Raw genomic sequence first — 106,837 nt, 5'->3', positions numbered from 1 at the left:
ACCTCTGAAACTGTTAGATTGGAGGTCAGGAATGCCAAAATGGTAGGGCACAAGAAAAACGCTGCTGGAGAGTAAGGCAGGGAGATGGGTCATCACGTCCCTGTTCACACTAAGTCCCATCACCAAGACAACTCCCGCCGCCACTGAGGTCTTACGGCCCATGACAATTCCTGCCATGGTTTAGTATTTTAAGGGCAACCAGTGGGGGTAAGTTAGGCAGTATTCAAATCAGGTATCGTGAGGTAACCAATGGGAGCAAGTGCAGCAAGGTCTTCAATCAGGTCTGTAAAGGGAGGAGAATGCCTCGCCACTAAGCACCTAAGACAAGAATTCCCAGACATTGGAGCCTCTCCCTCTTCCGTGGCCCACTCTGCTCTGCCTTAGGAAGTACTCTTTCACCTCACCTTCAATAAATTTGTGCTTTGTCTCTTTCTTCTGTGTGTCTTGTTCAATTCTTTATTCAGGACCAAGGACCTGAACCCTAACTACACACCCTAACAAAACCATGGGACAAAATAAACCTTTCCTCTTTATAAGTTGATTATCTTGGGTATTTTGTCACCGTGACGTTAGTTATGACTAACATAATCAAATATCACTGTACACCTATTAGAATGGCTAAACTTAAAAACATGGACACTACCAAATGCTGTCAAGGATGTAGAGAAATAGGATCTCTCATCCATTGCTAGTAAGAATATAAAATAATATAGCCACTTTGGAAATCAGTTTGGCAGTTTCTTAAAAAGTTAAACACACTTATTGTACAACCCAGCAATTGTGTTCCTAAACATTTATCCTAGAAAAATAAAAACATGTTCACAGAAAAACTTGTACATGAATGTCTTAACATCCTAAAACTAGAAACAACCCAAAAGTTGTTCTATAGGTAAATGGTTAAGCAAAATAAGCCACTCCACACAATAAAGTACTACTAGGCAACAAAAAGGAATGAACTTTCTTTTCCTTTCCCTTTCCTTCCTCCCACCCTCCCTTCCTTCTTTCCTTCTTTCTTTCTTCTCTCTCTCTCTTTCTTTCTGGTACCAGGGATTAAACCCAGGAGTGCTTAGCCATTGAGTCACGTTCCCCACATTCCAACCCTTTTTTATTTTAGAGACAAGGTCTCACTAAGTTTCCTAGGGTCTTGCTAAGCTGCTGAGACTGGTTTTGAACTTGCAATCCTCCTTCCTCAGCCTCTCGAGTCATTGGGATTACAGACACGCACCACCAGACCCACAGGAATAAATTATTGACACATGCAACAACTTGGATGGATCTTAAGGCATCATAATGAATAAAAAGTCAAACTTTAAAAGGTTGTATGCTGGGGCTGGGGTTGGGGTTTAACTCAGTGGTAAAGCATGTATTTACCATGCATGAGGCCCTGGGTTCAGTTCTCAGCACACACACACACATCACACACACACACACACACACCACACACACACAAAGCTTTACACTCTATGATTCCATCTAGATAACATTTTCAAATGTCAAAATTTCAGAGATGGAGAACAGATCAGTTGTTGCTGGGGAAACCAGAGTCATGGGTGGGGGGTGACTATGAAAGGGTCACACGAGGGAGTTCCTTTGTGGTAATGGGACAGTTCTGAATCTTCATCGTGGTGCTGGTTACATGAATCTATAGGTGGGATAAATGTCATAGGACTGCACACAAACAAGTGCATGAAAACACGGGACATGCAAGTAAGGTCTGTGGTCTGGTTAATTGTGTGGTGCCAACGTCAGTTTCCTTGTTTAGATAACAGGCTATAATTCAGATGTCAGTCTTAGGAAAGCCCGGACACTGGAGACATGGGACCTCGCTGTGCTATTTCTATAGTTTGCAAGTCTAAAATTAATTAAAAATAGAAAGTTTAAAAGATACTCCATTTCTAACTACAACAATAACCATTAGAAGAAAACATAGAAGAACCAAATAAACAGAGAATTTTGCCAGTTTTATGAGTGGAAATTTTCAAAGATCACAAAATGGAAATTCTCAAATATTCAATAAATTCAATGCAATTCCATAAAACATTTCACCAACTTTTTTCCTTGAAAGTTTTCAAAGAATTTGACAAGTTGACTCTAAAATTAATATGGAAGAATTGAGGGCAAGACTTTCCACTATAATGTAAGTACCATGGGAACACAGATGTTTGTCTATTTTGTTCAATTTTTTATCAGAGTATGGAACAATGCCTGGTACCTAATACATACTGAAGAAATACTGTTGAAAAAGCAAGGCACTAATTTTTTAAAAAAGTAAATAACAGAAAGATTAGTAGCATAGAGGGAAGGGAACGGGGGAAGAGGAGAGGAGGGAGACAGGAAGTACTGGAACTTTGTATCATTTAGGCACAGGAATAAATTAATAGACCAATAAACCAAAATACAGAATTTAGAAACAGATCCACGTACATATGAAACCTTGTTATGTGCTAGAGGAAGCATTGAAGGTGAGGAATGGATAACTATTCAAATCCCATGCTCAAAGAAACATGGAAAAAACTAGATCTACATCTGTCTTAGGATTCACAAGCCACATGAAGGTAATCTAACCCAAAATGCATTTATCTTCTTTCATAAATAGAACACCAAAAGTGAACAAAAGAAGAAAAGTACAAAACCCCAGAAAGCTAGGTCAGCATCTCCACAATGTCATTAATGTTCCGGTTTCCTCCTGTCTGTCCTTCTGCAATCTTTAGGCTACAGTTTCTATTCTCAAGCTTGTTGCTTCATGGTGGTCAAAGAGGGATTCACCTCTAGCCCATGTCCAGTTTTCAGAAAAGAAGTAGACAGAGGAAAGAAGGATAAAAGAGAAATACCTGTATCAAGAAAGCCATTATTAAAAAAAAAAAAAAGCCATTATTTTCCCAGAAACCCCTAGCAGTCTCCTGCTTATACCTCCTTGGGCAGAACCATGTCACATGGAGGCAAGAAAATCCACAGGGAAGTGAATAAGGACACTCCTGACCTGAACTGAAGTAACTCAGGTGCTCTACATAAGGAAGAAAGGAAATCTGCCCTACTACCTCATATCACAAACAAAAGTAGATTAAAACGAAGAAAAAATAGTTACAAGAAAACATCTCCATGATCTCAGAGAAGGCACTATTTCTTAAAGATGCAAAAAAGTGAGACAGCTGTAGTAGTGCACACCTGTAATCCTAGCTACTCATGAGACTGAGGCAAGAGGATCATAAGTTTGAGGACAGCTGGGTTGTTTAACGAGATCCTGTTTTAAAATAAAAAATAAAATAGGGCTGGGGATGTAGTTCAGAAGCAGAGCATCATTCGGTTCAATCCTCAGTACTGCCAAAAAATCAAAAGAAGAAGAAGTAGCAGAAGTGAAAAGTACAATCCTCAAAGTAATGGATGGGTAAGTTTTCCTACATTAAGTTTCCTACATTGAACTACATTGAGTTTTCCTGCAAAGTAATGGATGGATAAGCTTTCCTACATTAAAATTTAAGGCATTTGTATGTCAAAAGATATTATTAACAGGGTTAAAAGATAAGCCAGAGCCTGGGAAATGATATTTAGAATGCAAATGATTAATATGCAGATATATAAATAATTCCTATAAACAACTTAATAGAGAAATGGGCCAAGGAATGAACAGGCGAAACATGGAAACGCTGACAGGCAATCAGCACATGAAAAGATATTTAGTCTCACTAGTAATCACCTTTTTTTCCCTTTTGTGCCAGGGATTGAACCCAGGGATATTTAACTGCTGAGTCACATCCCCAGCCTTTTTTTGAATTTAATTTAGAGACAGGGTCTCCTTGAGTTGCTTAAGGCCTCACTAAGTTGCTGAGGCTGGCTTTGAACCCAATATCCTCCCATCTGTGCCTCCCAAGACACTGGGATTACACTGTGCCCAGTCAGTAATCAAATTTAAATCCCATGATATAACATTTCACACCCATCTGGGTGGCAAAAGTGAGAAGGTCTGGTAATAACAGATCATAGTGTGATTATTCATAAATAAAAACTCTCATATCACGAAGGGGTGTAATTGGTAAAAGCTCTGTGGACAGAATTTGTCCCTCATACATTTGGAAAGGCATACACCCTAGTACCCATAAGTTTCAATTCTGAATTTGCAAGAGAATCGCTTAGAGAATTGCTCTCACGTGGACCATGATGATATACATAGGAGAAGATATGTACTATTAGTAGTAACTAGAAAGCAGAAAAAAACTTAATTATTCCTCAGTGGAGGTACGAATGTGCCACTCAGTAACATTTCCATCAGGGACAGGCCACATGTACAATAGCTTGGCTACGTGGCCTAGTGTGCTGTCTGCTCTGCATCTAGGCTTGTGCAAATGCATTCTCCGATGTCTGCACCACAAGTCACCTACTGACACATGCCTCAGAATGTACTCCTGTCATTCAGTGATGATCATGTGTGTATGTGGGTGGGTTCACCAACAACAGACTAGTCATTAAAGAGTAGTTAAAATAGTCTAACCAGATCTGGATATCAATATGGATAAATCTCAAATTCCTATTGAAGACACAGAAAGGAGCACTCGTAAGGGCTTCTGAAAGCACTACACAATTGGGCAAAAAAGTGTTTAACACACAAAGTACACACATTTATCATAGAGTCATGTACATTTAGGAAAAGTACAAAAACATCTCCCCTCGCTATCTTCTCTCCGGTGGCAACATTGGAGGAAGGAGCCAGGGTGGGCTCAGTATCGAACATGGAAAGTCCCTGGGTCACTTTAAAAAAATTTTTTTTTTGTAGTTGTAGATGGACAGAATGCCTTTATTTGTTTATTTTTATGTGGTGCTAAAGATCAAACCCAGTGCCTCACACATGCTAGACAAGTGCTCGGCCACTGAGCCACAGCCCCAGTTCATCTGTGTCGCTTTATTAAGCTACAGAGCCTGCACCAAGGGACTCCCATCAGGAAAATCTGAATGATATGAGCATCAAAATAAAAAGGGAGAATAATAGATTAAACCCATAAAAATAATAATTCATGACTCCACACTGGTATAAACAAAGAAAGATGCCAACTAGTAAATGTAGAGGTAGAAAATCATTATTTGGCAAATTATAGTCATAATTGTGTCAGGCAAGAGTGACCAATAGTTAGTTGTTAAAACTAGTAGAAAAACATTTGATGAATAGCAGGAAAGTACAGAGTCTCAAGGTATCTGGCCTTAGTATAATATTTGGATATTATAATTATATTTAGCTAGAAATCTAGGGATATAATAAATAATTTAAAATATATCTTTAAATGACATCATAAGGTGGTCTCAAAGACAGATGGAATTTGCAAGTATTCTTGTTTTGGCTCAGTAAAGGGAAGAATTTTTTAGGTTGGGTTTTAGTTAGGGCTGCTATAAACGAAATACCATGGAGTGGGTATTTTAAAAACAAACATTTATTTCTCACAGTTCTGGAGCCTGAGAAGTCCAAGATCAAGATGCTGACAGATCTGGTGAGAGCCTGCTTCCTGGCATATGTAAGCTCTTCACAGTGCCCACTCACATGGCAGAGGGCGCCACCTCTTGACTCTCTTCTGATAAGGACAGGTGCTCATGGTGGAGGTTCCACCCTCATGACCCCATCTGCCAAAGCTCCACCTCCTAAAACCATTCCCTTAGGGGTTAGGGTTTTAACAAGTATGTTTTGGGGGACATAAGCTGGTAGTCCATAATCGTCTGCAACAACAACCAACCAAGACAGATGTATTCTAGATTTCCCAGATTCTAGAATTCTTCACTTATTCTAGGATCTAGGACTGTATTCATTCTATTACTCTGAGATTCTAGGATTCCAAATAAATATTTTATGGTTATAAAATTCTATCATTCCTTTGTTTTGATTCCAGGATTCAAGGACACCATTATTCTGCTCTAATTCCTGTTTCTGCGGTTATATTGCTCATAGCAAAAGCACTGAGTTATAAAACCCTAATCCTCTCATAGTTTCATAAATGACAATCTCCTACCCAACCTGACAACTGGGATCCACTCTCCCCTGGTTGTGTTCCTAGTGGTAGAAGGAAGGTTCCTAGCATTTCACAATAAAATACACTATTTATGATAGGTTTTGTTTTTTGGTCACTCTTTGACCTATTAGGGAAGTTCAAGTTTGGTAGACCTTAAAAATTAATTATTGGGTGTCAGCTTGCATCATGTTTTTCAAAATGTCTATTTGAGATTATTGTATGCATTTTCACTTTATTTATTTACTTATTTATCACCAGGGATTGAACCCAGGGGCACTTAACCACTAACCACATCCCTAGCCCTTTTTAAAATATATATATTTTATTCTGAGACAGGGTCTCACTAAGTTGCTTAGGGTCTCATCAAATTGCTGAGGCTGGTTTTGAACTCGTGATACTCCTGCCTCAGCTTCCTGAGCTGCTGGGATTACAGGCATGTATCACTGTGTCTAATTTGACTTTTCACTTTAGTCAATTGTGTGTGGTATTATACCTACAGGTTTTCTGTTATTAAACCAGTATTTATTCTTGGGATGAACATTACTGACGATTGACAAAAAGTTTTATGGTACAGCTCTGAATTCTGTTTGCCGATGTTTCATTTATGATTTTCATACCTATGATTGGCCTTTAATTTTCCATCTCCATGCTATCCTTGTCTAGTTTTGACACAAATATAAACTTTGATGCAAAGTTTTCCCTTTTTTTTTCTGTTCTGCAGAATCACTTGCATATCATAGAGCTGATCTAATCCATGAGAGTTTTGTGGGACTCACCTGTAAAGTCAAATGGACCAATTTTATTTTATTTATTTATTTTTGCTGTCTTTTGTGCACAGATTTTGAAATACTAGTTCAATTTATTGAATTATACAGGTTTTCTGTTCTTTCTTAAATTCGTTTTAGTAAGATATATTTTATCCTAGAAAGATTGTTTATTTCCCCTATGCATACTAGTTAGAAATTACCCCCAAACTTCAATTCAATCTTTTTTTTAAATTTATTTTTATTGTAAATAAATGGGATACGTGTTGTTTCTGTTTGTACATGAAGTAAAGGCATACCATTTGTGTAATCATACATTTACATAGGGTAATGGTGTTTGATTCATTCTGTTATTTTTTCCTTCCCCCCACCCCTCCCACCCCTCTTTTCCCTCTATACCGTCCCTCCTTCCTCCATTCTTCAATTCAACCTTAATTAAAATCCTAGCAAGTTATTGTGTCACTATTGACAAATGGGTTCTAAAGTTTACTTAACCTGGAGAGGTGAGAGACCAGAATAGCCAACACAATATTGAAGGGAAAGAACAAAGTCGGGGGACTAATATTACCTAATATCCAGACTAATATAAAGCTACGGTAATCCACACAGTGTGGTACTGGTGAAAGAACAGATGAAAGGAACAGAATAAAGAGCCCAGAACTAGACCCACATAACTACATTTAGATGATTTTTGTCAAAGGAGCAAAGGTAATACAATGGAGTGAAGATTATCTTTTCATCAAATGTTTCTGGAACATTTGAACATTTACAAGCAAAAAAAAAAAAAAAAAAAAAAAAAAAGAAGCACCTTTACAAAAATTGACTCCAAATGGCTCATTGACTTAAATGTACATGCAAAACTATAAAACTCCTAGAGGATAACAGGAGGAAATCCAGGCGATGGTAATGACATTTTAGATATAACACCAAAGGCACAATCCATGAAAGAATGAATCAACAAGCAGGACTTCATTAAGATTAAATGTTGCTGCTCTTCAAAAGACACTGCAAAGAGAATGAGAATGCAAAGCACAAATCAGGAAAAATATTTGCAAAAGACATATTCAATGAAGTGCTGTTATCCCCAGAATTCACAAAGAACTCTTAAAACTCAACATTAAGAAAATGAACAACTTCATCAAACAATGGACAAAAAACCTGAACAGACACCTCACCAAAGAAGATGTACTGGGGCAAATAGGCAAATGAAGATGCTCAACATCATTTGTCCTTTGGGACACAGGAATTAAAACAATAGTGATTTACTACTATGCTAATATACTAGAATGGTAAAAATCCCAAATGCGACACCACCAAATACCTGCAAGGATGAGGAGCAAAGGGAACTCTCGTTCGTTGGTAGTGAGAATACAAAGGGGTGCAGACACTCTGGAAGACAGTTTGGCAATTTCTTACAAAACTAAACACACGCTCTTACTGTATGGTTCAGCAGTCATGCCCCTTGGTAGTTACCCAAAGGAGTTCAAGGTTTATGTTTGTACAAAATCCTGCACATGGGTGTTTTAGCAGCTTTATACACAATTGCCCAAACTTGGAAGCAACCAAGATGCCCCTCAGTAGGTGAAGGATAAATTAACTGTGGCACATCCAGATAAAAGAAAGTTAGAATTACAAAGATGTGAGCTACTGAGCCATGAAAAGACAAAATTACCTTAACTGTATATTACTAAGTCAAAGAACCAGTCTGAAAAGTCTACCACTGCTTGATTCCACCACTATGACCTTCTGGAAAAGAGAAAACTATAGAGTCTGTAAAATGATCAGTGGTTGCCCAGGGTTGATGGGGAGGTAGGGATGAAAAGGCGAAGGACAGAGGATTTTTAAGACAGTGAAACCAGTGAAACTATATGATACTATATGTACACTGTATGATACTATAATGGTGGATACCTGCCATTATACATTTGTCCAAACCTATAGAATGTATCACCCAGAGTGAACCCTATTGTAAGCTATGGACTTTGGGCGATGATGAGGTGTAAATGCAGGTTCATCATTCGTAGTGAATGTGCCACTTTGGTGCAGGATGTTGATAATGGAGGAGGCTGTGCATGTACAGGGAGTTGGGGATGGGGCATTTGAGAACTCTCTGAACTTTCTGCTCAATTTTGCTGTGAACCTAAACCTAAAACTGCTCTGAAATTGTTAAGTCCACTTACCAAAAATTAAAAAAAATAAATAAATAAAGTTTACTTAAAAATTTACCCCAAATTTAGCATTTTAAATTACAATAGACTTTATTTCACACAGTCTCCCTAGGTCAAAAATTAGCAGGATGATTCTGGATCAAGCTTTCACATGAGGTTGCAATCAAGATTTTAGCCAAGTGGGATGTGGTGGCGGATGCCTGTGATCCTAGTCACTCAGGAGGCCGAGGTAGGATCATTGCAAGTTCAAGACCAGTCTGGGCAACTTAGCAAGACCCTGTTTCAAAATAAAAAATAAAAAGGGAAGGGAAAGTTCAGCAATAAAACGCCCCCTGGATTCAATCCCCAGTACCACTGCCTCTACCAATACCAACACCACCACAACAAAAAAGATCTTAATCAAGACTACAGTTATTTGAAGATTGGTTCCTCCAATGGCTGATTGCAGGAGGCCTCAGTTTCTCTCCAGGTGGATGGTCCTCTCCATGCAGTTGCAATAGGGAAGAAGATTGTGTAATACGGTGATGGTCCTCCCCATCCCAGCCCCCAGTGAGTGACCCAGGAGGGAGAAGGTGAAAGCCACTATGCCTTGTCTGACCTAGCTACGAAAGTCACACACCAGCATTTTTGTATTATCCTCTTGGTTATGTGGGTTGGTTCCAGCCAGTGTGGGAGAAAACCACACAGGGCTGTGACACCAGGATGTCAGGGGTAGTGTGGACACTCTTGGAGGCTTGCTGCTTTGCAGGCTTTCTCAAACTCATCAGCAGAAAGTAATTCTTAGTCTTTGCCAATGATTCTTTCGATCTCTGCTATTTCTACAGTCATTCCTCTTTATGATGCTAAAATTGCTGATGTAAGATTATTTTTGCTTTGGGATAAAATTATTAGGGACATCTATTAAAAGAAGCTTTTGAAATTTTTCTACAGTCCCTAATGTACGGTTGTTTATATTTAACCACATTGCTCTTTTCTGAAATGCTTCCCTTTTATTTTGTTTGGGTTTGCTCTGTACTATTTTTAACTTCTTGAGTGTAATCACTAGAAGATTTTTAATTTTTCATTGTGTCTACAATAAGCATTTAAACTATAAATGTCCCTGTTAAGACTGTACTTAGCTGCATTTCTTTCTTTCTTTCTTTTCTTTCTTTTTTTTTTCCCAGGGCCAAGGACCAAACTCAGGATCTGGCATATCTTAGGCAAGTGCTCTGCCACTGAGTTAAATCCCCAACCCTAACATCTCACAAACTTTGATAATGCAGTGTTTTAATTTTCCTTCAGTTATAAATATTTTCTAATAATAGTTTCTTTTTAAACCCATGAAATCATTTCAAGGTTGTTTTTCTTTGCTTCATTTCTAAGTATGTGTATATTTCTGATTAGTCTTTTGTTATTTTTAATATTGTACTTAATATTACAATTTGTAATATTTTTAATATTGTACTGTCATACATGTGATTTGTATGAATTTTTTGTTCTTATTTATATTTGTTTTGTGGCCTCATACATAGTTAATTTTTATATATTCCATGTAAGTTAGAAAAGAATATGTATCCCCTGATTGCTGGATGCAGAGCCCATTAGATAAAGCTTCTTAATAGTTTAGCCTTTCTCCATCCCTAACAACATTTTATGTGTTTGATTTATCAGTTACTAGGAAGTGCTTTTAAAAAAAAAAAATCCCTCAGGGATGAAGTCGATGATGAAAATGGTGGGTTTGTGCATTTTTTTTCTTAAAATTCTACCAAATTTTGCTTTATGTATTTTGGAGTTTTATTGTTAAATGAAAGCCATATTATATATTTCTGGCAAACTGTTTCTTCCATTTTAATATGGAACTTCCGTATCCCAAAATGCTTTTTCTTTTTTCTTTTTTTTTCTTCTTCTTTTTTTTTTTTTTTTTTTTTTTTGGGGTGCTGGGGATTGAACCCAGGGCCTTGTGCTTACAAGGCAAGCACTCTACCGACTGAGCTATCTCCCCAGCCCCTGCTTTTTCTTTTAAGACCAATTTTGTCTGATATTAATATAGATGGTGGTGCCACATGATTTGCCTAGTACGTCTTTTCAAACCACCTTTTTTTCATTTAGGTTTTTTTTTTTTTTTTTTTGTATGTGGTGCTGGGGATCAAACCCAGTGCCTCACATGTACTAGGCAAGTGCTCTACCACTGAGCCACAACATTTTTATCAATATGTATGTGTCACTAGGTTTTAAATACTGTATATATCTTGCAGATAACATATAGTTGTACTTTGCTTTGTTTTGTGTTTTACTCCAATCTGAGATTCTCTTTTAGTTGGAAAGTTTTGATCATATTTATCCCAATCACTAATATATTTGGCAATATCTCTACCACCTTATTTTGTATTTTATATTTGCCATGGGTTTTTTTTTTTTCCTTTTTAGTGTTTCAGTCAGCTTTTTCACTGCTATGATTAAAAGATCTAACCAGAACAATTTTAGAGGAAGAAAAGTTTATTTGGGGGCTCATCATTTCAGAGGTCTCAATCCATAGACAGCAGTCTCCATTCCTGGGGGCTTAAGGTGAGGCTGAACATCATAGCAGAAGAGTGTGGCAGAGGGAAGCAGCTCACATGAAAACAGAGAGAGACTCCGCTGAACAGATACAAAATATATACCCCAAAGTCATACCCCCAGTTCCCCACCCCCTCCAGCCACACCCCATATGCCTTCAGTTACCACCCAATTAATCCCATCACATGATTAATTCACTGATTGAGTTAAGGCTCTTATAACCCAATCATTTCTCCTCTAAACCTTGCATTGTCTCACAAATGAGCTTTTGGGGGACACCTCACATTTAAACCATAACACTTAGATTTGGATTTATGTTTTCTATAAACTTTATTTATAAATGTGTTATAGTTATATAAAATGGATCACATATAACATGTATATATAATATTTACACTTAAACATAAAATTTCCCTTTTCTTTTTAATGTTAATTTTTAGATTAATAAACATTGTTAATAAGTTCATATCTCCTCACAACAATAAGAACTGTAGAATACCTTAATTCTGATCACTCACTCCTACCTCAACATGGTATTATTTTCCAGAATTTTAGTTCCATGCTGTCTTCATAAACCTGAAATTTGTCAAGGCATGATCAGATCCACATGTTCAAATGATTAAAATACTAAAACAGATTCCCTAAAACAACAGTTCAAATGAGAGATGTATGTTTCTTTCTCACATCACAGTTCAGTAGTGAGTGGGTGGGTCAAGGCTGCTAGACCCCAGGAGGTCATCACCTAAAAACAGCTTTCTTCTATCTTGTTTTTCTTCCCTTCCCTCCCCAGGGTTAAATTCTGACCACAACATTCTTATCCACCTTATTGTATTCTTGAGAACTTGTTTTAACTACCCAAATGATAACAGCCTCTACCATGTCCACATTCTATCCTCTAAAGAGGGAGACAAAGTTGAACACAAGTAATTTATTTTAAGGAAGTGACCTGGAAGTATATATGGTTGTTTTTTGCTGCAAGGAAGGTTGGGAGATGTAGTTTCTGACTGGGTGACCAAGAGTCCAGCTAAAAGTTGGGGTTTTTGTTACAGCAAAAGAAGGAGACAATGGGCTTTGGTTTATAGACATCATCAGAATCTTGTGTTCTCTCCTGATGTTTTCTGTTTGCTTCAACTGTGGACAGCTACCCACCCTCCAGTGTTTAAAAAAAAGTTTCTCACAATAATAACCTCATGGTCACTAACAACAATAATCTCATGATCTCTCATTTTAGCAATTCCAATAAAAAACAGAAAGTGGCTATTTAGGATTTCTCCTAACTGGTACGATGTAGATCACATCGCTAAACAAGTTACTTTGACTAGAAAGTTGCAGTCTCCTTGTAAAGAGGTGAGTCATCTGGTCAGCCCAGAGTGGTGGGTGGGGTAAGCCTACCCAAACCACATACCCAAAAGTAGGAAAAAAAGTAGTCTTCAAAAGTCAAATACTGGCGCCAGCCTCTGACTGGAGGCCACGGCTGCGGAGGCACCAGCTGCTGGATAAAGGCAGCTTGCAGAGCCCCTGAGAGGGAGTGCCGTTGGCTACCCTGAGAAACCTCGACCTTGAAGATGGTGAGTAGCCAGCCAAAGTATGATCCAATACGGGAGGTAGGCCATTGTAGTTACCATGCTGTGTATGAAGCAGTCATCAGAAAGACCAATGCATGGGTGGCAGTGAAGAAAATTTGATGCCACGCACCTGAAAATGTTGAACTAGCCCTTCGTGAATTCTGGGCACTAAGCAGTATCAAGAACCAACGTCCAAATGTGAATCACTTGGAGGAATGCATCCTACAAAAAGATGGGATGATGCAAAACATGTTCCACAGTTCTAATTCTTCCCTTTATTTATAACTCGTAGAGACTTCATTAAAAGGAGAAATTGATCCCAGAAGCGCCTATTGTTTGTGGTTTGTGATGGATTTTTGTGTCTGCGGAGATATGAATGAGTATCCGTTGTCCAGGAAACCCAGTTGGAAAACTAACACAGCTTCATGCTTCCGCTGAGCAGCGCCCTGGCTTTCTTGCATAAAAACCACATCATCCACTGGGATCTGAAGTCAGACAACATCTGGATTTCTCAAAGCAGGTTGGATACTAGTGACTTGGAACCCACAGTGAAAGTGGTCAATTTTGGTCTAAGTTTGTTCAACTTCTGGGCAGAACCCGGAAGAACCTGTCAGCTAAAACAAGTGTTTTCTTTCCATGGCATGTGGAATGGATTTCTACATGGCTCCTGAAGTGTGGGAAGGACAGTACACAGCAAAAGCTGACATCTTTGCTCTGGGGATTAACATGTGGGCCATGCTGGAAAGGATCACAGTCATAGACACAGAGACAAAGAAGGAACTCTTGGGGAGTTATGTAAAACAAGGAACTGAAATTGTGCCTGCTGGGTAGGCACTTTTGGAAAATCCCAAAATGGAACTTCTAATTCCTGTGAAGAAAAAGTCTATGAATGGGCGAATAACACAACTGATTAAGGAAACGCTGGCGGCAAACCCTCAGGATCGTCTGGATGCTTTTGAACTAGAACTCAGATTAGTACAAATTGCATTTAAAGATAGCAGCTGGGAACTGTGACATATTATTTGCAAATATCTTGGATGATATGCTGCTTCTGATTTAACAGTGATGCAATATTATGTGGCTGATAAAGAATACAAAAAGCTAAATTCCATCTTCTAAGGGTTTAGATTTTATTGTGGGATTTTTTTTTTCTTCTCATTTTTCTTAAATCAAGCTGGCCATTTTATTAGTATGTCTTACATGTGTATTACCAATGTGGGTGTAAACTTTTTTTCAAAAAAAATGATCATTGGTAGAAGTTTGGCAGGAAAACTCCCTAAGAGCCAAGAAGAGAAGAGTCCAGTTTTTTTGAAATATGTCTCTAAGTATTTTAGACATTCCTTGTCAGTATTAAGCATTTCAAAGGAAAAAGAGATTTGCAGACTAGTAATGCAACCTTTGAAGCTTTTTAAAGGAAACATATATGTATATATTTATGTATATGTAAGCATGTGAATGTGTGCATTTTGCATTCCATTTGAAGAAAATGCAACTTTTGTTTAAATTATTTGATAGGGGTTTGAGTTTTTGAGATTTGCTGGTGAAATCAGTGATGAAAAATAAACAAACTTTCCCTTAAAAAAAAAAAAAGTCAAATATTAAGGTGCTGTTACCACCAGAATGAATGCTGGACAAGCCACACAATAGATAACCATTAAAATTGTCTAGGGCTATTGGATGGTCCAAGGAGGCTGTACAACTGAATGTAGTTTTAAAACTCAAGAAAATAAATGTGGAAAGTTTGATGATGGAGTTGTGAAATGCTTTTCCTTTTAGCTCTCCCGCTTAGGGACCATTCACTCAGCACCTATGTTTACCTGTTATACTAACCTTATTGTGTGCCAGTGATTTACTTATTTGCCTGTCTCCCAGTTATCTCATAACACACACACTTCCAATTGAGGACTTCTCTAGAGCTAGACTCCATTTTTGTCTCATAGTGCCCAAGGTACAGAGTAGGCATCAGGGAACCAGACTTATTTAAAATGAAAGAAGGGTAAATTCTCAATGACCCCCAGAATAGACATCCCCCTTCAATTCTTAGTCTTCCTTTTGGCCTTTGTAAATCATTATTACAAAGATATTAGTCAAATCCAGGGAGTTCTGCAGGATTGGGGGAGGAAGCAGCAGAGCAGATTATGTTGCTTATAGAAATTTATCTCCTAATGACTGGAAAACTGTACCAGGCATCCTTTTATTTATGGAATTCAAATCAAATCACCAAGAGGTAAAGACCCAAGTAGGAGGAAGTTCAGGGGATAATTGACTAATCAGAGCTGTCTTCTCATCCTGTTTGATTCCAAGGTTGAAAAAGCGGGGATGTGTTTTGCAATCAGTTTATAATATAAACACATAATGTCTTTCTCTCCCAGAAACACCAATGCCCAGCTTAACTGAAGCTGAAAAATGTGTCTATATTTGCGGGGCGAGGAGCTGAAGATCAGGCAATGTTTCTAGGGGTAGGGAGTGGAGAACAGTGCGGGAGTCATCAAGGAGAGATCAAAAGGTACCAAGAGAAACAAGAGCATTGCCAGAGAAAGCACCTAAGTGGCTTGCTTAGGAAGTGCCAACTATGGGTCTTCTGGGTGTGTATAGTAGACACCGTTTATATGCCATTGTTATATGCTAGATGTGGTAGCAAGCACTTTTAGTGCATGGTCTCATTTTACTTTTCAGAACAAAATTGAAAGTACATAGTTGGCATCCTGGTTCATAGATGAAATTTAAGACCAGAAAGTTGCAATGATTTGCCCATAGCTAAATCACAAGGACTACAAATGCTGGGATTTGAATCCCTGCAGGTTGGATATGACTTTTACTCTAAGTCCTTAACTGTCAAAACAAGACCACTTTATGGCAGGTATTATTTCCTCCATTCTACAGATAAGACTGAGGCCCAGGGATGACCCAAGTGACAAAGATAATGTCAGATTCCAAAATCTATTCTGCCTCCAAGTTCAAGGGCAGGGGGGACAGGTATGCCCCCTGCCAGAAAACCCCTGCATATCAGACCCTACACTTTCTTGGGGAACTGTACTCCTCCAGTTTCCCCTCAATCTCCCCACCTATACCCCATTCCAGAATCTTATTACCATCATCTTTCCCCCTGTATGGCCTCTGGACTGAAGAGGAACCCTATGGTTCCTGGGTACTCTAAGACACTGCTTCCCAAGGATCCCCTAGGGGATAAACAACCAGAACACCCCAGCCCTGGGACTCTCATTTTCACACATCTGAACAAGGCCTGACACTGGTTAAGTGCTTCGATCGGGAGCCACGTACTGGGTTCAAATACAGACATGATGGATCAAGCATCAGCTCTCCTTTTTAAAGCATCTGTTAAGGGACAGACATTTTACCAGGGTGTTTCCTCCATATTTCATTTAATATTCCCTCTCCTCCAATGGTTGACCCTATTTTACAAAAGAAGGGCCTCAGGCTCCTGGAGGTGAGGTGATGACCAGCACAAGGACGGCAAGTGCTTGGGACTTGAACCTACCAAGGCCGCAGATCTGCTGTTGTCTGGGAGCAGAGAAGGGAGGAGCTGCCAGAGCAGAGGGAGGAGGGGAAAGAGAGGGCAAGCTCCCAGCAGCGCGCGCTGACGACAGCAGGTGATTTTTTTCTGCAGCGCTCTCTCTCTCAGCATCTTTCCTGGGTCCCCCCCAACCCCCGCCCTTGCTGAGCGGCAGAAAAGGGTGGGGCCGCCTCTCTGCAGCAGAGGCGGCGGCGGCAGCGGCTGCAGCATCATCCGAGGCAGCAGTGGAGACGGCGGTGCTCCGTCTGCGCTAGAGGTGATCGCCTCCAGGCCCTGCTGGGTGACCGGCTGCTACTGGACACCAGCGGAAAGGAGAATAAAGCCCGGTCTGTGGAGCCTGCAGACACACGGCCCAGCACTTCCTCTGCGCCATGGCTTAAGCCCGCAGTCACCTCGCTTCGCGTCGCCTCGCTCCATCGGGGTCTGCGCGCCGCCGCAGCCGCAGGGAGGGGCGCGTCCCAGACGCCCTAGCCGGGGACTCCGGGACGCCGGGTAGCTGGCCCTTCGGCGCCCGCAGCAGCTGCGCTCCCGAAGGCGTTTGCAGCCGGTAATCGAGGCACTTTACAGACTTTATCTTAGCTATAGCTCTCCCCGGGTGCTCTCTGAAGAGGAGGGTGAGGTAGTAGGCTGATTTGGAGAGAAAGCGGTGGGACCCACATTGGTGGGTAGGGGCCGGGGACCGAAGGAAGATTAGAGACTTGCTTTAAAGACACAAAAAGAAAGAGGGCCAGTTTTGCATCTAGCATCATGGCGTGGCCGTGCATCACTCGGGCCTGCTGCATCGCCCGTTTCTGGAACCAGTTGGACAAGGCGGACATTGCGGTGCCACTGGTTTTCACCAAGTACTCGGAGGCCACCGAGCACCCGGTCGCCCCACCGCAGCCGCCACCGCCTCAACAGCAGCAGTCTCAGCCCCCCTCGGCGCGCGCGGTCGCCATAGAGACGCAGCCGGCCCTGGGCGAGTTGGATGCAGTTGCCCGGGCAACAGGGCCGGCGCCCGGGCCTAGCGGCGACCGCGAGGCGGCGGCGGCCTCCGCCCGGAGTGGGCCGGGCCCGGGCGCGGGTTCCGGCTCCACCTCCGGGGCAGGCCCCGCGGACTCGGTGATGCGGCAGGACTACCGCGCCTGGAAAGTGCAGCGGCCCGAGCCTAGCTGCCGGCCGCGCAGCGAGTACCAGCCGTCGGACGCGCCCTTTGAGCGGGAGACCCAGTACCAGAAGGACTTCCGCGCCTGGCCGCTGCCGCGCCGCGGGGACCACCCGTGGATCCCCAAGCCTGTGCAGATCCCCACGTCCTCTCAGGCTACCGCGCCTATTCTAGGAGCGCCCAAACGCCGGCCGCAGAGCCAGGAGCGTTGGCCGGTGCCCGCCGCCGCCGAAGCAATGGAGCAGGAGGCCCCTGGAGGAGCCGGTGTCCTGGCAGCCGGAAAGGCGTCGGGTGCCGACGAGAGAGACACCCGCAGGAAGGCCGGGCCGGCCTGGATGGTGCGTCGCACCGAAGGGCACGATCAGATGTCGGGGCCCGCCGTCCAAAGCCAGGCAGAAGAGGGTGGCCCGGCGGCTGGGAAAGCGTCCGGTGCAGACGAGCGTGACACACGCAGGAGGGCCGGGCCCGCCTGGATGGTGCGTCGCTCTGAGGGGCAGGAGCAGACGCCGCCGTCCGAGGCCCAGGCCCAGGCCCAAGCCCAAGCCCAGGCCGGAGCGGCTGGAAAGGCGTCCGGTGCAGACGAGCGCGACACTCGCAGGAAGGCGGGGCCCGCCTGGATGGTGAGACGCTCTGAGGGGCACGAGCAGACGCCGCAGTCTGAGGCCCAAGCCCAGGCACAGGCACAGGCTCAGGCACAGGCCGGAGCTGGTGGCCCCGCGGCTGGAAAGGCGTCCGGGGCTGATGAGCGCGATACTCGCAGAAAGGCGGGGCCCGCTTGGATGGTGCGTCGCACCGAAGGGCATGATCAGATGGCTGTGCCGGCTGCTCAGGTCCAGGCCGAAGAGGGTGGCCCGGCGGCTGGAAAGGCGTCGGGTGCAGACGAGCGTGACACACGCAGGAGGGCAGGGCCCGCCTGGATGGTGCGTCGTTCTGAGGGGCACGAGCAGACGCCGCTGCCCACTGCCCAGGCCACTGGCCCGGAGGGTGGCAAGGGGCGCGCAGCTGCAGACGCCCTCAACAGGCAAATCCGCGAGGAGGTGACCAGTGCAGTGAGCAGCTCCTACAGGTGAGACACTGGCAGCAGCTCTCGCGGTGGAGCTGGTCACCCTTATCCTCTCCTGAGGGCTGCCTTTGCAGACCTCACATTCAGATTCCTCTCATCCCAGACCACGCCCGCTCCCCAGTCTCATGCCAGTCACCCTCCCATTGCATATTCCTCTGATTTGTCCTGTATGAAAGCTGTTAGTTACCACTCCGGCCTTTCCAGTTCTCTCTCTTTACCACTTTTAGTCACCTTTCCCCCATCCTTGCTCACCTCACATCACTGGTTACCCAGCAGAGACTCTACCAGTTTCTTCACAGCTGGATTGTACTTGAACCCAGTAATTTTACCAGTAAGTAAAACCTTAACTGTGTAATAATCCTGCTCCCCGAAACTCACCTGCTGCATTAACCTGGCCGCTCTCCCTTGCTGGCTTCACTGTGGCCCACCTGCCTTGTTTTCTTGCAGGGTTTTCATCTTTCTAGAATACTTTCCAAGCGACTTCTCCCCCTTCTCCAGAGCACACTTCATTTGGACTTTCATTCTTCTTTCCCTCTCTCAGTCCATGGGCAACACTCAAGCACCACGCCCTTTTCTAGATTCCCCCACAGGATCCTTTCAAATCACCCTCCTCATCTACCTCCCAGACTCTGAAGTCATTTTCCTCCTGCTTCTTACTTGCTGTCACACAGTTGTCAAATTTCTTAATCTTTTCCAGGGTCAGATTCTATCTGTAAGATGGTATGGATAATAGATATCTCAGTATTTTTTCACTCATTTATTGATTTTAAGTTAAACATTCAGTTTATTTTTCAATACCTACTATACAGGTCAAGCACTGTAGTAGACATTGTGAGGATTCAGAGGCCTGCTCATGCCTGGCACATAGTGGTCATTACTTTTGTTTCTGTTCTGACCTTCTACAGGATGCTTCATTGTTCTGATTTCCACTTCCTAGATGCCTGCTCCCTTTTCCCTCATTGAGGCATCTCCTTTCTCTCTCTGTGCCCTTCATGGTCTCCAGTTGTGTTTCTTACTCTCTCACCACCAAGAGCTCCCTCTTTTTTTTTTTTTCTAGATGTTGATATTTTATTCTAGATGTTGTTTATTTTATTCATTTATTTATATGCAGTACTGAGAATCGAACCCAGTGCCTCACACATGCTAGGCAAGCACTCCACCACTGAGCCACAACCCTGGCCCCCAATAACTCCCTCTTTAGCACTGAATTCAAGCATGAAAACATCTCCCCACCCCAATATCTCCCTCTACTGCAGCCTCAGTCCTTCCAGTCTATTTTCTCATCCTTCATCCATCCAATATATATTTCCTGACCTTATGTTTCAACCAACATCAGTTAGCTAACAAGTCACAGTTGACCGAATATGTAACACTGGGTTGGGGTCTCTGAAGAAGCAGATGCGCCTGATGAGTAACTGAACTAGAGGTATTCAAAATGTGGCTTATGGGGTCCTTCATCAGTGCCACAACCAATTAGTTGCCTTCTTCCTGTGGCTGAGGTGGGGGGGGGGTCTTACAGAGTTAGTGTCTTCTGCCAATACCCTATAATGATCCCATAACATACCCTCCATCAGACTGATGTCCTCCAATGAACATGGCAAACCCTCTCTCCCATGCTGAGGAAAAACTAGCATATGAAGGTATCTTCCCTTGTCTTCCTAAATTTCACCTTCCACTTACCATCTCTCTCTTGATTTATTGCTATCACAACCTCACTGGTCTCCTAGGAGTACATTGCTTCCTTTTAAAGTTCTGGATCAAACAAGGACACATATCCTTTTCTTTGGATAGACATGAAGAATTTTCATAATATTTTTATGCTGCTATTAAGGGAGGAGCAAAAGAAAAGAAAGGAAACAAATAAGCAAGGAGCATAAGTGAAACCAAGAGGTAGTTTTCTGGTTCTGCTATGGATTTCTTGTTTACAAGGCCCTACTGCATTCCCTGAGAACCCTAAGGCTGGCTCAACATCACAGATGGCTGGTCTGTGGCTTCATCTTCCTACTCCCATTCTACCATCCTATGGCAGGTGGAAACTCACCACCCACTAGGCAGGAGCTTCCTCTTCTCACCTCCATGTAATCAAGGACAATCAAGGGAGAGCCCAGGTTCTCAGACCTTCTTGGTAATCCTACTCAGTATATGATTCCCAAATTTGCAGAACTCGTTTTTGGATTATTAGTCAGTCAGGGAATGACTGCATCTGTCAGATGAAAATCTTGGTTTGTACCAAATTTTGGATTGTACCTTTGTTCTGTATAGCCCTTTTCTCTGAAACAAAACCTTAACTGTGTAATAAGCATGTTCTGCTTCACAGTCTGAATTATACACGTACTGGAAATGATTAGATTGGGTAGGGGAAAGCTAGGCTTGTGCAGGTGCTGAGAATGACTGTTTTCAGCAGCTATTAGAACTATATCAACCTGTTAAGAAAAATCTTTGAACACCTCACAATTTTTTTAAAAAAATTTAGGCCCTCTCTAAAATTTAATGATAATATAATTTTGGAGCCATGAGTGCCATTTTGCTTGATAGTTAGAAGCATTTTGAAACATTAAGAGAATGAGTGTTGCCAAGAATAATTTCTTTAATAAACAATTTGAGTGTATGACAAATTTGATGTGAAATTTAACATTTTTTTTTGTTCCAGAAGAAAAATTAACCAATGATAGAGAAATGCACTTTTGCTGAAAGTAGATATGAAGAAATAAGATAGTCAATAAATTAGGTATACTGTTAGAGAAAAATGCTAGGAAATTATAGGCTTATCTGGAACACTGATTTTTCTTCCTTATTATCTCAAGTTATTTTCCTTGCTATGATTCTGGATATATCCTGAATTTAAGTATGTCCCCTGTCCACTGTAGGTGGGTCTTACCTCACCATAGAAACCAAGAAAGACTCCATTTTAATGATAATTTGATTTACAAAACCTTTTCTTCTGCCACTCTATATCAATCATGGTATATTTACACAATGGTGACTTGTTCCTCTCATGGGCTTTACAAGTGACATCTGTCACTTGACATCAATGTGAGCAGTTTGCTTGAGAAAGGACACATAATCTATCAATATACATTCAACTTTTAGAATCATATATATGTTAATAGACTGCCAGTTAATAGCATTAGATATCCTTTGACCTATGGTTTTGAGAAACCTTCCTTATTCAGTAGTTTATCTGATACATATTGCATACATACTAGCCAGGAGTTTCAATTCAAGTGACTATCTGAGGCTTTAAGAATAATTCACGATCATAAGGTTTATTAATTTTTAATACATTTTACATAGATGATATTATAAAATCGAGAAGCATGTCTTTATTACGGATTTTCATGTCAAGGATGGGTTTCACTGGGAAGCCATTTGTGACTAGCTCTGGCTTTCTCAATTAGAAAATAGATGAGTCATAAGGAGGGGATTAAAATTTCTCTCCCAGTCAACCCCATTGCCCTGGCCATTGGTTAATAGGGATAGATGGGGTAGCAGGTGTCCCTATAGAAATGCTAATGAGAAACTTTTCCTAGAAGAAATCAGCTGGGGCATCAGGAGGCAGAATTAATAAACCAGAAGTTTATTGAGTACTTGAAAAATGAAAGTTTATTGAGTTTTAAGAGTACTTGAAAAATGAGAGCAATAACAAGGAAGTCAGAAAGAAAAAGAGACTTTAATGTCTACTCTACAGCCTTGTGTGAAGGTTAGAGAAAGGCCCATCTGACTTAACTTGTGCTGTGCAGAACTACCCTATGCCACAACTGCCCATTTCCCTAATTGCCTCCTGCTTAAGTCCCACCAATACCTCAAGGTCAATCTTGGATGCTGAATCTTTGCAGTGAGTTCCTAGGTCTTGCCATTCAGAATTTTTTTTTTTTCTATTACCATTTTACTATCTAAACTCTTATCACTGTCTGTTTACTTCTGAAATTTTTTTTATTGTAAACAAATGGGATACATGTTGTTTCTCTGTTTGTACATGCCGTAAAGGCATACCATTTGTGTAATCATAAATTTACATAGGGTAATGTTGTTTGATTCATTCTGTTATTTTTTCCCTTCCCCCCCCACCCCTCCCACCCCTCTATATGGTCCTTCCTTCCTCCATTCTTGCCCCTCTCCCTGAAATATTTTTTTAACCTTTTTTTTGTTGGTGGTTTATCCATATGTGTTCCGCCTCCTGCTCCCAGATCATGGACAGTTAAAGAGAAGGGCTGCATTTTGTCCATTTTTGTACCTCTTACAGCCTAATGTTCCTCTGCATTTAGATTTGTTGATCCAATGGGATTTGCAGGGCTTAGGGAAATTTTTATTAATCTACATGTTAATTTCCTTTTGTCTCATTTAATTAAATTTATTTCAGAAAATGACCACCAAGCCCTTACTATGTATTCTAGCTGGGGATACTGAAAAAATAAGTTATAATCCTAGCTAAGGAAGTCATGTCCTCTTTAATCAGATATAAATCCTACTACCTTACACCAGAAGGAAATGTTCAAATGGGGAAGGGTGGTGAGCATTCCTGACCTGACTCTTACTGTACTTTTGCTTAGAGCCATGGGCCTCAACCTTGGCTGCACATTGGACCATCTGGAAGTCTTTAAAAATGCTGTTGCATGGGTTCCTCACCCAGAGAAGCTGATATAGTTGGTCTGGGGTGTGGCCTGGGCATCTGTATGTTCTAAAACTCTCTTGGAAGATTCTAATGGGCAATCAGGTTATGACATATATCCACAAGGTGAGCTTCTTAAAATTCAGTATGCAGAAGAATCGCCTGGAGAGCTCTCCAAGATTCAGATTTTTGGGCCACATTCTCACACATGATGCTTCAATAGGTTTAATGTGGAGCCTAAGAATCTATTTTTAATAAAAACTGTAGATAATTTTGATGCACTTGGACTTCTGGCTTTACTTGAGAAGTTACTGCTTGGAGAGATTTGCTGTCTTTAAGGGATGATTTCCCATATATATTTGTATACTTACATTTTATTCAAGTCTTTCATGTTCTTACATTTTGTAAGAACATTTTCTCCATAAAGATCAAGATCATATCTATAATTATAGGGTTTTTTTTTTTTCCCTTTGGTACCAGAGTTTGAACCCAGGATCACTTAACCACAAAGCCACATACCCAGTTCTTTAAAAAATTTTTTTATTTAGAGATGGGGTCTCACTAAGTCGCTTGGGACCTAGCTAAGTTGCCGAGGCTGACTTTGAATTTGTAATCCTCCTGCCTCAGACTCCTGAGCTGCTGGGCATGCACCACTGTGCCCAGCTATAATTATAGTTTTTAAGTTTTGTTTTTTATAGATAAGTCTGTAACTGGATTTTATCTTTATGTATGGAATGAGGTTGAACCAAGTAATCCCCACCGCCCCAAATGGAAAGTCGTTTATCCCAGGCCCTTTTTGAAAGTTTATCTTTCCCCCACTAATTTATGATGTCTCCTTTATCACGTAAGGATTATACATGTTCAGATATTATTTCTGGGCTCTTTGTTCTATTAGTTTGCGCTAATGCCATGGTCTCTTATTTCCTTTTTTTTTTTACAAGCTATTTTTTAATCAGTGTTTCCATTAGGACGAGCTTATTACATTTTCTGACTTGTTGCTCAGATGCATTATTTTTTATAAGTTAATCTTATATTTAGGAAACTTACCATACTCTCTAGCTAGTTTTATCTATACATGCTTTTGGATTATCTATAGAGATAATGTATGTTTTTAGCAAATAGCAATTTATTGTTTTCCTTTCTAATATTTATGTATCTTGTTGTATTGATGCATTGATTAGAATATCCATTTAGACTTGAATAGTATGCAGTAACAGACATTTTTATCTTGGGACATGGGCCTGCTTCTAAAGTTTTAATCATTAAGTATGAGATTTGCTTTGTTTTTATGAGATCAGGGTAAGAAACTTCTCCTTATCCTAGTTTGCTAGGGATTTCTAAAAATGTAGATGGGTGTTGATTTGTATTGAATGCTTTTTCTGCATCAGTTGAGAGGGTTTATGGCTTTTCTTTTTTAATTTGTTGTTAGATTTCTTCCTGATATTGAACCATCTTTACATTCCTGGGATAACCTTGCTTAGACAAAAATATTTTTTATGCTGAATTTGGTTTGCTATTTTTTATTTAAAACGCTTGCCTATATATTTGTAAGTGAAATTAATCTATGGTTTTTCCTTTTTTATATTGGAAGAAAGTTTATAAAATTAGATGAATACATTCTCCTCCTTTTCAGTTGTTTGGAACAATATGCATGGGAAAAGCTGTTCCTTAAATATTTGTTAAGATTCTCCTATATCATAAATGTTAGTCATATTTCAAAGACTTTAGAGGAAAAAATAATTTATTTTAAGAAAACTCAAGAATTGTCTAATTCATTGCTTTTTAAAATTTCCATGAGCATAATCCACTTTAGAAATGAAGTATTACAGTATTCTTTTGTTTAAAAGAGATATTTCTACTTCGAGTTTCACACTCAACCTAAAACATTCCCTTTGGAACCTGATGTAGCATAAGTTATTACCTTTCCTTTCAGTGATCACACTTTAAGTTAGACTTTCCAGTGATCTCCCCATATATTGTTTGTTGATTAACATTTAAAAAGTTATCGTTTTGCACAAATAAAAGATGTGCCATTTTAGCCTTGATTTCACATTGACAGGTTCAGCCTTTCCCTATCAACCACAAATCATGCATTAGAATTATAAATGGCAACCAAAACTCTATTTTTTGAGATCATTGATGTTTTGTGACCACATATGAAAATGAATGACCTTCTGGGCAAATATATCATGATATCCATAGCCCAATATTTCTTTGTATTTCAAAGTTGAAATCTTCCTACTAATGACAAGGAAGCAGGGGGAAATGTTAATTTCATACACTGCTGTTAGAATTGTAAATTGTGAAAACCTCCTTGGAAAACATTGTGACTATCTTTTAACATTAATTATATGTGTGTGTGTGTGTGTGTGTGTGTGTGTGTGTGTGTGTATACTTCAACCCAGGAATCTCACACCTGAGAATCTATTTCTAAGGAAAAAAAAATAAAGTGCCAGTATTGGAGATTTTATGTTTATTGAAAAAAAAAAAAAAGATTCTCCTATAAAACTTTCTGAATCTGGTGTCTTTTTCATGAACTTGTTTTTACTACCAATATGATGTCTTTAGTAATGATTCTTTTAAGTAAGTTTTGTATTTCTTCTTGGGTCAATTTTATAATTTACATTTTTTTGGAAAATTTACATTTATTCTAATTTTAAAACTTATTGACATAAAATCTCTGCGTATCTGTAGCTATATCCCCCTTTTCATACCTGATATTAATTTGTATCTTTTCTTTTTTTAGGATTAGTGTTATTGAGGCTAATTTTGCTTTTTAGTCTTTTCAAATAACAAAATTTTGGTTTTGTTGAAAATCTCTCTCTCTGTAAGTTTAACCCTTATTTTTACTATTCCTTTGTGTGTATGTGTGTTTGTGGGTATGGAACCCAGGACCTTGTGCATGCTAGGCAAGTGCTTTATCTCTGAGCTTCATCCCGAGCCCTATTCCCTTTCATTTTATACTTCTGAGAGGTAGGCATTGGCCAGGTTATTCCTGGCTTTGCAACACTGGTTAAAGAGTTTGGATTTGTTTTTGTAAACAGTCATGAGTCGCTGAAGGAATCCTAGCGGTAAACAAAATAATTTGATTTAAAATTTGTGCAATTTTTGTTGACTGATCTGGGGAGATGAGAGAAGAGAAGTCGATAGGAGGCAAGCTATTGAAATCATTCAGAGAAAGGATAAAACCTCCACCCTGATTGTGGGCTAGTGGTTCATAACATAAAGCAGGTAGGAAACAGCGGATCATACTGACCATCTCCAGAGCAGGGAAGAGGCTGCAATCTAGGATGACACTCATGTTTCCTGTTTGGGTAACTGGCAGTGTGGTGTTAGTCACTGGAATGAAGATTATAGAGGAGAAAAAGGTCTGAAGTAGAAGTGGAGCTTACTTTATAGAAGGTAAAATTTGAGTTTGGGGATACCTAAGAAGAGGAGTTCAAGGGTCATTTGAGCAGATGGATCTGAAGCTCAGGGAGCAGTCTCATCTATAAATATAGATTTGAAAATCCTCAGCTTGTGGGTGTTATTAAGCTGTGGTGGGAAGTGAAACCATCCCTGAGAAGGGAGTAGAGAAAATTAGCCATCAAAGAATGGAACACTGGGGATACAAGGTTTGAGATACTGAGAGCATAAGGCATATTTTCGAAAAAGATAAAGGAGTTATCAGAGGGAGTGAAGAAGCTAGGAGAGACAGTTGTCATAGAAACCACATCAGTTTCCTAACTTAGCAGTGCTTTCTTCCTATTTGGAAATTTTTACTGAGAACCTACTGTGTGAAAGGCATTTGTTAGTTCATTGATTGACCCTGTGCCTTTAACGCTCCGAGATATAACACTGACCAATACTAATCCCAAAAGGAGATATGATGCACACAGTTAATTCTTAGTTGCTCTCCTAGAGAAAAATGGCATCTAATGCATATATGAACTTGAAAAGTCAAGTCAGTGATCCTTCTAAATCTACAATCACTAAGAATCAAGCACATAATGTTCTAGCCACAAAACTAAACATTAGGATGAAGGGGCCATCTCTATAATGCAGCTTTGGTTTTACAAATTATGTCAGTTGTACCAATGTAGACAATTCTTGCTGAATTTAAGATTGCTTCAAGATGGGCCTGAAGTAGCAAACTAAAAATTCTCCTGTAGAAGCTAGATTTATTGGAAATAATAATCACTGTAGCTGGTTGAGTGCCTACTGTGTGCTTGTCAGAGGGCCCATTGCCCTCATTATCTTCTGTAATCTTCATAGTGGCCCTGTAGTAACTGTTACTTCTCAGTTGGAGCTTGGGACCCATAAGGTCTCTTGTTTGCATTTAGGTTTTAAGAGCTTGGAAAAGCACAGGTTTTCTCTGTGTTGGTCTTTTCTCTCTACCTAGCACTTTCTGCATGCCATGTTAATGTGTACGGTTTCAACTCAGTTTCAATCTGTAATGTTATTATCTACCATATAACCGGCCCTGAACTAAGGCTCAAGATGACAAAGTAGTCCTTGTTCTCAGCACTTGTGTTTATAAGGCAGAGGCAACTGTGCTGAGAAGTTATAGGTGCCATGATAAAAAGCTTGTGCAGTATGTTAGGACACAAAGCGGGGAGGAATTAAGTCCTCCCGATTCGAGGTTTATTGGGAAAGGGTTCAGCAGAAAATGCGACTGGTAGGCTGAGTCTTGAAAGATGAACGGGCACTCAATGAGGAAGGAATTCACTTGAATAAAGGTTGCAATCAGTTTCATGCAGGAGAACTTACAGGTTATCATTGCATGAGATGGGATGGCAGGGAGGAATGTGGGCTGGGCCATAGCTCCTTTATCTTGTAAACAAAGGGAAGATCAGGATCAGGTCTTGGATTTTAGAAAAGGTGACTTTGACAGCAGTGGGAAGGTTGGATTGGAGGTATTAGGAAGAGCTGGGTCCAGGAAGGAAGCTGTAGTCTAGGTGAGAGATGATGTTGACTTTCATCAAGGGAATCATGTCAGTATGTGCTGATGGCATAGAAGAAAATAATGAGTGGCTCATGGAAGGCAGACAGAGAGGGAGGAGGAGGTGTCCAGGATGTCTCCCAGGTTTCATGATGTCTGGAGAAAAAATGATGTTATTCTCTGAGCTTGTTTAGCATGGTAATGACCAAGTTGTCTGAGTTGTCTTTGGAAGGTTTGCATGAATGCTCACTGTGGGAAGAAAATGCACACACACTGCTAATAAGGATGTAAACTGGAGCAATCATTTTATAAAACTCTTTAGCATGATCTATTCAAGTTAAACACGTTTTTGTCCTATGACCTAACATTTCCATTCTTGAATGTGTACCTAACAGAAATGATTGCAGAAAATTTGTGTAAGAAAACTTATGGCAACATTATTAATCATAACTAAAACTAAAATAGCCCAAATGACCTTCAACAATAGGATGCACAAGCTATGCAGAATATTTTTATAGGGTGTGGTAAGCAGAATAAGGCCTCCCTGAAAGGTGTCTGTATCCTAATTCTTGGAACTTGTAAATATATGGCAAAAGGAACTTTGAAGATGTCATTAAAAATCTTGAGATGGGGAGAAGGACCTGGATTATCCAGGTGGACCTGATGCAATCTCAAGAGTCCTTAGGAAGTCAGGCATGGACTTGGCTGATGAGAGAAGAGGGATCAATGCCAAGGAATGCAGGAGCTGTTAAGAACAGGAAAGAGCAGGGAAATGGATTCTGCCCTAAAGTCCTAATGAGACCCATTTTTGACTTCTAAACAGCACTGTAAAATAACAAACGTGCGTTGTTTTGTGGTTGTTACAGTAGCTTACATTGATTCTTGGGATTTCGGTTGGCAGTTTACACTTGATCCTTGTTGTGAGGGGCTGCCTAGTGCATGATGCAATGTTGAGCAACATCACTGGCTCTATCCACTCCATGCCATTAGGGTTTCCTACCCCTCCCTGCCCCGAGTTGCAGCAATAAATCTCTCCAGACGTAGCCACAGGCCTCTTTTGGGGGACTAATTTATTCTTTATCAAGAACCACTGTTACATTGCAAGGAAAAAGAACAAGTCATATACCGAATAATGAGTGAAAGAAACTAAAAACAAATGCACTGTCTTAGGCAGCTTTTTCACTCCTGTGACTAAATGATCTGACCAGAACAACTGTAGAGGGGGAAAAGTTTATTTGAGGGCTCACCGTCTCAGAGGTCTTAGTCCATGGACAGCCAACTCCATTCCTTGGGGCTGGAGGTGAGACTGAATGTCATGGCAGAAGGAAGAGTGTGGCATAGGGAAGCAGCTCACATGATGATCTGGAAGCAGAGGGAGAGAGAGACTCCACTTGCCAGATACAAATATATACCCCAAAGGCACACCCCCAATGACTCACCTCCTTCGGCCACACCATACCCGCCTTCAGTTACCCCTCAGTTAATCCCATCAGGGGATTAATTCACTGATTTGGTTAAGGCTCTTACAACCCAATCGTTTCTCCTCTAAACCTTCTTGCATTGTCTCACATGTGAGCTTCTGGGGGACACCTTACTTTCCAAACCATAACATGCACTTACTGAATGACCCAAATTATATGATTTCAAAGACAGGTGATGAAAGTACTGGATGGTGTGGTAGTTAGGATATTGGGAGTCTCTGTGGGGGTGGGCGGACAGGTATAGGCTGAGAGGAACCTTCTGAGGCATTGTTGATCTGAGTGGCAGCTCCATGGTTCTACAAATTGCAACAGTGAACACTTATGGACTTTATTCTGGGCATGTTATACCTCAACCAAAAAAAAAAAAAAAAATCAAAATACAAACTAAATGGGAGCATCATTTGATGCCCAGGAGAAAAGGCAGAACAGAAAAATAAAGATCTGGACGACATCAACCTGTTGGTGAGAATCGAACCCATAGATGCTGACTGGGAGAGCACAGAGAGGATGAGGACACAGAGGCCAGAGCCCAGCAGGCACTGACACCTCAGGAAGAGAGGAGAGCAGGCAGTGAAGGATGGGCCCTGCACTTGCCTCGCGCCTCCAAGAGAAAGGTGAAGAGCAAGTCCCACCACTGCCTCACCTTGCAGCTCCTGCCTGTTAGCCTCGGGCAGCACCCCTGGATGTGTGCAGTAATGGCGCGCCTCGCTAGCCCTGCCTTATTCCAGCATGGTCTCCATCACTATGTAACTTTTCAGATGAATGAAGAGATTTTTGCAGGACCAAGCCTGCTGTAACTTTCTTGGTGGGGAAATTGTGCCCAGCCTCAGGCCGCAAAACCCACAAGTGCCTCCCTGAAACACTCCCTCCTCCACGGTGCTATTCCCTTGTGGTCATTGTCCATTTCCTACAGTGACTTCAAAAAGTTGGCCCATGTGTGACATATCCTAGAGTGCATTTTTGCAAGCCTTTTGTCCTTTAAGGATTGGTCACCATTAAAGCATAACAATTAGAAAGGTAGACAGTGAAAAAATTCGAAAGAGCAGAATATTAGAAAGAACAGAGACAATTGAGCTTCGACCTCATTTGCTGAGTGCTTACTCCATGCCAAACACTTAAGCATGTCTTTTTATTTCGACTTCTTAATGGCCTTTGAAGGTAAACATCTCTATCTCTAAGGACGAAGACTAGAGTTAAGGAGGTGTGGACACCGAGATCACACAGCAGTCAGTGACCAAGCAGCTCAGAGATCTGGTTCTCCTCATTCCAGACCACAGCTGTATCTTGCTCACACAGCTCAAGCAGACCCTCTGTTAAGACCCCACCCTCAAGGGGCCTGCTGCCAACCTCAGCCTTCATGCCATCTTTCCCCACTGTCCTAAGCCCTTGCCATTCTTGTATCTGCAGTGGGAAGGGATGAGTACTCTTGCCACTCACTCCCTGTCTTAAACTGTCTGTGGATCCCCTTCCCTTCAAGGCAAGTTCCAGGCCCTTTGGCCTGCGGTCAATGCCTGCTGGAATCTGACCGATCTCATGCTTCTAACTTTTCTGCTCACTGCTGATTTTTTTTTTTTTTTTTTTTTTTTTTTTTTAACAGACCTGATGTTTTTTCCTGGAGGTTCTCAGTCCTGGTTGCACATGAAAATGTCAGGGACCCCAGCAGTGCTCTGGCCAAAACATAACCCAGGCTGGGCTTCACAAGACCCACACTTCACCAGGACTGGGTTTTACTCACAGGTTTTACTTCCTGTCTTCCTCTCATCTTTTTTTTTTTTTTTTTTTTTTTTCTGAATCTTTCCTCTCCTTCAGGGTTTTTATTCCATGGTGACTTTTTATAAGCTTTCTATCTTTAAGGATTGATTCCTACTATGAAAGCAGGAATTAGTTTGGATTTATTTGATCATAATTTCACAATAATAGTGAAGTGTACTTAATATTTTTATGCCAAGTTCAATACATCTTAAGAACATGCTGGGACTATGGGCCATGAGGGTCCCTGGTGAACAGCATATGATGCCTGCTTGCTGGAGACTGCTTCTCATGAGGGAGATAACGTGGATGCATGTAACTAATTATCCTCATCACTACTATCCCTGGGTGAGGGTTAAAATCAGGAACCAACATTCTGTAGGGGTACCGTAGGGGCTGTCAATTCTTTGAACATTGTTGAAGGGGTAATTGTTTGCATCCTGGGAGATGTCTGGTAGCCTATGAAGGACTTGTGACCATCAAAACTGGGTTTGAAGCATGCCTTTTTAACTTAAAGTCTGTGGGACCTCGGGGAAGCTTTGATTTTTCTCATCAGTTAGATGGGGACAATAACACAGTAGCAACATCACAGAGTCATGATGCAGATGGAGGGAGTTAATGTTTGTGCACGGTGTGTGCCTGTCTCAGTAAGTGCTGGCTGCTTTGGTTCTTGTTGTTGAGAGAATGGGACAGAGTAGGTTACCAAGGGAAGTCTTTCATTTATTCATTTAGGAAACATCTGTTGCTTCTCGGATGAGGTACTATGCTAAGACCTGTAAGACCTGCAGAGGTGAATAACACGGTACCTGTCCTGAAGGAGCTCCTGGGCTAGTGAGAGAAACACATGTGAAGAGAATTATAGTAATGGTAGTCAGTGTTGTCATAGAAATTTGCACGAGGTGTTGAGAGAGGTAGAGGAAAGGGAGGAATCTGAGTCTCGGTCATGGATTTCTCCCCAGAGGAGCTAGCTGTCCCTGTGCAGTGTGTCAGAGCATAGGATTTAGTTCACAGGGAAGGGAAAGAATTAGAAACTATGTGTTCCTTCCCAGAGGTCCTTAACAGTGAGCTAAGGGTGCAGAAGGCCATTTAAGGTACAATACTTCCTTCCTTGTAATTCCAGATCCTCTCGGTGTCTAGCTGTGTTTGAGCCTTTAGGTTCAAATCCTACATACCACATACTAACTATACAACTTTGGTTACTTAACCTCTCTTCTCTGATTTTGTTTCCTTACTCATAAAATAGAATGAGTAGTACCTACATTGTAAGACTGTTGAAAGACACAGTATTCCATTAAGTCTGTGACTTTTTTACCTGCCTTATTTACCATTGCACTACAGGACCTAGCTTAGTTCAGGGTGTTTGGTAGCTGCTTAAAAGATTTTATTTGAACAAATGGATGAGTGATGCATGTACAGTGTTTAGCTAGCACTTAACCCATAGTAAGCACTCAATAAGCGGCAATTATCCTCATCACTATTATCCCTGGTGGGTTGAGTGCCACTTGGCTAATCAGAAGAAGTCCCTGTTTGCATGAATTCTAAACTTTTGGGAAAAGAACCATAAAATGCTCAGAAAAGATTTAATATGGACATTTTTTACTCTGGCAACCATTTCAGAGTCATGTTTTATAATCTGCCTGTGTAAATATGAATTGAATGGGGAGACCAGGCTCTTGTTAGTCTGTACACATGAGAATATTGCATGCATAAAATAAGAAACATAAAATTAGAATCTTAATGAGAGCAATAAGAAAAGAATAATTGTTAACAAGCTTAAATTTTCTCCAAAAATGAATTAAGAACTATTTCTGTGCTTAGTGAAGTACTATTATCTAATTTTTAGCAAAGTCTGGAGTTTGCATTTCCTAGGAACCACCAGAGTGTGGGTTGATTGTGTACGAACTCTGGATAGCATTTTCCTTCGTGGGCTATAATGACTTCCCTGCTGAGTATCTTTCTGTGCTTCTCTGACATTGTGCCAGTATCTCTCCCAAAAGCACAGGAACCCTAAGGGCTCCTCACAAGATTTTAGAGAGCTGTACAAGAAAGTCCATTCAGCCTAAGTTCCTTGAAGGCATGCCTGATCCTTGTGCTTTTATCCCTCTCTCTGGACCTGACCCAAAATACAGCGCAACCAATGTGTGTAGAATGTCACCAAGGGAGTGAGCAGGACCTGACTGCTCTTCTCAGGGCCTCCTGATGACCACTTCTCCCTTGCAGATTTAGTGAGCCACTGAATTAAATATGCAATTCAGATGCTGAGATTCTGTTCAGGAGGCACTGGAAGAAGGGAAATGAGGAGTCGGTGTAATAAAAGTGGGGAGAAATGTCAGTAGTCTCAATGGCAGTATTGTTGTCCACCAGTGCTGCACCCCGTGGCCTGGTGACATGAGAACAGAGTATTGTCAAGGTCTCTAAGGATGGAGTATCATTTCTCAGTCCTACTACTGTGGTACATGATCACCTGTAATTCTTCATTCTTTTAACTTACCATAGCCTTGCTGTGCAGAGGCCACTCCCTCCCTTCTGAAGGCAGGCAAATGTCCAAGGCACTGGCAAAAATAAAAGCCAGACGATTAGTTGGGAGTTTAGATTACTCTTTCAGAAGGAGTCAGTTTAGCTTTTCATTATTCATTTCCAATCAGTCAGTTATTCCACTTTGAAGCAGACATTTGTCAATCTCCTACTGTACACATGCAGCTTCCTGTCCAGAGATACTTCAGTCTAAGAGAGAAGAGCCACAATGTGAGCTCAGTTAAGCCTTACAGGATTTCATGTACTTTTTTTTTTTTTTTTTAAATCCCCCTCTGAGGCACTGGGGATTCGAACTGCAGCCCTGCGCGTGCTAGGCGAGTGCAATCTATAACAAGCTATTTCTTCAGCTGTCATGTACTTTTTAAGCAGATATCCTTTGGACTTGAATCATCAGGGAAGACTTCTTGATTTCAGTAGATAAAGCAAAATAATTAGGCAGACAGGGAGGTGGCACTTTCCAGGCAGGAAGGCTGCTGGGGCATGGAGAGCTACACTTACATATGGGGAGTCACAGACATTCAGATATGACAAGGGTCCCAAGGGTAAGAACTGACCTAGCAGAGATGAGTCTGGGAAGATAGCCTCAGTCTAGACCAGGGATGGGCTAACTTTCTGTGAAGGGACAGATTGTAAATATTTCAGGCTTTGTAGATGCAAAATTGAGGATGTTATGTTGGTACTTCAAAAATAAGAGAGAAAACAAATTTTTCAAAAATCTTTAGTGCCAAAATTCAAAATATAATAATAATATGTAATATAGGTCTATTAATGAGAAGAATAAATTTTTTAGAGAAGTAACATTGACTGAATTGGGGTTCAGAAATCTACGTTGCCTTTCATTACATTGATTTCAAATATTAATACACAAAAACCAGTCCTTGGGGCTAAGGATGTAGCTTTGTGGTAAAACCCTTGCCTACCATGTTCAAGGCCCTGGGTTTGATCCTCAGTTCTATCAAAAAAACAAAACAAAACCAAAAAACACCCAAAACAAACAAACAAACAAAAACCTTTTGCTTGCTCCTGGCTGAATAAAACCAGGTAGAGAGCTGAATGTGGTTCGTGGGCTATATTTTACCAATTTCTGACCTATGCTTTTGAGGACAGAATACTGTGCTGCCAAGTTTCAGATTCTGTATTTAAGTAGCAAATAACACCTGAACAGATGCCTGAGAACAGCTGGTTTGACCGGGTCTTACTTAGCACATCACTTAACCTTCCCCAATGGACATAGTCACTCTCTTATTTCCTTACCGCTGAAAAGCAGCCAGAAGCTATGGATGTGTAAGAGTCTCTTTGTCTTTATATATAATGGGTAAGCAAGCCATCTCTCATAGCAACCAAGAATACAAGGTACAGGATTCACCATTGTGAAATAATATTAGTCTCTGGCTGCTGTGGCCACTTTGTGTGGGGTTCTCTTGGGAGATGGAACAAGGCTTTTAAAACAAACAGACATGGAATAAATGGTATTAAAATAAGCACAAGAAAGTAATGAGTCAGCCTAGAGTCTAGCACCCAAGAGTATCGCAGAAGAGCTCTACCCTGAGGGACGTAGGACTCCTCAAAGAAGCACCCCCTCATACAGCACTTCTCCAGAGTTGGCCAAAGGAGGTTGGAATGGAGAGAGGCTCTTAGGAATCTCATCTAACAGCCCCATTCTTTGGGGCACTTCTTAGCACATCGGAATTGTCCTAATCCAGACTGCATTTGTGAGAAGGTGACACTTGATGAGCTGTCATAATCTGTCATAATCTGCCTAGATGAAGGGCTTTTGTCAGACTGTTCCTTTAGTTATTCATTCAGTCAGTCAGTTCATACCTGTTAAGCTTTTCCTATGAAGATGACATACCTAGGCTTTGGGGAGATGACAGAGGTCCAGAGCATCGGACATCCTGATTTACTGTGGCAGCTACTACCTCACTCATAAGGGGAAACACGATGATGACGGTGATAGTAATGATAATGCAGATGGTGGTGGCGTTGGTCACAGAGCTGGGGAGAGGACAAATCAGCAGAAACATGAACATTTTTAAATAACAAAAAACAGACTTTAGGGGTTGGTGATGGAGGAGGGAAAAGTTCTGAAGAAAAAGTGAGGAATGCAAGGGAAATTAGTACAGAGCCCCGCCCCGCCCCCGCCGCCCTTATCTGTGGTTTCACTTTTCATGGTTTTAGTTACCTGCAGTCGACCTTGGTCCAAAAATATTAAGGGGGAAATTCCAGAAATAAATAATTCATAATTTTTAAATCGCATGCAATTCAGAGAGGCTTGATTACTCTCACATCATCCTTCTCTGTCTGGTTCAGGATGTGAACCATCCTTTTGCCCAGGGTTCAGCATGTCCAAAATATACCACTACCTGTTAATACTTGTAGATGTCTCAGTTATCAGATTGACTGTGGGGGTCACAGTGCTTTGGTTCAGGTGGCCCTTATTTAACTCATTAATGACTCCAAAGCCACAAGGATAGTGATGCTATCAATTTTATTGCAGTATATTATCATCACTCTATTTTATTATTAGGTATTGTTATTATTCCCTTACTGTGCCTAATTTATAAATTAAACTTTAACATGGGCATGGCTACCTAAGAATAAACATAGTATATGTAGGGCTCCGTACTGTCTGCAGTTTCAGCCATCCACCAAGGTCAGGGAACATGTCTGCTGAGTAGGGGGGACTGCTGTGGCCATGGCTACTGATCTGGTAACCACAGTGCAGTGGATCAACCCAATGTCTTGGGATCAGGAAACCTCTGCTCAAATCCCAGCCTTTCCTTTTACTATTGGTGTCACCTTGGTGAAGTTATTTCAAGTCTCTGAGCTTCGATTTCCTCCTCAAGGAACCTGAAACTTAAATATTCTTCTAAGATTATTTGTACACACATCAATAGTGTACACTAATTCAGAACAATTGGCCCAAACCAGTGAATGGGGTCAGTAACACTGAACTCCTTCAACTATCCTGGTAAATTATTTCCTTTCCCTTGTACACAAGGCACTTAGTTCATAGTACATGCTCCACAGATGTTAGCAATTGTTACAGTATCTGTAATATTTGAAACGTGATGAGTTCCTTGTCAAGGCCAGAACCAAGCATGACTATGACTATGGTGTGTGTGTGTGTGTGTGTGTGTGTGTGTGTGTGTTTGGGCTGGGGACAAACAGAGGATTCAGAGTGCCCATGAGTCAGATGCCCTTTCAGCCCGTTCCCCGCCCAGTGCCGGCGGCCATCTGCTCTGAGCAGCCGCCTGTCTGAGAGTGAAAGGTATCCATGGAAACCAGTGTGAAGGTTGCCAAGAGGACTCTCTGGCAGCCTGCCAGAAGGGTAAGTGGAAATCAAGTGGAACCGAAAGTGACAGACTCATGTGTGTTCAATGGAGCGGGAAGTGGTCAACTGTGAAAGCCAGGGTGGGGCCTGAGCACAGGCAAGCTAGCATGTGGGCACCCAGAGGAAACCTCTGGACAACTCAGGGGCCTTGCACAGCTGTGCACAGGAGGGGCACTTTAGACACTCACCAGTAATTTCTATCTCTGTCTCTGTCCCTCTCCCCTTCTCTACCTCTCTTCTTCCTTCCTTTAGTAGGAAATTTAATAAGTACAGTTCAGAGAAGTAACAGAAGAAAACTTTATTTTATAAAGAAAAATTTAATCACCTCATATAACCACTACTCATAAGTAGATGCTTTAATTTTGGTGTTTTATTTTTTTATGAGATTGAAATTATGCATTTCCAACTCTGACTCTTCTTTCTAAAAAGTTCTTTTGAGTCAGACATTTTGCTTAGAGGGAAAAAAAAAGTGGGCTTTGGAGTGAGATAGCGTCTTCCTTTTCATCCCAGATTAGCCTCAGTTAATGGCTGAGGCAGAAATAACAAATTGATCCACAGTGGATATTCCTAAGTGAATGCTATTGTATACCACCTTAGCCAGTAGCACCCACAACATCATTTCCCAATTTTTGAATTGGACACTTGTTATGTATTTAAGCAGCTTTAATAAAGTCTTGTGAATGAAGGAAAAAAAAAGGAATGGAACAAAGGGAAAGGAATATGGGATTGTTTTGCTGTTTCTGAAATGAGCATTGAGATTTAAAATGGTATACTTGCATGGAGTGGGGGGCATGCCTGTGATCCTACTCTGGAGACTGAGGCAGGTGGATCACAAGTTCAAAGTCAGCTAGGGCAATTTAGCGAACCCTGTCTCAAAATAAAAAAGTAAAAAGGCCTGGGGTGTAGGTCAGTGATAGAGTATGCACAAAGCCCTTTTTCCTGATTAGTGGTGCAAGAACCAGGGGTCCTCTTGTTCCTGTCACCCACCTGTATACAGCTGGGAAGTTGGGCCAGGAGAACCCCAGTGTACTCACAGCCACTAACTTGTTTGAAGGGAAAATAGACATTACCTGTGGCGAGACCAAGATGTCATTTCAATCTGAATGTGTCTCAGATGGACTCATTGTTTAAATCATTCTTTTTCTGATGGAGTAATCCAGTTCTGTAGACGCTTGAGTGGGACACTTCATGGGGATGATGTCAGCCATCCTGAAAGCTGTGGGAAGAGGCTAGTGCAAGGGGTGCTTAGCAGAGGGCCTGGCAAAGCAAGGCTCCACTGGGACCTCCTTAACATTCGTGTTCCCCACCCCCCAGGGCATTATAAACTCTTTATTCACATCACTTAAATAATTGCATACAATTCTATTATGTGGATGTAGCACATTTTATTTAACCATTCCTTTATTTCTGGGTGTTTCACTTATTTTCAATTTTTCATCACTGTTAGTTCAAAACTTCCTTCCTTCCTTCCTTCCTTCCTTCCTTCCTTCCTTCCTTCCTTCCTTCCTTCCCAAACAGCTCCATTTCAAAATCATAATTTAGAACCCTGGCAGTTTAGTGAACAGAAGGAGTTTTATAAGTAAACTGTTCTGCCCTCCCATTTTCCAGATGTGACAGCTGAGACTGGCGGCTGGGTTTGTGATTTGTCCGGTAGCACAGAGAGGCAGGTTTCAGAACAGGGAGTGGAATCTAAGGCTTTCGGGCCTCATGGTCCAGTGCTCTTTTCTCTCCCAAGCAACCTTGCTCCATATTCTGGTTGTATGTATTCTGCTCATGGACTTCACACCCCATCACACAGGATGCCCCAGCTAGCCCACTCAAGACACTCAAAATTGCTGGGTTCACTTTACTGGTAGTGTTTCTACCCTTAAAAAATATTTCTATCCTGCCAGGCACAGCAATGCACGCCCGTAATCCCAGTGGCTCAGGGGACTGAGGCAGGAGGTCTTGAGTTCAGAGCCAACCTCAGCAAAAGCAAGGCACTAAGCAACTCAGTGAGACCCTGTCTCTAAATAAAATACGAAATAGGGCTGGGGATGTGGCTCCGTGGTTGAGTGCCCCTGAGTTCAATCCCTGGTATCCCCTCCAAAAAAAAGTCCGGTCTTTTAAATGTTTATTTATAAGTCAATACTGTCATTGTCATGGTAAACTAGAAAGCAGGAACTGTCTCTTTTTCAGTTTAGAGTCGGCTTGCATGATTGAAAGGAACGTGTGATAACTCGACCACTCTTTATTGATCTGCCATGCACTTTTACACTTCGGTTGAGAAAAGCAACATGTGTTTGGAAGCAGTTTGAAAATTGACACAAAGTAAACCCCAAAGTGAACCCAGATCAAGGAATGAAGGCTTTGTTTAAGCCTACTGACTGACTTAAAATTAATTCAACAAATATCTTTTAACCCCCAAAGTGAAGAAGACACCGAGCCAAAGCAACCAGGTTGCTTCTGGTTTAATCTGGGAAGTTGTTTTAATTGTGGGTTTTATTATTCAGGTATTGGGAAGCCAATTGGGAAGGTAGTTTATTTCCTAGGGAGACACCACACCACACCAGGCCACACAGGAGGAGTCGGGAAGCACGGGCAAGAGACTGTTTCAGTTTTCTTGGGAACAAGTGGTGGGGTAGGGTAAACAGGCTAGGCAGGTTTTGGGTTTTTTTTTTTGTTTTTTGTTTTTTGTTCTTTTTTGGTACTGGGGATTGAGCTCAGGAGCACTCAATCACGGAGCCACATCCCCAGCACTATTTTGTATCTAATTTAGAAACAGGGTCTCACTGAGTTACTTAGCACCTTCCTTTTGCTGAGGCTGGCTTTGAACTCAAGACCCTCCTGCCTCAGCCTCCTGAGCCTCTGGGATTACAGGCGTGTCCGTGCCTGGTTTAGGCAGGTTTAGGATTGGCTAGTTTGAATAGTTTAGGTGTGCTCTGGGGCATAGGGGCCGTCCATGTCCACTGATATCTGGCCCAGAGGCTATAGGGCAAGGAATAGTGTGACCCAAGTGCAAGACTCAGGTTAAAGCCTGATAAAAGAGGTGGTTGGGGAACGGGCATGGGTTGGTTTGCACATGAAAGGCATGATCACAGGCAAGTTGCTTACTATCTCTAGGAATTGGTGTGGGAGTAGGGGACAGTTTTCCTGGGATCATTAAGGCACCAGATGCCAAAACATCAGAGGAAGGAGACCTGTCTAATTCATAGGCAAGGCATGTGCTCAATGCTAGCATTATATAGGGTGGAAAATTGTAGGTAACAAAAGAGAAGCATGGTCTGGGTGTTAAAAGGCAGAGATTATTCCAACAATACTTGTTTTGACATAAGCTTAATGGAAGAAATGGCTTTCCAGCAGGCAGGTGAGGGCAAGCAACCTAGCTCCTACCACTCATTGGCAAGCTGCCTACCTTGGGAAAATTACTTAAACCCTTCAAACAATTTTTATTCCATTTAAATCCCAAGATGGCAGATCAAGCAAATATCTCAGTGTTTCTCTCAAGGTATGTGGACCTGCAACAGAGTCACCTGGAGTAGCTGTGTAAGATACAGCTTCCTGGAGCCAGAATCAGACCATGAGGGCAGGGCTCAGGAGCCTGCCTTTTAACACGTCCCTCACTTCTACCCTGGGTGATTCTTAGAAACACTGAAGTTGGAGACAGCCTAGAGAAAACAGTGCTAGGTGCCTTCTCGAAGATAAAGTGTAAAATTCTACACTCACAGAGAGATTTTTCTGTACTTATTACAACTTCAGGTTTTACCATGCTTCAGTATCTCACATGTGTCAACTTCTGGCCTCAGTCGCATCCGCTGAGCTAGGTATTAAGCACATGGACAATAAACACACCTCCCCAGAGCCCTGCCTCCTGCAGCTTGGCCTATCTTAGGCCAACTGCTTGGGGAGGCTAATGTTACAGATGTTCTGATACCACACCGAAAGCCCTGAAACCAAGAAACTGAGTCCTCAGACTGCCAGAAGGTTCCAGTCACAGCTTGGCATGATACAACTGTGTGATTTCAGATTCTGGATTTATCCTCAGGGGTATCTATTTTTACCTCATTTTTTAAAACTATGACCTGACAGACTAACTGGAAGTGATTTGGGCAGCTTCAAGGGAAAATACATGGGTAAAATTTATTGAATTATTGCTAAGTCCTTTGACCCAATAAGTAGTGCTATTGCAGGCGGGTGCCCTATGAGCTGGGGTTGGTGATTGATGGGGTGGGAAGACTAACATTTGCTGAGCACTCGATGCCACTTGTACCTTAGCGTTGAAGTTTTCAGTCCTCAATGTACCTACCTATGAGGTACGTCTTCCCCACTTCTCGTCCATACGGTGAAGTTCAGACACGTTCAGTCCCTTGTCCAAGGTCTCCTGGGAAGTATGGGATGCATGAGGACTTCTGGCTGGCTGGCTGCTTACAGAGGCTCCTTTATTGCCCAGCCAGAAGTCCCCAGGCCCCGGGGGGAGTTGAAATGTCACCCCTTTACTTCCTAGTGTTTACAGTACTCTGGTGCTAGAGCTCCCAGTTTGTGAACTGGTAAACTCAATCCACTGACCTTCACAGGGAGAATTCATCTCAGATCTCTGAAAGAACAACCGAAATCCCGGCTGCCTATTTTGCTCCACATTTTCCTTCCCCCTGCCTTAGTAATTATACAGTAATTATTATGCTGGTAATTACCTCATTAGTAATTTGGTTTGAGAAAGGCCTTTATAAGCTACAAGATTACAAATGACAAATACAGTTTTAATAGCCCTTAAACACTCATTAAGAGGAAAAAAAGTTTTCCTGCACAATATTTTGAAAAGCGTTGGCATCTGTCTTAATTAATGCTTCTTTAAAGAGCCCAAGGTCTTCTTGTCTGAGGAGCTTGTTTCCACATAAGCAAAAGCGCTCTGAAAATACTAATAAAGAAGAGCAGCAGCAACCACCCCGGCGGCCTCACAGCCTCACCGTCATTCTGGGTGGAGACGTGGGCCAGGGTTTTATAAAAACTGGAAAAGTTGCTGGTCTGACAAGGAAATTTGTATCCCGGTCATGGGTCCCCAGAGCCAGCACCTCAGAGTCCTTTCTGCTGAAACCAGGTTAGAAGCCCCTGGAGGCAGAGCCTGCCCTGCTCCGTTTCCCCTGGCGGCCTTTGGCAGAGGAGTGGAGGAACTGGGACTCCAGCGCCGCAGGCCCGGCTCCTCACAGTCTGGCTTCGAGACTGCCGAGCCCCCTCACGTTGCCACCCTCCGGTGACTCAGGCCACAGGCACGTCAGAGTCTGTGGAACTTGCTTCCACCATCCTATGACTGTGGAAAACCTTATGACTCCCATCTTTGGGAAATTCCTGTCACCAAGATTTGACTTGTGTTGCTTTGACATTTTCACCACTGCCCCCCACTTCATAAGGAAGAATCCGACTCCTCATTAATGCGCCCTAGCACATTTCACATACTTCCTGTATCATATTATTCGTTTATGCGGCAAGTATCGGAGTCTTTTCTGCCAAGCCTAGGGACAGGGACACAGCTGCTCCTGCCCACCCCTATCATATCTCTTATCTGGATTGGGAAAGTAACTGATCTCCTACTAACTGATCTCCTTGCTTCTCTCTTACCCAAATGGTGACTGTTCTGAACGCAGCAGCTGGAGTAAATCTCAAATGAGAGCCAACTCAGGCCACTCAGAGCTACATCGGGTCTACTTGGACTCATTGGCAGCTTCCCATCTCACACAGAAAAAAGTCAGATCCTTCACTCTGAGGTACAAGGCCCTACCCCATCTGCCCTCCCTTCCCTAATCTCATTTCTTGATTACTAGTCCCTGTTAGCTCCAGTCCAGCCCTGCTGGCCTTGGCATTACTCAGACACCCCTCCTGCTCCGGGTCTTTGCCCTCTCCCTGGACCACTCTTCCCTGAGATGTCCACAAGGCTCGTTTCCTTCAGTTCTCTGCTCAAGTGTCACTTGATCAGAAGGGTTGTCCTTGACCCTAGGTAACAGCACACAAAAAGACATACAAGCACACGTGATTGTCACCTTTTCATTTTATTTTTTTTTAGTTGTAGATGGACACAATACCTTTATTTTATTTATTTATTCATTTATTCATTTATTTATTTATTTTTATGTGGTGCCAAGGATCAAACCTAGTGCCTCACACATGCTAGGCAAGCGCTCTACCACTGAGCTACACCCCCAGCCCTGACTATCACCTTTTATTGCCCACCTAATTTGGTATCCTTGGGCAAGTGCCTGGAGTTGCAATGAATAACACAAAAGAAGCCTCCCTGGGCTCAAAGCTGCCACTCATCAACTCAGGAACCCTCTGCACCCCATTTTCATTAAAATAGAATAAAGCTAAAGAAACTAAGATGAGGATTAAATAAGAGGGCTCGGCAAGGTCAAGTAACTTGCCCCCGAGGTCACAGAGCTAACATATGAACCTTAAAGTCACAGTAGAAAATAGATATAAATGAAATTAGGAGAGAGTCTCTTGTAATTTTAGAATCTCTATTGACTAGAGAATTTCTGAACCTTGCTAGAAATTCATTCATTCACACACTTGGTGTCTGCTGCAACAAAATATACCAGAAATGCCTTCCCAGGTGGTATTTACTGGGTGGAATTGGATCATCCCATCTAAGTAACACAATTGGACACCCAGTGCCTATCTCCCTGAACAGCAGAAATGATCAATTTTCATTGATCTCCTTCTAGGCCTGACCTTGATATCCCTTCCTGTCTCCCCCTAAATATATCAAAGCACCAGAGGAGGTAAGCATGTTCTCCTGCAGTTGAATTTCACTGGTCTCAGGTTGAGGTTTCAGCAAGTAAGCGCGTGATCGTGGGATCCACCAGCCTTTGAATCTGCTGCCCTTGCCTCGCCTTTCAAGTGTGAGTTTTGTTAGCTAGCACAGTTGCTCTCTGGCCATCCATCATTGTCATCGTCAAAGTGCTTTTGTGCTGTCTCCTGCTGGCCCTGTGTTAAATGATCCCATCTGGAGGAGGGGGATGGAAAGGGGGGTTGACAAAGGGCAGAGGGAATTTAAGAAAATACTTTGAGGGACTGAGTGTAACTCAGTGACAGAACTTGTGCTTAGTATGTGCAAGGCCCTAGGTTCCATAACCAGCACCGCCAAACAAAATAACATCATGGTAAGCCAATCTCAAAAAACCAAAGGACAAATGATCTCGCTGATAAGCGGATGATGACACATAATGGGGGGGGAGGGGGCAAGAATGAAGGAGGGACTGTATAGAGGGAAAAGAGGGGTGGGGGGTGGGGGGGAGGGAAAAATAACAGAATGAATCAAACACCATTACCCTATGTAAATGTATGATTACATAAATGGTATGCCTTTACTTCATGTACAAACAGAAACAACATGTATCCCATTTGTTTACAATAAAAATAAATTTAAAAAAATATCATGGGGGGAAAAACAACTTCTACTGTATTTCATTAAATCCTTATGTCAACACAGCAAAGCTCAGGAAGGGCAGTTCTTGAAGTTATACAGCTGGTATGGCTGATGGGCCATGATTTGTTATTGCTGAGGATGAATGCAGATTATAGGACAGTGCCCCCAAATAGATCTACCATTAGTCCAACCAACAATTAAATTGTTACCCAACAATAACTCTCTTTGAAATCATTCAAATTATACTCCTTTCATTGTCACACTGGCACCCTTGGCATGCCTTGAGCCAAGTGCTCTGCCAGGCACTTTACTGACACTGTTTCCTGTGTTCACCACTCAGGAGTGGTAATTTTGGTGTTTCTCAAAGTGTGTTCCTCTGACCAACTGCATAACATCACCGAAAGAACCTGTTAAAATAGAGATCCCAAGGCTTCATGCCAGGGCTGGCCACAGTGGAGTTTCCATGGTGAAAAAATTCTCCCATATGTTCCACAAAGTTTGATAGCAGTTGTTCTTAGAAGATAAATCCTTGTTATTCATGAAAGACTGAAAAACACCTATCTTGTTTGAAGCCTTTGTATAGTAAGCATTTTGTACTTTAATGCAGTTATTGATTCTTTTAATGGATAATGAGTTTAGGAAGGATTCAGACAGGAAGTTGGAACTCAGTTCAGGGCTAAGTTGAATGAATTTTACCTGGCACCCAGAGGAATTTGAAGGAATTTATTTTTAGGACACACTACTAGGTCACAACTATGAAATTCAAGTCCTGATATAAAAATAGTTATGAAATTTGTCCTGTAGAAGGGGAACTTCTATAATATTCTATAATATATCAAATAGAAACCTCTTAAAGGGCTAAAGATGTAGCTCAGTTGGTAGAGTGTTTGCCTTGCAACCACAAGGTCCTGGGTTCAATACCCAGCACCACAAAAAAAAAAACAAAAAACCAAAAAAAAAAGAAGCCTCTTAAGTATTTAAGTAAAATATAATAAACTATATAAGATACAAAATTAACTTGATATATTTTAGTGATCATCAACTGTGTGCTAGATGCAGTGGGTTACAAAAACAAATAGGTTGGTGAATTTTTTAAAAAATTTTAATTGTTCTTTTTAGTTAACATGACAGTAGGATGTATTTTGACATGTCATATATACATGGGGTTTAACTTCCCATTCTTGTGGTTGTACATGATGTGAAGTTACACTGGCATATATTCATACAAAGTTATGTTCAATCTACTGTCTTTCCCATTCCCATTCCCACTCCCTTCCCTTGCCTGCCATGTCCAATCTGGTGAATCTCCCCTTCTCCCTCCACCTGCCCCCCCATTGTGAGTCAGCATCCAGCATCAGCATATCAGAGAGACTATTCAGCCTTTGGTTTTTTGGATTGGCTTCTTTCACTTAGCATGATAGCCTCCAGTTCCATCCATTTACTGGCAAATGCCATATTTTCATTCTTCTTGGTGGCTAATATTCCATTGTGTATATAAACACAGTTTCTTTATCCATTCATCTGTTGAAGGGCACCTAGGTTGGTTCCATAGCTTAGCTATTGTAAATTGAGCTTAGACCAGTGAATTCTAATTCTTATGAATGTTCAAAGAAAAATAAATACTAATTTTTCACAAAGACTTCCAAAAATAAAAAAGGAGTGAAGCTCATCCTACAAGGTCAGTATTAGCCTGATAGCAAAACCAGGTTAAGACAGAAGTCACCTGTGGAGGTGTGAGGTGACTAAGCCCAGGAGTCACATGCTGGTTCTCTGCTCTAGCAGGTAGTTTTTAGGGGGAGACTGGAGAGAGGAAAGTCAGTTAGAAGACCTCAGTGAGGACAGTGGTGGTGATGGTGGTGACAGTATCACAGGCATGCACTTTCATGCATACAGAGTTAACATCCAACTGCGTGCTTTGGCCAAGCGCTCTTCCCTAAGGCAGTCCTCGACTTTGTCTTACTTTGGGTATCTCTTGTTATGGATATTAAGAAGCTATTACAGGCAAACGTGTAGCTCATGAGCAGGAGACTGCTCCTTTGTCAACAAGATTGGTTCTTTTGCCTTCTTTCTCTTCTCCCCTAACCTCCCCCTCAGGTGAGGCTATTTCTCCATTGTTCCCTCACTGTCCTCCAATAACTGCTCCCTCCAACTATCACCCTGCCAGCATGCCCCTCATTTTACAAACTTGGCTTTTGATCCATATCTAGTTATTTGGTTCTGACTGCTGCAGTTTAGATTAATCCTGTGACAGACCATCAAGTGGTGGCTGCTGTGCAATGAGTGTTTTCTTTTCAATCCCTTTGGTCTCAAGATAAAGGACTACTTTGTGTGCTGGTATTAGAGCAAAGCCTCTTACCATTCATAGTGAAATCTTTATTGTATGCGTGAAAGTAGAATGAGTTCAGAATAAATATACTAATGTGGGATACCAAAAAGATTCCCATCCTGGGGACCACTTTCATTGAATTGACCTGTTAGAGTTCCAAGCAAAAACATCAAGGAAGATGTAGGCTTGGAGTCCTTCTGAGTTTAGGTCCTGGCATTGCCAGGGACTTGTCAGCTCTGTGACTTTAGGCAGGTCACTTTACCTTTCTGAGCATCCCATGTTTCAATCTGTAAAATAGGAAAAATAAGTCCTATCTTGAAGATTCATTTGAGATTAAATTAGATCAAGTGGGCAAATCCATTTTTAAGTTTCCTGGCACATAGTAAGTTGTTACTATTTGTAACTGTAACTTTTACATTGAACAAAGGTAACTCTGGACATTGTTTCTACCTTTCCCTTTAAATTTATTCTCCCCCCTACCAATACTAGGGATTGAACCCAGGTCGCTTTACCATTAAGCTACATCCTCAACCCTTTTTATTTTTTATTTAGAACCTAGGTCTCACTAAGTTGACCAGGCTGACCTCAAACTTGAGATTCTCCTGCCTCAGTCTCTACCATGCCTGGCTCCCCCTTTAAATTTATTCTCTGCTGTAAGTTCTTCCCCTACCTTTGGATGAAATAAGGGGCAAGTCTCATAACTTGGCAAGTATCAGTAAATAAAAGTTTTCTAGTCATTAAAATGTCCACGCCCATGTAATGGGCAAAAGGGTAGCCTATTTAAAATCGATGCTCTTCTCCCTCTGGCTCTCGGGCTTGTTCCAGAGAAGGAGTCAACGGTGGCACTTATACACTGCCCCTCCCTTCCCCCACCTTTAGACCTCCCAGGGTTTCCAGCCAAACCAAAGAGGCAAGCTCCTGCTTAGACTGGCTTCTGTAGATGGGTGCTGTGGACCAGCAGGTGTTTAAGGTGCACTCAGTCTGCTGTGGTGTTTTGCTGGGTTCTTTGGAGGCCCTCACCCATCTCAGAGATCTCGTCCCACAGGCCCCTTGAGAAATGTGATCCCCCTGGCTGGTATCGAACTCCTTTCTTACCCCTGAGCATCCTGCAGTCCCTCTTATTGGTGAGACCTGTTAGCCCTCCTGGCTCAGGGAAATAGCACTGTGCAGTTTGCGTTACCAAACTCAGAGTAGGAGTCCCCACAGCACAGCCATCCATGTCTCCTTCACTCAGGCCCTGGGCCATCTAGCAAGCCATTTCCTGAGCCTTTGGGTTTCACAGATGAGTCAGCTCTACAGTTCAGCAACTCCAAGGTTCAGGTGTCCCTGTGCCTTTCTTTTTACGTCAGTTGAAAGGGAAGTGGTCCCTACACAGCTCCCAGACTCTTGCTAATGTTCCCTTACCATTCTCAGCCTTTCCTTTGGAAATCTGCACTGGGAGTCCTGTGTCGCAGTGCTTCATCCAAGTCTTTCATTTAGGTCCTGGGACATGGCTATTAATTGTACCATTCTTGTTTAACCCCAACACCTACAGCATCTCTCTGTCCAAGATCAGGACACTCAACCCCTCAGCCCCTGTCTCCTCTTCTGGACAATGGGAACGATAGTAATAGTGCCTGCCTCACAGGGTCTCTGTGGGCATGAAATGAGATGAAGCAGAAAGCACATTGCACCCAGTTCCTGGCCTGAGGAGGCTCTGCAAATGCTGGCTACTTTCACTCCCAGGGCTGTTATCATAACTCATCTCAAAGCAATCAGTCTCTAACTGCAAAGGCCCCTTACTTTCCTATCCTTTTATTACCAACCCTTCCTCCCTTACTGCTTGGCAGAGCGCATGCTCATGTATAAACACGAGCTGATGTTCAAGCAGGGCTGCGTGTGCAGTGGCTGTTTGGGGAAGTCTCCCACAACCAGCACCCTGCTGCCCTGTCTGCCTGTACCACCGCTGATTGGTTTATCTCTTTCCAGTGTCTCTTGCAGCTACCCAATTAAGGGGTGGGTCTGTGCGGGCCAGCTGCTGCTGGTCTGCCGAGGGGCTCCCCTAATAGCACACAATTTCCTGAGGCAGAAAGATGGCCTTCACCCATTGTTGGAAAACTGTTGGTGGGAGCCTCTGTGTTAAATGATTATGAGGAGGAATTTGATTTTTTAATTTCATGCAGTGATGCTCTGCATATTTACCCCTCTGCTTTCAGTTGTTTCCTCTTAGGCTTAATCTAACTAGGCTCCAAAAGAGAAAAAAATAATAGGGTGGGAGGCCTGTTTTAACTCGTGATGCATTTTTCTGTTACCCATCACAATAATCTTTGGCCCCACACCATTGGTTACAGACCCTGCTCTGGGCCTTTTCGCCTCCCTATGTCTCTCTGGGCTGTGGCAGCTCCCATACCATGTGACTCAATCATTGTTTTTTGCCTCTGCTCCCCACTAGACTGAGTTCTCTCTCTCTTATCCCAAGTGCTAACACAGACCTGGGTCATGGTGCCACTCTCTGAGGCTGTGGATGAGTCATTGCACCTCTCTGAACTTAGTTTTGTCATCCATAAAGTGGAAAGTAGCTCTGAGGATTAAATTAAGTACTGAGCACAAAACCTCTGCTGCTTGGTAGGCCCTTGGTGAAGGGCAACCATCCTGTAGTTACTGTAGGTGCTCCATAAATGAATTAAATGATTTGTTACCAGAGTTGACACTAGGTTTCAGGTCCTCATTAAACAAAACATACGTGAGTCTGCAGCCCCTTTGTCTCCAAGTGGCCTATCTCATTGTCTCCAAGTAGCCTGAGCCACCCAACTGAGGTTATCTCCCAGGCCACATTGTCACTAAATTCTGTAAGGGGATCCATTTAAAATTAAAAGCCCCAAATTATTTTTTCTTCTCCTTTTCCTGTTAGTTAAGCTATTTTTTCCATCCCAGCTTCCTGCCAGTGGTCATATCATGCTGAGAATGAAAGCTGAAACTGCCCCCATGGCCACACCCTCGCCCGGGGCCAGTGAAAATCAGCCCCTCACCTGTAACACAAATCTGGCTCACACAGCCTGGCTGAATTGCCACGTGTGTATTCCTGGCTTTTTGTTCCCATGAATTTATACTGCTTCTGTAGGATGCGGAAGGAGGAAACTACCTTCCCAGTGTTGGCCAAACTGCACTTAGATTCATTTCCCCTTTTTGTATCATTCTCTCTTGTTTCAAAGGGGGTAGGTGACCAAATCCAGCCAGTTTGGATCCCAGCGGCCTCTGGCCTGTGCTCTGGTAACAGTTTCTCTGCTCTGAGGTCTGCAGTGGCTCCTGCTGCTTCCAGAGTCAGCTTCAAGCTCACCACGCCATCTTGTTTGTCTTTCCTGCCCTTCCTATAATTCCCATCTATGAAAGACAGTGAGCGTCTTCAGGGGCCATCTAGCTCTGCTGGCTCTGTGATTTCCCCCCCAGTCACGCAGTCACGTTCCCTCAACAAGCCTTTTCTTAGTGCTTGCTCCATTCTGGCCCTGGGCAAGGCTTGGGGATTCAATACAGCTCCTGTCCTCACAGGCCTCCCATCTACAATAGGCTGTCCAGAGACAACTCAGCTGAGGGGAATGTGTATGGCAGTTGGGGTAGGAGTCTTCAGCCTGTGTGGGGATTAGTGATGGCTCACAGAGGTGACAGCTGAGTGGGGTCAAGCAAAGAGCATGGGGCCTGGGAAAGCATGCTAAATAGAGGGAACTGTATCATCAAAGAGTAGAGGTGTGCAGCGGTGTGGCGAAGCTGCTAGGGGACCGGAGAAGGAGACACTGGGCTTCTGTTGAGGGCTGTGCTGGGCCGGAATCTGCATCTGGCTGGGGAAGCTGGCCTTGATTCCCTAGATGTGGAATTAACAGAGGTCGTTTAATCAGGCCAAGCCTCTGTTCAACTATGGCCATAAGTGTGTCTCCCTTCTGCTGGTATAATTTCACATGTGATTGGGTACCCATTTTTATTTTGATATTTAAGTAAGAGAAAAGGTCGTGGGGTTCTTTTTTTCTTGTATTTTGTGCTCTATACTGAAACTAACTAATGTAGCATAATGAAAAAATGTCAGACCCATAATTAGTTGTTCACTCTTGAATTTGATTTTGGTCCTTCAGCTTATTAGCTGTGTGCCCACCTATGGCATTGTCATGGAAATTAAAGGCAAAAACTTGTTTCTGTGAAGCATCTGGTACACTGTAGACCCCCATGTCCCCTTCTCTTCTCTCCCCACTCAGTGGCAGAACAGGAGCATTGATGACCTGCACAGTTGACAGATGAAGAATGTGGATGCACTGATGTGAAGGTTTCCTTTGAAATGTTAATTGTTTCCCCCAAAGACTAGGTATTCTGAAGGCTTTGCTTGCCTAGCTGAACCCTGGCTCTGGCTCTCTGAGGACATGACAGACTCTGACCAGCCATTCCAACTGTCTTGAGAGGTGCCACTGAAGACAGCACCAAGCACTGAGGCTGTGTTAACAAGTGTGTGCACATGATTGTCTTCCTGTGAATAGCTGTGGGAAGCTTGGAGGAGGGAAGGATTGCGGGAATTTCAGTGCTTCCCCTTCTCTGCCTGAATACCCCTACTGGTCTTCTAAATTACCCTCAGATTCCTCTGCGAGGTCCCTGGACTTCCAGGGTCCTTGTTGTGTGTCGTCTTTGTATTTGGTAAGGCTCACTGCCCAACTCAGCAGTTTTTTGTTGTTGTTGTTTTATTTTGTTTTGTTTTGTACCAGGGATTGAACTCAGGAGCACTTAACCACAGAGCCAAAATCCCAATCCTTTTTTATATTTTATTCAGAGACAGGATCTCACTAAATTGTTGAGGCTGTCTTTGAACTTGTAATCCTCCTGTCTCAGCCTCCCAAGCAGCTGGGGTTACAGGCATGTGCCAGCACACCTGGCTTCAGCAGAAGTTCTTGAAGGCCAGTTCATGTCTTCCTGTTACTCAAGGATGCTTTCTCAATACTTATTGAACCAAATAGCCAACAGAGGCTCAGAGGCATGAAACAAGATTTAAAATGTTAGCTGAGCACCTGCTAGGTGCAAAGCCTATGTTCAGTAAGGGCTGGCTGCCCCAGTGGGATGAGCCAAGGGACTAAGGCAGGGACCTGGGTAAACGTGAGAACTTCCCAGGACTTGGACCTTCTCCTGATGGGCCCAAACATTATGCCAGCTTGTGTCTTCAACATCTTTATTCTACTGCTTTCTCTGCTATTTTGGGGTTGCTTCTTGAAGTCAGTTTCCCCAGTAAAAAAAAAAAGAAAAATTTGAGGCAAGGACAGACCATATAGACACAGACCAGTTAAGGTGCTTCAGGCTTTTGTAGGGCAGCCTGTGGAGCTTAGAGTGTGGAGTTGGGTGGCCTGGCTTCCAATCTAGCCCTAGCTGGCTGAGACATCTCAAGGAAGATCTTGCACTTCTCTGGGACCCAGGGGACATCCAACCTTATCAGCTGCACCAAAGGTGAAAGAGCAAGTGCGTGTGAGTGCTGCCCTGCCCCTCTTGCAGATGGGGAGTAAGGGAGTCGTTTGTCTGGGGCCCTTCTCCTGTCCCTGGGCAACTGGTCTCTAAAGGTGTCAGCCACAACAAATCACCATCTCCCTGCGTGTTAGCCCAGGCCAGCGATGAGCTGTGCCCTGCTGCCTTATGATGAGGTTCAATCTCATTTTTAAGTAAACCTCTCCAGTTTTCATGGCCTGAAAAAGAGTCTCACATTTCCTTAGACTCTGACACCTCTGAGTATGTCTCTTACTTCTAGAGCTAGCAGGATGCTGAAGTTTGCTGGGAGTTAAATTGCAATAGAAAAAGAAAAGTAAGGAGCCGTGAAAATTTAGTTGTGCCTGGTGAGGGGAGTCCGTGATTCACTTGCCAGACTGCCTGCCCCACAATCGATGTCCCCAAGGCTCCCATCACTTCAGATGAGCTGAGGGGCAGAAGGAACAGCTGGAGGCACGACTTCATGGGGATCACCTCCAGTGAATCGTTAGGAACAAGAAACAAAAGTGATATTTAATGCAACGAAAATGGCATTGTGGGGATCACCTATTTAATATTTTTATACTCCATATTATTTAATCATTTCTGATATTTATTCATACTGCAGATTGTCAGACTTGGAATTCATTCATATTTATACATAAAATTATGATTTCAGGCCTTCGCAACAAAATGATAACCAAGAGCTTATAATATGTTAAAAAATGCTGTCTTGTACAAATTTGTGACAAATTTCTGGAAATGGAATTGCCAGATCAAAGGCTATCAACATGAAAGGCTTCATTCACTAATTCACATATTCAGTAGACATCAAATACCTAGGATGCACCAGACACAGCACAGGGCTCTGGAGCTACATAGTGCTGCTGGGTTGGACCAGGCTACCTCTTCCCATCTCCTTGCCAATAGTGGGTACCCTTATGCTTCTGCTTTGCCAGTCTACATGAAAGTAGTGGTAATTCCCAATGGCTTACAGATTTATAAGAAATTAAATACACAAATATGAAAGGGAAAAATCTTAAATAAATATTGATACTACAGTGGAGTAGGGAAGGACTTTCAAATCAAGGGCAGACATGATAAAGGGAAAAAACAGAGCAAACCACATCAAATTTAAGGTTCATATAGAGATTTGAGGCAAAAAACAAACTGGGAAACATAGTCAGTCACAAAGAATTCTTTTTTTTTTTTTAACTTATTTTTATTGTAAACAAATGGGATACTTGTTGTTTCTGTTTGTACATGGAGTAACAGCATACCATTTGCGTAATCATACATTTACATAGGGTAATGATGTTTGATTCATTCTGTTATTTTTTCCTTCCCCCCACCCCTCCCACCCCTCTTTTCCCTCTATACAGTCCCTTCTTCCTCCATTCTTGCCCCCCTCCCACCCCCCATTATGTGTCATCATCCGCTTATCAGCGAGATCATTCGTCCTTTGGTTTTTTGAGATTGGTTTATCTCACTTAGCATGATATTCTCCAATTTCATCCATTTGCCTGCAAATGCCATAATTTTATTATTCTTTATAGCTGAGTAATATTCCATTGTTGTGTGTGTGTGTGTGTATATATATATATATATATATATATATATATATATCATAGTTTCTTTATCCATTCATCAATTGAAGGACATTTAGGTTGGTTCCACAGTCAAGAATTCTTATATTTTGTTTTTAATCTCCAATAGAGAATTCTTACCAATTAATAAGTAAAAGAAAAGTGAGCAATGAGCTAATTGTTATGTGTCATACTTAGAGTGAAGAGGTAAAGAGGGGGGTGCTGAATCACTTGTTCAGCAGCACTGGTTGAGTGCTTGCTGAAATGTGCCACCTTCCAAACCAGGCACCAGGGACACAGAGGTGGATCTGACACCACCTCTGCCCTCCCAGACCAGGCAAGTGGTCCTGGAACAAATACCCATGAGCACAGCATAAGAGGTCAGACAGAGAATCTGGTAGGAGGCCCAGGGCATCAGCAGAAGCAGGGATCACCTTCTTACCAGGAGAGGGAGCCACGTCAGGAAAGGCAACATTCCGACTGGATTTGGAACCAGCTTTATTGAGCTGTAATTTACAGAACATAAAACTCGTCCTTTGTCAGTGTATATTTTAATGAGATTTAGTAAGTTTAGGCACTGGTGTAACTATCTTCAAAAGGTAATTTTAGATTGCCCCCTCTCAATCCCAGATCCAGGCCGCTACTGATCTTTTTATTTCTACAGTTTACCTTTTCTAGAAATTTCATATAATTAGAATCATATAACATGTGCTATTTTGTCGGGCTATTTCATTTAGTGTGTTATTACTTAAGAGTTAACCCTATTCAAAAGTCAGGCCCCTGGGATGACAGAGCAATTCTCCTGGTACCTCAGGCCTTAGAAGAGGGTCATAATTCTACCTCTGATGAAAGCACTTCATTATCATTAACACATACTATTTGTACAAATTTTAAGAAAAAAGAGTTAACCCTATTGTTTTGCTCTTTTTATTGCGTGTAGTATTGTGGTATATGGGTAGGCCCATTTTGAGTATTTGTTCATTAGTTGAACATTGGGGTTGTTTCAGCTTTGGAGTTACTATGAATAATGCTGTTATTAACATTCCTGTACAAGTTGTTAGTAGATGTGAGTTTTCATTTCTCTTTGATACTTAAGAGTAGAATTGCTGGGTCATATGGTAAGAATGTGGTTATCTTAGAAATAATTTATTTCAAAGTCCTAATCCATTGAACATTCCCATCAGAAATTATGAGAGACCCATTTGTTCTACATCCTTGGTGACCTTTAGCATTGCCAGTGTTCTTCATAGCCATTTTAGTGGACATGTAGTGGTATCTCGCTGTGGTTTTAATTTGTATTTTCTTAATTATTAATAGTGTTGAGCATCTTTTCATATGTTATGTGTCCTTTATATATCTTCTTAGTGAATTGTCTATTAATATTTTTCCTATTTTTAAATTGCATTTTTTGTCTTACTATTGAGTTTTAAGAGATCTTTATAAAAGTATTCTGAACAAAAATCCTTTATATCAAATAAAGAACATATATTATATATGTCTAAGATACATATCTATTATGTCTAAGAGGTATAGGTCTTAAACTATGGTGCTTATCTTTTTATTATCCTAGTGATGTCTTTTGAAAAGTAAAAGTCTCATTTTAATAAACTTTATCTTTTTTTTTTTTTTCTTTTCTTCTGTTTGGGTTTCAAATTCTAGCAAATCTTTGCCTATTCCAAGACCAAAATGATTTTCTCTTCTTTTCTTCTGGAAATTTTATAGTCTATAGTTCGATTTTAATTAAATTTTATGTATGAAGTAAGGTAATAGCAGAGATTCATTTTCTTTTCTAAGAATATCTAGTTTCCCAGCATCATTTGTTGAAAAGCTTACTCTTTTCCCCAGTGAATTATCTTAACATACTTGTCAAAAGTAAATTGGTAGCCAGGCGCAGTGGCACACACCTGTAATCCCGCCAGCTTGGGAGGCTGAGGCAGGAGGATTATGAGTTCAAAACCAGCCTCAGCAATTTAGTGAGGCCCTAAGTAACTCAGAGAGACCCTGTCTCTAAATAAAATATATAAAAAAGGGCTGAGGATGTGGTTGAGTGCCCCTGGGTTCAATCCCCAGTATCAAAAAAAAAAAAAAGTAAATTGGTCACATATATAAGCCAGTGGTATAATGTTATGTTTAATAGCTATTGTCCAGAGGGCCTTATGTGTAGAGTTGACCAACTTCCTGATGTGATCTCTTGCATGGATGATTTCAAAGCTACTAATACTTTCAAAATTCACTCACTAGATTCCTGAGAATTTAATAATCAGTTCTATAACCCAATATGAGTCATGTTTAGCACACTACTATATACAAAGATTCATTTCTGAACTCTCTTTTCTGTTCATACATCTATGTGTTGATGTGTGTGCCAGTAACATACTTGATCACTATAGCTTTTATAAGTTTTGAAATCAGGTAGTATAAATCTTCAGATTTTGTTTCTTTCTCAATATTATTTTGGCAATTTCTTTTCCACTTCCATGTACATTTTAAGATCAACTTGTATTTTATACAAAGAATCCTGCTGAGATATTGATAGAATTGCTTTAAATTTATAGATTTTATCAACTTTTAGATAATTGCCATCTTAACAATATGAATATTCCAAGTTATGAATATGGTTTATCTCTTTGTGATATCTCTTCAATTTCTCTCAGCAATGTCACATACTTTTAAGTGCACAGGCATTGCACTTCTTTCATTAAATTTATTCATAAGTATTTTATTTTTCTTGAGGCTATTGTGAATGGATTTTTTAAATTAATTAATTTATTTTTTATGTGGTGCTGAGGATCCAACCCAGTTCCTCACACATTTGGCATGTGCTCTACCACTGAGCCGCAATCCCCTCGCGAATGGATTTTTAAATTTTCATTTTCCCATTGTCTGTTGCTAGTACATTATACAGAAATATAATTGATTTTTGGATATTGATATCCAGCAACCTTGCTAAACTCACTCATTGTTCTAATACCTTATTTTTAGATTCCTGATGAATCAAATTAACTCCTAGTTTGAGCAGTTTTAATTTTTGACTATCCATCTTCATAATTCTCTACATACTGTGCACATGGGCTTTCTTTGTGTGAGACACTTCCCAGGTGCACAGAGGCCTGGGAGCTGCATGCAGCCTATGACTAGACTTAGACAGTAGCTACATGTAGAAGGAGCCACACTTCCCCTTGTAACATCAGATCCTTCTAAGGAGAGAGGATTTCTTTCCACTTACTATTCATGTCAGATCAGCTTCAAACTTCGTATACTGACCTTTCATATGTCCAATATGTGCTTTCCTCACTTCAGAGTGCCATCACTCGTGATATACCTGCGTTTATTGGATACTTATGGGTTAGAAGAACGATTATCAGTGATTAGTCTACTGGCATTCTCTTTATGTTTCCTTTTCTCCCATTCACACAAAGGCAACTGAGAGAAAAGCGAACAAACACACATGCATAGATCCCAAAGCTCCTCTCTTGACCCAGTCCTTTCTGGCCAGGAGGAAGCAATCTCCCACACCCCTCTAAACAGGGAAAGGATGTTCTCTCTGCTGCTTGGCAACCCTCTAGGCCCAGGGATGGTCTTTTCTTTTTAATCTACTGATCCTACTTCCTTTAACTACCACCCCCTGACTATAGCTTGGCCACTGGCAGCGTTCACAGACTGCCTGTATCCGAGGTCAGGATGGAGCCTGCTTTCTTCCATTGAGAACACTTTAATATAACCAATGTAGACAAGATTTCTGAACAGAGACTCTATATGTTTCCATGACAACATAAATTACTCATGAAAATCTGTAGGAAGATTTTAGGCCATTAAGGCTTTAAAGCACTGCCTTCTTCCCTCATAAAGCGCTTAAGAAATGTTGAAATTTTTATTGTGAAGAGGATAGGGAAAGAATTTGATTTCCCAAGGATTTAGATACATAATAAATAAATCTGGGGCTTATGGAAAGAGAAATGAAATTTTTATATGATCCTAGTTGGCAGTAATCCATTATTCTAAGTCTCCACTTTTGTTAAGAAGTGATTTGTACCAATTAACACATGCAGCTATTCACAGCAGTAAAACTGGTTCCTTGCTTGATTCTATTTCGTTTGTAAATGTCAGCCTTTTCCACATTAGAAATGAAAGAATGGCCTCCGTTCTGTTCTTTCACAACTCTTTCTTTCCAAGACCAAACCCTCTCTCCTCCCCTCCTCCCTCCTCTGGGACCTAGTTTCCTTGATGATGACTCTCTCTGCTCTCTTTGGTCTCTCCCTCTGTAATTGCTCTTTCAGTATCTCTCCTTGAGTCACTGCATGCAAATGTGCTTAAGTGGGACAAGTCTTTAAAAAGTGAGCATCTGTTTATAGTGGATACTCAGTATTGAAGATTCAATTAATCAGGCATTCGTTGAATGCTACTCTGTTCAAGTCTAACAGGAAATGCGCACAGTAATAAGCCTGGTGTTAGAAGCTGCTGCCTAAATTTTGCCCACTCTGGGCACCAGAATATTGACTGCAAGTGGTCAGAAATATAATCATAGCTGGACTGTTATGTAATTGTCTATGTTTCTCTCCCCAGCTGACAGCAAGGCTTGTGGAGGTAGAGGACTGCAGCCATGCCTGGAACACAGAGGATCTGCAATAATTTTTCTTGAATAAACAACTCTGTAATGAAAATCAAATGCATTTATTAAACAGTTATCCACCCCAAACTTGCAATTCTGGTATGACTACCCAGCCCCTTTTCAACTAAAGAACTGTTTTACATACTTTCTCACTTAACCTCCACATGGACCCTGAACGTAGGTGCATGTCAATCTTTCACAATGGCCCGCTAGTTAGATAGAATTGGGTTAAACCCCACATTTATATCTTTTGAGGGACCCCCTATCTCTTTTCTGGCCCAGGCTCAGTGCCTCCCATCACCTTGTTAGTCTGTCTGCCTCTCATTGAGCCTGGCATATGCTATATTCCAAGACACCACGTTCTCCTGAGCCCTGTGTCTTTGTTTCTGCATATGCCCAGGCCCCAAGGCAGTGCATCTTCAGTTTTCCTGCCTTCTAATGAAGGCTGCAGACAGTTCATCTCGGTTTCTTAAGACCAGAGCATGACCTCTCTCCATGAACTTGATGGTGCAGCTCCCCTGCGTGCTTGAACTTCTGTGCTTGGCTCACACCATTGCTTTCTGCCTTGCTGAGGTAAAGCAAGAAGATTTTAAACCCCTTTTGGTGGGAAGAAAAATTTTGGATTGGAATTTTTATTTGAATCTATTGCCGTGTAACAAACTACTTCAAAGTTTAGCAACTTCTTACAATAAGTATTTATTATCCCATACAATTTCTGAAGGCCAGAGATCAGGAATGGCTTCTCAGGGTGAGTACAGTTCAGGGTGTCTCATGAGATCACATGAAGGCTTGCCTGGGCCTAGTTCACTTCTAAGATTGTTCACTCCCATGACTTTTGGCAGGAGGCCTCAGGCCCTCCTTACATGGACTTCTCACAGGGTATTCTTGAGTGTCTTCATGACACACCACTTGCTGTCCCCTGAGAGCAGTCAAGGAGAAGCCTGCAGTGCCTTAAATGGCCTACTCTTAGAAGTTATGTGCACCATTCTGCCATATTCTGTTTGTTAGAAGTGAGTCACCAACCCTAACCACGTCCAGGGGAGGGCATTGAGCTCTAAGGTATGAGTGCCAAAGAGCTTGGGACATATTATGGAAAGTGAGGCCATGAGATTCTTGTGTAGCAATTTTCCACTGTCTCCCCCTGGGGCAGCCCAGGGGCTTCCTATTCAGATGTTCAGAGGAGATGGAGGCAGCATCCCTGTTCCAGCATGGTAAGGATTACTTGGGAAAGACAGTTGTGACAAAACAGAATGGAGGTCATTCTTTCATTTCTAATTTGGAAAGCCCTGACATTTACAATAAACAATGAAACAGAATTACACAAGGAGCAGGCTTTACTGCCACAAGTAAAATGGAGTCCTTACCCTCAGCAATTGCAGGGAGTAGAGGGAAGGAGATGACTCAGGGAAACTTCTGGGAGCTGGAGCATGGCAAGTGCCAGACAAATGCAGACCAGAGAAGGATGCCTGATTTAGGCAGGGGGGTGCTGGTTTCAGCAGAGGGACTGGGGAGAGGTCTCTGGAGGGGAGAGCATGAGAGGCAGGTGGTGTCGTGTTTCAGTAATTGGAGGTGTGGAGAAGAGAGCATGGCAGGTACAGAAGCAGCATGAGTGACACTCGGCGATAGGGAGGGGCAGCATGTGCTTGGAGAAGGGCATCAGGGCACAGTGTTCTCACCAGCAAAACAGGTGACCACAAAGGGCTGGTGTGAGAATTACCTAAGATGATGCATCTAAAGAGCTTGCACAGCACCCGGCACACAGAAAATGCTCACTAAATGACTGACAGAGGTAAAGAAGGCTGGAAAGGAATGGGGGCCAGCTCACAAGGCCCTGCCTGCCATCCAAGGAATCAGCATGGGGGGACTAGGAGGAGCCAGTGCTTGCACCTCGTCCTACAGGAACTGGAACCTGCTGGAGGTCTGCAGCTGGGAGTGCCAGTATGTGCCCAATGAGTCAGAACTAAGGAGATGCTGATGCAGTGATCCTGATGTCGTGGTCCAGGGAGAGGAGGTCCTGAAGCCCAGGAGAGGCAGGGGTGAGGGCTGGACAGGAGAAGTTGAAGGTAGATATCTGTAGACTCCTTTCAAAATGGTCTGGGTAGTAAGACACCAGAGTCCCTGAATATGGCTAACAGCTATCCAAAACTTCTAAGGGAGCAACCAAAAACGCTTGCCACTAAGTCTCTAGGAGATGGCTCAAGCCAGGCCTGGCTCTGCCATTCCTTGGTAAGGCTTGGGGGCTGGTCCAACCTATTTTCCACTGATTTTCTCAGGACAAATGATCCATCGAGAAGTCTGCAGTTTACTCATCCACTGGGGACCCTCCTCTGTCCCTGCAGGGATCGATCATGTAGGAGATAAATCATGCATCGAGCCACAGATAGCAGGGTTCCTGGAAGAGGAGAACCTTGAGATGAACCTTAAAGAATAATTGAAATTGGGGCAATAGGATTGTAGGGCACCATCAATGGAGAAGCAGTGCTGCCTTGCTCAGAAACCCTCAGTGGCTCCCCAGGCCTTCCACATGCCTTCAAATGTGGCATCCCGGGCCCTGGCCTGGTCACCTTGTACAAGACCCCTACCCTCCTACATCCTAAGCAGCCTCCCTATCTGTTCGCTGCTCTCCAAGCACCCAGACTGGTGCCTGAAGCCCTGCATCCACTCCTTTGTCTTTATTCTTTTCTGCTCTTCTCCCCAGTTTTCACCTCCTTCAGAATTAAGCCTTCTTTTCCCTCTTTCCTTCTGAGCTCTGCTCCATTTTCTTCATTCTGCCTTTTTGAGGATCACACATTTTTGGACAGGTCTTGACTCACTAAGTAACAGACACGAACCACGGCTTACTTATCCCTGTGGGGCACATGCCACGACCATGGCTGGTATTTGGTAAATGCCAGAAGAATGGATGAATGAATAAATGAATGATCAGGCCTAAATGTGATTATATAGGCAAAGGGGACTGTGCTACAAGGGACCATGAACCCCTGGCAAGAGGCAGTAGGCATGGCTCACCTGTGAGTGGGTCCTCATCACTCTTGTCAAGACTCAGGGCTGGAGGAGCTCAGGAGTCACCTCACCCAGCCTGTGTCATCTCACCCTCCATAGCAATGTGGACGGCAGGCCAGGCAGTGAACAAGCACCTTTGCTGCAGGCAGGTGAGCACTGTAGTTCTAGCATACTCCCAACGTGCAATGGGAGTGTGTGGGCTGTAGAGTTGGACCAACCTGCCCTCATATCTAGCTCTGCTATTTACCAGCTGTGTGGCCTTATGTAAGCAACTTAACCTCTCTGAGCCTTGGTTATCTCCTTTATTAAGGGCATAAGACTACCTCCTTTTCTAAATTTTAAGTATTAAAGAATATCCAAACCAAAACCAAAACCCTTCACTTTATAAAAGATAAGAAATAGTAGCTACTTTTATTTTTATGACATATGATAGTTGTTGCATGTGGCTGGAGGAGGTTTTCAAGAGAAATCGAAGAAAGTTCTAAGAAATGGAATTTGGACTTAAACTTAACAGTCTGTCATAATTACAGTGGACCTAATATGGGATGCATTAACAAGTCTCATCTGATGTACCAAAGTTGTTCAAGATCAGGTTACTACTCCCCTCCCCAACAAGGACAGTCCATGGGTGGGGTCCACGTCCCATGGATGATGCTCACAAGTGAGGCACTTGCTGGCTCACCAGGGCCACTGCAGAGATGCATGAAGCTGCAGAGGCTGGCCAGTGGGAGATGACCCAGAAACAGTGCTTAGGGACAGTGTACACCTATCTTAGTCCTAGTTCTGGAAGCAGGTAGAGGTGGAAGCATAGAATCTGGGTTTCTGCCATCATCTATTGGGAACTGGGTTGTGAGTGGTTCGGCACAGGCAGGTCCAAGTTTGAGGGGCCTGTCTAAAGGAAAGAAGGGTGGGAAGGCCTGGAGCCTTTGGTAGATAATGACAGCCAGTGCTCTGCATCGGGGTCAGCCCCAGGCCTGTGGATAGAGCCATGGTGTTTCCAAAGTCTGATCATGATAACCAACTGAACCTGAAGAAGGTGAAGAAGAGAGGAGGAGAGGTGAGGAAAAGATCCAAAGAAGCCTTGATGCCTGGGTGGGTGGGGCACTGTTGACAGAATCAGGAGGGTCTCAATGCCCATCCGAAATCCCATTCTCCTCCCAGTTGCCCCATCTCAGTGGGCAGCACTACTGCCCACAAGCCCAAGTCCTTGCATCTCCCCAGACTCATCCAGGCCCCACACCTCTCACAGTTCATGCCCTGGAGCCTTCTCAACTCAGCGTCCCTTCCTCTGTCCCCTCTGCCACTCTCCTGGCTCAGGCCTGCACTTCCCTCCCTGACTTGTGGCCAGGTCTCCTGCCTAGATCCCGCCTCCACCCTCTCCTACAGCCCACCATTCACACCACTGCCAAAGCCCTGTTCCGCAGATGGATTGGCCCTGCTCACCCTTGACTGGGAACCATTTGGCAACTTGATGTTACAAGGCAGACCACCCCCTTAGCACGACCAGCAGCCCTCCGTGCTCGGACTAGGCTCCCTTGCCCTTCCACACCAAATGGCAACCCAGCCACGCACACTGCCTACTCACTAAGTACTACTCAGGAGCCTCTGGATGTGCTACTCAGTCTGACTGGAACCCACTCCCACCTTTTGGCCAACTCCCTGCCAGCCACTCTAACGCCACTCCAGAAAGCTCTCCCTGACTCTCAGGCTAGGGTAGAAGCTCTGCGCTTCCCACTCCTCCTCCTTCATTGCTCTCAACCTCTGCCTCCACACCTAATGCTCAGGGATTGTTCTGACCGGTTTGGGCTCCACAACTCTCAACATCCTGCCAGGCAGAGTGCAAGCACTCTGGAAATATTTTGTGAATGAGTGGGCGAAATGAACAAGGAGGGGACCCTGAAGAAGAAAAGTTGACCAGGAAGACCAGACGATTTGGGTGTAGGGATGTTGAGTCAGAGGTGTTGGCTGGGCATCCAAGTGGTGGCCCAGGCTGCACTGGAAGTTTAGAGAGAGCGGTGCCTCTCTTCACATACGAGCCAGGCCCTCTAGAGAAATTCAGAGAGCAGGAGGTCAAAAGACCGGCTAATGGCTTAGTGTTGCCAAATTGGCTGTAACAGCTGAGAACATTAGAGTTAGAGGGACATTAAGAGGACCTACACTAGTCTAATTTTTTTATTTTACAAATGAGGAAAGGTCAGCATGGAGAGGTCTTGGAGAGGCTGCTCTCTCCTGCAGACCAGTCTCTGCAGCCCCTTGAGGCGCTATTGCTGAGCCCTGAAGGAGGAAGTCAGTGAGGGTGAAGGGATCCTTAGAAGAACCCAACCCTGCAGAGATTCCTGCATTAACTGCACCTTCTTGGTGACCTGGAATGGGCGCAGACCCTATCAAGGCCTCAGGGCGCCGGAGCTTTGCAAGGAATCGCATACACTTTCAGGAAGGACCTCTTCAACCTCCGGCAGCAGCCCTGAACTGAACATTGTTGCCCATCTACCCTCCAGCCCTCGGACAGATCAGAAACAGCAAATTAGAAAGTACCAGAGGGATTGCTAGAAACAAGAAAGTTGAGGGACTGACGAATCAACCAGCAGCTGTTCACATCTGAGCACACGAAGTCTCTCCTAAATGTCCACATCCAGACACAAGTCCTAGCTGTGATACCGCAGCGATGCTCAGGGCATGTGGCTTACTCAAGATCTGTAAACACTGAGCTGTTTCGCAAGGTTTTCATCTAAGGCAATTCGGTTGTTTCAGTTCCAACACTGTAAGCTGCAAGCCCTCTGCTGTTTAAAGGGAGGAGGAGACGTCAGGAAAGGATCAAAAGAAGCCTTCATGCCTGGGTGGGTGGGGCACTGTTAACAGAATCAGGAGGGTCTCAATGCCCATCCTAAATCCCATTCTCCTTAAGATTCCTACAGAAACACCACTCCACTCCACTCTACTCCAGAAAACTTTCTCTGACTCCCAGGTTGGGGTGGGAGCTCTGTGCTCCCCACTCCTTCCTCCTTAAGAATTCTTACTTAAGATTCTATAGAACAGCCAGGCGTGGTGGTGCACCCTACAATCCCAGGGGCTGGGGAGGCTGAGGCAGGAGGATTGAGAGTTCAGAGCCAGCTTCAGCAACTTAGTGAGGCCCTAAGCAACTCAGCAAGACCCTATCTTGAAATCAAATATAAATAGGGCTGGAGATGTGGTTTGGTGGGAAGTTCCCCTGGTTCAATTCTTGGTACAGAAAAAAAAATCAAAAAGAATCTACAGAATAAAATTTCTTCATTGTGAGAAAGGGGGATTTGGCATTTGTTGATAGGCTACAATATAGCTGGTAGTATGCCTAATACATTGTCGCAACTCTAGCTTGGCACATAGTAGGCATCCAATATCTGTTGAACTCTTGCTTGGGCTGGGTTTTTTCAGCCTCATTTCAGAGACAGGGTGGAACTGGGAGGGAGCTTGAGCACATTCCCCAAAGCACTACTGCTACTGCCACAACCTGGATTTGCTTGGCAAGAAAGACTATCACTTTCCATGATCAAAGAATAGCACTAACTCTCCAGTCACGCTCAGCGCTACAAGCACTAATTGAGAGCTTGCTGTGTGTGCAACCCGGGTCAGGATACCTGCTTCCAGGCATGCGATGTTTTTTTGTTTGTTTGTTTGTTTTTGTTTTTATCACTGATGTTTTCTTTGACTAACAGGAATGAATTCAGAGCATGGACAGACATCAAGCCTGTGAAACCAATAAAAGCCAAGCCTCAGTACAAGCCCCCAGATGACAAGATGGCTCATGAAACCAGCTACAGTGCCCAGTTCAAAGGGGAGGTCAATAAGCCTACAGCAGCTGATAATAAGGTCATTGATCGCAGAAGAATACGCAGCCTCTATAGCGAACCTTTCAAGGAACCCCCAAAGGTGAGACAGATCTTGTGGGAAACACTTCAGCATGGCCTGGACTGGAAAGGTGAACCAAGCAGAGCTTGGGAGTGGGCACACCGAGGACACTGGCTGGTCCCAAGGGCTCCTTTCCTTTGAAGCACACTGAGACCCACGGGCATCTTCAACAGGAAGCTTTGTTAAACTCAAAGGACATGTTAGCTGCTGGTCCTATAATCCCAGCTATTACTGGGAGGATGAGGCAAGGAGGATAGTAAGTTCAAGGTCAGCCTGGGCAACTTAGTGAGATCTTGTCTCAAAATTTTAAAAATGAATGAAAAGGGTTGGGGATGTAGCTCAGTGATAGAACACTTGCCTAGCATTTCTGGGTTCCATTCTCAGTACTGTGGGGGAGGGCAGGGAAATGTTAGAAAGGACCATCACCTAAAATAAAAACAGTTTAAAGGTGGGCAGATTTCCAGAGAACTTGCTTCTGCATATGAGAAATTCAGAAAAGAAGTGACAGAACATCTCACCTGAGGTGTAAATAAATCCCCTTGTCTTAAAATAGGTGTGCTTCTGCCCCTGCAGGGCCCTTGCCCCGCGCCATCTCACTCCAACCCCTTCTTTTCCTCCAGTTCGGCACACAGCCACCCTCTCATTCTTCCCTTGATAGCCCATCATCCACTAGCAGAGTTCACTGTCACAACACACCTGTCACATCAGCTGCAAGATACATACATTCTCAGTCATTAGTCACTCAACAGTTTGTGAAAGTGGATTCAGGATTTTTTGTGCAACAACACTACCCTACCTTATGTGTATCTCAGTGTGAGTTCATACGTGGCAGAAGGAGACTGGAGATTGAGCTCATGAGTGGGAATCGTACATGCCAAGTGGCCTTATTCTGTGATGTCAGACCACAAGGAGTTGGGTACATATCATCTCTCCCATGTGTAACAGCAGGAAGCATCTGACAACCTAAATACCTTTAGAACCCAAACTACCTTTTCTCTGCTTTTGTCCTAAAATCTAGCACTCAGGTGGAGTTTCCTAAGTGGCCAGGACCATTTTATAATAAAGAAACTACGCAACCCAGTTTGCCTGAAACGCTTTGAGTCTTAACACAGAAAGTTCCATGTTTCAGGAAACTTCTCCATTCCCAGCGAACCAGGATGATTGGTTACCTTATTGCAGATCAAAGGTGACTGAAAACCATAGGAATTCAGCAAGTGAATATCCCACCCACAGATGAGGTGGGACCCAGAACATGGGATTGGTACTGAACAAAAGAAGATTCCAGGGGAGGAAGGAGGAAAGATAGGAGAAAATAAATCTAGAAATCAATGGGAGTGAGCAGCATTTCAAACCATCATGCTCAGTGGCTCCAGAGTTCTCTGAGAAAGAGAAGGCAAGGCTGTGTCCTCAGAACAAGGGGGAAGAGCTAGAGGAGGGAGCCCAGGGAGAGTGGGTTGGGCTTGGAGCAGCTGCTTTGGGGGAAACTGTCAAGGTGACCAGAGATGAGGAACATGTGACTTGCAGTGCAGTCCCAATGACCTGGCTGAGGCAAGAGACATCCCAGCTCAAAGCATCTCAATAAGAACACTTCTCCACAAGCACTCCCATCCCAGAGACAGAAACAGGGGAAGATCTACTACCAGCAGCAATAAACTACTGGGATCCCAGTGTCTGACATCAGCCAACGTTCATCTTTCACGAATAGCTGTCCATCATGGTGGGTTGCTGCTCTGCGCCTCAGGCCTCTTCAGCCTAGGCCTGGGGTGATGGAGCAACCCCCACTGAGGCAGAGGTGCAGAGAGCACTGGAAGCACAGGCCGACTTTCAAGTCCTGGCCTGGAGGTGACCCACGTCCCTCTCACATTTCATTGACTACAGGAAATCATATGCCTGTGCCTGAGTTGAACAAGGTGATGAGGTGTAATATTCCCACAGGGAGGGGGAGCAGATGAGGCACAATAGTGACCGTTTGCCACCTGGGGAAGGGGACAATCCAGAGAGAGGGATAATGAGACAATGCAGCCAGTGAGAGTACTGCCAAAAAGACTAACCAGGGAGTTTAGACAAGAGAAACCAAATGGCCAGTATCACTGAAAATCCCTTCTCCACTGTGCTCATCAGCTCAGACTTCGTCACTGTTATCTCCAATTAATACTGTAACGTCTTCTTCTCTCTAAATCCTCTCTCCCACTCCCTCTCTTTTGTGTTTCTGTATTTTCGGTCTGTCTGTCTCTCCATACAGGTGGAGAAACCTAGTGTTCAGAGTTCCAAACCAAAAAAGACCTCAGTGAGCCATAAGCCCCCGAGGAAGGCCAAAGACAAGCAGGTGGTGTCGGGTCAGGCTGCCAAGAAAAAGAGCACAGAGGGTCCCAGTGCCACCAAGCCCGACGACAAGGAGCAAAGCAAAGAGATGAACAATAAACTGGCTGAGGCTAAAGAGTAAATGTCACTGCACTTTCCTTTTATTCTTCTCTTTCTCTCTTTTTTTTTTTAACCAACAAACAAAAAGGCCACAAAATTAATTAGAGACTTCCCCTCTGCCTTGGTCCTGAGTGTTCCAGGAATTCTTTGGTTTTGTTCTTTTAGTGGAAGAGCCCTGATCCATAGACAGGGCCACGCCTCCTCCTGAGGGTGGCCCTTGTCAGCCTCAGGACCTGGGACACCAGGAAGCCTTGTGCATTGGCCCTGCCTCCCCTTTGGGTCGGCACTCAGCAGGCTCCAAGCACACCTTGTGGTAGAGCTTGGAAGTGTCTGCTGTAGGGTCTCTTCCTCCTGCTGCTCCCAAGCTCTGTGTCACTGGTTGATTTTGAACTTTAGATAAAGTTTCTTTTCCAAAGTTCAGAGGATGATCATGTGCTATAGAAGCTCAGTTTATGCTTCTTAATTGACAACTTTTGTGGAAATATTAAAAACAAAACAAAAAGAACAGAAAAAAAAATAACTTGGCCTTAATGTCAATGGAACAGAGTTGTCTGTTAACTTTAAGTGATCTTCTAGAATCTTCGGTTAGAAGTGTGTGCCTGTGTTTTGTTTCCTACTGGTGGGCTTTAAATTGTACACCAAGTAATAGATAGGCTCCTGGTGACTGAGACCAGGCCCGTGGTGGTAAAGGGTGGGTGTTTTAGGTGTTGTAGGTGTCATAGGAAGGTCACGGCTGTGGGAGGCTGCCTTCCATTTGTCCTCGGCATGCTGCCAGTGTTGCAGAGTGACAGACCGAGGGTGACTAAGGAAGAAGGGTCAAGGTGGAGGGATGGAGGACTCAGTGTGTGCTTTCTATTCCTGAGATGCCGTAGCGGCAAGCATGGTGATGCTGACCCTCCCTCCCTGAAGGGTCTCGCTCTGCTCCGCAGCCGTGCCAGTGCCGAGCTTCAGGTTGGGTGTTTCTGTGACACAGCCACAGGCTAGGAGAGGACCCCGTGAAGTGATTGGCAGGCCTTTTTGACCTCATTGATGAAGAAAAGTCGCTCTCCATGTATTCTGTGATGCGTTTTTGTGTGGCCAAAGCCCCTGGGGAGGCAAGTGCCACCATAGCTGTGCTAGAGTTGTGTCGTAGGAATTAGTCAGGGAGTCGTTGTGCAAAGATCCCCAGTGCTTGTGAGGAAACCCCAAATGTCTACCAGGAGGAATAGATTTGCAAATGTGAGGTATGGGTTCTCAGCACACTTGATTTCTCCTGCCCTCGAAGTCCATCTTCTCCAGCATTCTGAATGGCTGGGCTGTGGGACCACACCGAGCCTCTGCCCGGGCTTGCCTTTTTTTTGTCTTAGAGGGGAAGAGTGAAGGTCTCCCAGCTCTTTATCTCAGAAGGCCCTTCAGGTCCTTCCAGCTTAGAGGCGGCAGAGCTCCTTGGCCTCTCTCTTATTCTCACTGCCTGGGCAGCAAAGTGTCTGTTTTCTGTTTTGTTTGTCACCTCAGGGCTGGTTGAGGAGTCTTGGCGAACCAATTCAGCGTGTGCTACGCAGGCCCTGGTTTTTAATAAAACAGGAAAACCAGAAATGGAGTGTGTGGTCAGGTCCATGCCACCTTCTTTTCCACCTCAGGGTGTGGACTCTGAAGGAGAAGGGCCAAAGGCAGAAAACACTAGTGCGTCTCAGTGCTTATGAATCACGAACTGAAATGCCTATCCGGAAATGACTGGCATAGATCTCAGTACCATTTCCGGCTACTTGTTAACTAATCTTAAAACTTACTGGAGAACTCTAACAAACTTGATCTAACTGTATCCAGAGAATTTGCAGATGTCTGGTCATTCTCTTGAAATTCGGCATTAGCCGGACACATTGATGCCACAGCTTGAATTTCTCCTTGGAATGTTTTGCAGCTCCAGTGAATCAGTTTACAACGCACAGGGGATCATTCATGGGTCACTCATATATTGAATGCCTTGTGGCACTGTGCTAGACTCGGTGGGCAGTATAGATAAATCTGTCTCCATGGCAGCACAGCCAGAAGGATGGACCTGACGATCCCCTGTGCACTGTGACCAAGCCAAGTTGGTCTTGTCCAAGTCGGGGTTTGCCACAAGGGCCCCACAGGCTTTTGCACCCACTTTGCAGCCCCAGGGACTGCATTTCCTCCCTGGCCCCTGCCTGAGGCTTCAGATGACAGTATAATGTTCTTTTCCCCTTTTTTTTCACACACCCCACCTAAGAAAACTCTGTAGTTCACTTTGACTATTGAATGTGTCACTTCCCTAGCAAGAAACTTCCTTTGATTTCTACTGTTTACAAAGAAAACTCAGCCAGTCTCGTTCTGTATCCTGAACATACTGAACGAAACTGATCTTGGTTCCTCAAGCAGTGTTTGGTGTTGCCTTTCTGGAGGTGACCGAGCTTCCGATGCCTGTCCTGCTCATTTCCATACATTTCTCTGTGGTTGCTACTCCTACTCCCAGCAAGAGGGCTGGGACAGAGACTTTCCCGTTGTCTACTTGGCCTGCCTGCAGAAATCCCCGCAGAGCTGTGCGCTGGCTTCCCCAGCTCTCTCTTCTCTGCCTGGGATCCCATCCAGTCCATACAGCTGTGCCTCGCTGAGGCAGACAGGAAGTGTCTAATTACAATTTTGTGGCCTGGGTTTTGTTGCACACCACAGATTGTCTATGTAACGTGTAGCGCACACCTCTCTTGGTGCTATTTCATTCCCGCTGTTAGTAAGAGAATGACAAAAATATTCATGTATAGCCAATTGATTGTGACGTGCTTGTGGTCTGTGCTTGCTCAGAAAACAGACAACCGAACAGTTTTTCCAATTATAAATAAATGCTAAAGACGAACACCACTTTCTTGATCTTATTTCCTTGGTGAGGCCCAGCTGAGTAGGTGAAGGAAGCAACCTTTGGCATTTGAGTCCCTCTCCATGAGAGGAGCTGTGCCCTGCGGTTATCCTGGGCTTCTCCATAATGCAGCTTGACTCTTTTAGATTGCCTCAAATACTAATTGCAAGCAGTCAGACTAAGTGTTGGGAAAGGCGAAGATGGACCTGGAGACGCACTGGCCAAAAAGGTAGTGTAATGTTTTGATCCCATGTCTCCGGACGAGTGACCCCTGCGCCCCACACGGCCTTGCTGTGCTGGGAGGCTGGGCTCTGACTCCAGCCCTCCCTGTGACCAGGAGCAATGTTGGTTCTGGCCTTTTCTCCTGGCAAGAGATGGCAGAGTTGTCTTCACTTGCTCATTTAATCTATGGTCATTCTAGAGATTCCACCTCAAGGGGCTGGTTTACCATGTGGGCACGGGGCTGCAATCACCTGTGCCTGCCATGGGGTGCCAAAAAGCCACCAGAGAGGCCCAAAAGAGGTCACAGCCGATCAAGTAGTTGGGAGCTCAGATAAAGGACAGCTTTCTTCCTCTGGGGTTGGGAGTCATGGAAGGCTTTGTGGCCGAGGGCACCTTGGAGGGTGGTGGGATGTGGGGGTGCAGGGCCTATAGGCCAGTGAGCAGGTCTGGGTATAGGAAGGTGGTTGGGGGGCTAAGGGAGAACCTCAGAGCTAGGGCCACTTTTCCCACTTTATTATCCTTCTGATAAAGTGGGGGACAAAAGATTTCATCCTCTTCATTTCTCAACGTGTATTGATTGAATACCTTATGTGTGCCAGGCACCGTGCTGGGCACTAGGGAAGCAGGATGACTGAGACCCTGCCTCTGATCACAGTGGGGCATGAAGGAGGAATCCGATCTAGCTGGTTCTGTGGATCAGGAAGGACTTCAGCGGATGGGTAGGTGTTGACCAGGTGAACAGAGCCGGGCGCGGCCAAGGCATGCCAGGCAGAGGGGTCTGTGCAAGCAAAGGTGTGGAGGGGTCACACCCCTGGGGGGAGCTCAGGTTCGGTTGGGTTGGGGTAGTTCATTCGGGAGGGAAAGGGCAAAGTCTGGAGGGCGGCAGAGTTCAGTGGGGGAAAGGCCTGGTGCCACAAGACAGTGGCTGCTGACTGGGATCTCCATGTCACCTGCCCAGCTGGCACCCACACCCCGCATGCTCCACCACCATGCTTCTCCCCCTCCCCACGCATTGGCAACAACCACAGGTCCTCTCCGGCTCTAGGCTAGGAGCCCTAGGGTGGGACTTTTATTCTATTGCTGGCCCTGATATCTAAGGGGTTTTTGGTGGGATGGGGGAGACAGTGGTAAGAATCAATCAAGGGTAATATTTTTAAAAACCCACTATATATTTGTTTTGCAGATGATTAGAAAATATTCCACTCACCTGTCCACTTCTGTATGATGCAGAAAACACAAAAACTGTTTCAATAAATAAAACAGATACATATTAGTCAGTTGCCTTTTGATCGGGTAAGGGAGAAAGACAAAGTAGGGATTGAGAGAGCTGGTAAGAAAGACGGGAGAGAAGCAGAGAGGTAGAGAGGCAGAAAGACACACACACACACACACACACACACACACACACATACACACACACACATAAGACACTAAGAAGAACCTAAAAGGATGAGAGAAAGGAAAATAACTCAGAAACCAGGGAGGGCAAGACCTGGGCAACAGGAAAGGCAGGAAGCAGGAGGCAGGAGGCCTGGCCGGCTTCCCTGGGTTGCCTGGTGAGTAGGGCTCAACCTCACACCTGCAGTCCCAACTCACTGCTCACGCTGCCTCCCTGAAACAGAAAGCAGACAACTAAAACCAGCCATCTCGGTTTTTGTTTTTTAATATTTCTAGTTGTAGATGGGCACAATACCTTTATTTCATTTATTTATTTTTATGTAGTGCTGAGGATCAAACCCAGTGCCTCATGTGTGCTAGGCAGGTGCTCCACCCCTGAGCCACAACTCCAGCCCCCATCTAGTTTTAAAATTGGTCCTTGTTGCTAAATTAGTTATGATTATATTTTAATTCTTTTCTTGGTGAAATTCTTCCTCTTTTTCTATTTTCACTGGGGTTTAAGATTTTATAACCTGTCTCACAGATTTGGGCGGCTGGGTCAGGTCCCACCTCACAAAGGCTGTGGACGCCCTTAGCATGCCATCATGGTCTCAAGGTCCTTTTACTGCCCGGATGTGTTAAAGCAGTTCATGTTTTCAGGACCACAGGTATAAAAACCTTCTTTCAGGATGCAGCCTATGGAGCTCATAGCAAGGCTTCACCCCAGCCCCACTGAGGCTGGCACAGCTGGGACGGTGGCATCTGAGGACATGGAGATAAGAGAGTCAGCTAGGCAGGAAGATAGACTTCCTGGACCGCACCTGCAGAACCAGGCAGGCGCCGCCTGCCATTGAGCACATGCTTCCTCACGACACCCAGTGCATCCTAGAATACCCACAACAAGGAGAGCTAGGGCCAGCATCCTTGCTTATCTTAATATTTACCTTGTGGCTTCTGGCTCACATTGGCAGTGCACTCAGCCATCATTGTGTTGGTGGAGGGAATCTGTCTTGTGCAGCGTTGTGTCTTTCACCAGCCTCTTTGAGCCTTGGTGTCCTCCTCTGGAAATGGGGGCACTAGTACTCAGCTCAGGGGAGCAGAATGGGGAGGACATGACATGAGGATGGTTGGACATACAGTGGACACTAAACCCTGCATTTCTGGCCCTTCCCCTCCCTTGATAGTACTTGAAAGGCATGGGTTCAATTTTTTGCCAATAGACAAGCAGTAACTATGAATTCGTTATGCATATTACACACTCTAAAGTAGAACACTTTTAAAGAGTTCCTAATGTTCTAACAATTTACATTTCTTTGTTTATATTTTTCTTTAGTTGTAGATGGACACGATACCCTTTTATTTATTTATTTTTATTATTTATGTACGTGGTGCTGAGGATGGAACCCAGTGCCCCATGCATGCGAGGCAAGCACTCTACCACTAAGCCACAATCCCAGCCCCTAACAACTTACATTTCTTGATTGTTTACAAAGCATTGCTTTCTGTTGTTCCATGGAGCACCCTGCACCCTGCCCCATCAATGCTGTGGAGCAAAGGTTTGCCCCAAGTAACTGATGAAAAGTGAAGTTCAAAGGAATGTGACTGGGCTTGGAAGACCAAGGAAGCACTAGAGGCAGGGACTTCCATTCCACAGCCTGGGCTGTTTCTGCCCTCGCCTGAAGGAGGCTGGGCTGGCTTGAGATGAATCAGGTTTTGGACAAGTGGAACTCAGTGAAAACTGCACCCCAACCCTTCAGGGTCACACTCTGGTTGGGCTATTTGCCCTCCAACAGGCTGGCTCAGCACCCTCTTGAAATCCTGGAGCTCAAACACAAACGGAGGGAAAATGAGAATTGGATCGGGTTTTCACACACCAACTCAAACACAATTGTCTCAGTCAAATATACAGCGTTTTTCTTTTGGGCACTAAATAAACTGATTAGGTGACTAAAATGCATGGTTAACTACAGAATGGAATGGGCCAATAGACTTTCATTCATAAGAAATGCACTTGGTACTAGAGATACCAAAATAAAATTGTCATCTGATACCTGGAGTATTGGATGAGAGACCATCTTTTTGTGTTTTTATTTCAAACAGTGAAATCGAGCTTGAATTTCTGTCCTTTGTCCTCATAGAAGTGACCCTCCATTTTGTTAACTTGGCATTGTATATAACTATCTCAACAGATGGCCCCAGACATCTTATCTGAGGCCAAGGGAGTTTCAGATGCTGAAAGGAATAAATTACTGCCACTGCTACTGGCTTAAGCTGCTGGAGGGATCTTTAGACTTGCAAATCCGACCATGTCACACCCTGCTTCAAACCATCCGCGGGTTCCTCAGTGGCCTGCAGAAGCTTGTTGTTCTCTCAGTGCGCCATGCTGCTTCTCACCTCCATACCTTCCCCACGCTGTCCCGCCTGCCCAGAATGCCCTTCTCCTGCTTCTCACCTGGCTAATTCATCCTTCAAGACTCTGCTCAGGGGACTGCTCCAGGAAACCTTTCCGTACCTCCCAGGCTGGGTAAGATGCTCACTGTGTGTCTCCATTACGGAACTTACCATATATCCTGTGTCATTCACTCATGTGTGTGTCCTCTGCTGGACCGTGTTTCCCCCAGGGCAAGGGCCAGCTCCTTCTGTCCATTTTTGTAGCCTACTTCCTGGCCCGATGCCTATCACAGAGAATGTCTTCTGGAGTATTTGTTGAATGGACAATGAATGAATGAATGAATGTGTGAATGACCACATTCGCTTGTGCCTCCATAGTCACCATCGTGCCTCCACAAGGCTTTATTCTGTCTAGTAACTGTCCCTGCTCATATGATAGGTGTGGTTTTAAGAAGCATCGCAGCGACAGCAGAGCCTCTGTTCTGGCCAGTGTACCTCTGCACTTTATGTAGTCACTTTTTCTAAACAGTCCTGATTTCATAAAATCATGAGCCCTTAATTACAGGGTAATCTTAAGAGGTTACATCATCCTACCCCCTGCCCAGTGAAGAGCCTTTTATTCGAGGATGCCAGAAAGGCATTCTCCCCACCCCACCCCACCCCAGGGCCACATCATAGGAGAAAGGACTTGGAATTACAGGCCTGGTTCTAAAGCCAAGCTCTACTCTTTGCCAGCTGTGTGACCTTCCCTGAGTCTTTTCATTTCTTTAAGCCTCAAAGAGGTGATAATAATTCTAGTCTCCATCACTCTCCAAACCTATTTGTCTCCCAGGTTCAGGAAGTAGGAGTTGGGCCAACAAAGGATAGCATATTAAAGGAATCTGGTCATTTCTGGAGTTTGGAATAGCAAATGGGAAGGATAAGAACAATAGATTCTTGTTCCTAATCCACTAGACTGTTTTGAGGGACTGACAGGGATGTGTGACAAAGTCCTCTATAAACACGAAAGCATCACACTCCTATCAATACTTCAATTCCTGAGTAGTTTTGCTGACCACCACTGCCCAGTTATCTATCTCTCCTGGTTCCAAACTTCATGGTAGCTGGAGCCACCCAAGGAAAATCCACTCCCTCGGCCACATACTGACCTGAGGTTAAGACCATTTAGAGACGGCTCTTGCTACCCTCCTCCCCTACCCCAGCCCTTCATCTGGTCCCTCCTGTCTGAACAAACCCTATAAATCACCTTGTACAGATTCCATTTTTGCAATTACATGTTCATTTGAATTGATCTCCTTTGGATACATTAAGCCAATTTTGATTGATTGCTCAAGATCCCATCCTTTGCTTTAAATGGGGAGAAGGGGAGGACAGAAATTGATTATTCAGTTCCCAGGAGCACAGAATGAGACAAGAACTGAGCCATTTCTCTCTGGTGGCCCTAGTCCAGGCCTTTACATTTTAAAAAGGGTTGTTAACAGGATTATCAGATTGCTAGTGGCCCATTGAGACCATCGGTCTTGCTCTTGACTTTGTTTACTTTGTGTTAACACAACCAAAGATGCTTTTTACAACATTGCTGGTGCAACTGGGAATTTATTTTTTCTTAGCAGATAAAATCTAGAAAAAGTATTTAATGACAGTAAAATAAATAAGTAAGTAAATAGCAGAGCAGAAAACACAGCCCCCCTCCCCAGCCCCCGGTGACCTAGAATAACCCTTTCCCTGATCTTCACTGGAGCACCTCCTCCTGGAGGGGCTCCAGAGTGGTAAAGAAAGGTAGGAACTAGGAATGCACCCCCGGCCTCTGGTCTGGCTTTTGTGAAATGCAGAGTTGGCCCAGTCTACGGGAAGGATTGAACATTTATTTGGCTTTATACATTTGGTCTAATTTCATCCTTACAATAAAGTTAGTCTGTCATTATCCCCATTTATAGATAAAGAAATCAAAACAGATAAAGATCTTAATCAAAAAGTGATTAAGAACAGTCACACAACTTCTAAGTGGTAAGCTAGGATTTGGAACCGGGTTTGGGTGACTCTAGAGTTCATCCTCTGTCTGGTCCTTGGGCCATCACAGGATTCCTGCTGGGAAGAAGGCACACTTCCTCCTGAACAGGAGCCTCCTCACTCTCTCCCTCATGTACGACTCCTAATGCTCTCATCTGTGGCAAAGGAGTCATGTGAAGGTCACAGATGCAGGATTTGATCAGCATAGCTCACCCCCACACCTCCCACTCAGAATTAAGCCTTGTGGTGGCAAATATTTTTCTAGCTGTGGTCCTAGGTGCTCTTCTGGTGGTAATGAGTCACATCTGGGTGGACTCTGTGGCCCTCGGCTGGTACACTGGCAGCCACACAGGTAGGGCTTCATGATGAGAGTGGGGACGGGCACTTTGAGACCAAGAAGACACTGCTTTCTGGGTCTGTCTTCTTTGCCAGGGGCAAAGTAAACCAGGGCCAGGGAATGGGGTGGTAGCGGTGGTGGTGCCAGGGTTGAGAACATGTAGGACCGGTCAGTAAAGGAACAAGTCTCTCAGCAAATGCAGCTGGGAGCTCTGATCTGAGACCTGTAGAAGTCATTGACTCTAGCCAGAACTAGTCAGGGCCAGGTCAAGTAGAACCCAGTCAGATGTGGCAAATTTGGAACCTCTATATTTGTAGAGAAGGAGCTCTTCAGTTAAGGTCCTGACATTGCTGTATGCTCCCTGTGTGACCTTCGGCAACTTACATCCCCTTTCTGAGCCTGATTTCCAGTTTTGGAAAATGGATAAGAGAATGAGTTCTATCTTCTGCCTGATGCATTGTGAGAACCAATGTTTAATCCTCTTAGAAATCCAGAAAGAGACAGAAAAGGCTGCTACGGTAGTTATGAATAGGAAAACGTGTGTAGCCTGTTAACGTGGTTGTCAGCAGTTGATCTTATCTTATATGAGTTCTTCAGGATGTTGGCTACCTCCTATGTGCCAGCCCAACACTGGAACTTTCTGGATCTCTACTATATTCAATGACCTAGTACATGGTAGGCACTTTTAAAATGTTTGTAGGAACATTTTGTTTGAAAGAAAGAAAACAAGAAAGTGAGGAAAGAGAAAAAGGGAGGAGAAGAGGGAGGGAGGAAGAGAAAGAGAGAGAGGAAAGAGAGAAGCAGCAGACATGATGGTCCCTGCCCTTGGAGCCTAGACCAGAAGCAGCTATGAACCAGGTGACAACAGAGGTGAGGGAGCAACAGGGGGAGGGGGATTATGGGGACTGAGAATAAGCTGGGACTGGGTGTCAGAGGTGGTCCCACTGAGGAAGGGGCCCTGGAACTGAATCTTCGGTCACTGAGGGGGGCTTTCTAGGTAAAGGGGGAATGGATGACTGGCAGCCAGCACTGCAGACCTGAGGAAGCAGAGCCGCAGGGGCGGATGAGAGGAGGCGTGGGCTCCAGGACAGAGGAGTGTGTCCTGTTTGGAGACCTCACCTACAACATGACTTTCAGTTCTGGGCTCACAATCCCAAGGGATGGGAGCCAACTGAGACATGTTAAGAGTACCAGGTGGGACAGTGAGGACTCTGGAAGCCAAGTGTGCAACTTCTGTGGCATTTGTGTTACCCAGAGAAGCCAGGAATAAGGACACAATTGCTGCCACTTTGATCTCCGAAAGGCTTTCCTGGGGCAGGCAGCATGGTGCCCCCGAGGGCGGCTCCAGAGTTCGAGCCCTGGGTCCGGGCAGGGATGTGCAGAGGGATGTGCAGAGCAATTGAACACAAGTTTCTGGAAGTTCATTTCTAGCCAGTGGTCACCAAGGAGTAGGCCACCTCACTGGGGCAGGTATGCCAATCCCAAGGACAGTCAAGCACCAGGGGATGACAGCAGAGACCCAGGAGACACACTGCCCTCGGGTCTGCTCTCATGAAACAGAGAGGGAAGACTTCTCCGGCAAAGAGATGTCTTTGCCCCTTAAAGAGCCCTTTGAGTCTCTGGGTTCGGGGCCAGGGCTAGGGTGGCACCTGTGTGCTGGGGGTGGCAGGTGTCTGGAGTGTGTGCTTTAACAGTCTTTCTTTGGGGCTGCTCCAGGCAGAGACCAGGTCTCAGTTTTGTGTTCCAAGCACAAAGCCTATCACAGAGTAGGAGCCTACTAGATTTTGTCCTATGAATGGAAAAAAAGAAAAAAATTAAAGAAATAAAGAGAAAAAGGCACACACCAGTCATTCATTACTCCCGCTAATGTCTGTCAGGTACTCCTGTCAGCCAGACACTGCTACGTACTCAGGACACAGAGGGAAGCAAAAACAGCCCCACGGTCTAGCAGGAGAGGCAGATAACTACCAAGCCACATGGGGATTGCTGAGCTAGAGGTGCTCACTGAGTCCTGTGGGGGAGAGAGGGGAGAGAACGTGCCTCCCATAGATCCTTCCTAGGAATAATGAGCCTTCCAAGACTGTTTCCTTGGCAATCCCCCTAGGGCAGTGTTCCCATCTCTGGGTTAGGAGCTTTGTTTGTCTCTAACAAGCACAGCCATGTGCAGGGCATGGAGGCGGGCAGGCAGGGAACAAAGCCATGATATCACCCTGTCTGGTACCCACCTCCCAGGGGCCTCTGTGGCACCATTGGCCTGGTCCCTACTCTTCCCATCCTGATCGTCTTTGCTCCGAGTGTGTGTGATCACTCCTTCCACCCACCCACTGAGGTGCTGGAAGGCCCATGTTTTCATCAGGAGCCGACTGTGCATTTGCTATGTGGCTGTAGGAGAGCTCGTTGCCCACTCTGCCAGATCGTAAGTCCCTCTTTGTGGTTACCATTTACATAACCTGGATTCCAGGAGTCACTCTGTGTGACTCAGCTAATCCCCCTTTTAAAGATAAGGACACTGAGGCTTGGAGACTGTGTAGCCATGATGCCACCTTGTGGCTGGGTGGACACTGGAATTCAGCTCTATCAGCCTCGGGCCAGTGGGTGCAGTTTCTCCTCCAAGAGGTTCCTTTTTAAATCCTTTGTAACAGTGTATCTTAAAACCTCCATCACAGGCCTGGCGCATAGTTATTGCCCAGTTAATAAAGGTCTCTTTCTTCCTTGGGGCTTTTCCACCCTGTGGAAGGCAGGGGATTCTAGGACAGGACCCTATGCTGGGAGCATTGTGTACCTCTGGTCTGCTTTGATAGTACAACAGGAGACGATATGGAAAGAAAAAAAATAAATACGGACAGATTATGGGATCAGAATTGTATGCAAGGAATCAGTGGGAGGCAATGGAGGCCTTTCTCCAACTAGCCTAGGACAGGGCCCTGTGATGCTGCTTCTGACTCTGTAAAGCACAGATCCAGTGTCAGTGTGTGTGTACTCGGGAGGCCTTAACTGTCTCTGTGGAAACAAGAAAAGGCAGAACGTGAAGTGTCTCAGACTTAGGAAGTCACAACTAACCTTGGAAGGTTAAGTTTTGCAAAGAGGTCAGAACCTGGCACAGAAAGCAGAAAGGCTTTTTTTAATTTTAATTTTTTTTTTTTTTTCCTCCTGCACTGGGGATTGAACCAGAGGCTGCATGCTTGCTAGGCAGGCACTGTACCACTGAGCTATATCTCTAGCCAAAAAGGCTCTTGTGTGTTCACTCATTGGAATGTATTTAGTCTGACCTCCCTGGGTCAGGGACAGTTTTAGGTATAGAGGATACAATGGTGTACAAAACAGACTTGTTCCCTCCCCTTTGAATATTTTCATCTAGTAGGAGAAACATTACTCAGAAAGAATATAAGAAATTGCTAAGAAAAAGAAGAGAAAAGAAAGTTACAGGGACAGGAGAGCTGGCGGGGGGGGCCTGGCCACAGGGAAGGTTCTGCAGTACTCCAGCGAGCAGACGTGAGGGTGAGCAGGTGTTAATCAGGTGAGGAGGGGCAGGAGAATTTCCCAGGAGACAGCAGCATGTGAAAAAGCTGTGAAATGGGAAGGAGCTAGGCAGGTGGAAGGGACAGGATGAACCCTGGGGGCTGGGAGCAGACTGCTCAGCTGGATGACCACAGAACAGACCTCATTCTTTATTCTCCATGCAAGGAGAAGCCACTGAAGGGTTGTGAAGGGACGGGACCAGGTTTATTTTCTTGAAAGATAATGACCTCAGTATGGAGAATACTTTGGAGAAGAGCCAGAAAGATGGGACCTGGGGCTCCAGTTAGGAGGCTGTGACAGTGGTCTAGAGAGATGATGCATGGCAAGTGGAGGTGGAATAGACGGGGCTGGGGGATTAGGTGAAGGTTTTGAGGGAGAGGAGGATCTCAAGGACTCTGGATGACTCTGGGTTCCTGGGTGGGGCCAGGAATAGAGGGTGAGCTAGATTTCAGCAATGATAATCTTTCTGTTTGGCCTCTTTGTTCTAGATGCTGTGCTGGGCGATGGGGCTGCAGGTGACAAGCACAGCCCCTGCCTTTGGGGAGCTCACAGTCTGATAGGGAAAGCTGACTGGCAGCTGGGGTATCCAGGAATGTGGAGACAGACTGTAAAGTGATGCTACAGGGAGCTGCAAATGAAACTGATTTGGAGACACATGCACAGGAAGAACTTGTGAGGAGGTGGGACCCAGGCCAAGCCTTCAAGGACATTCAGGGCTTCTGCAGGAAAAAGGGGTGGAAGAGGTGACCCAGGAGGCAGAAACAGCAGACACAGCACAGAGAGGCTGTAAACAGCATGGAAGGACCAAAGAGGGAGAAAGGGTCAGAGGAGGGCCTTCCTCCATGCTGCCTGAGTCCAAGGAAATAAACCATCCTTACCATTACCATGGGGATGGATTTATTTGTATAATACACCTGAGCACTCTACAAATGCCAGGAATTATGACTTTAGGTTCCTGCCTAATGGGACCCTCTGATCCTCTGTCCTAACAGAACCCGACACTTTAATTTTTAATCCCCATTTTACAGGTGGGGAAACTAAGGTCTGCGTGGTTGAGTAATTGCCCAAGAGCTCTCAGGCCATGAGAGGCCAGAAGCTAAGTTAAATGCAGCTGGTCTTTCTCAATTTTGAGAGGTCAGAACTGACAGGGAGCCCAGGTGGGGAGGCAGAGGACCTGTGTCCAGTGCTATCCTGAGAGTATCTGCAGCTGGCCCAGAGAATCAGGTTCAATCGTTGGTTGGCCATGCCCAAGAACAGCTGGCCTGTGGCTGAGGAGGGTGAATCCAGCCCACATCTACCAGCCAAGCCACATGCTCTCTTCCACCGAAGCGGCAGCTTGTCTCACTCAGCACTGTGAGGCCCCCAGCACCACTGAAGTGGGTGGGCTTTTTACAGATGGGGAGACTGGCAGGGAACTATGGAGACAAGTGGCAAGAGTCAGCGCCAATGAGGTTTTCATGGTGTCCTTGAGGGCCGTTTTTTGCATAGGAAAACCTGACAAGGCCGCTTTGGTTTTAAAAATGAATACTTAATTTATAAAAATCAAAAATCCAGTGGAATGTCACAATCTCTTTTAAGAAGAATGTTATAACTTAATTTCCCTAAATAATTTAAGTTAAATTGTCAGTACTTTAAAATAAATGGAGCATAAAAATATGGTGGCTATTGGGTTGTCACAAAAGTCCCATTGTTGTTTGTACAGTTTGTAGCTTTCTTATATTTTTCAACTTTAAATTACAAGTCTAATTTCATAGATTAATGGCTTGCCTGGAGCTGTGCAAAGAAATAGCCTGCCAGGCTTTCACTGGCAGTGCCAGGGCAAAGCCAGAGCTTTTCTCCCCCAAAGCGCCCTGCAGACAGGTTGGATCCTGTCTCCCTTTACTTCATCCCATCAAATGCCACGAAGGGCAGTCACTTGTAAGGGTTTAATGCCTATTTACTTTCCTCTCAAGTGCCACTCACCAGAATTTTTGATGGTACAAATAAGAAGTTGAATTTTGCTTTTCTCAACATGAAGAAAAGTTAGAGTTCTGCCATTTGATCTGCTTATTTATAATATCCAGGATTATTTATCTTTAAAATGCCCAAGAAAGGGACCCAGTGCCAGGCAAACCTCTTACCCCCAGGTTTTATTTCATAATAAAATATAGGAGGTAGATACTCAGGACTTTATCATCAGTAATACATCCCAGAAGGGTTTGTTTAGAGACAGGGCCTCACTCTGTTGCCCAGGATGGTCTGGAACTCCTGAGCTCAAGTGATCCTCCCATCTTAGCATTCCCAGTAGTTGGGACTCAGGTGTGTGCCACCTGAGTCCACCAAAAGGGTTTTAATTATTCATTTGATATCCTACTATATTTATAAGCTTCTTTATAAAAAGAAAAAAGTACATAAGAAAAAAATAAAATAAATTACAAGTCTAACTTAATTATTCAATTATACATTTTATATTGCAATCACAAAATGAATCTGTTATTCTAATATGCCAAATTATCTTAAACATTACACATACTTTCCAGTTAAGTCAGAGCAGATTTTTCCTAAAGTTAATACAATAAAAAGGTAATAGTTTGGGTTTAATTAGCTTATTTCTAATCTTAATTCTAAACTGTCCCATGATTAAAGACACTTAGCTACTAAGGGAAACTGTTTACTAATTAAAGCAATATAAGGTTATTGATCCTCACAAATTTGGGATTAGCACACAGCTGACTGAGAGGGTTCATTAAACTGAGGTTCAGAGGTGGCATGGGAGGCAATTCCGTAAATATCCAGAGAAACTTGTTTCCTGCTACGGCTATGGCAGATGGGCCTGCCTTGTTTATGATCTCCATGCCAACAGGGCCCTCCCCTGCCTGCTAACTGGGTAGTTCTGTAGCCCCAGCCCCTCAGATTAGACTTAGCCCTGGTCACCTTCTTTTGTGTCCTCTAAACTTCATCGCCCCAATAGGATGACTGTGCCTAGCTCACCTCATGTCCTGAGAGGATAACACTAATGGATTCCCTACTCGATTCTATTCTGAATTCAGTTTTTCATTTTCCGCTCTGGCTAGCCACCAATGACTAGAGAGGTCATAGTACCATCTTTGAATTCTGCATACTCCTCAACGGGCTTGCCTGGCTCTGTCCTCTAACACTAAGTCCTACTGGTGACCAGGACAACTGTCCTCTGCATTGTGCTGAGCCAGAAGGCCCTCAGCTCTCCCCCTACTTTGATGCTCAGAGACAGCAAGGAGAATTAGACAGACAGGCTGCCCGCCACAATGTACCCCTGATGAGAGGGATCAGCCCCAGGCAGCTTGAGATGCCAAATACAGCAAAAAGCTTCTAGATCACGATTACTCAGCAGAATAAAAACAGCCCAAATTTCTGTAATGTTACTTCTAACTAAATAGAGAAATAATCATAAAACTGCTCAATGCTATCTTGGTTCAAAGGACTCTGTGTATAGACCTCAATCATCACAAATTTCTGAGGAATTTCGCTCTTCCCAGTGAATAGATGATAAGTGGGGCCCAGAGAGACTGACCCGTAGTGATCTGGGGAAGCGGTGCCAGGGGGAGGGCTCACTGAAGCAGCGGTAAGAAGCAGGTAAGACGATTCCTCTGACAGCTTGGAGGAACGGTGGAAATGCTGACGTGGTTCTAAGCTCACAAACCTTGTCGTAAAGTGTAAGAGTAACAATAAGAACTAACTTGTACTGAGCATCTGCTATGCCCGGGCACGGGAGGGGAAAGAACACAGGTCCGAGGGCAGAAAGACCCAGACCCTAGTCCCCGTATGTCTTCTCACTGCCTCCATCACTTGCCCTCTCTGGACCTCAGTTTCTTCATCTAAAATCTAGATCTGTGTGCTTCCCAGGGCTGCCGCATTTTATGAGTAGTGATCTGGAAGGCGCTATGTGCCTAGGTGTGCCAGGGTCTGTGGTGCTGGTCTCTTGAGTGGTGACTTACAGTCTGGCCTGCAAGGAAGGGGTGTGTGCTCTACACCAGAGGGCTGGCCAGGTCTGCGTGTGGTCATGTTTGTCACATGCTCTCCGCAGGTGGGCGAGCCAAAGGAGAGGGAGGTGGCTGCAGTGAGGACTCTGGTAAGAGCTTTGGGCTCTTGGCTACAGGAAATAAGTCCAAAATCTTTGGAGCAAATGAGTGCAAGTGTTCAAGGAGAGTAAGGAAACGGAAGTGGGGATGGAGGGAGGGACAAGGCTCCTCACTGCCTGAATGGGGAGTCCCAGCTAATTGCCTACCAAAGGTGGGGTGTGGTGGGAGTGTTGTAGGAAATAATAGGGTACTCTGACTCTAGAGAATTTAAAAGCAATACTGGAACTAGTTAAAAGCCAATCTAGTTTTTATTATTATCCTGTGCTTACTATTCTAGATAATATCAGTAATAAATACTTTTCCCTTTATGGGGTTGGGGAGGAAGACATTCCCACTGCCCCCTCTCTGGTTTTGCTGTGGACCCCTTGCCCTTCCCAGAAGTCAGCCCTTAACAATGCCACTAGGAAGGAACATAAACTTGGAATTCTTGAAAACAAGGACAGAGTAGTCTGGCCTGTAGGGTCACGTGAGTGGACAGCTAAGATGGAGCTCCCAGGATGGGGCCACAATCCTGGAGGGATAAGTAGGGGCCTGGGTGGAGTGTGGGATGAACTGGCAACTGGGATGCCCACGGGATGCAGTACTGTCGTTGTCACCCAGGCACCGTCCCCTGTGCCACGGGCAGGTTATAATCAATTGGCAAACGCATTGAATGACTGGTTCCTGAGCCTGCCCCCTCACCCCACCCCATGTTTTTTACTAACACAAAAATCAGATTCTCCTCCTGACTTGCCAACAAGAACTGCCCTGCCCAGGCTCCACGAGGCCAAGTCTTATCAGGCAATCTGTGCTCTGCCCTATCCCTGACCTGAGCTCTGTTCTCACAGTGACCACCTTTTTCTCCTTTGCAGGAGCCCAGTCCAACCTGCTGGAGAGACACGTAAGAATCAAGGTCCTGTAGCCACAGAGGCAGACAAGGATCAGTGCCCTGGGGTCCCAGGGCTTCTGAAAGATCAAGGCCCTGTGGTCCAAGAGCCTCCAAAGGAGCAAGGTCCCGTGGTCCCAGGACCTCCAAAGGAGCAAGGTCCCGTGGTCCCAGGACCTCCAAAGGAGCAAGGTCCCGTGGTCCCAGGACCTCCAAAGGAGCAAGGTCCCGTGGTTCCAGGACCTCCAAAGGAGCAAGGTCCTGTGGTTCCAGGGACCCTGAAAGATCAAAGTCCTGTGGTCCCAGAACCTCCAAAGGATCTAGGTTCCATGGTCCCAGAACCAGTCAAGGATCAAGATCACAGAGTCTCTGTACCTTTAAAGAATGAAGGTTCCATGATTTCAGCACCAGCCAAAGATCAAGGTCCCTTGGTCCCAGAGCCTGAAAAGAATCAAAGTCCTATGGTTTCAGCTAGAGTTTTAGATCATGGTTCCATGGTACCAGCATCTCTGAAGGATCAAAGTCCTGTGGTCCCTGAACTTGGGAAAAATCAAAGTCCTGTGGTCCCACCACCTGCTAAGGATCAAGGTCCCACGGTCCCAGAGCATCAGAAGGATCAAAGTGCCATGGTCATAGCACCTATAAAGAGTGAAGATCCCATGGTCTCTGGGCCTGGAAAGGATCAAGGTTTAGTGGTCCCAGAGCCAGTCAAGGGTCAAGATGTAGTGGCCACTGAGCATCTGAAGGATCATGATTCTGTGGTTATGTTACCTGTAAAGAATCAAGGCCCTGTGTTCCATGAGCCAGTGAAGAACCAAGACCCCATTATCCCAGCACTAGCCAAGGATCAAGGTCCTATCGTCTCAGAGTCTCCAAAGAATCAAATTCCCACCGTCACTGAGCCTGTGAAGAAGCAAATTCCTATAATCCCGGTGCCTCTGAAGGATCAAGATCCTCTGGTGCCAGCACCAGCAAAGGACCAAGGTCCTATGGTTCCTGAACCTCTGAAGACTCAAGGCCCCAGGGGCCCTCAGCTGCCCACTGTCTCACCTCCACCCCCAGTCATGATCCCAACTGTCCCTCATGCAGAATATATCGAAGGGTCCCCTTGACGCCCACCCCTTGATATGCCATCGAAGGAGTTGGCAGTGGAAGTGCTCCTCCCCCAGGGGCAGCAAAGACACAGTTAATCTGCATGAAACATGTGCTGTATAGTCTTGCTGGAATCTAATAAAACTGGTCCCTCTGGTTCAGCATGTCTCTCTCTGGCTCTGCAGGGGAGGGGGCACATGTGTGTGCATGCCACGTTCACTCGATGCAGTGTACACTCGAAAGCGGGCAGGTCAGGCTCTGCAGTCACCCACCTGAGCCAGAAGTCTAAGACATGCCCAGTGTCTTAGTTTCTGTGTCTCTTTAACCAAAATGATCAATAAGAACAACTTAAAGGAGGGAAAGTTTATTTGGTGCTCACAGTTTCAGAGGTCTCAGTCCTTAGACGGCCAACTCCATCGCCTTAGACCTGAGGAGAGGGCAGGGCATGACCAGGGAAGGGTCCACCGGAGGAAAGCTGCTCAGCTCATGGAGGGTAAGCAGAGACCGGGGGGAAGGGGCTGCGGGGAGGATGAGCCTTTCCAGGCCATACCCGTGACTCACCTCCTCCAGCCACACCCCACCTGACAGTGGTTACCATGCAGTTCATTCAAACTAGGATGAACTGATCAGATCATGGCTCTCATAATCTGATCATTTTACCTCCGAATATTCCTGGATTAACAGGAGCTGCCTGGCACCTCATATCCAAACCATAACACCTGGTTCCTGTGAATTATCAGCCTGAGATGGGAGTGGGTAGGTGGTGCTAGGATATCAAGAACAAAATCCCTCATGAAAATCATCAAGACAGGTCATGGTTCAGAGCCCATTAAAACCTATCAAGGGGTACCATATCTCCACAGGCCATGCCCTGGGTGGGCTAGAATTGGAGCTTGCAGATGAAACAGGATCTGGGCCACACCTTGGCTCAGAGTAATTCTGGGCCATAATGCCTTGTCACGGGCTCCATCTTAAAGCTTACACAGGAGTCAAACTTCTTGAGAAAATTAGGCCTCTGATCATGAGTCTCCAAGACACTATTGAGGGCAGACTTAACATCTGCTGATCCTCATTCAAAATCTATGACAGTTGAGCCAGGGAAAAATGCCTTGAGCCTGGTCCAATAGCACAAGCCTGTAGACCCAGCTATTTGGGAGGTTGAGGTGGGGGAATCACTTAAGCCCAGGCACTAGGGCAGCCTGGGCAACAAAGCAAGGCCCTGTGTCAAATATTTTTTAAAGTTGGGCATGGTGGCACATGCCGGTAATCCCAGTGACTTGGAAGGCTGAGGCAAGAGTATCACAAGTTTGAGGGCAGTCTCAGCAATTTAGCAAGGCCCTAAGCCATGTATCGAGTAGCAAGACCCTGTCTCAAAATAAAAAACAAAAAGGACTTGGGATGTGGTTCAGTGAGTAATCTTCTTTCTCTTCTCTCTCTCTCCCCAGCCCCCTGTGTGTGTGTGTGTGTGTGTGTGTGTGTGTTGTGTTTAACAAGATAAAAAATGCCTGAATCCCCCATCCATTTGTACATGCAGGAAACTTTTCCTTAGTACCACTTTGTGCCAGGATTAGGGTCACTGTGGTGAAGAATCCCAGCCTGATGAAAATAAAATGTGGTGTGGGATGAGGCCCTAGGACAAAAAAAGGCCTGACCTTGAGAGGACAGTAAAAGGAGGATACCAGCTGGGCAATCAGGAAGGTTTCCTGCAGAAGGTGGCTATGGAGTTGGGACAGGGTGCTGGACAACCCAGGCAGGGAGCGGAAAGGGACCACGTGGGTGTTCCTGGAGGGTCAGGGAGAGGCTCCTCTAGAAGTCCTTGAATCAAAGAAACTGGCTTGCATAAGGACTTGAACAAGGGGTTGGCAGGTCTCTGGGGCAGAAAACTAGGACCAGTTAGGGGTGATCAGTCTTCTAATCCCACCCAGGACATCAGGCAGAGGGAGTGGGGTCAGCCCTCTTGCCTATGGGTGTGGTGCTGGCAGACTGAGAGAGAACCACAGCCAAGTCATAGGGAAGAAGACAGGGGAGCCTGAAACCCAGCCTTGGTCAGAAAGGGTCCTATCAGTATTCCACTGCTGTGGGCCTCAGGCTCCGTGGTGACCTCCTTTAAAAGTCCAGAGCCCTCAGGGGTCTGGGGAGGGGAGGAAGTCTCCACCTTTGTCCCTATCAAAGTTGGCTTTCAAAGAACATGCCTGTCCCCTTTGAAGGTCATTGTTAAAGGCACTCCCTTAAAGGAGCTCAGCTCAGTTCTTAAATCATCACAGGAAGTTCTGATGATTTCCTGGGTGAACTTCCCATCTGACAACCCGAGCCTGACTCCTTACCCTGTTCCCACAGCACTGGGGTTTTTCCCCCCAAGAAGCACCTGTGGACACATACATGCAGGGGCGTGTGCACACACGTGTTGCGAGGTTCTCCTGGCCCCCCGGAGCTTGCTGCCATATGAGCACTCCTAGTCAGGAACCTGAAGATATGAAAAGGCCACATTGAGCCTAAGGAGGTATTGTGTAGGGAAGTCTTCTTCCTCCTTTTGGTTCTTTCTCTGACCCCACACCAGGTCCCATGACACATAGGCCAAGCAGATGATGGCACCACCATCTCAGGCAAGCTTCCCTGAGGGCCTCCCCAGACACCCAGAGGCCCATGTCCAGGATGCCACTTGCTACCAGGGCTCCACCTCTGAGGAGAAACATGGTGGGAAGCAGGTCTGGGAGTCAGCATCCCTGAGTGTGGCCGGGAGGGGGTGCTGGTCATTGAAGCAGCACGGGGAAGTCAGGAGGGAAGGAGTGAATCTCATTCAAATATCCTTTTAGAGACCTAAAGAGAAGCCCAGAACTGTAGGGAGGAACCAGGGGCCTGACCTGCCTGGAGTGGTTCCCTAATGAGACAGAGGTGCCCAGAATCTAGAGCTGGACAGAGTGCACATGAGGACCAGGGGCTGGTGGTTGGATTTGGCAGCTTCTGCTGGGAGCCCAGTGCAGGCCACTTTAGTATCTTCAATTGTAAAAACTACTGACACCGGAAGAGATCCCCAGGAGGAACACCTGCAGCTCTGGGGTGAGCTGCAGGCTGCCACCTGCTCCTGCTCCTGTCTGGGTTCAGCTCAGGTCTCCACTGCCCAGAAGGCAGGAGAGGGGGCAGGTAAGGGGCTCAGTCCTCCCATCCTGGACCGGGGCAGAGAAAGACAGAAAAGAAACACCGCGTCTGGCCCTTCTCAGATGCAGACCTCATTCATGGCCTGGTTCTTCGCTGCCCAAAGTGAAGAAAGATGAAGACCCCTGGGGCCACCCCCCCCATGTGACCCCCCAGGCATGTGGGGAGGTATGTGTCTCTGGAACCCAAGGATCCCGCTGCTGGCCAGGGTCTCAAGTCCGACCCGCGGAGGCTGGACGGGCCAGCTACCTGCACAACAATACCATGCCGAAGATGTCCAGACTCGTGGAAATGTGCAGCCCAGGCCCGAAGAAACTCGCCGCGCACCTGGCCTTTGGGCTCCACCGCCCGCGCAGCCTCGGATCCGAAAGAACCCATGGAAAGGACAACGCCCCGGGCGCGAGTGTGCAAAAGAGGCCTTGAGAGGCTCCAGCAAGGCTCGGAACCTGCCCATCGCCCACCGCGATGTTGTACTTTTTGTCACACAAAGATCCCCTCCCCCAACAGCTGCCGCGTTCCCTGCACTGCACTGTGAGGTGCCAGGGGAGCGGGGAGATAGTCCGTGTGGATAGCCGGTAGGGACAGACCCAAGGTGAGATGGAGCAACACCTTCTGGAGTCTTGTGGAGTAGGTGGATCTCCTGAAGGACGGGGTGCTTCGGTGGGCCTAGTCCTAGTTTCTAACAAGAAACCTCAATTCCTCTTTTTGCACCAATCTCCCATCCTCTGCTCAATCCATCTGTAGGATCTGCCCACACCCAGCTAAAGAAATAGGGAGGCTACACACTTCATGTTCATGAATCATGGGATGGACCCAGGGTATAAGGAAGGTTGAACTTCTTTATTTTGATAAATCACCATTGGAGCCCCTCCCGTCCTGGCCAGAGTTGTCAGGAAATCTGGTGATCACGCTCAGGCTTTCACAATTCCAGGAGGCTTTGGTCATTCATGAAGATTCACAGAGGTTATCACTACGGCTGCACACAACCCAAGCCTGGGCAACCCAGCAGCCAGCTCCTGCTACACAGGTTGGGAGCTCCCAGAGTCTGCCCAGCTTTCGCCGGCATCCCTGTAGCCACCCACATCCCAGCCCTCTCCACCCCGAGTCAGGCCGCTGCCCCCCTCATCCACCAAAACACCTACCGCTAATCCCCTCTGAGCCTCAAGCATCTGGTTTAATATTCTCCGCAGGTTTGGTCCTGGTTCCAGTGGACCAGGCCACACCGTGTACATCCCCACCAGTAATGCCTGAGGGTTCCAACTGCTCCAGTCTGACCAGTATTTGTCATTACCTGTCTTTTTCATGACAGAAGCAATTATTTTGCTTATTCCAAAGGTCTCGGTTTTTTTCTTACACGCTCAATGAGTACCTAATACAAATTTGTTGAACGAATTAATGGAAATCCAGGGAAGAGCTGGGTTTGGCAGAAGGATGAGGAGGGGCTCCACGGGCTGCCGCTGCAGAGGCAGAGGCAACAGGATGGGCAGAAGGAAAGGGAGATCTCCGGTGGCAAGAAAGAAGGTGGGGCGATCACAGGAGTCCAGTGGTGGTCACACCTGCTGTCCTCGTGAACATTTGCTGCCCCGCTCTTGTGGTTTGGATGTGAGGTGTCCCCCAAAAGCTCACATGTGAGACAATGCAGGAAGGTTTAGAGGAGAAATGATTGGGTGGTAAAGAGTCTTAACCCAATCAGGGAATTCATCCCAGATGGGATTAATTGAAGTGGTAGGGCATGGCTGGAGATTATTGGGCATGGCTTTTGGTACATATTTTATATCTGGAGAGTGATGACTCTCTTTCTGCTTCCTGATGATGCCAACTGCTTCCCTCTGTTGTGCTTTTCTGCCATGATGTTCATTCGCCTCACCTCGAGCCCTGAGGAATGGAGCTGGCCTTCTATGGATTAAGACCTCTGAAACCGTGAGCCCTCAAATAAACCTTTCCTCCTCTACAGTTGTGCTGGCCGGGTCACTTAGTCACAGCAGTGAAAAAGTTGACTAAAACACCCGCTTTGGGTCTCACGGTGGGATCTCCCCATTAGGCCCATCCCCCAGCCCCTCACTGTGTCCCCAGTTCTCTGCACACCCCAGCTGCCACACCTCTGTTCCTTTTACCTGAAATACCTCTTTCCTTTTCTGTTCAGCTGTAGCTTTCCTGTTTCAGTGGTCTCCCCTGACACTTTGACACAGCCTGAACCCAAGTCGCTGTGGCATAATGGAAAGAATCTGACTTCAAAATCAAGGATATGTAGACTCAAATCTTATCTCTGTTATACAAGCTTCAACTACCATCACCTCTTAATTCGTAGCTAACACTTACTGGCCACATTATTTTCTGAGTACCATGAGCTACCCTGTTTCAACTCACCACAACCTTATGTTATCATTCCCAGCTTACTACTAAGTTAACTGAAGGCCAGAGATATCAAGTAACTGACCAAAGGTCACCCAACAAGGGAGAGATGTGAGTCAAGTCTGTCAGGCTGCAATGTCTCTGCTGCTAAGAATCAAAGCATACTTCCTTTGAGCACTTTTAGGCACCTCCTGCGCACTGGGCATGGTGCTAGATATGGTGATACAGGACACAGGCAGACGACCTTCCCTGGAGGAGGTCACCGTTGGAGTCTCAGAGGAAGCCGTGCTGCGGGGACTGGGTGGAGATGATGTATAGAGTCCCACTGGTGACTGCCACTATGGACTGGAGTGCAGCGCTCACCCGTTCCAGGAACTTCTTCCTCCACAGTCAGGGGTCCTGAGAGCCCGAGAGCCAGGCACTGTCACCATGAGGCCTTGGGCTGGCCACTTCACCTTGCAGAGCCCAGCTTCCTCACCTGTAAACTGGCATAGTAATAGCTGCTCCTTCGGGAATCTCTGAGAATTCAACGAGATGGTACAAGGCAGTGCCAGGCCCCTAGTGGGAGCTCAGTGAGGGTCAGTCCGGCTCCCCCACACCCACATGGCAGCCTCCTGGTCCAGCAGGCTCCTCCTTTCCCTGAGACTTGAACAGCACTGTAGTGGGAATAACAGGGCGATCCTTCCAATGGTCTCCAGGGGGCAGGAGAGCTCCACCCAGGGCAGGGATGGACCCCTGTGGGGTTCAGTGAGCTGCCCAACTTCAGATCTCCACCACCCCCACTCCAGTTACCACCCCACCCTCCCTCCCCTCACCCCGTCCACCTTCACTAGTCCCATCACCCAATCTGCGGTGTTGAAGGGGTGACTTGGGAGCACAGACCCCGTCTCCTGTGCAGGAGGCAGCAGCTTGACCTCAGGGCCTCCTTGGCCTGGCAGCACCCAGGCCTGCTCATCTCACTGCCTGTCCCAGGGGAGCTGCTACCCTGAACTTCAGAGGCTTGGAGCTCAACCTATAGGCTTAGAAAGACTTCCCAGCAGGAAGTGGTGCCCATGTGGTCACCGCAACTAAGCAGGTTGAAGGAAGAGTTGAAAGTCAACCTGGGTAACATAGTGAGTCCTTGCTGGAATATTACAGGGGTTGGTTGAGTCAGTTTATGGTTATCAGCAGGTTATATACCTTTATAATTAGAATCTGGTCAATTCCTTTCCTGCCCATCCCCTGAGGTATGGAGGCAGGAGCAACTTTTACTCAAGTGACTAGATGGAACACCAGATCACCCCCACTGGCCACAGGGCCTCAGTCATCTCTTTCAGCTGTGATATCAGCTGTAAAATAGAGCTGATCCCTACCCAGCCCAGCTCTAGGAGGCTTGGATAAAATGACATGTCAAATAGTCACAAAACACAAGTGGTACCTGCAGGTATTACTAAAATCATCATTCTGATCAGGAGACCCCCTCGCCCCTCATGGCAGTCCATCTGTGACCTCACCTCATCCTGGGAATCTTTCTTGCTTTCCCAGGTAGCCATGGCTTCCTCCTCTGGATTCCCCATTCCCTCGTTCCCTTCTAGGACAGAACTTTCCTATATACTCAGCAAAATGGTTTTAATACCTTGTAAGTGTGCGAGACCGAATCTAGAGGACAGGAGTCTAGGTATGGTGCTGGACAGACAGGCCTGGCCTTGTTTTCAGGGAGCTTCCAATTACATGAGAGGCAGACAGGGAAGGTACACAATAAGGAGTCAATGTCACAGTGCCAAGAAGTCTGCAAAATGAGAAAATGTGGTATAGAAAGTGAGGCAGGAGAGGTGTTGATTATAGGGAAGGTCAGGGAAGGCGTTTCTGAGCAAATGACCTCTTAGCTGAATGGTGAGAGGAAAAAAAACAACAGCCCTGCAAAGATCTACGAGAAGTAGTAGCACATGCCTGTAATCCCAGCTGTCAAGAGGCTAAAGGAAGAGGATCACAAGTTTAGACCAGACTGGACGATTTAGCAAGATAGTATATTAATTTATGTCTCAAAATGAATTAATATACTATTTAATTTAAGGGGGTAGGGATGTAGCTCAGTAGTAGAGTGTCTATGGATTCAATCTCTACTATGAAAAAAGACAAAACCCTACAAGTGCCACTTATGAGGAGGAGGCTACAAGAACAACCAGTCGCAAAGGCCCTGAGGCAGGGGAACAAACATGGCATGCTAGAAATAGGAAAGACCCAAGGGAGCAGCAACACATTATTGAGTTCTGAGCATACTCATCACTGTCCCTAAGTCTCCACCTCTAAAAAAAAAACCTTTGAAAGTGGAGAGGGATGCTACAGACATGGCGGCCACAGTCCACCAGTCCCAGGACATGTTGGGCCACTGGGTAACCACAGTTGGTGTCCCAGGAGAGAAGCAGCGGCTCTATTAGTAATCGTACCCACGAGGCAGCGCAGCGGTCCCTCAGGGAGAGCGAGCATCGCAGCAATGGCCTATCACTCGGGCGACGGAGCCCGGTTCCAAGCACAGGGCCCGGGCAGCTCCTGATTCCCCTCCCCTCTTGATTATACAAGAGGTGATTATTCCAGTCAAACTGGGGGATACCCAGTCCCAGGAACCAAGGTGGCCTTCAATGTCAACCGCTTGCTTGGGGACCCAAAGGCCAACATGGCTATGGCCTATGGCAGCTCCATCACATTTCATGGAAAGGACATGGTACACAAGGAGCTACACCGTTTTGTACCTGTGAACAAACTCAAGTATTTTTTCACTGTGGTCAAAGCCTATGTGGCCTAGAAGCTACAGCTGCTCATCTTCCCCTGCACACAGCAGAACTGGGGAGTGATCACAGTGATGTGCCTTTGTACCCACGGCAAGACCCCAATGCCCCAACCTCTACATTCCTACGATGGCCTTCATCACCTACATGCTGCTGGCAGGGGTGGCACTGGGCATTCAGAAAAGGTTCTCTCCAGAGGTGCTGGCCCTGTGTGCAAGCACAGCACTGGTGTGGGTGGTGACCGAGGGACTAGCTCTGCTCCTGGGCCTCTAGCTGGCTACCATATGCAGCGAACTGAGCACTTTCCACCTACTGGCCTACAGCGGCTACAAATACGTGGGGATGATCCCCAGTGTGCTCACAGGGCTGCTGTTCAGCAGAGATGGCTACCGTGTGACTACCTCATCTGCCCTCATGCACTTCATCGTGTGCTCTTTGCAGACAGCAGCCCTGGGCCCTGTCTGTGGGGGACCCAGCCCCTTGGCAGCGTCTCCAGCCTCTCATCATATACTGGTTGACTTTCCACCTAGTCTGATGACTCCTAGCCCCAGATGGCACTGGTTTTTCCATACATTGAAAATTTGGTTTCCTTGGGGGAAAAAAAAAGTGGAGAGGACACAATACAAGACAGACCTGAGAGTGTAGCTTTGGTAAAAGTCCATGTGGTAATATTGGGAGTCAGCTGGCCCTTACACAGCTCTGTCCACACCTCAGGGGACTCTGCTGGACTGCCTGGCCAGGTAAGGGGTTCTTCCTATGAAGAAGAAGGGATATCGGAAGGGACTGTGCTGGGTTCCTCATCCCCTGCTACAAAATCCGCACATATGCTGGACCACCTGAGAGCAGGTGTCCCACAAGCCCCCTCTTTCAAAGCCCACCCTGAATCAGGCAACTTACTAACCAGTGCCTCAGCTGGTGTCCTTGGACCCTCGGAGATGAAGTCGCTTACAATGAAAAGCAAACAGACCGAAGCCCAGGACCCTGCAGTTCAAGCTGTCCAGGGCTGACGACCGGGGCCAGAGCTCCTTCCCAGGCGGCCTACAGTGGGCCTGCCACATGCCATTGTCTGGGGATATCTGCCAGCACTGCAGGGCCTGATATGAACTGTTAAACAGAAGGACTTTGTCCCCGGGGAAGAAGAACTTCTTCCATGCCCAAAATTTAATTGGAAAAGTTTTATTGAAAAAACAAATTGTACAAATAGTTCTTGTTTTGATGAAAAAAAAAAAAAAAAAAAAAAGGCTCATGTTCCCCCTTCCCCCCATCTTTGAAAAACTAAAAAAAGGGAAAAAACTAAAAAGTCCATCCCATGATGCCCAACACAATTCTCGACCAGGGTCTGTCCAGGAGCCCCTCCTATGAGCTGTTTCCCAATCCCCCTGACCCAGACAGTCACTCTGGGAAGCCTGGTTCCAGGGACTGCAGCACCTGGTTTTGTAGCTGAAGGAAGTTGGGAGAGGTTGTGGGGAGGGGCTGAGGCAGTGGGAGCGTCAGGAGAGGGCCAGGCTTTAACCCCCAGCCCCACAGGCCCACAGGCCAGGAAAGTATTGGCTGGTCAAGGCAGGCTGGATCCAGACTCAGAGGGCTGAACAGGATGGCTATCGCCCAGGTCGCACAGCTTGTGGGGTCTCTGGGCTCAGCATAATGGCATCTGGGGACCCATGTCTAAGCGGAGTAGATTCTAGCTGGGAAGGTCCGCTCAGGTGCATAGGAACCCTGGTCTGGTTTTCCACCCCCACCCCATGGAATATCCAAGACAGGCACCTCCCCCCACAATAGCACCCATGTGTCTCAGGAACCTTCTGCTGCTTCCTGTCATCCCATGCCCACCTGAGGGCCCTACAATTCATCTCGCATCTTGTCACCCTTGGGCCGGACCAGGCGCCCAATGAACAACAGGGAGCCACTCTGGGTGTCTCGCACCAGGAAGATGAAGGGGTGGTCCGCGTAGAACAGCTTGGGGCTGCGCAGCTCCTCACGCCCGTAGATGTCCTGGTCAAAGGGGTTGCCCTCTGTGTCCCACTCGAAGGCAGTGGCATGGAACACGCTGGCCAGGTACAGGTCCTTCTTGCCTGACATGCGCGACAAGTCTGCCTTGTTCTTGTCAATGGCCTCGGTCAGGCCCAGCCCCGCCAGGTGTTTCTGTGGGACCAGGTGCCAGGTGAGGCCACAGCATTCAAGTTTCCCACCCACATCACCCTGACCACCCTGAGGAGACACGGCCATGCCTAGGCCACACAGTCCAGGGGCCATGCCCATTCGGGTGCTTCGCTCACACTGCTGCTTTCCCCATTTTCCTCCTGAGCTCCAGAGGAGGAAACTGAGACTCAGAAAAACAATCAGAAGTGATCCCTGGCACTGCCCAGCAACCTTTGGGCTGTGCCCCTTGAGGAACGCTCCATGGATAGACAGCAACCCTGGGAGCAGATCTGAAGGCAGGTCCCCTGACTCCAGCCCAGACCCACCAAACCCAATCTCTGGGATGGGGAGTGGATGGATCCTTCTTAACAAATCCCTAGGTTTGAGCACACTCAAGCTTTGAGAAAGATGGATCAAAGGACAGATAAGTCCACATCACTCTGGGGCTTACAGCCTGTCCAGAGTGATATGATGCCCAGGGTTTGCTTCAATAGGAACTGATGCAGGGACGAATGGGTAGCTACAGATGGACCACAATGGGCTATGAAGAGAAGAGATGAGGGTCAGCTGGGTGATGGGCATCTGAGGGTTCCTTACACTAATCTAACGTAAATAAAGTTTTACAACATTTTGTGAAAGAAAGCTTAAATACACACACATGCATGCACCATGGCTTTGCACAGCCCTGAGAGGTCAAATACACACGTCTGCACCGTGTGCCTCATCCCCTGGCGTGCCCCACCCTACTCTCTAGACAGCCTCCCTGAACAACTTGCCTTCAAGATGGCCGTCCTCTCTCCTTCTCCCCTCAGGGCTCTCCAGCCCTCACACAAGCAGTGCCTCCCCAAAGGCTCCCTGCCCCTGGACTTCTCTCTCTCTAGCAGTGTTGGTCCTGTTTTCCCCTTCCACCTGGCTCAGCGCTCTGGAAGGGGAGAGCCCTAGACAAGGCTCTCTGTGGAGGTCAAGACTGACTCTCGGTGTTAAGAGATGTCAGTAAAGGACCATTGGCTGGCCAGGCACAGTGGTGCAGGTCTGTAATTCCAGTTACTTGGTAGGCTGAGGCAGGAGCACCACAAGTTCAAGACCAGTCTCAGCAACTTAACTTACCAAGACCCTGCCTCAAAATAAAAAATAAAAAGGATTAAAGGTATAGCTCAGCAGTAATGCACTCCTGGGTTCTACCCGAATACCAAAAAAAAAAAAAGAAAAAGAAAAGGACCATGGCTGAGTGAACAGCAGTCTCATGAGCCCAGGCTTCTGCAGAATAGTCTCATCTCACTGGTATGGCCAAACAGACACTAGGCCTGGGATCCTGAGACTTAGGGAGTCGTGAGACAGGTGTCTGAGCAGGCCCAGCTACTCCATCCTGATGACTATGCACGAGTCATCCACCTTGAATTTGCCAACTCAATCTATCCCATGGACTTGTAAGTACTGTCTCTACCGAGTTCCAAACCACAAAGCAGAAATAAGAAGAGACCATTGGCCAAGGGATGGGGAAGAACCAGGGTCAGAGCCAGGAGGGAGACAGTACAGACTCTCCTTTGGAAACTGAGTCTACAGTATGGACCACTCCAAGCCCTACCAGGTTCTGGTTTGGAGCCTAAGCCCCATTCCATCTTGAGCTTTCTCTCCAAGCTCTCTTGCTAACAAGTTTGAAGAATTCTATGGGTCAAGAGCCTTCTGGGGAACCATTTCTGGCACCCAAGGTAAGGATGAGGTGGACTTTTTTGAGTAAGTCAACTGTCTCCCTCCTGACTGACAAAAAGGCCACCCTATGTCTTCACCTTGAGGTCTAACTGCAGCTCCTCCACTTTCAAGCCAGGGGACCTCGAGAAGTCGCTGCTTCTCTCTGAGTCTCTCTGCCCATCACCCAGGTTGGTCATGAGGGGGATATCACCTTGAGCATGTTGCTGGTCATCCTAAATGGCCTGGGTGACCTGGGTGTCAATCTTATCATATCATGGATGATCCTCCAGCTTGAGCAATCTCTAACTGGGCACTCCAGACTCCCAGATGCAGCACAGTGACTAGGGGCTGACTTGGGTCAATTTCTGCCTAGGTGATTTTGGACAAATTACTTAACTTTTCTGAGTCTCAATTTCCTCATCTGTCAGCTAAAGTTTATAGTTCTTTCTAATGAAGTTGTTTTGAGGAGTGAGACAGCTTAACATAAAGTGCTTAGATGCCTGTCACACAGCAAGTGCCCATTTGAACTTGGCTGCTGGGATTATCAACTGCAGCCTCCTCCCCAGAATACCCCCCAGGCCACCCAGTCAGGACGCCCATGGGACACCCAAGGGACACAGGACCGACCTAAGTCCCTCCTCTTCTGTCAGGGCTTGCAGGCTGGAGTTGGGCCAACACTCACCTGTAAGTCGTGGGTCACCTCCACCACACCCTTGGGCAGGGAGATGGCGACAGCCTTCTTCTGCATCTTCCCCATCCAGACCTTCAGCTGCTCCTTGGTCAGCAGCTTCTCAAGGCGCTCGAGCGGCTCCACGTGGTGGGGCATGAGGATGATGAGGCTGGAGAGCTTGTGGGCGAGGGGCATCTCCAGGATTTGCAGCTTCTCCTTCTCGTCATCATAGTAATTGTAGAGGCCTGGGTGGAAAGCAGAGGACACTGGGTGGCTGTGGAGTGGGGGACAGGACCCCTGCCTAGACCTCCTGCTCCTCAAGGCACCTACCTGTCCGATGCATCATTGTGACACCCACGGTATAGGAACGTGTCACCATGAAGCCACGGTTGTCCACCATCTTGTGGTGGAACTTCTCGTCCCAGTGTGCTGTAGTGGAGACAGAGCACAGGGTCAGAGATCCATGTCCCCCAGACACATCACAGCCCATTGCACACCCTACACTTATCCCTGCCACAGGTCTGTGACCATTCCCTGGGGCCAGACTTCAGGGTGCTTCCCTTGAGCACCCAGCTCACAGAATGCATGTTCTCTGCTCTTGGGTGAGAGGTGTCTTCTAGGACACGCTATCTGAGGATGCAGTTGGCCTCAGTCGGCCAAGTGACAGGGACCTCATTCCACCTTCACCTCGGCCTCCTCCATGTCCACTGCCTGTGTGGCACTTGTCAGGTGGGAAGCATGCTGAGCTGGGCTTGCTGCACTGCCTGATTTTGGAGTGGGACTGTGTCCTGGGTAGGAGCACCCTGAACCACCCTTATTCTTGTCTGCAAGTTCTGTCTCCATGACCAGAAAGATGATGGGAAACCAATGTGTGTGTGACAGTGGCCTGAGCCCTGTTTTGAGCCACAGCCAGAACTGCGATCCAATCCAGGCTCAGCAAATGACTGACTGTGAGGTCTAGGATCTCCTGGCTTGGCTCCATTTATAAAAAGGGTCACCTTGTTCTCACAGCCAACTGAGAAGGGTACCAGCCCAAGTAGGTACTCACACATATCCACTGACCCCCAGTCTACCTTCGAGTCAATTCAGACCAACTTCACCTGCTCCTGACTCTGCTACCTCCCAGCCAAGCCTCAGTTTCCTTGCCTGTGAAATGAGCATAATAGTGCCTGTCCCCAAGGGCTGCTTTAAGGAGTTGGGGGCCTTTCTCCAGCTCACTGCTGAGGCACAATTGACATTGAATTTTATGGATTCCAACACATACAAGTAATAGCACTTTGCTTTGATTAAATATGATAGATAGGAGCAGATCTTCTAGAGTCCCTCTGAGAGATTGAATCCCTACCTCTGTCCTTTTGACAACTGGCTACCTCTCTGAATCTAGCTCCTAGTGTGTACAAGATTTCAAAAAGTTACAGCCTCCACAGGTAGCTGTGTTAAATGAGAAGCAGCAAAGAGTCCACACAAGGAACTCTTTAGGAGAAACCCCTCAATCCTGCCCAGGACTCACGCTTGAAGAACATGGCATTGACCAGCAGGGCGCCATCAGTGCGTTCCACATCCTTGGTGACTTCGGGCAGCTTGCCGTCGGTGGTCTGCGCGGCCCACTCGTTGATGGACTGCAGGGCACTGCGCTTGTCGCGGAAGTTGATCTTGGAGTGCTCGCAGTTATAGTGCTGCTTGCTGCTGCGCACGAAGTCGTCCGCGAAGCTCACGGAGCTGGGCCCGTACAGGCGGCTACCCAGCTTCCAGGTCACGTTGCGCGCCGTGGAGTTGCTGAGCGAGCGCAGCAGCTCGCCCAGGCCGGCGTGCACCTCCTCATCCCGCAGCTGCTCCGCGCTCAGCACAGCCTTGGCCTGTGATGCTGTGGCCGCCTTGCCGCCCAGAGACACAAGCCCCAGGGAGGAGGCCACCACCACTGGTGACAGCAGGATGTTCTCCACAGCTTGGTCCTTGGCCATGGCCTGGTACAGGCTGAAGGCCAGGCCAGCGCTGCGCTCGGCCAGTGTGGCCGCCTTGGGGCTCAGCTTCTCCGAGGTGCCAGGGGCTGCTGCAGGTTTCTTCACCTCGGCCGCCAGGGCCATGGCCAGGAGGCACAAGGTACCAAGGAGCAGGAGAGGGCGCATGGCTGGAAGGTGGGTCGAGTGCACTGCAGGGGACCTGTGAGGGCTGCAGAGAGAGAGTGGCCCTGAAGCCCTATGCCTTCCTCCCCAACGACCATCCCCAGCTTCTCCCTGACATCAAATTTCCTGGAGACGTAGAAGCTCAGATCTGACTCATGGCTGCCCAGTCTCTCAGGGGTCTTCTCTGACCCCACTATGTAAAGCAGGTTCCCAGCAAGACACCAGCAGACCACCCTATTGGTTTCCTGCATTGGACATCCAACACTTATGTGTTTACTGTCAATTTATTTCTGTCCCTAAGTAGGCTGTAGCCTCCAGCCTGTCTGGTCCCCCACTGTATCCTCAGGGCCTAGCACATGACAGGCCTCAGCCACTCCTGAGTGGAGATAGAACAGGGCAACTTAACCAGACCCAGGGTCTCCATCAGCCTATAGAGAGCTCAACTGATCTCACATGACCCTCAGGGCCCTTTTCCAGTAAGGACAAGGAACAGCAGGGCTGAAAGTCTACAGGAAGCCCAGGTGCCTGGGCAAAGGATGTCCTGTGGGATAGACCTGTGGGCCTGCCCCACCCCCAAGTCTACTCTGGGATGTTAATGAGCCACTGCAAGGTTTACTCATTAAATGAAGGAGTCCAGATGTTCCATTCTGCTGCCCCTGGGATGACCTTGAATGTGTGTGTGCATGTGTATCCACCCGGCCTGTCTCCCCTTTCCACACTGCAAGGGCCTAGGTAGACTTAGCCTGCCCATCTGCCCACAGCCCCTCGACCAGATGGGAAATCCCAGGACAAAAGCTCTTGGGAGCAGCTCCTTGGAAACTAAGAGGGGAGGGGGGCTTCCTGAGAGAACAAGGGCAGGATCCTGGGGAAGGGGGTGAGTCACAGCTCAAAGGCAGTAACCCCTCCTCCCACCAGAGGCTGGCCAGATGTGTGTTCATCCTTCTAGGATCCTGGAACCACATCAGATTCCATTCAACCCTCCCATCTGACAGTCATTGCCACACAGGCCATCTGCTCCATGGCCTCAAGGTTACCCTCAGGCCCCCTTCCCAGAACCCAGCAGTAGCAGGAGCCCCAGGACAAGCACCACTCTCCTTTCTGAGACTTTCCATCAGAACAGTCTCTACTCATGAGTATTTTCTCACACACCCACTTCAGGTCCTTCCCCTCTACTTCATGCAGCAGCACAGGAGAAGAGACAACAGGGCAACAGGAAAAGTCAGAAAGAACCCTGGTGGAGGCGGGACTCCACTGCTTTGGCAGACAGTTTCATGGTCCTCCTAAAGGAGGATGGAAAATTCGAAATCCTAGTGGAAGACCCTCGAGGATTTCGACCAGTGGGGGGGAGCACTGGATTTCTGGGAGAGTCTACTGTTGGCATCCTATAAACCCAGGCAGGTCTCCCACCTCCCTAGGCTGCCACCCCCACACCACCACCCCAGGGACCTTGAAAGTGCTCTGCAGAGGAGAAGCAAAGGGCCTTCGGAGAGGGCGTGGTAGAGAGGCAGAGTGCCCCTGAGCTCCACAGACACCTGGGGGATGCACAAGGGAGTTTGGGTGTCATCCTCAAAGCACTAAAGTGGCAGAGGTCCTCAGGCCCAGACTGGGCTCCAGGCCTCCTCCCTCCCAGCCTCGGTTCCTTCTCCACTAGGCCTAAGGCCTCAAAGGCAGAGGTAGCATATAATCTATTGCATAAACAAGGACACTTAAGAGAGTAAAATGGAACATTTCTAATTATTATGCCAGGACAGCAGGCACATGATCACCCTACTCAAAGGCCACCTCTAATCCAGGCAGCTGATGGTGAGCTCAGAGCTCCGATGGGGCTGCAGAGACCACCAGCATCCCCTTCCTTAATAGGTGGTAGAGGAATGTGGCCTGCCACGTGGCGGCCACCATCTCGACAGCACCCACCCCCAGCCAAGCAGAACCTCAAAGGGCTGGGAGGGGCTTCTCAAGAAAGCTCCAAATAACTAGTTTGGGATTTCTGAAGCAGCCACATAGCTCCTGCTCCTGGTGACGTGGCAGGCAAGAGGCTGAATTATCTCTGTAGGCCAGCAGAGGGGGCTTCCAGCATGAGATGCAGGAGGCCTGGGCTTAGGTCCTGGGCGTGCTATGGATTTACCAGGAGACCCCAGGAGCCTTCCTGGCTTTCCTTTCACATCTGCACTTAAGTTTCTGAGGGAAGATGCAAGGTGGGGGAGAAGGGCCACCCTGTTAAACCCAGCAGCAAGAATGGAGGAAGGCAAGTTCCTGCAAGCAAGCCAGCCTCCCACAGCCCAGCCCATCTTGCCACCAAGAAATGCCAGCCCTCAGGCCACGCTGGTTAGACAGTCTACAGTCCCACAGACAAAATCCAAGATTGCGTAGCCCACAGCTGGCTGGACTGAGCTGGGACTGGGAGGGGAAGAAAGGAGAGGCTGGGGGTCATCAGAGGGTCTCAAACATTTGAGGGGGGGTCTAAAGTACCTTGAAACTGCCTCAGAAGGAGGTCAATGCCTGCCTTTTTCATTCTGAAAGAAAACAGAAGAGTGAAGAGAATGGGACCCCACAGAGGGGAGGTTGGGAGCAGGGGCCAGGCCCAGCCCCCAAAGGGTACCCGTCCCAGATTTCCAGGGACCTCAGAGGCAGAGCACTTCACTGAACAGTGGGAGAAACTGAGGCACATCTGAGCAGGTCGCTACCCAGCTCCCACAAGGACGAGTAGGGGTCTGTCTATTCAGAAACACTCATAGAACCCTCCTGAGGGTCACAGGTGGTGTCCCGTTACACTGCCAGAACACCAAAGTCTGCTAGGAATCCTGGTGACCAGAGACAAAGGCCACGCAGGAAGGGGGGATGGGTCAGAGCACAAGAGGGTGTGGCCCAGTCCAGCTTCCAGGCAATCAAAGCCCCCAATTTTCTCCAGGCCTCCATCCGGGCCCTGCAGCCCAGAGGGACCGGCAGGAAACCAGGGAAGAGGAGGAGCCAGGACTTCAGGCCAGGCTGGAAGTGCTTTCATTCTTCCTCCTCTCTAGATGCCTCAGGAATGTCCCTAAGCTGGGGGTAGGGAAAGCCAGCCTCTGAAGAAGCCCTAACCCTACAGTTCCTCCAGGAACCAGGTGGGTGGACAGAATAAGGGTGATGACTCCCACATCTCCAGTTGGTCCCTCGACCCCTGCCCCCACCCTGCAGAAGACCCTGCAGACTCCCACTCTTTTTGATGGAGGGGGAGCCGGCTACTCTTTCCCTCAACTGCCATCCTCTCTACACCCTGCTCATCAAAATGGAACCTCCTTTGGTGACTCCTCCCAAAGCATGGAACCCCCAAAGCCAGGACCCCCACCCCAGGAAAAGCCAAGACTGGTTCACTTCCTCTCCTAGGCTCAGATAACCCCCATCAAGCCTGGGAGTGACCAGTCAGTCACTGCAGGGCCCTGGGCCTTCAACTGCAGAGCTGACCGGTGTGCATCCCTGTAGGAAAGGCCCCATCTCCTCCGTGTTTGTGCAGAGGGTTTCAGCTCCCCCACCCACAGCCCCACTGTCTGTCTCTGCCACCACCGGCTCCCTGAACTTCTGGGGGCACTGCACTTTTCCCAGCCCCTGAGCGCGCGCCGGCCGGTCCCAGCCCTGCTTCCTGCCCTGGCCCTCCAATCTGTAGGGCTCCATCACCATCAGGCCGAGGTTCCCATCCGCTGCTCCAGCTGCCCCCAAGTGCCTGGGACTTAGGTTTAGGGGCTCTGGTTTGGGCCCCAACCCCTCCTGGAGGCCATCCGCTCCCTCTCCTTAAGCACCCCCAAATTGTTCCGCGCTCCCCCAGCCGCCCCTGCCCCTCACCTGGGCCGGGCTGGCGCTCGGACCGGAGTCTCACTTTCAGGCTGCTGCTGACTGATTCTACTCTCCGCCCGCTGCCTCAGGCCAGGATCTATATATGACTGTCCCCACCCCCTCCAGCCCCCGTCCCGAGAAACTTCTGGAAAGTTGGAAAGGCTTCCGGAGGGCGCCCCAGCTCCACCAAAAAAAAAAAAAAAAAAAAAAAAATCCAAAGACCTCCCCCTAACCGCCCGCCTCCCGCCCTCTGTCTGTGTCTGCAGGCGCTGTCCGGGCCCCTGGGTCCTACTGTCCCCCTCCTCTGGCCGGGCTGTGGGGCATCGGTGAATCCCCCTAACTAGTCCTTCAGATCGGGGACCTTGATGGTCCTGGAGGTGCAGGAGGGGGATTCAGATCACTGAGCAGGAGGAGGCTGCAAGGTCCAGCTCCCTGGACTGGAGCCCCTGCTCCTGGCTCTCCAGGCAGGCCACCCCACTCTGATTGCACATTCTTTCTGGCACCCCTTTCATTGCTCTGCACCGAGTACATCCATTGCCCCTCCCTACTCCCAAGTTTTTCAAACTGAAACTTAATTGGGTCCCCCAATCCCTCCTCCTCAGGGCCCCTGTCCTTTGCACTGGGGATGTAGTCAGACTTTAGGAGTCAGTGCCCATCTTCAGTTCTGGGTTGACCCTAAAATCCTCAACCTCGGTTGAGCTTGATGTCAGTGGCCATTCTGAGGAGGTCAGGGCTTGGACCAGACTCAGTTCCTGCCCCTCACCCTGGAAAGTCCAGTCTTGGAGTGATCAAGGCAAAGGCCAGTGGGGAACATCAGGTGGTCCCGCTGAAGTACATAAGAAGGAAAACCCTGGCTGTCCACTAAATACTGTACCACGTGACTTTCTGTCTCATCCACCACCCTTTCCCTGAAATTCTAGGAGTGCTGCACTTGTTCCAGCTCCGAGTCCCCATCCTTGCCCAGCTTTCTGTCCTCACCCGCAGGCCTGCTCCATGGCCATCTAGCTAGCCCCAGTTCTCCATTCCACAGTCCTTGACTGAAATGTGACACTAAACGGAGAGCCCAAGGAGGAAGGCAAGTTCAAGACCCATCTGGTCAACTTAGTGAGACCCTGTCTCAGAATAAATAAATCAAGGGCTGGAGGTATGGCTCAGTGTTGGGGTACTTGCCTGGCATGCATGAGACCCTGGGTTTGGTCCCCAGTAATGCAAAAAAAAAAAAAAAAAAAAAAAATGCTGCTAAGTCATTCCTTGTTTCCTCCCCCCCCACCCCCACCTGCTTTTTCTATCTCCAGTTGATGG

General features: G+C 45.7%; 2 protein-coding genes and 2 pseudogenes across 4 annotated transcripts; 3 read left to right on the top strand and 1 right to left on the bottom strand.

The window, feature by feature from the left end:
• Positions 1–13,007: 13,007 nt before the first annotated feature.
• LOC124959599 (serine/threonine-protein kinase PDIK1L-like) lies at positions 13,008–17,050 on the top strand (annotated as a pseudogene).
• On the top strand, positions 16,644–86,986 carry Map6 (microtubule associated protein 6). Of its 2 annotated transcripts, XM_047518531.1 has the most exons (5): positions 16,644–18,300; positions 18,463–18,764; positions 65,463–65,676; positions 67,898–68,094; positions 85,732–86,986. In XM_047518531.1, the coding sequence occupies exons 1-5, from the start codon at positions 17,302–17,304 to the stop codon at positions 86,855–86,857; spliced, it is 2,838 nt and encodes a 945-aa protein (XP_047374487.1). In that variant the 5' UTR covers positions 16,644–17,301; the 3' UTR covers positions 86,858–86,986. The 2 variants fall into 2 exon arrangements, with proteins under 2 accessions (XP_047374487.1, XP_047374486.1); XM_047518530.1 differs by having other exon boundaries at positions 16,645–18,764.
• Positions 86,987–94,815: 7,829 nt separating this feature from the next.
• On the top strand, positions 94,816–95,642 carry LOC124959598 (protein YIF1A-like; annotated as a pseudogene).
• A 687-nt stretch (positions 95,643–96,329) lies between these two features.
• Serpinh1 (serpin family H member 1) lies at positions 96,330–105,699 on the bottom strand. Of its 2 annotated transcripts, XM_047518681.1 has the most exons (6): positions 105,545–105,644; positions 104,198–104,241; positions 101,116–101,774; positions 99,936–100,034; positions 99,618–99,850; positions 96,330–97,249 (listed from the first exon to the last, which is right to left on the bottom strand). In XM_047518681.1, the coding sequence occupies exons 3-6, from the start codon at positions 101,729–101,731 to the stop codon at positions 96,947–96,949; spliced, it is 1,251 nt and encodes a 416-aa protein (XP_047374637.1). In that variant the 5' UTR covers positions 101,732–101,774; positions 104,198–104,241; positions 105,545–105,644; the 3' UTR covers positions 96,330–96,946. The 2 variants fall into 2 exon arrangements, with proteins under 2 accessions (XP_047374637.1, XP_047374635.1); XM_047518679.1 differs by lacking the exon at positions 104,198–104,241 and having other exon boundaries at positions 105,545–105,699.
• Positions 105,700–106,837: the final 1,138 nt, after the last annotated feature.

The sequence above is a fragment of the Sciurus carolinensis genome, chromosome 11 (assembly GCF_902686445.1).
Source record: "Sciurus carolinensis chromosome 11, mSciCar1.2, whole genome shotgun sequence".
Lineage (NCBI taxonomy): Eukaryota > Metazoa > Chordata > Mammalia > Rodentia > Sciuridae > Sciurus > Sciurus carolinensis.
The sequence above is the reverse complement of the archived record's forward strand: the minus strand, read 5'-3'. Positions and strand labels throughout refer to the sequence as shown.

Coding starts and splice junctions, on each gene's coding strand:
- Map6 (XM_047518530.1), top strand. CDS start 17,302: ATGGCGTGGCCGTGCATCACTCGGGCCTGCTGCATCGCCCGTTTCTGG. Junction 65,677..67,897: donor CTTTCAAGGAACCCCCAAAG/GTGAGACAGATC, acceptor CTCTCCATACAG/GTGGAGAAACCTAGTGTTCA. Junction 68,095..85,731: donor AAACTGGCTGAGGCTAAAGA/GTAAATGTCACT, acceptor TCTCCTTTGCAG/GAGCCCAGTCCAACCTGCTG.
- Serpinh1 (XM_047518679.1), bottom strand. CDS start 101,731: ATGCGCCCTCTCCTGCTCCTTGGTACCTTGTGCCTCCTGGCCATGGCC. Junction 100,035..101,115: donor CAATGCCATGTTCTTCAAGC/GTGAGTCCTGGG, acceptor TCTCCACTACAG/CACACTGGGACGAGAAGTTC. Junction 97,250..99,617: donor AGGTGACCCACGACTTACAG/GTGAGTGTTGGC, acceptor CTGGTCCCACAG/AAACACCTGGCGGGGCTGGG.